The 144,179-nt window shown below is 39.6% G+C and overlaps 5 protein-coding genes across 5 annotated transcripts; 2 read left to right on the top strand and 3 right to left on the bottom strand.

Annotated features, from left to right (window-relative positions):
* The first annotated feature begins 56,741 nt into the window (after nt 1-56,741).
* On the top strand, nt 56,742-80,933 carry LOC117300189. Its single transcript, XM_033783913.1, has 26 exons — nt 56,742-56,868; nt 57,674-57,815; nt 60,262-60,387; nt 61,252-61,383; nt 63,072-63,188; nt 63,929-64,048; nt 66,122-66,259; nt 67,278-67,391; nt 67,717-67,812; nt 68,716-68,847; nt 69,474-69,767; nt 70,375-70,719; nt 71,715-71,876; nt 72,356-72,487; nt 73,282-73,446; nt 73,939-74,085; nt 74,963-75,260; nt 75,924-76,021; nt 76,561-76,724; nt 76,990-77,106; nt 77,540-77,645; nt 78,499-78,571; nt 78,804-78,861; nt 79,841-79,908; nt 80,267-80,342; nt 80,445-80,933. Exons 2-26 carry the CDS (start codon nt 57,776-57,778, stop codon nt 80,580-80,582), a joined length of 3,456 nt encoding a protein of 1,151 aa, XP_033639804.1. The 5' UTR covers nt 56,742-56,868; nt 57,674-57,775; the 3' UTR covers nt 80,583-80,933.
* Nucleotides 80,934-84,001: 3,068 nt separating this feature from the next.
* LOC117300386 (all-trans-retinol 13,14-reductase-like) lies at nt 84,002-96,592 on the bottom strand. Its single transcript, XM_033784165.1, has 12 exons — nt 96,479-96,592; nt 94,866-95,116; nt 93,454-93,636; nt 92,504-92,748; nt 91,734-91,935; nt 91,287-91,484; nt 89,329-89,448; nt 87,673-87,741; nt 86,442-86,624; nt 85,733-85,899; nt 84,983-85,142; nt 84,002-84,350 (listed from the first exon to the last, which is right to left on the bottom strand). The coding sequence occupies exons 2-12, from the start codon at nt 95,080-95,082 to the stop codon at nt 84,223-84,225; spliced, it is 1,872 nt and encodes a 623-aa protein (XP_033640056.1). The 5' UTR covers nt 95,083-95,116; nt 96,479-96,592; the 3' UTR covers nt 84,002-84,222.
* Nucleotides 96,593-97,845: 1,253 nt separating this feature from the next.
* LOC117300124 (short transient receptor potential channel 4-like) lies at nt 97,846-110,820 on the bottom strand. Its single transcript, XM_033783828.1, has 16 exons — nt 110,697-110,820; nt 108,757-108,951; nt 108,003-108,127; nt 106,827-106,934; nt 106,199-106,414; nt 105,577-105,774; nt 104,702-104,892; nt 104,012-104,205; nt 103,497-103,636; nt 102,583-102,677; nt 101,681-102,058; nt 100,877-101,072; nt 100,007-100,177; nt 98,991-99,038; nt 98,723-98,844; nt 97,846-98,037 (listed from the first exon to the last, which is right to left on the bottom strand). The coding sequence occupies exons 2-16, from the start codon at nt 108,908-108,910 to the stop codon at nt 97,893-97,895; spliced, it is 2,481 nt and encodes an 826-aa protein (XP_033639719.1). The 5' UTR covers nt 108,911-108,951; nt 110,697-110,820; the 3' UTR covers nt 97,846-97,892.
* Nucleotides 110,821-113,156: 2,336 nt separating this feature from the next.
* LOC117299984 lies at nt 113,157-116,410 on the bottom strand. Its single transcript, XM_033783620.1, has 5 exons — nt 116,241-116,410; nt 115,781-115,877; nt 115,213-115,300; nt 114,320-114,480; nt 113,157-113,558 (listed from the first exon to the last, which is right to left on the bottom strand). Exons 1-5 carry the CDS (start codon nt 116,314-116,316, stop codon nt 113,258-113,260), a joined length of 723 nt encoding a protein of 240 aa, XP_033639511.1. The 5' UTR covers nt 116,317-116,410; the 3' UTR covers nt 113,157-113,257.
* A 241-nt stretch (nt 116,411-116,651) lies between these two features.
* Nucleotides 116,652-134,895, top strand: LOC117299983 (DNA-directed RNA polymerase I subunit RPA2-like). Its single transcript, XM_033783619.1, has 25 exons — nt 116,652-116,900; nt 117,962-118,096; nt 118,598-118,672; nt 119,037-119,156; nt 119,736-119,876; nt 120,582-120,680; nt 121,125-121,220; nt 121,566-121,642; nt 122,128-122,328; nt 122,941-123,058; nt 124,005-124,092; nt 124,691-124,797; nt 124,976-125,111; nt 125,662-125,942; nt 126,392-126,589; nt 126,975-127,082; nt 127,837-128,013; nt 128,829-128,970; nt 129,590-129,686; nt 130,200-130,341; nt 130,730-130,886; nt 131,510-131,635; nt 132,235-132,362; nt 132,912-133,076; nt 133,609-134,895. Exons 1-25 carry the CDS (start codon nt 116,790-116,792, stop codon nt 133,840-133,842), a joined length of 3,459 nt encoding a protein of 1,152 aa, XP_033639510.1. The 5' UTR covers nt 116,652-116,789; the 3' UTR covers nt 133,843-134,895.
* The last annotated feature ends 9,284 nt before the right edge of the window (nt 134,896-144,179 follow it).

The following is a 144,179-nucleotide window of genomic DNA, read 5'->3' as shown; positions in this document are numbered from 1 at the left end:
TAACAACCGTCATATGTGTTGTCGTCGTTTTAATCGTTGTCGTCATGGTGTCTTCATAGTCGTGGAGTCGTCATCGTCGTGGTGTCGCAGTTGTTTTGTTGTAGTCGCCGCGTCATCTAATGTATTATGGTCGTTTGGCGTATACAATCGTCGAGTTGTTATCACCGTAAACGTTGTCATCGTTTGAGATTGTCGGTTTGTGTTGTCACCGATTGGCGTTGTCGTCGTGGTGTCACCGTAGTTGTAGTCGCCGTGTCGTCCTAGGCGTCATGGTCGCCGTAATTGTTGTTTGGCGTGTTGGGGTTGTCGTCGTTTGACATTGTCGTTTTGAGTTGTCGTCAATTGGCGTTGTCGATGTTGCATCGCCGTTGTTGTTTTCACCGTTTTATGTTTTGTGTTATTGACGTTGCGTTTCAATTTCGGCGTGTTGTCCCGGAGTTGTAATCGTGAGGGTTGTCGTCCTTTGACGTTGTCGTTTGATGTCGTTATCAATTGGCGCTGTCGTCGTAATGTGAGTCTTTGGTGTCGTCGTCGTTGCTGTAGACGTCGTCGGTATCGCTGTAAAAGAATAGCCATTGGTATCGCTACGTTACTCTTATTAGAGACGTGCTTCGAGTTCCCTTGCTCTTGCAGATAACGGACTTTCAACACAGTGCAGCAAACTGTTGTGTTTTCCCCTCCATATTCAATTTGAGACCTGGACGAAGAATAGTCGGATCCCTTTGTACGAACCCAAGTGAACGGTTCCAATGACACAAGGAACCCGATACAGTGATAAATGCTCCATTTTATATGCACAGATCCTCAACCAACTAAAGCTACAGGTTATAATCGATGCCGACTTAACCCTAAATCCACATTCAAACAAACACAACCAGGAACGAAGTAAAACCCCTCCACTACCAAATCTCAAAACAAACTAATGTGAAACCGAACATAACCCCGAGTCAATGGTGTTTGAATCACTTAGGAGCTCTGTGCTGCAAGCTATACATTCTTTATATGATAATTGCATCTGCACTTAACAGTACTGCGGCACTATGGTGTTATTTTATATAGGTCCCTTCACAGATGAAAACATTATTGTTGTTTTTTCTTGAGTTTCTTGAGAAGAAGGTTGTCTCACAGATGATGAATTTCACACCCTCTTCCAGAACGCAAATTTTTGTTGTCTGTAGTAAAGAATCGCCATCACCAACAAATTTTCCAGCGGGTCGATTTCACAAAGCGTTAGGTAGTCCTATAAGACAATTATTAAAAAAACGTAAGGCTAGTCCTATTATAACTTAAGACGAGTAACTTGAGAGCAATGGACGAGTACTCGTCCTAACTCTAGATAAGACTAGTCTTAACTCTTTGTGAAGAAATGATTCCCTTATTGGAATCCCAAAACGAACGGAGAGCACTAAAGACAATGGACATTTAGTGTAGCCTACAGAAGAAAAAAAAATATATTTTCTAAACCATGTATTCATGAGAAATTCCCAATTCAATGGAGGTAACGTTATCTTCTTGTGCGTTGCGTATTGATAGAACACACTTCGACATGACGGAATTATCCGCCTTCAGTTCGGATCAATGTTAGGGTTTTACATTGGTAGGAATATTTACACAGGTAGGAATTGTTCTCTCATGTGTTTGTGTGTGTTAAGGGGGGGGGGGGGTAGTAAGACATTATTATTGCATTGAAAGTGTTGAATTTCACTTCTCGTGGGATTTACTTTACCTTGTTCGTGAGACCACTCGCAATCTATTTTTTGTATTACGCTAAACCGAAGCGATTTGTGATGCATCACACGCACAATAACATTATGAGTTGTACAGGGACGTTTGCTGTTTATTATCATTGCAAATGCTAAGAATGCTCCTAAAAGACACTGGACAATATTGGTAAATATCAAAGACCAGTCTTCTCACTTGCTGTATCTCAACATATGCAGAAAATAACCTGTGAAAATTACAGCTCAATTGGTCGTCGAAGTTGCGAGATGAAAGAAAAAACACCCTTGTCACACGAAGTTGTGTGCTTTCAGATGCTTGATTTCGAGACCTCAAGTTCTAAACCTGAGGTCTCGAAATCAAATTCGTAGAAAATTACTTCTTTCTCAAAAACAATGCTACTTCAGAGGGAGCCGTTTCTCAAAGTGATACTATCAACAGCTCCCCATTACTCGTTACATTTAAGGTTTTATGCTAATAATTATTTTGAGTAATTACCAATAGTGTCCACTACCTTTAAACAAATTGTGCTTGCTCGGTATGTTTCATTTCTTCCCCCGGATTTTTGTGTGTTCTATTTGAACAACCCTACTTGGATTAAAAACGACTTGTCACACTAGGGTATACAATTTTCACTGCAATAACAGGGGTGCTAAATTAAACACCCATAGTGTCAATTTAACACCCCTGTTATTGCAGCGTGATTGGTTAAAATAACATCATGTCGATGTTGTCATATAACGATATACCGAAAAAAGAAAGAATTAATACCCCAGATTTTGCAGAGTGTGAAATATTAAAGAGAAACCAATTGAAACCTAGTAAGGCACTTCAATGTTGATGTGTCAAGATGTGATATGAATTAGTACAGTACTTGTTATGGACATTCCATTCGCATTTTTTCGCTCTTCTGGGAGAGCGAGCGAGGAAGAGAAGTTGATGATCGTGACCGGTCACCAAAGTAATAGAATCTGGAGCATATATTGCGTCAATACAATACAATACATGTTCTGTTTATGAAGTAGTTATCACTTTATTGCATGCAGGCCACATAATGCGTGTATGTAAAGATGGTTTTAAGTTCTGTAATACAATAGTTAAAGGACTGACGACTATTTGCATTTTCACCCTTGTTTTTGTGCCTTGGGTTGTCACGAATTGTGAACCAAGTGGGTATTTTTGTTTTTCTGTACACATATTTTCGACATTGGTTGCTCAAAGCGGTACAATTTAAGTTTTTTTTTTTTTTTTTTTTTTACTATCACCCTGTAAAAATATATTAGTCAAAACAACGCTAATTAGTCGTACGAGACATGATTTTGACTAACTTAAATCAAAATCATGCCTCGTACGACTAATTAGCGTTGTTTTGACTAATACATTTTTAAAGGAATGCACTGATCTGTTTTTCCCTTTATAATAATAATAATTGATACGTAATTGTGCTACTGAATCAAGAGTTGTTACTATACTGTTTCTTTCTAATTCGTCGAACAGCCTGAAGCCGAATTAACAAATTAATAAAACAACATTGATATTTTCTACTCACAAAAGTAAGCGTTTCAGTGGTTTTCTTGTGTGTCTTTATGTTGTTGTTGTTGTTTTTTTTGCTAGGTATTGATTTCAATATTTGTGGCTGCCGAGCCACCTTGTAAACCCGTATAAAACTACATGTACATATACGTTTGTCTCAAACTGCATAAACTTAAATTTAAAAAGAAACGTCTTACAGGTATTTAACAAATGTATCTTTGTTCAATCACATTGGTTGCCTTAAAGGCAGTGGACACTATTGGTAATTACTCAAAAAGATTATTAGCATAAAACCTTACTTGGTAACGTGTAATGGGGAGAGGATGGTAGTATAAAACATTGTGAGAAACGGCTCCCTCTGAAGTGATGTGGTTTTTAAGAAAGAAGTAATTGTCCTCGAAATCAAGTATCTGAAAGCACACAACTTTGTGTGACAAGGGTGTTTTTTCTTTCATAGTTATCTTGCAACTTCGACGACTAATTGAGCTGAATTGTTCACAGGCTGGTAATATCTTTGCATATGTTGAGATACACCAAGTGAGAAGACTGGTCTTTGACAATTACCAACAGTGTCCAGTGTCTTTATTGTTATTTAATTGATGTTATTGTAACTTGTCTACTTTATCGTTATTTTGTTATGTATTCTTTGTTTTTTAACGAGCAGAGACTTGACCTTTGTCGGTCGGTGATGAAACGTTAAAGTATTGACAGTTCATTCCACAATTACTTTTTGAAACATTTTGAATTCCAAAAACAACGATTCAACATTTTACACAATATATTGCCTCTGAAAATGTCAACGACGCCTCTATTTCAGGCAGGTATATCAATACGATACCGCAAGACCTTTCGTCTACTCACCCCCTACGCAGTGAAAAAAAAAAAACACAAGAAAAACAAGTTGTTTAAATTGAATGAAAAGAGAAGGCCTTCAAGCTAGAACGTGGACGGCCCTGATCCTACAGGGAGAAGGAGGGCCAACACAGACAGCGGATAATAGAAAAATAGGGTGTTTAATCAAAAGCTGAGACGGGTGAATCTGTTTAAAAAAAAGAAAAAAAATCAAATATAACATAGCAATACTCGTTTCGAATGTCACTATACTGCCGGCTGCATTTTTATAAATAAAGACAGTATTATTTGTTTGCACCACGCAGAGGTTTTGTTTTGTATTGTATTTATATTATTAATTTTCACATAGTCAACAATGTGATTTCATCTTTCCTATTATAACACAGACAAATCAATTTCATAATGTCATAATTTGCGGGAGTTCTTTACCACACCTGCTGCCAGAGTAAACGTCCTTAAGACGATTGTGGAGGGGGGGGGTGGTAACCTCGAAACGGACAGGATGCTTGTGGATGAGCCTACCACTTGTAATCAACGCCTTGCGATGCTAAGTGGTGGACTTAGACTACGATCATTCGGACTCTCCTCAGTTATTAGTGGTGATTTTGTTATAAATGCTTTAAGGAAACCCTGAAGTGGCTTGAGTGTAAACTGGATAAGGGTTGGGCTGAGACTGTACAAAAACGGGTGTAATTGACGGCGGGAGTTTTTTGTCATAAATTTGCTCAGTTCACTGCATGTACGTAAAGACATAGCCACAAACCATGGAGCACCTCCTAAGATGTCCCAAACTGGAGCAAGAATGCAAAATTTAGGACATTACAGAGTGCATGATATTGCTAGGAACTGTTTCCAGTTCTGGCTGAAACACACTGTATCTAGTGTGTGTGGACACGATAGAAGATACTGCAAAACAAATGGAGTGTTAAAAGTTAACACCGTGATGTCATATAGCTACGTGGGGGAAAAAAGTGTACATGTGTTAAAAATAACACTAATGTCTGCCAACATGATTACATGACTATATTATGGAAACTTGCATCAGGGATTTGCACCGATGTATACTCAGTACTATCCCAAGCGCTGTGACACCATCCACACACAGGCATAATACCCGGGTGGGATTCGAACCCACTACCTATCCAATTTTGGGAGTTTCTTACCAACTAAACCAACGATTACATTAAATATAAAGCCGACTACTACGATTTGTGCCACTACACGAATTACAATTGATTACATAGGGAAAGCATTATATGGTGGCTGGAAAAAAAATTGGGGTCTCTAAATTGATTATTAAAGACAATATGGGTGCAGTCTTGTCACTTGGTGTATCTCAACATATGCATAAAATAACAAACCTGTGAAAATCTGAGCTCGATTGGTCGTCGGAGTTGCGAGATAACTATGAAAGAAAAAAACAACAACCTTGTCACATGAAGTTGTGTGCTTTCAGCTACTTGATTTCGAGACCTCAATTTAATTCGTAACTTGAGGTCTCGAAATCGAATTCATGAAAAATTACCTCTTTCTCGAAAACTACGCTACTTCAGAGGGAGCCGTTTCTCAGAATGTTTTATACTATCAACCTCTACCCATTACTCATTACCAAGTGAGGTTTTATGCTAATAATTATACTGAGTAATTACCAATAGTGTCCACTGCTTTTTTCCAAGGTTACAAAGTGCCCACAGTGGTTATGTTGTTCGATTTGCGGCCGCTGCTTTGGCGTCTGTAACACAAACTGCCGGTATTTGAACATTCCTTCCTCCCGCTTCGGGTCAGAGAGTTAATTTTATTTCAATCGCTCGGCAGGACAATTTAAGCTCATTTATAACCATTTGCTGTGTTAATGACGGTGCATTCGATGAGTTCCATTCTATGGGGGTAGGTTGGAGTTGTGAAGGAATGGGGATGGGTGCTGATTTGACGAGAGAGACATATCTGGCCCCCTAGCTGCCATATTTTTGACGAATGAGTATTTGCGACCATATATACCTGGAAGCTTTGTTTGGACGGTGGAATTAAAACCTGCCCGCACGGGAGTTCCGTTTTTGTGGTTCTATTTTTTAGAGAAATACGATCACGGATCGAGTGACGTGTTTACAGCAATTAAAAAATCAGCAGAGGAATCTGACAAAATATTCTCCACGCTGCACCTCTGACATTATCGTAATACCTTCAGTGTCCCCAGACTCTTTTTTTTTTTTTTTTTTTTTTGACAAATGCGATCTGTAGGAAAAGGGGTAGAATATGTTGACTATCGCACCTCAACTTCTGAAAGTGTTTAATTCGGAAGTTTGGAATTCACTGCACGAAGCTTCTTTCCATAGTTTTTGTGATGATAAGAAACTTATCTTTTATAATTGGGCCACTTGGTCCCGGAGGGCGTAACAACGGTGACGGGAATCACCCGATGGTGGCGATAAAAAGTAGGCTGGGATTCCTTTGATTCGATTTGTGAATAGTTTCCAATAAAAAATACCCAAAGTGTGATTGTAAAATCTGACTGGGGGCGATAAAACGTGTCCTTATGAACTGTGGTTTGAAACTGGTTCGTGTATAATAAAGGATAGTGCGGTGCTAAACATCTCCGTGACGGCATGTCTGATAATTAGCACGTCCGAACGGCTGGTTGACGGAGGCTATCTTCTAACTGATAAGCCTAAGGGATAGCAATATGAGTGTGGGATGTCTCAGTCTGATGGTGATATTGGCAAGTCAGAACGACTGGATTTATAGACTAGCCCAACCCTAAACTGAACATCTCCGTGACGGCATATCTGATAATTAAAACAAGTCCGAACTGCTGGTGCAACTTTTCAAACTGATAAGCCTAAGGTATAGAGATGGCGGTATGAGCATGTTGGCACGTCCGAACGGCTGGATTATGAAGACTAGCTTCAACCTAAACTAAACATCACCGTGACGGCATGCCCTTATAATTAGCACATCTGAACGGCTGGTGCACGGAGGCTATGTTCAAACTGATAAGCCTAAGGGATGGCGATATGAGCGTGGGATGTTTCAGTCGGTGATGGTGATATTGGCAAGTCAGAACGACTGGATTTATAGACTAGCTCAAACCCTAAACTGAACATCTCCGTGACGGCATATCTGATAATTAAAGCAAGTCCGAACTGCTGGTGCAACTTTTCAAACTGATAAGCCTAAGGTATAGAGATGGCGGTATGAGCATGTTGGCACTTCCGAACGGCTGGATTATGAAGACTAGCTTCAACCTAAACTAAACATCACCGTGACGGCATGCCTAATAATTAGCACATCTGAACGTGCTGGTGCTGGTGCACGGAGGCTATGTTCAAACTGATAAGCCTAAGGGATGGCGATATGAGCGTGGGATGTTTCAGTCAGTGATGGTGATATTGGTAAGTCAGAACGGCTGGATTATGAAGACTAGCTCAAACCTAAACTAAACATCTCCGTGACGGCATGTCTGATAATTATAGCAAGTCCGAACTGCTGGTGCAAAGAGGCTATCTTCAAACTGATAAGCCTAAGGGATAGAGATGGCGAAATGAGCATGTGCTGTCTCAATGGGTTATGGAGGTATTGGCACGTCCGAACGGCTGGATTATGAAGACTAGCTTCAGCCCTAAACTAAACTTCACCGTGACGGCATGCCTAATAATAAGCACATCTGAACGGCTGGTGCACGGAGGCTATTTTCAAACTGATAAGCCTTAGGGATGGAGATGACGATATGAGCATTGGATGTTTCAGTGGGTTACGATATTATATTGGCACATCCGAACGGCTGGATTATGAAGACTAGCTCAAACTGATAACAGTGTATTTCAGAAACTGGAACAATAGCTGACAATGCTACTGTTGTTGCAGTTATAAAACTTTGAACGACTGGTTGGTTGACACTTTTGAATTATTACTAAAATTAATACCACGTATTATTTTTGTTTACGTTTAAGCACGGGGATTAAATTCCAAAATCTCAATTTGTTATGCCTCTGTCGATAAATTGTATAAAACAAAAATATTAAACTACATTCATCTTCTGTTTTAGTGTGCTTTACGGTGTACGTTCTTCTGGCCGAAACAAGTTTTCACAGATGGTTAAATACAGTGGACACTATTGGTAATTGTCAAAGACCAGTCTTCTCACTTGTTGTATCTCATTATGCATACAATAACAAACCTGTGAAAATTTGAGCTCAATCAGTCGTTGAATTTGCGAGATAATAATGAATACCCTTGTCACACGAAGTTGTGTGCTTTCTGATGCTTGACTAAGAGACCTTAAATTCTTAATCGGAGTTCTCGAAATCAAGTTCGTGGACAATTACTACTTTCTCGAAAACTACGCTACTTCAGAGGGAGCCGTTTCTCGCAATGTTTTATACAATCAACCTCTCCACATTACTCGTTACCGAGTAAGGTTTTATGCAAACAATTATTTTGAGTAATTACCAACAGTGTCCACTGCCTTTAAAGCATACACTTACACATGTCCGGTTTGGATCGAAAACTAATGCGATCTACCCTACTCAATATATATAAGTACACACTTTACATACACACTGATCGTAATTTATTTTAGTTTCATGATAATTCTTCAGATACGTTGACCGTGTTTTTGTTCACCCTTTTTTGAGGGGGGGGGGGGCGGATGTGCAGACAAAAATGTTGTAGTAGTATTCTTGTGAAAAGTGATATTGAATATACGACGTTCAATAAATTTCTCGAGTGGTCGGGAAATATTTACCCCGCGAGGAGAGCTATTGGTTTATAAAACAAAGAGACCAAACACATTTCTCAATGAAAACATTTTAACCGAAATGTCTTGGGTGCAGCGGGGTTTACTCTCGACCGGTGGGATCTGACATTAAACGGGGGAAGGGGAGAAGGGGCTTGAGTTGGGCTACAAAACATGGGATACCGAACCTCATCTTTATAAAAGGATAGGCTCTATTGATTTCAATCTCACGTGAGAACCCATTGGTGAGCGCGAGGGGATTGGACTGCTCGGATGCAAGGGCAAACCTTTTTATTTGTCCCCGGGAAAAAAGAGCCAACACACAAAATGCCTATAAAATCTATAAACATTTGCTTTCCATTACGGCATTTTCGGTTTGCCCCTTTGTGGGCTTGTACAAGTTTTTTTTTTTTTTTTTTTTTTTTTTGCCGGAAACACAAAGAGCATTTCAAGTTTAATGTACGCATGGGCCCTTTTAATGGGTTTGGGTACTTTTTTGTACTCACAATGTTAACAGAATTACTTTAAATGTTCACAGAATTACATTAAACACACACGATTTGATGACAAATATAGTAGAAAACTTCCTTTAAAATAAATTTTGCAAGCAATGTCACAAAAAAATAATGTTCGTCTCAGGAGACGATAACTAGTTTAAGCATGTACAACGTATTAATTTTACTCGACTCTCATGAAAACATTGATCTATGTTTTGTACCTTTTTTCTCTCAAAAACTTGACGACTAATGAATCTGAAACTTCTTCGAGTTAAATATAAACATATATCTCAATTTACTGTAGAGTATTGATTCATGTCATGTCCCAAAACTTGATCAATAGGTACCAGTCTTTAAGTTCTGTGGAAGGAACCAGTTCATTGTACGGTTTTTAGAACAGGGTTATGTAATATGCCTCTGAAGAAGGTCCGATTTGGATCGAAAGCTAAGGCCATCTACCCTACTCATTATATATATACCCACCATTAGTATAAGTAGGGATGACACTTAACATGGTGGGAGTATAATTAGGTGAGGTTTTCGGTAGCATCGTTTGTAAATCTCTTTTGAGTAGTGTTGGTTCTAAAAAGAACCGGTGGTTGACAACTCAACGTTTCGATCAGTATGCTTTGATCGTCTTCATGAAAATGCTGGACTCTTTTGCTGGATCCTACTTATTATAAGTACTGCCAGTTTATCTCAAGGCAGTACTTAAGCAACATCAAGCAACAGAGTTCAGCATTCTCCCTAAGACGCTCAGCTCAGAGCGTACTGATTGAAACGTTTAGTTCAAAGCAGCCGGTTCTTTCCAGAGCCATCACTACTCAAAAAGATTAGCACATGGTGCTATCCTCACCTAAGCATCATGCATTGCTTGTCCTCGTTTGTTGCTGCAAAACGTTCCACACAACAAAAAATCCAAAATATAATATTCCTCTCTACCTTTAGAAGGATATGAAGATGTTCAATGGCGCATGAAGTTATGCGATGTTCTACATATGTCAAAGACGGGGATAGAAAAACAGTATGAACGATGATATAAATCTTTACAAATAATTACGCATGAGTTCACTGACAGTTGCAACTCTAGTCGAAACAAGTGTATACTTGTACAGTAGTTAATATGCATTTCCAGGTGTAACTTAAAAGGCGTCTCTTTTTTTGACAGTTGTCTGTTTTAGCAAATATTTCGGTGACGGTCTAATGCTGTCGTATTTTCTTGGAAGCCGCATGTGCAATTTGTAGTAATAGAATGTCTAAAGCTTTCAAACAAGAATCATTTTGTGTGAATAAATACAAGTAAAGAGCATTGTAACGACCCTACCCATTTCAGAGTCACCAATAGATTTATATTATTTGAAAGCATTAGCGTCAAATTAAAACTGTATTTAAATTTGATGAAGAGAAAATAATAAAGAATGTGTTTTTGCAAACTGTTGACTAAAACCCAAACGATATCATAAAAGCAAGACATAAACGGCCACCCGTCGATTTCACCAAACTCTTCCTCACTTAAGATTGATCTTGGGTCTTAGGACGGCTGCCAACCATGCGCTGTTATAGCATGCAGACCCTAAGATGAAGGAGTTCTATAACCTAAAGATTAGGGAATTTTATGACCTAACTCGAGATTAATAGGATCAATCCTATAGTGTTTCGGCTGCTGACTTTTCGATCATAGCAGAGTCTTTCTCGATACTAAACTAGTTACACAAACCAACCGCACAAACATCTAGTAACCACAATCAGTTTATAAAGTTGATGTACTAGGACCGTATTTGCTTTTCAACAACTATGCTTTTAAAGTTAGGGAAATGAAATAATCAAAACATGAATTGTTCGACGTTTTGACCCAAACAGAGTATTTATCGAATTACAACACAACATACACAAACATACATCAACGCAAATGAAATAAGCACAAACACAATGTACGATGTTGTTATGCTAAGACCCGACTTCCTCTCCAAAAAAAAATCATGCTCTCAGAGTTCGGGCCTATGAAATGAACATAGAAAATAATCAAATAAGATTCTAAGATGTGTTATAAAAAAAAAGTCACGGTTATGCACACAAACTTAAAAATAAATCACATACAAAATGGAGTGACTTTGTTAACTCAATAATGTCTTTTCACACGGCCGTTCCCTTGAACGGCTTTTGATCAGGAAAATTAATTCTTCTTTTTATTCTCTGTTGAAACTCAGCATCCAACCATTCTAACCAAAAACAGGTTAAACGCGCACAAGATTCAATAATGTACTTTGTTGCAAATGCAATCAGCAATTACAACGGGGGAGAAAATCACCAAACCCCTTGTGGAACCGTTCAATGAAAAAAACCATATAGGATTGAAGAATTCGATGCTTGGGACGCAAGTTTACCCACGACCTTTCTCCTCGCAGCAATGAAAACTAACACCTTTTAGTATGTGGTTTTATGTAATGCCTCACAGTTTTAGGCCCTCGGCCCAATTTCATAGAGTCGCTTAATAAGCGGAAAATGTTGCCCAACAATGTTCTGCTTAGCAGAAATAAGCAGGATACCAGTCACAAATTGTACATAGGACATGGTACTTCGGCTGGTAACCCGATTCTAGTAAGCATATTTTGGTTGTGCTCAGCAAATTTTTGTGCTTAAACATGCAGCTCTGTGGAATTGTGCCCTTGAAACATAGAATGAGACACTTAATGTAAACGAAAAAGAAGTACTCAATAGACACCCTTTAATCAACAAAACGCCGTGAATTTCACGACAATTATGTCACTAACAATAATTATACAAACATGAATCTACCTTCGTAAAATTTTATTTGCTATGACGATACCATTGCAGTATTAATCTATCGCGGTTTTTTGTTTTAAAGGGAAAGTACACTATTGGTTATTGTCAAAGACCGGTGTTCTCACTTGGTGTATCTCAACATATGCATAAAATAACAAACCTGCGAAAAATTCAGCCCAATTAGTCGTCGAAGCTGCGAGATAACTATGAAAGAAAAAACACCCTTGTCACACAAAGTTGTGTGCTTTCAGCTACTTGATTTCGAGACCTCAAGTTCTAAATCTGAGGTCTCGAAATCAAATTCGTGGAAAAATTACTCTTTCTTAAAAACTACATCACTTCAGAGGGAGCCGTTTATCACAATTTGTATACATCATCCTCTCCCGTTACTCGTTACCAAGTAAGGTTTTAGGCTAACAACTATTTTGAGTAATTACCAATAGTGTCCACTTCATTTAAAGGAACACGTTGCCTTGGATCGGTAGAGTTGGTCTCTGAGAAAATGATGACAGAAAAAACACCCTTGTTGGACGAATTTGTGTGCTTTCAGTAGGATTGAAAGACTTCTAGCTAGAAGTCTTTTAATATTTTAGTGAGAAACTACCTCCTTTTTAAAAAATACATTACTTCAGAGGGAGTCGTTTCCAACAATTATTTTATACTATCAACAGCACTCCAATGCTAGCTACCAGGTAAGTTTTGAAGTTCATATTTGTTTTGAGTAATTACCAAACGTGTACCTTCCCTTTAAATGGCTGTACGAACACGGTCGGTCATTTATGGGAGTCAAATTTGTGACTCCCATAAAAATGGCCGACCGTGTTTGTTCGCAAAGTAAAAGAAACACCACGCAATTTCGAGGCAAATGCGTGTGGATTATTGTATTTTACTTTTAAAACATCTTTATAACCATATGCATTTTATAACAAACGGTTACAAACACTTTTCAAAGACCAACTCGACCAGCCCAAGGCAACGTGTTCCTTTAATGGTCCGATGCGTTGTGGCTTTTGAACTATTTTCGAAGGTATCAAAAAAGTAATAGCATCATACGCTAACTTATCAGTTGCGCTAAGCGTGGTTCACTGGCCGATAACCTTGATCTCGTAAGTAAAAATGTTTGGTGCTCTAGTAAGCCATTTTGAGATGTGGAAAATATAACATTGTAAGGTTTGGGTAAAGATTGAAAGATTAAAGATTAAAAATACCGAAATCTGTCTGTATACACCCAAATCACACAGTGCACTCCTACAGTGGCCACCATGCTCATTTTGAAGCAGTATGCAATTGGGCCACGGTTGACACCCGTACCCAAGTCAAAGTATTCAAAGAGAAAAGCAACAAGTTTATTTTTAGTAACGTCCATTTACAACAAATGAAGTGAAAATCTTCTTTGGCAGCTGACTGAGCGATCACCTTAAGTTTCATCACATTCAGCCCGGGGGGAAGGCTACGTGACCGTTGTGCGTAGTAGACTTAGCTCAAGTCTAAGTGCGTGACGAGCATGCAACAAACCAACGCTAGTGTTTATATCTATAATACTTGGATAGTCAAGTTTTACGGTGAAGTTTGGAAATAAGAAGGAAGGATTCAGCTAAAGCCTGCTGTTTTATTTCCGATCGGTATATATGTCTGTCATCGTAAAACCTTTGTATTAACAGATAATTATAGCGATCTTGAACGATTGAAGGTAGAGGGAAGACCATGCAGGAATTAAGACATGGTTATAGGAAAAAAAGTTCAAGTAAAATAACTTGACATTTAAGTTGGTGTGTAACATAAACATCGTCTGATATACAACAGTAGATAAAGTAGAACATGCTTTGCGTGCCCTTTTACAGTTACGACAGTTTAGTCTTCAGGATAATAATAAAATGCCATCAAACGTGGGCGAATGGGAGATGGAAAGTATAAGGGAGAGAGAACCAATTTATCGCGTGGAGTTTTCGTTTTCTTTTCTCATCGGCCCGGAAAAAAACAGTCTGCAGAGCACGGCCTGGCTGTTTGCATTTACTAAATTAACGAGGGGCCCCTCGAAAGAGTTAATGGGCAAGAGATCTGATTAATGCCCAGTCCACCATTGCCTTCGCAAGCTGCCGTAGAACACCCCCCCCCCTTCCCTCGAACCCGAAGATGGTTAGATGCCGCAACCACAAAATTACCAGCCACCGAGAGGGGAAATTATCCACTGCTAATTGTTTTAGGTGGCGAACTGCCGACGGTGTATGTTCCTTTTGAATTGGATTACTTTAAACATAACTTAGCGCGTTGGGATGGTCTCTAAAATGTCATCGCTAGTGTTAGGGGAATATTCTGTTTATCTTATATCATTGCAGTTTGGCGCTCAAGTTTCAGCCATTTCAGGTAGTTATTTAACTGTTGCGCTCTCGGATATTGCTTAAATTGACACCTTCACACGTGGCTATTACTTCGTCAACAGATCGTCTGCTCAGAACTATTATGTCGTTATAGTGCAATAGTATGGATTTCTTAAAATTGCTTTTGCATATTTTTGAGCTCCGTCTTAATCGATAAAGAGGGGTCTTCCAAAGATTTATTTGTCAACAAGAAACATTTGTTTGCTTAGTTAACTTTTTGTATACATTGTTTTCAAATGTATGCACATTTTTCATTTAAAGACCTCTTTATCAATTCATATTTGGTTTAATTTACTTGCCAGGTAAATTTGTTCTTTAGAGAACTGTCTTTATTTATTCTACTAGCGCGGAGTAGATTGAATGGACTGTTCGGGAGACTTCTTAGTTCTGAAAAGAACTGTCCTGCTGTTTTGACGACTACCTCTTTATCAATATTAGGTATATTACATTACCATGTTATGAGCAGATGAGATAATCGATTCCATGGAAGGCGACTCGAGGATTGGTGGGGCTGAGTTTAGCTTTTTCCAATGTGCACGCAGACTCCTGCCCCCTACTTCTCAATTCCATATTTATTTGTTTCACAAAATATAATTGCATAGCGATGATATCGGAGTTATCAACAAGAAAATCCAGGTCGAGTCGTCCAGAGGGGTATAGGATTTCATAAAAGACAAACACAAACTGCGTGACTCCGCAGCAGAGTCCTTTCCTTTTTATTATAGAAAATAAAAACCATATCAGCAATTACCAAATTGTAATGCGAAACCCCCAAGATGCAACCTAGTTTCAAATTTCAACGCCAAATCTATATGTCCAGTCTGATTGTCTAAGTTTAGCCGGTGATTTATCACAGGACAGGCTACTTTATCAGAGGACTCTATTTACACACGGGCCCCTCTTAATTCGAGAGAGACCTCGAGGCAGACTGAGCAGTACTCCACTCCGGTAACTACCGGTATTATAACCGCTCCGTTCTGTCTGTTGGGTTTGTCCCCCCTTTAAATTGTTTGTGGCCGGTTCGTTTGGGGACTTGAAGAAGGCTTGCCTGCGTTTACCCACCTGCACTGGCAAGCAGATACTTGAGAGGGCTTTTACTCATTGATGTGGGGGAATTGAATGAAATAGGGTGATGTGGTTATTGCTTCTATTGTACGCACCGGGCACAATTAAAAAAGGGGATAATGGGCAACTACATTGGTGCGTTTCTAATAATTGAACAGCAGTAAGTAGGGGCCTTTTATTGAATCTCATTTTTTACCAAATGAGGGCCATGCAATTTTCATTATTTCATCATCCATGTTGACGCACTGATTTGATTTGCAGGGAAATGAGCCTCAAACAGAAAACGAGGCAATCAACTGAGACTATTTGAACAAAACTTCAAAAAAAAAAAAAAAAATGGCGATTTTACTTCTGAACTATTTTTATGACGCAGACATTTTCTTATAAATCTGTGAGGTTCGCAGGTTTACGAAATTAGTGCCTAATCACTTGAGCCCTTAGTGTGCACCGGTTGGTTGAGATCTTTGTGATCAAGTTCATATTATGATACGCCATTAAAAAGAAATATCGCTCGCTGAAAAATTTGAGTTAACTTGCTTTGTTTCGCAGGGCACCAGTTTACGCGACAGCTCGTCACCAATCGATACCCATTATTGTACGTGAGGAAATTAGTGTGCAGTGAATACGTTTCCCGAACCGACAGCCTCCATGTAAAAAGTCGGATCGATATAACGAATAGTGCTGCGTCTGTTGAACAACCGTCACTAACTCAAATCGAACTCTTGGGGGCAGCAAACTGCTTTAAATTGCTCTTTAATTTCATAGTGTTGAACAGTGCAGCTGAACATGAAAACCTAACAACCAAACATTTTTGTAATTGTGTACCGACATCTCACCTACTGTGTGATGCATGGCATTCGTTTATCAAACATTCCTAATCGAATGCACTTTAATTTGTAATTATAGAAAGACAATTCAATGTGCATCAATCACCGTGTGTGCGCGGAGGCCAACAAAAACAATACTTGGCAAAACGAAACGTGTTTCTAATTACGCGTGTTAAAAATACTAACTATCACGTCAGCGCAGAAAGATTGCGTACCGTGCCGTTGATCGGATAGGTGGAACGGAGACCCCGCACTGCCAGTACACTTTCCGAGTGCAACGGCAAGAAATGAAAAAACGACAATTGGATAATGATCGATGATGTTTTTCTCTGCAACAAAAATAGGAAATGGCCTGACGTTTCAAACCTATAGCAGAGTCTTTCTCAATGATAACACGACAAACATGAATTGGTAACCAGGTGTAACATAAACAGTGAGTGAAATGGAATTACATTAAAGAGAAAGAGTCAGAAAGCAAACAGAAAGAAGCAACGGGGAGAACAGTAAATTTGAAAATCAAAGGGTGGAGGGAAGGGGCTGGTTTTGGCCTCTAGAAGTTGGAAACACAAAGGATAATTTCAAGGGTAGAAAAGGGAGAACAAAGTAATTAATTGGTAAATGAGGCAAGATTTTTGTTCTCTTCTCAATATTAATAGTTTTTAACTTTTGGGGGATATTAACTTGTCATTTCTTCAAGGGCTTTCTAAGCACCATTTGAGTTTTCTTTTTCTTTTCAGGGTCCGAGTTTGTTGTTTATTCACAACAAAATCCTGAATCTAGATTGACGTTTTGACGTGTCCTTCGTGGCAAGGACCAAATGATTACAAGTTATCGTTGGGTTATTGAAACCCTCACGTGATTTGCAAACAATATGAGTACTCTGATGGGTTGACATTGATCGTACTTGCCACACTGTCTGGTGCCCTGAATTCAATTGTAGTTATCATGGTTGTGTTATAACTATAAAGGCACCAGTCTAACTGTCCCTCTGGCAAGGACCAAGGACCAAATGATTACAAGTTATCGTTGGGTTATTGAAACCCTCACGTGATTTGCAAACAATATGAGTACTCTGATGGGTTGACATTGATCGTACTTGCCACACTGTCTGGTGCCCTGAATTCAATTGTAGTTATCATGGTTGTGTTATAACTACAAAGGCACCAGTCTAACTGTCCCTCTGGCCTCGGTTTCGTTACATTGATTTGTAGGGGGTAACATTGCTACTTTTTCTATACAGCACAAAACCCACAATGAAGCAATGTAAATTTTATGCTCTATATGTTTAAATAATATTTTTAGACTGTACAATTTTGAGTGCTTATCTCAAAGCCGAGGTGCTAAATTCAAAGCCCATTAATGTTTGTCCGTTTCTCAACTTTTATCATTGGAAAAGAATCCAGTTGACTTCTTCTTTTTGCAATCCCTCATCAGCAGGAGTACTACCCTTGTGAAATGGCTAGTATTTACTATTTTTTCTTGAGTGTTTTTTTATTGTAGTTCTTAGTATTTTTGTTTTTGTTTTAAGGCCCGAAAAAAAACAAAGTCGCCCACGGGTGAAAACTCGTCAGGAGCTCAAATACACGCGAGACTAATACTGTCAATTTGCGCCTTGGCAGGGTAATATTGACGTAGCGTATCTGTGAAAATGATTTTATAAAATGCCAAGAAATAAAGTGAAATGGGGGGGGGGGGGGGCACACTAGTTTGATGCTACAATATTTAAAGGTACTGCACACCATTGGTAATTACTGAAAATATTTGTTATAAAAACTTACTTGGTAACGGCTCCCTCTGAAGTAACGTAGTTTTTGAGAAAGAAGTAATTTCTCACTAAAATATTTGAATTAAACTCTAGACCTCAGCTGAGTTCTCGAATCCAAGGCATCTGAAAGCACACAACTTGTGCGACTTTGGTATTTTTCTTGCAAGAGTTCAAATTAATTTTGTTAAATTATACATATGTTGAGATACACCATGTGAGAAGGTCTTTGAAAATTACCAAAGGTTTCCAGTGCCTTTAAGGGTAGCCTGTTGTTCTCACTACTAAACAAAAATAAACCAATATATCAATATTCGTTCTCAACATAAACCGAATATAAAAAAACAAGACATTTATGACACAAATCCTAGTAAAAAACTAATTAGTGAAACAAAATAATAAGCGTTCGTGCAAAAAAAGGTCTACACCAAACCGTGGGAAACAGAACACCGCCTGGCAATATTGCGTCAGTAAGTAACGTCCGAGGCCAGGCGAGTCTGTCCGACCTCGCACCAAACAAAATGAACATCCATTATTCTCGGCCCACTTTTTTATTATGACGGCCTGGTTCAACGGCACCCTACTGATTGTTTTATCTACAGGAGTGCTTTAAAGGAGAAGTATATCACACCATCAAGTTAAATTTCAAGGGAAGCTTTCTTCTATTATTGTCTTAATTCGTGAACGTTTAATGTAAATCTGTGGACGTTTGTGTTTTGTGTCGCACAAAAAAAAAAACCCTTTATAGGAACACGTTGCCTTCGATCGGTCGAGTCGGTCTTTAAAAAGCGTTTGCAACCGTTTGTTACAAAATGCATATAGTTAGAAAGATGATTTAAAAGTAGAATACAATGATCCACACAAATTTGCCTCGAAACTGCGTGGTTTTCCTTTTACTTTGCGAACTAACACGGTCGGTCATTTATGGGAGTCAAAAATTTGGCCGACGGTGTTAGTCGATGAGGTAAAAGGAAAACCACGCAATTTCGAGTGATACTTGTGTGGATCATTATGTTCTACTTTTAAAACATCTTTCTAACTATATGCATTTTCTAACAAACGGTTTCAAACGCTTTTCAAAGACCAACTCGACCGATCCAAGGCAACGTGTTCCTTTAAAGAAGTCAATCACTTTGGAACTATGGAGTAGTCATCAGGCTGAAGTATTCAAGGTTCTAGCCGCGAATTGACACCCTCCCGGCTAGCTAGCAGCGTGGTATCACCGTGTCACGAAGGCCAATGAATTAAACTCATTGGAAAAGACGTTCGGGTTTGGTTTTAATTCAATGTGTGTTATTTAGGGCCGAGTGGATTTATCACTCGGCCATGAAATGCACAACCAAAATTTCCCAAGAGGTTGTGAAGAGAGGGACAGAAAATGAAATTGAGCTATGTTTCAATCTCCCCCAAAAATATGACAAACATGAAATGAGTTTGTCCCTTGAAGCTTGAGTTCAATCATTCTTATTAAATACAATGTTATAAATATAATATTCCATATAGAAAATGTGTGTAACGAATTGTCGATGTCCATGCGGGACGGCAACTAAATGAATGTGTTCTTGAAGCTCGTGTTCAATCATTCTTATCAAATAAATGTTATAAAAAATAGTATTCCATGTAGAAAATGTTTGTTACAAACGAATTGTCGATTTCTGTTGATGGCAACAGCTAAGTAAAATAACTGCTATAAAGGTTGACATTTCAACAAAATTGTTCGTTGACGTCATTATGTCATCATCCTTAAAGAGACATTGGGATTTAAAGGCAGTGGACACTATTGATAATTACTCAAAATAATTATTAGCATAAAACCTTTCTTGGTGACCAGTAATGGGGAGAGGTTGATGGTATTAACCATTGTGAGAAATGGCTCCCTCTGAAGTGCCATAGTTTTCGAGAGAGAAGTTAATTTTCCACGAATTTGATTTCGAGACCTCAAGTTTAGAACTCGAAATCACACAACTTCGTGTGACAAGGGTATTTTTTCTTTCATTATTATCTCGGAAGTTCGATGACCGATTGAGCTCAAATTTTCACAGGTTTGTTATTTTATGCATATGTTGAGATACAACAAGTGAGAAGACTGGTCTTTGACAATTACCAATAGTGTCAACTGCCTTTAATTTGCTGTGGTTAAATAATGGTAAATACAATGGATTAGTATTCTTTTAAAAGGTTTTGATAATTTTGGTGTAACAAATTGTCGGCTATGACACGAATCCCTTCTCACTGTAAATGAATATGTATGTATTATAATTCACCTGTAGAAGTTGAAGCTTCAATGGTCGTCAATTTTTGTGAAAACCCACAGAGCGATGTTTCCAAGAGGGTCTCGTAAATACCAGTGCTTGTAAACACGTTTTTTATTTGTTGTCTCCTGAGACGAAACTTATTTCATGCCATTGTTTTACTCATTTCTCAGAAGGAAGCTGTCTACTATCATTATCTTCAAACCGTGTAAGGTTAATGTGAGTCTCGGGAGATTGTGTTTTGTGTCCTACAAGCAGTACCCAAGCCCTTTTATTGTCAAACTGTTGGCATCAATATCGGTTTTAAGAAAAAGCAATGTTGTAGAACTTGATTAGAATCTCGAGTAAGGAAGGTTTTAACCCAATTGTTCTTTCTCTCCTTATCTTCTGTTGTCTTTTGTCTTCTTGAAAACCTATAGATTTTTCTTCCCCCCCCCCTTTTTGTATTCTCTTGTGGGCAACAAAACCCCCTATTAAATAGTGTGAAGTACTTCAGGGTTGAAACTTCCACTCGTGGGTCGATTTTGTAACACAAGTCGGGATTTCTCCGACTTATGCACGAACACGTTAGCACCCCACATACTGAGAAATGGACAAAAAACGGCAACGAATTTGTTCAGGTTTCGTACGCAAAAATTTGAAATTTAAAGGGAATAGTTCAGCTTATTGCCAGGGTGTTTGCTTTGCATTGTAATCCGTTTAATACCGCTTGGTATGGTTAAAGAGTTGTTGGTACTTTTTGCACCACACAAAACACAAACTTGCGCGGTTTTAAAGATTATGATAGTACAAAAATTCCATGAAAATATTACTTGCTGACGTGGTGTAGTTTTCAAACAATGAGTAAAACAATTTAATGAAAATAATGTTCGTCTCAGTGAGATGATTATGTTAGGCACATGCACAATGGGTTTACGCGACTCTCCTGAAAACATAGCTCTGTGATTTTCACCTTGTTTTCAAAAACTTGACTAATGAAGCTGAACCTTCTAATAGGTAAATTATATTATATACATCTTCATTCACAGTGAGTATGCATACAGGGATTCATGTCATGGCCAAACATTTGATCAACAAGTTTTAAAAACTCTTTAAAGACATTGTACACTATTGGTAATTGTCAAAGACTAGCCTTCATAGTTAATGTATCTGAACATTTACATAAAATAACAAACCTGTGAAAATTTGAGTTTAATTGGTCGTCGAAGTTGCGAGATCATAATAAAAGAAAAAACACCCTTGTCACACGAAGTTGTGTGCTTTCCGACGCTTGATTTTGAGACCTCACATTCTAAATCTGACATCTCGAAAACAAATTCGTGGAAAATTACTTCTTTTTCAAAAACTACATTACTTCAGAGGGAGCCGTTTCTCACAATGTTTTATACTATCAACCTCTCCCCATTACTCGTTACCAAGTAAGGTTTCATGCTAATATTATTTTGAGAATTTACCAATAGTGTCCACTGCCTTTAAGCGCTAGACCCCCCCCCCCCCCTCCGGAGAGACAATTGGCTAGAGTAGGATGACAATTTAATGATATTTTGACAGTGTGCCTCATTATCCTATTAGTGTTTTCTAACCAAATCTAATGTGTTAATTTCGACGGTTCGGGGAATGTAGATTTAGTGCTTTGCATATTATTAGGGAATGCAATAAACGTGGATTAGACGCAAGAAGCATCATTATGGCACGGTCAGACGGTCTTACACAAACATTGGGAATCACTTATTTCAATTACCATTCAAAATGCTGCTCAATGTGCTCAGCATTGTGAGTGGGGTTTTTCACTAATCTATATTTCTAAAGAAAAGATATATACATGGGAAACTGTTTAAAGTCACCTGGAAGTGGTATTTTGTCAAAATAAAGCTTTTGTCACTAAAATATATGTTTTGATGAGTGTAATATAAATAAACAATTAACTATAAGATTTAAAATAAAAATAGTTTCATATGTTAATTACAAATTTGAAAATAAGCCCGACCCGAGAGGGCGTGTTCGTGACGTCAATCGAGGCGCGATGAATCGCATGCAGTGCCAACACAAGATAGTGACGCTTGGCGCAAGAAAAAAACATGCCCTCAAAGTTGAAACAATACCTGATTTTTTTCACGTTAGGCAAATGCTCCTTCAGGTACCTTCTTCGACTTCCCCACTAGCTGGAAAAATTGTTGGGGTGGCGTCATGTTTTAGAAAAGAACTTTTCTCTTCTTGTCAAAATGTGTAGTTTATTCCGGATTCTCGAAGCACGACGGCTCGAAGTGTTTGCTGCACAGCGTTGTAAAAGACTTGCAAACTGACCCTATCTTTAGTTGTTTTGAAGTATCCAGCAGCAATACACCTGGTCGCGATGCCGGAAAAATGCAAGAAAAACCTTTTGCGAAACGTACAAACTCACGACTAGGACTTGAATGTACTTGCACGTACGTGTGTTCGATGTTCGATCGAGGCAAAATCTGCTTCGATTGACGTCACACAAGGGGTAGGCGGAGTCACCCCGACACACAACTTTATTTATTTTTTTAAACATATAAATCGTTAAAAACAATTACACACAAAAATATGTTATTGTCCAGAAACATTATACTCTAATGTTTGAAGAAAAAAAATGTATAATTCCAGGTGACTTTAATGATTGTCAATGTTGTGTCATGTCTTGATTCAAAGAAAGTGTGCATATCTGAAACATAAAATATGTATAATAATTACTGTTGTTTAACCTCATATTTGTTTAAAAAAGGATATACCAACACAAACAGTGTACATGTACCACCACTATACATTACATGTATACACTATACACTACACATTATCTTCTTCAAAGATCTTAGGCATACGGGTTACGTTACAAAATGAAAGTCTGGTACCTCACGGAGGCAACGAGGGCGATTGCCTCCATGCCCCCTAGTCCTTGCATCGGTATCCTTAAAATGCAACAGTATAAATTTACATTGTCCTAATCACAAAGGGTGCCCTTTACAAGAAGAAGATTCCTTGGTGCCCTTGCCCTTCCAAAAACGAAGCAAACAGGCCTGTAAAAAGTAAACACTAGTAGCAGTAAGCTTGCCACTTTTAACCAATCTCATCTCACATAGAAATGCCAAATATTGTACATTATTGATCCAAAAAGATGAAACACACAACAGCAATGCTCCTACCGAAACCACAGTCTGTATACATTGAGTTTATTAAAAAAAAAACTAGATCGTTTGTATGAGTATGACCACAAATGTTCAAACCATGGCTTTAAATGCCGGGATAATATCCTGTGTTTGCTGTATACAGCCCTCTGAAACAGCTATATTATTCTTTCGTATTCTCTCATCGGGCCTATTTTGAATTGACCGTTAACGGTTCAGAATTATTTGTCTGGGGTGCCCTTTTATCAGTCAAAATACACCCATTAGCCACCCTGTTTGAAATTGCAGCCTCCAAACAGACCGTTCAGCAGTGTCAATGTGTTGTTTTTGCCGCCAAAATGTACACATCGAATTGAGTAAACCAGTGGATCGTCTGTCCAAACCACACTGTAACCTAACTCGACCAAGCGGCTTGAATGACGTCTAACATCTATACAATGTGCTTCGATAGTTCCAAACGTTCACCAAACCATAATAAAGAAAGGACCGTATCTGTGATCAAACAGACCCGAGTATCAATCCATTGGGACGGTGTGGGTCTCACTCATGACAAAGAGCTTCTTGAAAAACGTCTAATTATGTGTAAACCTGAGCGTATTGACTCGCCAATGTTGCTTGGTAAACACTGAGGCGTGTAATATAGCAGTGTGTACATTAAAGGCGGTGGACACTACTCAAAACAATTATTAGCATAAAACCTTACTTGGTAACGAGTAATGGAGGTTGATAATATGAAACATTGTGAGAAACGGCTCCCTCTAAAAAAACGTACTTTTCGAAAAAGAAGTAATTCTCCGCGAACTTGACTTCGAGACCTCAGATTTAGAATTTGAGGTCTCGAAATCAAGCATCTGAGAGCACACAGCTTCGTGTGACAAGGGTGTTTTTTCTATCATTATTATCTCGCAACTTCAACTACCGATTGAGCTCAAATTTTCACAAGTTTGTTAATTTATGCATATGTTGAGATTCACCAAGTGAGAAGACGTGTCTTTGACAATTACCAATAGTGTCCAGTACCTTTAAAGGCACTGGACAATAGTGGTCATGTAGAGAGCGCAATTTAAGCAATGGTAAAACAAAGGTCAGTGCAATCAGGAAAAACACCTGTTCTCAATACGCCTAATTATACACCACCTGTCAATCACAGATTTTCCGCATTTCGATTGGCTCATTGGCGCGTTCCTAACAGTTCGCGCATGGCAAGTTGACCTTTCCATATACTCTCCAAAGTGACGCCCCATTGCCTTTCCAGCACTCTGTGTGGCCGTTTAGACGGAGGCCGATGGTCCGGGGAATTAGAAGTCAAGCAAAATGCAATTTTTACACCACAGAATTATTTCACCGTAAACCAACTTTCCGAGTTCAAGTAAAAGTACCCTGTTAGTACAGTGGATAAACATGTTTTGGCGTATCAACAACATCAATTTCACCCCAAAAGCGCCAGTTGAGCACTGGCAACATACTGCCAATAAAGCCTCGTCTGCTGAAGGACCTCGTTTTCGGGACACCTTTTTTTGGTTATTTTCAAAAGCAGTATTCTCAGCTGGTGTATCGCAATATACTATACATAAAGTAACAAACCTGTAAACGTTTGGGCTCAAAGTTGCAAGAAATTCTCGAAAGAAACAAACACCCATTGTTGTACAATTGCGTGGGACTGTGCTTTCAGATGCCTGGGAAAGGCTTTAAGTCTGAAGTCTTCCTCAGATTCAAAAGTGTGGGTGATATCAATTACCCGTTTCTAAAAAAGAAAAGAAAAAATACGTTACTTCAGAGGTGTCGTTTCTCACAATCATTTTACCATCAACAGCTCTCCGTTGCTCATTACCGATTAAGTTTTGTATCCTAATATTACTAATAGCGTCCAGTGTCTATAACGCCGGAGTTTTTGTAGTGTATATTATCTCATTACGATAGTGTTATTATCTCATTACGATAACCAATGGGACCTGGCCATAGTTTAATAGGATCTGGCTACATAGTTACAGTGCAGTAGGACATTGCCGCGATGTATTTGCACGTTACCAAGTCCCCTCGGAGTATCAGTTTCCTATGGCTGGACCGTCTCTAATTGGACTGACCCAAATTGGACATTAGGTTAATAAAGCGATGTTTTGTCCCTAGGAAAACTCGAAGACCAAGTGGGCACCACTTAAAGAAGGTAAAAGTCCAACTTTATACGTTTATACCATTCGAATCAAAAACACAAAGCAGTATACCACTTGTGATTTCATAACACAAAATACTGCTGCATATTATTTCCTAGGCCCTTTTCGAAACCACGGCTTCGGGTTTCCGTTTGGATTCGGCTCAGACTCGGTTGGTCCCGCGACTGTTTTGACAATATTGCGCGTGCTTTGCGTATGTGCGCAGGGCTTCAGACGAGAGAACGGAGCCTGAAACCGAATCCAAAACCGAAGCCGTGAATTCGAAAAGGGCTTTAGACGTATTGGTTAAATCACATTGAATGTTCCAATTTTGGTAAAAGTTTCCGCTCTGATTCCCTTTGAGATAAATTGGTTCTCACCACACATTGTGCACAACATAGTGGAGGCAGACTAAAGCTTGGGTTTCAATACAGATTATCATGGCAAATATTGTTTTCATCGTTAAAACACTCAGGGGAGATATAGCACCAATTAATCAAACTAATTACTAATCAAGCCATTTCATCAAAGTGTCTGACCTGGAATAGTCACTTACATTCCTAATCTAAAACTGGGTCAAGCCTAAAATATGGGGGTTGGTATTGTTTTAGAGATTCCCTTTGAGGGGTAGAAAACTGTTTGCATTCAGGTACTTAACAGGTAAATGTATAAATGTAAAACAAACTACCAAGATCCAACCCTCTTGGAGCGGTCTATTCTTCGAAAGCAGCAGGTTGATGGCAAAGTGTATGTTGTTATCAACCCCATCATGCCACCAAACTGTGTGGGCTTATAAGGCATACAAAAATGTCACTCATGTTTATTTTAATTGAAGAAAATCACTCCTTATTTCATTGCACTAATTGAAACACAATTAGCTTAAATAACCCTAGATAATAGCTGGACATGCGAAGAAGTATAGGTTTTCTCGGTCAAATTCGGCAAATGAGCAGTCAGTTTCATTTCCATGCGTTTTTCATGCCCCTACAGTTGATACTGCGTTTCAAATTCAGAATTCGGCCATTCAATTTCGTTTTGAATCGAGTCAAATCCGTTTAGTACTGTGTTCAATTTGTAGCGAAGCGTCATTCTTTTTCGTGACACACACACGCCTCAAGAAGCGTCTGCGAATTTGAATGCTGCTTTGATAATTTGTTAAATTGAATGATTATTTTGTTTAAATCGAATGACGCAACATTACATTTGACTAATCAAAAACAAAATCGAATGACCCTTTTTTATAGTAGCATTCGTTTCCGCGCGAAAAAGAATAGCTTGGTGGTTAAATTGGCTGCTCATTTGTCGATATTGTAAAAAAGAATGTTGCGAAATGTACACTTCAACATTTTAGCTAGGCCTATATCTTGAGTTGTATGGATATAAATAATGGTATGCCCAGTGTTGGGATATAGTGGGAGGCTGACACGCCCATTAGGGTTTAAGTACAACTGACCACGACCTGCTCAATTTGCCCTCGACTCATGAAGTCAAAAACAATACAATGCCACAAGAACACCACCAAAACAGACACGTCTAGGACAGGAACCATCTAACACCTCCACGGAGATACCATAAAGTGCAATATAGCAACATAAGGACTATTTTACCACAAGTAATTATGCCGTTAAAGGCACCTGGAAATAGGATTTTTTTTCTTTTAAACGTAAGAGTATATGTTTATAAACAATAAAACATTTTTTTGAGTAATTGTTTGTCACGATTTATATGTTAAAAAAAGTGCTTGGGGGGTTGAATCCGCCTACCCCTTTTGTGACGTAGGAAAAGGAAGACTTTGCCTCGATCAAACATAGACCCCCCTCGATGCGTAGATAAACACACGTGCAAAAGTACATGTAATTCTAAGACGTGAGTTTGTATACGCTGCGAAAAAGGTTTTTTTTCTGGCATTTTTCCGGCAATGCCGACCAGGTGTATTGCTGCTGGATGCAGCAAAACAACTAAAGATGGGGTCAGTCGTCATCTGTTTCATGCAGATCCCAAGTATAGGCGGTTGTGGGCTGCGAAAGTCAGATTAACTAGAGCAAAGTGGTCCGGTCCGACGTCTTTTTCAGCGCTATGCAGCGAACACTTCGAGCCGTCGTGCTTCGAATCCGGGATACACCACTCATTTGACATGACGAGAAGAGCCATTCTTAAACACGACGCCGTCCCAACATTTTTTACAGCTAGTGGGAAGTCGAAGAAGGTATCTGAAAGACGTGACGAACCCAGAGGAGCATTTGCTAAACGTGAAAAAATTCGGGTAAGTTTGAACTTTGAGGGTATGTTTTTAGCTTTTGCCAAGTGACACGATTTTTTGTTGGTACCGCATGCGATTCACCGTGCGTGCAGGTCCTATGTGACCGTCCGCACATTATACAGCAGCCATAGTGCGTGCGTGCAGTCTGCTCCGTGGCCGTATTTCTATAATAATACGTATGCAGACCCACATCTCACAACCCATTTGGTCACTAAAAAGTCGCATAGTTAAATAAAAATAGCAGCAATAGCTTTTGTAAAAACAACTAGGCGTCCAACATGTTCAAGTTTCAATGTACGTATGTGTGTAAAATCGTGTCTAAATTTGTTTTGATGTACCATGTTCCCAGACGTAATGTACGGGGGCCTGACTACAAATTTTCTCTTCAAATATCGCTCCTTGAATTACGTCACGAACAGCGCCCTCTCGGGTCGGGGCCTACTCGTAAATTTGTAAATACAATCAAAACTAATATTTTTAAACCTTAGTTAACTTTTTATTCACATTCCTCTCATAAAAACACATATTTTAGTGACAAAAGCTTTATTTAAAAAAAAAATACCACTTCCAGGTGACTTTAAGTGGACAACGGGCCCCTGGTCTGCACGGTTTGACCCGCACCTCGTCCCAAAGTTTTGCACTCATGAAGTCACAAACAGTACATTGCCTCAAGAACACCATCTACAAATACGTCTAAAAACAGGAACCGCCTGACACCTCACAGAAAGTATCTTTGTGAAAGTGCACTATAGCAAAGTAAGGAATCACATCAAAGAACGCCAGGTGTATATTCCCTTGGAAATGACACTTCTCACAGCTTCTCAATTCTTTCTTCCATTTTCTTCCCCTTCTCCTTTCCCTAATCAGGTATGCTCGACACAGCTTGAGTCTTGTCCACACTTGGGAAGGAAGCACAAAATATCGGTAGCTATTGATGTTCTAAACCACCGTTCCTAAGGTGCTAAAACACTGGGTCATGTGTGTCAGTTTCTTGCCAATTTGTTTCTTCAGACGACCGCGGGGTGCTTGCACCATTTACTGTATTGAACTTACTTCAACGCCGGCTGTCGGTAAAGCTACGTCTTACCATAAAGGAACCCAACTAATTAAGCGGCGTACATTTGTAACACAGTGATTTTGAGTGATGATGTACAAAATGTGCCTGACTGTGGGTGCGTTCGTTTAGCTTCACTGGGTCATCCCCGGTCTGCCCGGTGCGTTTGATTAGCTCTTGACGTCATTCCAGGGGCTCACCCTGGTCAGCCCCCAGCGCCCTTCTTGTGGAGTGGGTCACTTGGGGGCTGACCCCAGGCAGAGGCAGACTTTGCCTGCAATGCGTATAGTAAACACACGTGCAAAGTACATGTACGTCCAAGTCGTGAGTTGGTACATTTCAAAAAGTGTTTTTTCTGCATTCAGCAGCAATACACCTGGTCGGCATTGCCGGAAAAAAAGGCAAAGTCTGCCTCGATTGACGTCACCAACAGCGCCCTCTCGGGTCAGGGTCTACTCTTAAGTTTTTAAATAACATAAGAACTGATTTTTTCAAACCTTAGTTAACTTTTTATTCACATTCCACTCATCAAAACACATATATTAGTGACAAAAGCTTTATTTTGAAAAAATACCACTTCCAGGTGACTTTAATTTAAAGTTTGCCAAAAATGCTGAATTTGATTAGAACATAATTTTAAAACGATTGAATGCTTTGCTAACATTCGGCCGTCTTTGCCAACTAGCGCAGTTTGTTTATCAACGATGGAAATGTGTCTAAATGTGAACGCTGCATAATATGTGCCAAGAACGACACATTGCGAATTTCACCAATGTTATAGTAATGAAAATAACTAATACTATGACGCAGTTGTCATAATTATAGATACCAAGAGAATCGATACGCCTTTTGCGAGTTAGATTTTGAATGAAGTCCTGTAAACAAAAATGACCTGCTTAGTCACACATTACCGCTTGCATTTGAATTCCTCAGTCTATATAGAGACAGTTGCTATATGTGAAATGGTTCGGGCAAACTTTTGCTTAGCAACCTCCAGATGAGCAAACCCTGGTACCATTGTTTCTTTTGTGTATGGGTGGTCTCTTATCGTAACTATACAAAAGCTTGCCAAAATCATGTACCATGACAACTGTCTCGATAGTCTGAGGAACTCAAATTTAAGTGGTAACTTGTGATCAAACACGTCATTGTATCGGATAATATTCAAACTTTACACGCAAAACGGCTAATTTAACAACACATTTGTTGCAATGCGTGAATGAATGAACCTCAATTTGTGACGTCAGACAGCAATATCTCACTAAATTGAATGGTCACAGCCTGAGTTTTTGGAAAGCCATAAATGCAAATCAAAAAACAGACGGCCTCAGCTTGTAACAATCCCCCCTTAAAAAAAAACATCTGACGGGTACATCTGGAGGATTGAGGGGTGACATGGGGGAATATTCCTGTCCAGCATTCCCCTCGTGCGTGACAAATCGGTTTAAATTTAACACCTTATTAAAATGGAACGGACGCCCTGTCAATTAGAGCAATGCGATTCCAGCGAGTGAATTCGTGGCGTCATTTGTGGGTGATGTATAATGTGTTATTAGATAGAGTAACGAGTCGGTGACAAGATCATCTCCACTCACCTGTCAGAATGTTTTTCCTAAAGTTCAAACATCTGCCAGAATACATACATACATAAATACATACATACATATAAGCATTTATATGAGGCGTCGTTTTCCTTAAGGTCACACAGCGCCTACAGAAGATGCGACAAAAAAAGTCCAAACCCAAAATGTTCCAATGTAAAGTGGGATATTGTTTGCCTTAATTCGGGGTTTAACTTTTCTAAAGTTACAGATTTGTTTTACTTGTATTATACCATGGACTCCATGATAATATGTACATAGTTTCTTTCGCAGTTTGGGAGTAACAGTAGTTCCGTTTTAACATATATATCAAATAAATAATTCATTTTGGTCAACAACACCAAACACAAATCAGCGAAATTAAAGCACAAAGAAGGCAAAACAGAAAAGCACACTTATGAATCTACACCCGCTAAATCCCCAAATACCATGATAAGTTAATTGCTTATGCAAATCACAATGCGAACGGATGAGCGGCAGAAGTTCATGTTTCGTTCTTAAACCAAATCTTGGCACACCGGGGAAGTATCAATTTCTACATAAAAAAACATCAATCATCGGAGTTGTCTACATCGCAAATAAAGGAAATGAGCTTTAATCTAAGGCCCTTTTCGAAACCACGGCTTCGGCTTTCGATTCAGCTTCAGCCTCCCGTCCTCTCGTTTGAAGCCCTGGGCGCTTACGCAGCGCACGCGCAATATTGTCATAACCACCGCGGGGCCAAGCTAGCCTGAGCCAAATCCAAAGCCGAAGCCGTGGTTTCGGAAAGGGCCTAAGTCAGAATTTTTAATAAACACTTGGATTCAACTATTAGTATAGACAATGTATGGGACTCGTCACTACACACACACAACTGCAGTGCTCGTTTCGCTTCCCTGGAAAGGGACAAAACAACTAGCGGGAAAAAAGCGGGGAAAAGGAAACAAAAGGTTTTCCACATGGGCCCATGGTGACTGAACTCGTTTGTTCTCAGGGCCACACTTCGTATGTAGCGTTTAAACATATTATTAATCCGGATTCAGGTCAGAAACTGATCCCCTGAAACTGAAACTGATCCCCTTCACTTCCTACGTCACAAAAGGGGTAGGCGGAGTCAACCCCCAAGCACTTAATTAATTTTTTTAACATATAAATCGTGACAAACAATTACTCAAAAGAAAATGGAGAATAGGACCCCGCCCCTAAGGGAGAAGACCGGATGCTGTCTGCGTGAAACGAGTACCGGTGTCAGATGCAATTGTTTACGCCATGCAATACTGTCCGCTCCGGACACTTTTGCATATGCAATCGTGTCCGGGGCTATGCAAAAACCGTCCGGTGGGCGGCGTCCGGTGGACATGTACATGACTAAAGCTACATGTATGTGCGCGCGTCAGCGAGCGTGCATGCACTGAACCTACGTATAATATAATATTCATATTGCAGCATGAACATTCACGTATTGTATGACTGCAGCGAATACCCAACGGCCGAACATTTCCCATGTCATTCATGACATGCACTTAGCTTGTAAAACAAATGGCGAACGTGTTCCGTCGACCAAGGGCGTTTAATTTACTGCAAGGACGGTTTTGCACGGGGGCGGACAGAACTGCATATGCAAATAGGTCCGGGCGGACACAATTGCATTTTGCAGCAGCGTCCGGGCGGACACGATTGCATATGCAAAACCGTCCGGCGAATGCATATGCAATAATGTCTTCCGGATAGTATTGCATAGAGGACATAATTGCATGCGACTCCGGCGATTGTAAGACAGATGGGCATGGGACGGGAAGATAAGAGTTTCCCTGCGAGCTTTAAAGACACTGAACACTATTGGTAGTTGTCAACAAAGACTATAGTCTTCACCGTTGGTGTATCTCAGCAATGTATCAAATAACAAACCTGTGAAAATTTGAGCTCAGTCGGTCGTCGAAATTGCGAGAGAATAATGAAAGAAAAAACACCATTGTCACACGAAGTTGCGTGCTTTCAGATGCTTGATTTCGAGACCTCAAATTCTAAATCTGAGGTCTCAAAATCAAATTTGTGGAAAATTGCTTCTTTCTCGAAAACAACGTCACTTCAGAGGGAGCTGTTTGTCACAATGCTTTATACTACCAACCTCTACCAGTTACTCGTAACCAAGTAAGGTTTTATGATAACAATTATTCTGAGGAATTACCAATAGTGTCCACTGCCTTTAAAGACACTTGACACTATTGGTAATTCCTCAGAATAATTTATCACATAAAAACTTACTTGGTAACGAGCAAATGAGAGCTGTTGATAGTAAAAAAAAAAAAAAAAAAAAACATTGCGAGAAACTAAAGTAACGTATTTTTTGAGAAATACGTTAATTCGGACTCAAATAATAAAAGGCTCCAGGCTTGAAGCCTTTATAATATGCATGTGAAATTACACAAATTAGTGCATCAAGGGTGTTTCGTTTCGTTCAATACTCTCTTGCAACTTCGATGACCAATTGAGTCAATATTTTTAATTTTTTGTTGGAGATTTGTTATTATATGCATATGCTGAGATAAACCAAGTGAGAATACTGGTCTTTGACAAACTACCAAGGTGTCCAGTGCCTTTGAAAATCGAGGCGATAGCACCCGAAGCTGATAGATGCGTTTACAGACATTTCATTGAAAGAGTACACCGCATGAACTAGCCGCGTTTAGCAAGATTTCCTTACCATGTCAAGACGGCCCAAGTCTTCATGTTTGGGTATAATTTTTCTCAAAGGCCCGACCGCCGCAGCTAAGGATATTTTTACGTAAACTCGGTAAATAAAACGGCACACGAAGCGCCGTGATGATGGTCTCAGTTTATGCGAAGGGTTTATATTTCAAAGTGGGGTATTTATTGTTGATACGATGCGTACGTCAGACTAAATAAACATTTTCAATGGGTATTTATTTAAAATTTTCGGTTTTGTCATACTTCGCTTGATGAGGTATAATCACTAATTTCTCTTTGTTTGAGCGGAAGGAGACAAGAGAAGGGGTGGGTATAGTGTGTATGTTTGAAAAAGTAAACATGTGTGGAAACGTACGAAGACCCTAAGTCCGATTAAAGGCACTGGACACGTTTGGTAATTGTCAAAGACCAGTAGTCTCACTTGGTGCTTCCCATCATATGCATCAAACCTGTGTAAATTTTGACTCAATTGGTCATCGAAGTTGCAAGAGTACAATGAGAGAGAAAAACACAACTTTTGTGCACCAATGTGTGTGCTTTTACATGCCTACAAAATATATCAAGAAGGACTTGTGGAGCCTTTTAATATTTTAGTGAGAAATTATCACTTTCTCAAAAACTACGTTCCTTCAGAGGGAGCCGTTTCTCACAATGTTTTATACTATCAACACCTCATTATTCCTCGTTACCAAGTAAGGTTTTATGCTAAAAATTATTTTGAGTAACTACCAATAGTGTCCACCTTTAAACATGGTTAGTGTACTATCCAAGATCCGTGGAACTGACGACAGTAAAAACAACTGCTCCAACCGAGTTTCCCACTCTAAGGATGAACGTCTAGCACTATTGGTTTTATATAACGCACTGTACAGGGACTTAATCTTATCTCAGTCGACACAAATCTCATCTCACAATTTACAGAAATTGCCGTTCAGATTCACCCATTCTCTTTAAACGATAGCAGAGCCTTGCATTTAGATTGCGTTTTCAGTCCCCAAAGTGAATCCGTGGTTTGTATCCCAACTGTGATTTTCCACCCACTATCTAAAACAGATATTCAAGAAGAAGACGACAACAGTCAAGACAAACACAACAAGAAGAAGGCGACGAAGACCACTACAAACAAAAAGGAGAATGTCAAAGTGATGCTCAATCATTGCAGTATTAATTTACTTTTAAACATCCCCCAATAAGACTTATACGTCACAAAAAGAACTAGAGAACCAAGGTTGAAGTACAAATATATCACTACAAATATAGATAGGTCAATGCCGTTCGTAGCATGCTAAATATAGACACCGCAGATTATTTTCGTAACAAAAAGGTGTCAATTTTATTTCAAATTGTGTTCAATGCATTTGTAGAACAAGAAATGGTGTCAATCCCATTACGCCAATATGTGTCACCATTAAATCGCTAGCGAGTAAAGTCACAACATAGAATGAAGATATTAAAATGTAGGTTAACCAACTCATTGTTTGCTTTTTTGCAATTTCCTATGAGGTTTTACTGTTTGTCGGCACAGAGCTTAAAGGCGACGTCACGTCACAGTTAAACTGAGCAATAGGGGGTATCGCATTAACCCATTTTGGACAGCAGGTGGCGCATAATACGATGTTGACAAGTATCAAGCTGCTCCATTTATTACATCGTACCATTCGATGACAATACTTAATATACTATCTCGTCTTACATACACGGGGCCATTTGTTTCACCTAGTCTCACTTTGGTTACAAAGATTTGAAAACAAGATGGCGAGTCAGACATAGTAGTTTAACCGACACAAATAGTCCGACATACTGGGTAGACTTCCCGGATACAATGAGTCAAACGTTTGTCATGAACGATGGGTAGACTAAATTTGTTTGTCGAACACGTTGGCAGGACTCAATGGGCCGACAAAATGGCTCTTTGTGTGTGTGCTCAATGAGCAGGCCTGTCGATGGCCAATACTTAAAAGCTCTGCTTCTCAGTGGTCTCGCCTGTAGTATCTTTGTAAATTTAGCATGAATATCTACTTTCTATTTGTATATTGAAGTAATATTTTTTAATGTATATGAATAGCCCATCATAGACTGATCTTCATACTGTGGACAAATCATTGCAATTTTAAATCGTAAATTTAAGCACAGGGACAAAGGAAAGAACACATGAATGCTCCACAAAGAAGCATTTTTGAGAATGTGTGACCCCTTAATGTTTTAACTCTTGGTGTTTATTTTTAAAGTCTACTTGCGCACTCTGTCGATCGAAGATGGCACTTTAACGAGGCTAACTCTAGAGTTATCCCCGTTGAAGTGCCATCTCAGATCGCCAGAGTAGACTATAAAGTTCGCAATCTTGATCAAGATATTCGAAGAAAAAAATATCAAGAACTTACCTTCTCGAATGGTGATTGAATTCAAGTAATCGTTGCTCCTTAAAGAAGACAAGATCAGTTTTCTCTCAATACTTTGGTGTGGACAGTAGACAGAGGAAATCCAGTGGTGATAGCGGGCTTTGCGTATATGTGTGAACGCACACCCAGTGGTACAGGCTTGGTGTATCTGTGTAAACGCACACCAAGAGGTATTATGACAGGTTTGGTGTCTGTGTGTTTTGAACGCACACCCAGTGTTATTTTACAGGCTTGGTGTCTGTGTGAACGCACACCGAGTTGTAGTTGACAGGCTTGTTGTCTGTGTATGAACGCACACCCAGTGTTATTTGACCGGCTTGGTGTCTGTGTGAACGCACACCCAGTTGAAGTTGACCTGGCTTGTTGTCTGTGTATGAACGCACACCCAGTGGTATAATACAGGCTTGGTGTCTGTTTGAACGCCTACCCAGTTGTAGTTGACAGGCTTGGTGTCTGTGTGTTCAACGAAGATCCAGTGTTATGTGATAGGCTTCTGTGTGTGAACGCACATCAAGGGGTATTCGAAGAGCCTGGTGTCTGTATGTGAACGCAGCAAGTCTCCGTCGTCCAAGACTATCAGTCGCTTCACCGATCCAACGGGTATAAAGTGGAACGTGCGAGCAAGATGAGTAGCGTGCCCGCTATTGAGTACGAGATTGTATCGTCATCCAATTTAAGACACGTCCTTATGCTGGTCACGTCCCCGCCTCTATATTAAAGACACACACAGGTACATATTATTATACACACACAACCTCATGCCCTGGGATAGGGTAGAAATAGCGTGTACTCAGTGTTACTGGACACTATTGGTAGTTGTCATAGACCAGTTACAAGTTCTGTTACAAGCTACGAGAGAATAACGAAGAAAAATACCCCTGTTGCACACATTTTGTGTGCTTTCTGTTAAGGCTAAAAAAGGCTTCAGGCTAGAGAGGTCTTGCAAATAAGATTATTAATTGAGTGAGAAATTACCTCTTTCTCAAAAACTATATGCGTCACTTCAGAGGGAGCCGTTTCTCACAATGTTTTATACAACAGCTCTCCTTTTCTCGTCACCAAGTAAGGTTTTATGCTAACAATCATTTTGAGTAATAACCAATAGTGTCCAATGCCTTAAATCTGCATTGTGCATTGGGGGGATATGAACATAATCAAGTGGAATGTTTTGTATATTTAACAATACACATTTTTAATAGTTATACACAAAATGTAAGCATAAAAAACAAAGGCTTCAACATATGTTACAATAAGCAGCATAAAAAATGAGGATAGTCATTAAAATACACAATAATGCAAACATAAGACAATGTTAAAGGAACAAAATCAACAATACTAATCACATCAGACGAAATTAACAAGCAATAAATAAAGCGCAGGCAAATAAAAAGTACACAATACAAACAAGTTATAAGAAAACACATTTTGCTGTTGATTTTCCGATTGAAAACAAACAAATAAATAAACACCCCGACAAAAACACCCATATACCTGAACACCCCAATAATAAAAAAGAATTTAAAAAAACCTAATCAATAATCAACACATTATTGTTTTGCATCGTTTATGTTTTTGTGAATGACACTACAATCTTAATCAGCAGAAACCTCATCGAGGCTTCGGAAGTGCACTGATCTATGGTCTCAACCATCACAAACCCACGGCGGATGTGTCCAGTGTCTTATATTTCAGACTCTCGATAAAGGACTCAATATCAGTTTTCCTAAATTCTTTAGTATGTCTTAAAAAATCGGGACTTTTTGAAAACACGGGAAGCTTTTTTTAGGCAGGCAAACGAATTGTGTGGAGCTGTTGTGCGCAGTGACGTAAGGTGGTCAACTCATGTTTCGCTCTGTGGCAGATTGTCACAACAATAGTGACCAATTTTAAATAATTTATGGCAACATGTTTCTCTGACTCCTTTATCTGTGTGAGTGAGGGAGACAAGCCTCTAATCGCTATTGATTGAATGTTATAAATTGTGGAAGAAAAAAAGATGGACAACAAATGAATACGGTAGACATGGTTGGAATATATTGTCAAATGATGCAAAAACAGCACGTCGTTGTGTTAAACACTTTCTAATTGCTATATACAATTTTACTTGGGAAACCAAACAGACTTAAATGGACACGTTGCCTTTGACCGGGTGAGCTGGTTTATGAAGAGAGTTTGAAACCCTTTTTCATCAAGGGGTTTAGAAACATGTTTAAAAAGTAGACTACAATGATCCATACAAAATAAATATGCTATACGCCATTCCACAAAATTACCGACCGTGTTAGCTCGCAGAGTATGGAAATCCGTGCACTTCGAGGTAACGTAGATTTTGGGATGGAAGTTAGTCATCTTAAATATTTGTGTAGGCATCTGGAAATACACAACTTTGTCTAACAAAGGTGTTTTGGGGACAAAGTGGGAATACTGGTCTTTGACAGTTAGCAAACGTGTCCAGTGCCTTTCACACAGCAACCCCTCAACTTTCTAGCGCTACGGATTTCCGCCGATGCAAATTACACCGACTGCCGCTTCCCTTCCCAATGTTTGCTTATAATTCCTTGCTGTTTTGACAAGAATCTTCTCTTCAATAACACCCTCTTTTCCCCTACTTGAGAGAAAGAAAAGAGACAAAAATGTCAAAAAGAGAAAGTTTGTTTTCCTTTAGATATTGAGCTTGTTTACTCAACGCAACTCAGTCGTAGGATTACGGCCCGCGTTTTTTTTTTTTTTAATCAGTGCAGTATTTCAATGAACGTTTTGCACCGTAAGCAAAACGCTAAAGGCTTACGGCAGGGAGTGAAAACAACCGACAAACACTGCGTAATGTTGTTTCCATGGCAATAGGTCCTTGCCCTACAATGTGATAGTAACAGGAAGATTCGCGTATGTTTTAAGACAATAACAAAATAATGTGGCACTAGACACCTTGGTGTATCCCAACATATTATGCATAAAATAACAAATGGGGGAAAGTTTAGGCTCATTCGGTCATCAAATTTGCAAGAGAATAATGGAAGAAGAAAAACAAAAACATATTGCACAACAGATGCCTAAAAAGGCTTCAGGTCTGAAGAGGTTTAATATTTGAGTGAGAAATTAATTCTTTCTCAAAACTAAGTTACTTCAGAGGGAGCCGTTTCTCACAATGTTTCATACTTACTAACCAGTTCCCTATGTTCGTTTCAATGCTAACTTGTTTTTGAGTAATAACCAAAAGTGTCCAGTGCCTAAACACGTTTTCGAGAATTTAGTATGATTTTCGTACAATGTGGAACAAGGTGCATGTACCCTATAGCTGAAGCTACGTCAACCATATTTTCCGTAACAAAATTAATGTTCTGTTTTTAAGTTATTGGTATTGATGTTTATGTTTATATTGTAATCATAAATATTCTTATTTTTGTTGTCGAGTTGAATTGAATTGAATTGAATTGTCATTCGATACGCCTGGTACGTCTCATTAATGTGCTCGAAATTCGGTTCTAACACCATTTGGCTGTAGACAAAATGTATCTTGTGTTGCAGTCATGACGTCACGTTGAAGTATCATATTATGTCCTGACTTGCATACAAAACAAACTGCCAATCATAAACCACCAGTAAAAAGGCAATTGTAACCAGTCTAAGCTTAGAGACAGGTTGGGTTTCAGACGATTTGCATGTCAATCAAACGGTTAAAAACTGATATATATAAGTCACCCGACTGAATAACCTGTGGATTGCATCAAATCTACCCAGGATAATACCAGCCAACAATCTGATACCAAACAATGGATATTGGAGTCATGCAAAAATATCTCACCCGGCTATGAAAATGTCAACGCAAAATAACTTTTTGCCTTGCAGGGGGGGGGGGGGGCAAACTTGTCTAACAAAATAACCTAAAATAGATAAAAAGAAACAAATGTATTTGTCTATTCAAAACCACAATCTCCCAATCGCCCAACATAGAGCCACTACACTCAAACCATCTCAAAATAAAGTCAAAACACAATGTGCCGAGGGCTGTATCGTGCACTGAGATCCGATACGGTGAAAACAGTGACTTCGGACATGATCTTTTTACACACCAATGAATCCTTTGCAATAAGAAAGATGGATTGTGTGTGCTAATAATGAAGAAAAGCACCAATATAACACCCTTAACTAAATCTCTGGATATAAGCCAACTCCCTCAAGACATTCTCAAGAAACATACTCAAATAAGTCTATGCCTTTGTATCCTCTCCCCAACCTCCTAAAAGCTGTATCTTAGACCCTCCCCCTAAGGCGTGAGTCACTCAAAGTGTGCCATTTTAGCAAATTGCTTATCAACCTGGTTAGACTACTTGGTCTTGGGGCTCAAAACTGGCTACCAAAGAGCATATTTCGCTGTGAGCTAAAAAGAAACAAATGCTTCATGGCTGTCGCGAAATGACACCCTTGTTGTGATCTCACGGTATAGCGCCCTCGCTCGTCAAAAAGAAAGCAAGTTGTTTTTTAAACAACATTGTTTGCTAGTCGGATCCTATAGGCATGGTCCCCTGTCTTTATTCACAAGGATAAAGACAGGTAGCATACTTGCTTTTCAGAATCTGTGGTTGCATTGGATACAACGATTTCGTTGGATAAAAACGTGCAGAGACATGAGCTTTTTATGTTTTAATTGGTCCGAGGCGACATTTTGGCAGCTGCACTTTCTCCATGTATAAAAAGGAATGTAGATGAAAGGTGGTTAAAACGGGGATTAACCTAGGCATGCGGTCACTGGGGTTGTTCACGAGCCTGGAAGTGTGACGTCGGATGTGTAGGCTACAATTTTGCTACTAGATATGACCACAAAATGCATCGAGGTGATAGCACCCTCTGTTCATGTGCTCCAACAAGTTTTGTGGAGCGGATAAATAATTAGTTTCGGTTTTACCCATACAACAAAATAATTATTTAAAAAAAGTTGCTTTCATCTGGTGTCACTCTATCACTTCACATAAATCAGGAATACATTATTTCTTAGATACCCCCCCCCCCCCCCCCCACAGATCGTATCCCCCCCATCGGCATCAGAAACGTGGTTAAGACGCAAAATGATATCCCTTCTTCCTTCAGTAACTAGTGACAGTATCCCACCAGGAATTTAATATCCACTGACCACGACATCGGAACGTGACGGGAGGACTTCCCGGGCATCTTCTCGCCCGTAACTTACAAGTTTGTCTGGGGTGCAAATCACGCTCGCTCGCCCACCGTGTGCCACGGCGACCGATATTGACTACACCCGGCTTCCTTTGTATGAAGTAACACATGTTTGACCCCTGCAGTTTTGCTCGTTGATCACGTAAATTCTGTTCTTTTTTATAGACCTAATCTGAGGTAGTCCGAAACTGACAGATAATACACACATGTAATGTGGGATTTGAGGCATATTGCATGGTGAGGTATCAATGTATTGGGTTGTGGTAAAATCATGTATGTAACTACTTGTAACTACTTGCTGAATAATGATTTTTGGGGAACTAATCTTGCTTTATTTTTATTGATTTTATTCTGCCGCGTAGTAGATTTTTCGGAGTTCGGGAGACTTCTCAGTTCAAAAAAGAACTAATACCAGGGCAGACTGTGTAAACCACTGGTACTTTCCCGAGTCCTGTGAAAACAACTACACATGCAAGTTAATATAAATCGTATGGGATTTGAACCCAAGACCTTTGCATTTCTAGAGCACTCCCACCCGCGTAATAGGCATGTGGATTTCATTTGGGTTTTTTTCCCAGGGGTGTACAATAGTATACAATGCTTAACACACATACTATAAGTAATTCACTGTGCAGCCCCCAAATAAAATCCGCATGCCTTCTACGCGGGTGAGAGTGCTCTATAATTGCAAAGGTCTTGGGTTCAAATCCGCTGTGTAGTTGTTTTCACAAGACTCGGGAAAGAACAAAGTATGCTTTACGCAGTCTGCACAGGTAGTAGTTCTTTTTGAACTGAGAAGTCGTCAGTATGGGGGTAAAAACAAACATTATTCTTCGTCCCCACCCAACCATCTTATGAATTGTGTATTATTGTCAACCGAGATAAAGTCACCAAAAACAAGTGTTTTGTAGCAAAATAGAGAAGTGGGGAGTGCGCTGTGTAGGCTTGATTATTAACAATACAAAACAGCCTAGAAGTTTTTGTAAATTAATACAAACAGGACACATTTCCACTCTTACAAGCAAGAAATAACATCTCCATTCAAATCGTTAACGGTGACAGCGAGTAAACTAAACAAGCGGCGGTGGGATTCAGTACCTAAGTATACTTTCCTTGTTGTTTTATGTTATTGTACTTCTATGAATAAACTTGAAGGGTGAAAGCCCACACGGGGTACGATTTGGAAGCTGAAAACTGAAGGATATTTTTCCAGGGGCTCAAAAAGTACAAGGAATAAAGTTGAAAAGACTTTTTGTTCCATCCGTCAAAACGATCACTGGGCACTAAGATTTTCATTACCAAAGACACTAAGATGTTCATTACCGTATTCCACAAAAGTTTCCGTATAACGCCACCACTTTTTCATTCAATATGAAATAATAATAATATAGTATCTAATTTACCTCAAGGAGATATCCCTTCTTTTTTTTATGAGTGAAAAAGTGGTGGCGTGATACGGAAAGTTGTCCCTATTGTATAGTCATGTAAATGATGATTTATATTTCAAGTATATTTTGAAAAAGACCTACCTTGCGTAGCTAGTCGTAGACGTCAGATTGCAACTGTGTACAGAGCTGCGTAATTGCAGACTTCATTTTTTGACATTGGTGAACGCCCTCTGTCGGCACACAACATGCAAAATAAGTCCGCGTAATATGAACACTTTGTCTATGTGTGTACACACTGAACAAAAATGCCCGATTGTTGAAGATGACGATAACAGCCTAAGCTAATTATTCGTATTGGGAATTTGCGAATAATTATGTAGTATTCCCTTCCGGTTTCCATAGAATTCTGCCAGTCAGTTTCCAAACCATGATTCCAAAAACTGTTCCACAGCACGAGACGAGTTTCTTGAAAAATGGAGGAGGTATAGAAGTAGAAATCTCACCCATGGGCAGAACAACCACCGTATGTGTAGATGCATTCACTCGAAGATACACACTGTGTAGTGCATCTTTTGTTATCACAACCACGTGAATAACGGTAGGGGGAGGCGATCAGTTTGTAATTATTATGCAAGAATGTTCATCCACTGCGAATTGCCCACCTGATGACACTGAGAAACCAATTAATACAGACACAAAGAAAGCCCCACACGTACACCTTTTAAAAGGCCTAGTATTCTTATGTAAAAGCCACGGGTCGTGTCCAAATTAGCGGCTACGTCTACGGCTATGTCTAGATGTTTGCGTCATCATGCCTTGAATTACATCTTCAGCAAAACCCTTAGCAGTCATAGACGTAGCCGCAAATTCGGATACGGATTCAGATAATTCGTTTGTGACGGTGCGGTACCCTTTTTTGTATCGCAAGAGGGCGGACTTTAAGATTTTAAAATGACAGAATGCGAAGCTCAAACGCGAATCCATGTTCCCTGAACGTAGCCACACCTGCAGGATAATAAATGAAGACAGCGCCCTCAACTTGATATTCAATTAAATTCAGACATTCAGGTTGGATTACAAAATACTATATGAAACAATTTTATAAATACATAACAATAAATAAATACATCATTTAAAAAAATATGGCTTGAACTGACCTGGGTTCAATTTCTGTGTCATCAGGCTGACCCAGGAAACTGGGTAGATTTGAATTCGCTTAGACTAAAATTATCATATTCATTTTGGTGTTACCCATATACACCGATGTGTATTAGCACTGTATACTCAGTACTTACCCGAGTCCTATAAACAAAAATCACAAGCATATTACTCGGGTGGGATTCGAACCAGCGACCTTTGCAATTCTAGAGCAGTGTCATACCAACTAGACTACCGATATTGCCCGGTATGTTAGAGGCAGAAAATGGGGGGGGGGGAGCTACCAAACAAATCGTAATTTAACAACCATAAGTTCAACACTTCGGTGGGTCATTACGAGAGAATAGTTATTTATTATTAAATAATATCAAGTAAAACCTTAAGCAAATACGTAATAGAATTGGAATTATTTACGTTGAAACACCGCCAATGTAGAGAACAAGAAAACATTTCACTTCAGCAGCACTCATGACCACTGTTTGTTATGATAAACGCCACTAGTGGAAATAAGCGAATAATTAAGCAAACGAGAACCAATTTGAGTCTCCAATATCAACAGTTGGTCTTAACTGTCGTCCTGGTTTTAAGTATGCGTTAAAGAGACATCAAGAGAATAATAATTGTGAATAATTAGCTCGGTTCATACTTTCTTTGAATGTGAATGCGAACGTTGATGGCATAGTCCGGTTTTTTTTTTGCAGCGAATGTTTCGTAGTATGAGTTGCCCACATTTCAACCCTTGCGAATTATTCGTTGCGAATAATAAATGTGGCGGCAAAACTCGTATCGCATTCGCATTCACAGGAAGTATGAACCGGGCTTTAGTCATAGTATGACTTATGTTTCACAATATGATATACCATTAGTCAGGATAATGACTTGTTCCATTATTACATGCATATTACATAAACATCATGGGTTATTAAAATAAATATTATTATATATAATATCCATTTTATGTGTGATCGCCTAGCAACACAAGGCCGGATGCCCACATTCGAAGTGAGAGATCACATTAAAGGCAGTGGACACTATTGGTAATAACTCAAAATAATTATTAGCATGAAACCTTTCTTGGTGACGAGTAATGGGGAGAGGTTGATAGTGTAAAACATTGTGAGAAACTGTTCGTTCTGAAGTAACGTAGTTCTCGAGAAAGAAGTAATTTTCCACGAATTTGATTTCGAGACGTCAGATTTAGAATTTGAGGTCTCAAAATCAAGCATCTGAAAGCATACGACTTCGTGTAACAAGGGTGTTTTTTTCTTTCATTATTATCTCGCAACTTCGAAGACCAATTGAGCAGTTGAGCTCAAATTTTCACAGGTTTGTTATTTTATGCATATGTTGAGATCCACCAAGTGAGAAGACTGGTCTTTGACAATTACCAATAGTGTCCAGTGTCTTTAACCTAACTCCACATAAGTCTGTAAGGAAAGAATGCATGGGTATCATCCACTGGGAGCCTGGCCGGTAGTACATATTGCACGGTTTCCCAATTGAAGCGCCTTGCGCGAGGACACGCAAGTGTCACGACCCGGGCATTCGAACCATCAGCTGATCACCGCTGACAACACCACCAGAGCAATGGTTCGGTGAACTAGACCGCTCAGCCACGACAAGCCACATGTCATGAATGACGGTCTTTCTCTCACAATTTCCCGAAGGCACTGAACACTATTTGTAATTACTTAGAATAACTTGTAGCATAGCAACTGACTTGGTCCAAACAATGAAGAGCTGTTGATGGTATAAATTATTGTGAGAATCGGCTTCATCTGAAGTAATGTAGATTATGAGAAAGATGTATTCTCACTCAAACGTAAAAGACTTCAGGCCTGAAGCCTTTTATTTGGCATCTGAAAGCACACAGAGTTGTGCAACAAGGGTGTTTTTCTGTCTTTATTCTCCTGTATTTCCGATTACCAATTATTGAGCACAAACTTTCACAGATTTGTTCTTTTATGAGATAAACCAAGTGAGAATTCTGGTCTGTGACAACGTATACCAAAGGTGTCAAGTGCCTGTAACGCTTCCGTGTGTTCTCGCACAATATTGTCTTACTCTAACATATTAGTTTGATTGGTAACGAAGATTCACATGAAACATGAAGTTACTCCTTTAAAAACCAATTCTCTTTTAAAGGGTCTGTACACGTTTGATTTTTTTGATGTGTTGGATTGTTTTAATCCTATAATGTAGATTTTTGCAATAAAACTAACCTCTGAAAATTTCATTACAAAAGGTGATCGTGTTTTTTAGATGTCCACGCAAGAAAAAAATAGTATTCTAATAGGAAAACACAACCTTTGATTCAAATTGTTGTGGATAAAAAGTGATGTTTTTTTTTTCATAACCGCAGTACTTCGAAGTGAAAAGGTTTCCCAAAAAACATTATTACTAAGCCAAAGCTGCTGTTACTTCCTACCACGTACGTTTTTATTGCCATTCATTTTCCAAACTCATTACCACACATTTGGACCATTTAACGATAGTTTGTTTTGTTGGGTGTAGTCTTGTGGACAAGTCGTTAAATGTCTGTCGATAGTGGCAGTGTTTCTTGTTCACACTGGTTTATTGGCTAAGGCCTTAAGTGTAAGACTGAAACAATCTAGGCCGCGTGCTAGGCCTATCTTCTATCTGAAATTCACATTATAAAGGTTCGATAGAGTTGACAATAGTCGCAGATGGTTTCATGTTTTCTGTGACCAACCATATTTTGATAACAAACCTATGAACAATTTGGGCTCAATCCGTTTTTCGAGTCAGGAGAAAAATAGTGACAGTATTGCACAGTTTTCTGCATGTAAACAATAATGTTGTCCTTTTTTGATTGTATCAATATAAACCACAAGGGAAACTGACTGAGTAAATCTTTAAAATGGTCTTTAGGGTTGACATATTTATACATTCTACAAAATCCGGGTTAAAGAATTGCCACCAATTTCTGGGTCGGTGCGATAAGACCTTTGACATATGATCTTTGACCTCATAAATTTGCTTACATTCTTAATAGTGTGTATCAATGAGGTCCCTTTGAAGTAAAATAATTTTTGAGAAAGAGGTTATTCCTATTACTCAAATAAAAAAAAAAAAAAACTTCAGACCTGAAACCTTTTCTAGGCATCTGAAAGCTACCAAATTAATGTGTGCAATAATGTTTTTGTTTTTTCGAAGACCAACAATTGAGTAAAACAAAATCACAGATTTGTTATTTTATGCATTATTTTGTTTGGATACACCAAGTGAGGGTAACAATAATTACAAAAGAAGCCTTGGGCTTTAAGCGTTGGGAGATAGGTAAATCAAGACTTACAGTCTGTAATGGACCTATAGTTTCCAGTACCCTTTTCATCGCTACCATCGTGGTATCTGGGGCTATGTTTAGAGCCATCTGGGTTAAGACACTCCACATAATGGATTTATCTAATGAAGTGAAAGGGTTATCTGGAACAAATTGTTTTCTCATTTAGATAAAGACCTTGTAAAACCTCTCCAAAGCTATTACACGGACTCCGTAGTGTTGTAAATTGCATGGTTAGCTGTCGAAAGCCTTGGCAAGTGTAGATATGCCAATGGAAAATTGTCCGTCTTCAAAGCCATCACGTTTATTTCTTAAAGATGCTATTGCCGTGTCAGATTTTTGGCCGATTTGACCCCAAAAATTTTAAATTTTAAATTCAATAGGTATTTTGATTGGGGTCGAGAAAGTTACAAGCTTTCATTTGAGCCATTGCTCGAAAAAGTCCGCCAATTATTAGTAGCAGTGAAATAAAGTGCTCAAAATTAGTTTTTGCCGGGATCCCGACAATATATCACGTGACCAATTCTTATGTGTTTTATAAGAAACGTTTTAAATTTTTGACATGGTTCCTTAACCATTAAAAGTAAAAGTGATACTCTTTGAAATACCATTCACTCAAAAAAATATATTGTTTAATGTTTGGGGCCAAAAATCTGACATAGCATCTTTAACAAAATGACATTGCGAATTTCAAAGAGCCATTTTTTTGTGGTTAAGAAAGAAGGATAATGTTCACAATATGTATTACTAATTTATCAAACATAAGGATATCAGCTCTGAATAAATTGTATCTCCCAACGCTTATTTCTTATTATTACTAATTATAAAAATTAATTAGAATGCAAATAATGAGTTTAATGGATGCACTAAAGCAACGATATGAGTCACGTAAAAACTATTATTTGCTCCTACGTTTGCTTCATTTAAAAACAGTTTTTTTTAACACACCACAAGGCGGTTACTTTAAAGGCAGTGGACACTATTGGTAATTACTCAAAATAATTATAAGCATAAAACCTTTCTCGGTGACGAGTAATGGGAAGAGGTTGATGGTATAAAACATTGTGAGAAACGGCTCCCTCTGAAGTGCCATAGTTTTTGAGAAAGAAGTAATTCTCCACGAATTTGATTTCAAGACCTCAAGTTTAGAACTTGAGGTTTCGAAATCAACCATCTAAACGCACACAACTTCGTGTGACAAGGGTGTTTTTTCTTTCATTATTATCTCGCAACTTCGATGACCGATTGAACTCAAATTCTCACAGGTTTGTTATTTCACGCATATGTTGAGATACACCAACTATGAAGGCTAGTCTTTGACAATTACCAATAGTGTCCACTGCCTTTAACACCATATTGGCCAAAAATGTCATGGCTCCTTACCACAGAATTCGCTTACGGAACCCCTGTAGCACACAATATTATATGAACAGATACGTAAGTGCAGAATTCCGCGGTAAGCAGAGCCATACAACTGGGCCCTGTACTTATTTTTCACCTACACACCCTACGGGTAAAGTGAAGGGTAATTTTGATGGCTTCATGATCCAAGACCAAGCAACAGTTACGCAAACAGGTTTTTTGTTTGCCATCATAAAGTACATCAAGGTTCAATCAATCTATTTCTCCGTGGATTAACACATAAAACAAGTTTTAATTCCAGTATTAATGGACGCTTGGTCGTCTGGGATGCTTCGTGTAAAGAAACCGTGACTATAATTTATAGAAGGGGTATCAATTATTTTCCACCTGAGTTCTTGTCGGCGCCAACGACCGTAAAAAAAAAGATAAAGTGTACTTTACGCATCTGGTGCTTTTTATTTAATTCCATGTTAAAGAGAAGCGCTCGTATTTAATGGAACATGCTGAAGTCATGTTTGTCTAGACCCCTTAGAGGGACAAGTTTTTTTTTAGTCTTAACGGCACTAGATGCATTTTGGTAACATTGTATTCTCACTTGGTGTATCTCAACATATGCATAAAATAACAAACCTTTGAAAAATGGGACTCAAAGTTGAGGTCGAAGTTGCGAGAGAAATAATGAAAGAAAGAAAAAAACTTGTGTGCTTAAAGATGCTTGAATTCGAGACCTTAGCTGAGGTCTCGAATGTTATTAAAATATTTTAGTGAGAATTTTACTTCTTTCCCCAAAACTGTTTAACTTCAGAGGGAGCCGTTTCTCACAATGTTGTTTTGGCAGCTCGCCATTACTCGTTACCAAGTAAGTTTTGATGCTAACAATTATTTTGAGTAATTACGAGTGGTGTCCAAGTCGATTACTAGAAATGTTATTTGTATCGAATAATTTGATCTGCAAGCCCCTTTTTAAAAAAAATTATTACATTATTCATATATTTATTTACGTGTCTGTTTATTTTTAAAATAGTCTGGTTATGCCCCCTAATAAGATACCACTGTTACCCGCAGACCGGAAAACATTTGGGCCCCATATCTGCTTAACGTCGATTTTGTGCTTACTGTGCGATTACATTTCATACCGGCGCTGTTTACCCGTAAAAGACGTGCTTACCATCCAGCGCTTATGTGTGAACATGAAGGGCGTAATTCCATGTTAAAAGGCAGTGGACACTATTGGTAATTACTCAAAATAATAATAAGCACAAATCTTCCTTGGTGACGAGTAATGGGGAGAGGTTGATAGTATAGAACATTGTGAGAAACGGCTCCCTCTGAAGTGGAGTAGTTTTCGAGCAAGAAGTAATTTTCCATGAATTTGATTTCGAGACCTCAGATTTAGAATTTGAGGTCTCGAAATCAAGCATTTGAAAGCACACAACTTCGTGTGACAGGGGTGTTTTTTCTTTCAGTATTATCTCGCAACTTCGACGACCGATTGAGCTCAAATGTTCACAGGATTTTTATTTATGCATATGTTTAGATATACCAACTGTGACGGCTAGTCTTTGACAATTAATAATAGTATCAACTGTCTTTAAGAGGAGCAGACGTAATTATTGGCACATAGCCGAAAGACACGCTTACCATCCGGTGCAATTACTGTGTGAAAATGTATCACGTAAAAATGTAAACCCTGGTGAACGCGCAAGCCTGCCGCCAAATTGTTTCGCTAATTTAATTGTGAAATACGCTCACGCTTAAGCAAATTTGTTCTGCTATTAGTTAGCACGAGAAAATGTTTACCATTAGGCCCCGATTCCATGGGTAACTGTGGAATTAGTGTGCCTACCGCCCGTATAATAGTAGCACGCTTGTAAGCGCAGAATGTTGGTTGGCGGGTCAATGGAATAAATGGTGTCGCATGCAATTATGTCCTCTATGCAATACCATCCGGAGGACATTATTGCATATTATTGCATATGCAATAATGTCCGCCAGCTCGCTTCACAGTCTTGTTGTACTTTTTATTAAAATTTATTTAATTAGCCCAACACCAATAGATCAATTTTAACTTCGAAAAAGTTGTAAATAACTATGAACAAGTTTGAACCGTCCCGTCGTCAAAGTTTGGAAATGTTTTTTTTTTTTTTTTTTTTAAACACCTACCTGAGCGGAATGTTTTTAACGGAAATGGTATTTTAACTTGCTTATAATGCACTTGATCACCATTTTAATGTAATATGGATATGTGTACACTTCTGATTTTTTTCGTAACTATTGATTAAAAAATCAGGCTCCAGCCTAAAGGTTTTGAAAAACTAAAAACCCTTCTGCCGTTGGCGGCGCGTCATTTGTGGGAGTTTGCTTTCTTATACCTCCACGCTGCAACAAACCGGCTTTTCAAATTCGAGCTCCCAACTATGACGTTTTGAGAGTGATTACGGATAACGGAGTTTTTAGCAAATCTCTCAGAAAAGCGCTGGGATCACTAATAATCACAGTGGTGCACCCGAAGGGGGGGGGGGTGGTTGACGATGGGTCTGGGGGATTGATCCCAGCCCCTCCAAGGTATTCAATTTGTTTGTTTGATTTGTTTGGATTTTTTTTTTTACAATCTTCGAAAGAAATTTTTTGTGAAAATATGGCCCACCCCCCAAAAATAATAAATCCTGGGTGTGTCACTGCTGATAGTTTAAATTCTGATTCTGGTTAAACCACATCAGCCCTCAACAACAAACAAATCGCAAACCATAAACACTTTAAGTAACTTAAAGTGAGGTTTGTTGGTGGATTTATTACGTAAAGTATATAAATTGACTAGTTTGTGACCTAACAACTGTACAAAAATGGTAATAAAATTGTAAATTTTGAAGAGCCTAGTTGTTTCTTGGTTGATTGTGATAGAGGAAAACATGTTCTATCAAGTGATTTTTATTTTGTTAATTTTTGGAATGATGCATTGTTTCACAAATTGGGTCAAAGGTCACGATAACAGATTAAAGATCACGGTACTTGTACAAAAATAGTCATAAAGTTGTAAATTTTGAAGAGCCCAACTGTTTCTTAGTGGATTCTGATAGAGGAAGACATGCTCTATCAAGAGATTTTTATTTCATTGATTTTTGGAATGATACATTATTTCAAAAACCGGGTCAAAGGTCACGATTACATATTAAAGATTACAGTGACCTACATTTCAGAAAATTTATTACAAAAGAACTGATTTGAGCATGCAATTCTCATCATTTTGATATCAAATTTGCATATATGTGATGAGAATTGACATGGTTATGACATTATTTTTACCAAAAAGGTGGTATTTTACCCTAAAAATGTCAGATTTTAGTGGTTTCTGCCCTGACCACATGGTAAGTCCGATCGGGCTAAAAATTGCTGTGCATTCATTGCTCATAAGGACCTACAATCACAGCAATTTTTATCAAAATCGGAAGACATGAGGTAAAAAAAGTGCGTTGGTCTGACATGGAATGACCCATATACATGTCCACGGACGGTTTTTGCATAGCCCGGGACACGACTGCAGATGCAAAAGTATCCGGAGCGGACAGTATTGCATGGCGGACACAATCACATCTGACAATGGCCTTAAGATACGACGAAGAAGGTGTTCAGTTTGAGATAATGTAACGCACATCAGCGACGTCGTCGGGTTGGGTCTTATCAGCATGACAGGCTCGGTCTGATGTGGGAATTGAAATTGGGCCCACAGATGCGAAAGTCAGCATACAATTTTGCTTTATAAAGGGAAAGTACACGTTTGGAAACTACTTAAAACAAACACTAACTTAAAAACTTACTTGGTAACGAGCATAGCAGAGCTGTTGATTGTATAAAACATTGTGGGAAACGACTCCCTCTGAAGTGATGTAGTTTTTGAGAAAGAGGTAATTTCTCACTAAAATAATAAAAGACTTCTAGCTAGAAGTCTTTTATTCCTATCTGAAAGCACACAAATTCGTCCCACAAGGGTATTTATTTTTTTCTTTCACAAATTTCTCGCAACTTCGATGACCGGTTGAGCCCAAATTTCCACAGGCTTATTATTTTATGCACATGATGGGATACACCATGTGAGAAGACTGGTCTTTGACAATGACCAATCGTGTACCTTCCCTTTATAACAACTCTCTGCAAAGCAGAAATTAACGGGACACCAGTCACAAATGGTATACAAACTTGTACTTTTGGCTCTGGTCCCACTCTAGTTTGCATAATTATAAAGCCTGTCTTGATTTCATATTATGCACCTGCACATCTAATTTATGTAAAACAACAGATGTTCACAACTCAAACTGTGCCTTCCGTCCATGAAATATCATGTTCAGTTTTCGTTGTCTGTTATTATCCTACCGAGTCTACTTTCCTAAACTAATTTGCATTTTTAAGATGTCTACTTAACGAGCTCAACGAACTAAGTGCAATTATACCCCCCATTTCATCAGTTTGTGAGTTAGAGGAAATTCTTCATTAAGATGTATTATGCAGGGTAAAAATGGCTAACAAAAGTAGTCACGAACAGTGTTCATTGTGATACTACAATAATAAACTGGTGAAATGGGCATAATGCGTTAATCGTCGGTAGATGAAAAAGGTGAAAAACCAGGCTCAATGTTAGCTCAATTTGTTTAAATGCATCTGCATCTGTCAGCTACCGTACAAACGCCTGGCGTGGCTATCCCGTACAGAACGCGCGATGCAAGGAGGTGGTACACATTATGTTTTGTTACATTTTTGTAGATCAGCCAACTCAAGTTTATGTAGGAGATCCTTGAATTTATCCAGAGTTGGTGCACCGCGGATCGAATCGACTCGGATCGACTCGGGTAAATATTGCTAGATGTTAAAGATGCTTTGCCAGATTTTTGGCCGATTTTACCCAAAATTTTTGATTTAAAATTCAATTGGTATTTTGATGGGGGGCGAGAAAAGTTACAAGCTTTCATTTGAGCCGTTGGTCGAAAAAAATCCGCCAATTACTAGCAGCAGGTGGCATAAAGTGCTCAAAATTAATTTTTGTCGGGATCCTGACCAGTTCTTATGTATTTTATTAGACACGTTTTAAATTTTTGTCATGGTTCCTGACCATTAAAAGTAAAAGTTAAACTTGTTTTCGTTAGAGCGGGTGATACTCTTTGATATACCATTCACTCAAAAAATCTATGTTTTAATGTTTGAGGCCAAAAATCTGACATAGCATCTTTAAATGTTGTTAGATACGGTTTTTCTCGACTTCAAAGGAAAACATTTCACAGAAATAATCAGTACTTCCACAATACCTTACAGAGTCGCTAAATTTCAACAAACCTGGCCGGAGTGGGCTCCGCTCCAGCCAGAATCTAGCAATCCCTCGCACTCACAAAAGGGCAGGGGACCGGTCCTTTTCAGTCGCTGGTCCCCGGTGCTGGAACTACCAAGTCATATTCAGAACACCAACACACTCCAGACATTCAAGAGTAAATTAAAAACACATCTATTCTCTTTTCGCTCATAAACGTCTTTTCCGTAGCACTCTTCCAGCGCATTGAATTTTGTAAAAATGCGCTTTATAAGTCTCGTTTATTATTATTAATATTTATTAGTAGTAAGCTTTAAGACTAAGCGCTAACAACAATTTTTTTTTTATCCATATACCAATCATAATATATTTAGCATGGTTGTCAACGTTACGGTTACTACCCATCGGGCCATCAGACTAATATTCATTACCATTCAGCTCACACATTACATCGTAATCATTAAAGGTGGAGTTCAACCACTCATCTCTCGAGCTCCTAGTGCCTTTTAGCTAACAAACAAGGGAAGCTTTGACCGCTTTAATATTATGAGCAAGTTGTCTGGCCATAATGGAGTAATGCATCAGCGGGTATGTTAACAGTTCGAACTAGCTGCTGTCCGATTTAGTCCATGCGTTATTGAATAACAACGAAAAGGGGCAGTTTGTGGGTAATTGATGACATGTCATTAAAAACGTAGCATCTGTTTAACAAGTTATTACAGTCAAACGAACTACTGGGAAAATAAACTGTCCACGCACGCGACGTGCCAATTAATGATCAAAAGGGTTATTTTATTCCAATCGTAACTGTCACTGTACATCGCAGTGTTTCGCTCGCCAGCTCCTGTCAAAGCCCTTTGACAAGAGAGCAATTTAGCAAGGATCCCTTGCTAAATTATAGCATGGTTGTACAACAACTTGTTCTACTCTGTCGAAATTCTCTTGCAAAATCTTGTCAAACAATTGCAACATTATTATAACCATTCTAAAGTTAAGAAAGGGACCCCAGTTAAATTGCTGTCGTGTGAATAGTACTAAAGTGAAGTTTGTGATTTTATCTGCTGCGCAGTAATTAATTCACCGCCCCCTACCCCCCCCCCCCCCCCCCCCACCGACAAAAATGTGAAAACCTATGACGGCGATACGCTTACCGGTCACACGTGAGGTGAAACTGCATTACATCACTGATATGCACCTTGTTTTAGGGGAAGTGGTGAGCGAGGCACCGATGCACAGTACCTGCTGAGGACGACGCTCGACCGGATCGCCAACCCCGAAGGACGACAGAGCTTGACTCTTATACGACCTTGGCCATTTGACGGGTTAGTCGGCTAATGACAACAATCAGAGAAGGGATAAAAGGCTGATACATCTTCCTGTCGAGAGATATAGACTCCAATGAATTCGACAGGGTAAGTAATTCAGTATTGCATTAAAACAAAATATGTGTTTTATATCGATTTTGTGTTACTGTGCTTTTGGGGTAAAAGAGACTATCTCGAACTCAACATTATTTGAAAGCGTTGGTGGAAGATCATTTTGTTGACATTGATTGGATAATGTTTATATTAATGTGGATATTGTGACTTACATTGTTATTATCCTTGAAGGTAAGATTGTGTGAAAAGTAAATTGAAAATGTTCGTATATTTAGCTTTGTTCGTTGAAGTTTGTTCATTTATTTGTTAGGTGGTTTTTTTTCGGGGGGTGGATATTTGTTGGAAGCTGTTGTTGTTCCTTCGTTTTTTTTTTTTGTATTTTGTCCTCAACTTACTTTGTTTTCAGCTTTCCAACTTTGTATGATATTCAGTGATCATGCATATAACTTAATTGTCCAATATCACTGGCAATGGATCACTCAAACTCTCAGAGGGGAAATGTAATGCAACAAAATAAATTAATGTTATAATAGAATTATGAGCATTTCAAGATCATGGCCTGCTTTTAGATTTAAAGATGTTTCGCAATGATTCCAAAAGCATGGATGCAAGTAATTAGAAAACCGTACCTTAAGCACGTATGAAGATTAAGCTATGGAACTCTTTGACCCAAGTTTTACATTGGTGGCATTTAGCAGTTCCACGTGCACTCAAGATCAGTGGCTATTCTAGAATATTGTCGTGTTTTTTATATTCATTGTTATTTTTATGGAACACTTCTTATTTAAAGGGCATATCCCGGGATTTCTAGGAGCATCAAAACGCTTTGATTGAACAGATCATTGTTTTGGAAGGGTTGTGGTCGATTTTATTCTTTCGTATGAAGTCAGAAGCCATAATTGGGAGATAGATCAAAAGATTTGGGAACTTTTTATAACACAAAATACAATGTATATTTGGTTTGCGATAACACCATGTATGTATCTACTTGCCAGGTAGAGTTGTTCTTAGGGAACTGTCTTGCTTTATTCTACTGCCGTGGAGTAGATAATCGGAGGTTCGGGAGACTTCTCAGTTCCGAAAAGAACTGTCCTGCTTTTTAACTATTACCAGGGCGGATGGTATAGAAATTAGACTAGACAGTTCCCTAAGAACAACTCTACCTGGCAAGTAGATACACACATGGTGTTACCGCAAACCAAATATACATTGATACCTCACCATGCAATGCCACAAAATACAATGTCCACAGATTTACATTAAACTTAAACCGTTTGAAGATAATGATAGTAGAAAGCGTACCTTAAAATGTTAGTTGCTGAGGTGCTGTAGTTTTGAGTAAATGTCATGAAAATACGTTTTTAAATGCAAACAAAAAGCGAAGATTGCTTTCTATAGCACTTCATATTCAAATGCATACAGATCGGCAAGGTAAGGTAAGATTAAGGCACGTTTGTCACCCTCCGTTAAACTGAAAGGATCAACGAAGTCTAATTCCCCCCCCCCCACATCATCCTTCCAATCCACTGCCCCCGTTGGAGGGGGAGGGGGGGGGCTCAAAAGTTACCACTCCACAAAGAGCTACAGATTGTTTGTAAAAAAAAAAGGACATCAACCATAATTATTTCTAGGCAAAGTTTGACGTCAAAATACGAGTCAATTTGGCAACTCAAAGTGTTTCGTGATACCGAACCCATGTATGCAATTACGTTTAATTAAGGTGGAAAATAGGCATATCTTATAAGTGACTTCTGCGTTTTTTTCCGGAAATTTGTTTCGAATCTTATATAAAATTGTTCAACATTTCTGAATACTTGTCAGAAACGATCGGGAGGACTTTATGATGCAGAGCATGCCACTGAAACCGCCTCACGATGGTCAGCAGGACAGTGGCGGCGAGGCCGATGGGGCCAAGCGACGCGAAACACCGTGCGAAACCATCAAGAACTTCGCGCTGAACGTCACCACAGCCCATGGCTTCCCGAACATTTTCCGGTCTGCAACTCGAGTAGGGCGTCTACTGTGGACTTTTCTCTTTCTTGCCGGGCTTTCTGTTGCTGTTTTTCAAATAAGTTTGCTCGTGCTGAAGTATCTGGGCTACCCCGTCAACGTTGAGGTATGAATCTATGATTGAGAATCAAATCTGTTTGTAAGACACTGCTCTAGAATTGCGAAGGTCGTGGGTTCGAATCCCACCCATGCATGAACCCACCCAAGTTGTGTCTGTTGTTCACGGAGCTCGGGAAATTACTGACAGTGCTAACACACATCGGTGTATAATAATGGATAAAACCAAAATGAGTAGTATTTATCCCCGATGCAAATTTAAAGTTATTATCTGTTTTTGTTGAAAATCTCTATGGGCGGGCATTAAAAAAAAATGCTATTTGTATTCTTGCCCTTTACTTGATGTTTACGCCTTAAAAAACCGAGTCGAAATTGACCCGGATACCGGGTCCGGTGGGGGCCTGACCATTTCCGGATCACGCTGACCTGAAGAGTGTTTTCGAAAAATCGAATGTAGATTCCGGATACCATTGACACAAAAATGGGTCAGGCTAGACAGGACCTTGATCCGGGTCAACTTTTACTTTTAAAAAGTAGACTTTGAGTAGATGGAGCCGCACTGTAAGCCTTATACTAAACGTTTGGACTCTTTTTTTTAATGTAATTTTCAATGAATTTCAGATTACTCAAATTTGTAAACGAGTTTTAACCATAGAGCTTATATTTTGACTCTATGGTTTTAACCTGTTTACAATTGAACTTAAAATACTTAAAAGTAGTTATTACAGTATAAGACTGTTGAAGTTGTATACCTGTTAGGCGTTCCGAGGTTTTTCAGTGTGGAATCTGTATTTTAAAGTTTTGCAAAGTTGTTGACTACTAGTAACGAGTCTAATTAATGCTTTGATCGACAGGTTGTGATCATTACCAAGACGACGCTGGATTTTCCGTCAATCACCGTGTGCAATACAAACAAGCTACGACGCTCCGTGATCGACAAGTCGAGACATCGACAAATGTTGCTGGTCGATCAATCTGCCTCTCTTCCGTACTACGGTAAGTGTCTGTCGAGCTTCGAGACCGACACAATTCACATGATGATCGACACAATGTCGATCAATCTCAATACTTAAAAATAAAAAATATAAAAAATCTCGAATTCTATTTAATTGGATTTACTGATTCAGTCTTTAGAAACTTACACATACAATGCTACCTATACATTACTGCTAACGTGGATTGTATAATAAAACCATAATTCTATGTATACTTATTCAGTTAAACACATCAAGGTGTCGACCACTTAAATAACTGCCGAGGTCTGCTTTGGCAAACCGAATGTTGAGTCGGGTTAACACATAATTTGCACCAATGTTGCAGTAGAACCACACCATTCTATAATATAACAAATCAAATTTTCGATCACTATTAGTAGTCGGTCAAAAAAAAAACTGCAAAGGTCTAAATAATTTCGTAAGCCGAATGTGGGATCGGGATAACATTATTTTACACCAATGTTTAAAAAACATGCAAATGGCATATTTACATAATGACTTTGAACTCCCGCAAGCATTCTTCATGTGTTTTTGCGTATGAGCTTTTACGCGTGCTGTTGTTAATGCAAATTGCTCATAAAATTTGTTCCGTGCCCATAATATTTTCTCCTAATGGCGAACATGCATTTAGTGGGGAAAATAATTACCCTATTGAGGCTTACTGTAATCCACGGGGGGAATTTTAAAATGAACTCCACGCTTTCTGTAATGTCTTAGATTAAAACATAAAAGGTACCCCTTGACTCAGTAACTCTCGGGAGGGTAAATTTAATATCAAATGTGCAAATGCTTTCAGACTAGCATTGTACGGTCAAGGAAGTCATCCGTCTCATATAGTAAAGTGCCTATCTAATGTTTGTGGACATTTCACATCAAAGAGTTGACTATCTAAACGCACTGGAACGATGACTCAGGCTGGGGCCAAATTTCATAGAGCTGCTTAGCAGAGAATTATGCTTAATGTGAACCAGATCTTATTTCATAATTTCGTAAATGAACCGTTAAAAACAAACCTTATGGTCTCGGCAGACACGCCGTATGCACTTCTAAATGCAAACAGACTGTTGACTTTGCAATAATCGCCGGCTTAATGCACTCAATAGTTAGTCCCAGTGCTTCCAACTTTTTTTTTAATTTGATATATAACACGGTTGAACAAAAGGCCTAAACGTTTTAATTAAAGACCAAGTCATTTTCCCTCTAATATTGTTTATCATTATTATGTTATCAGTAAAGGCCAAGTCATCTTCTTATCCCTCATGCACTGATCTTTAATAACTCATTAGTATTATTCTAGGGCTATTTAAAGAAAAAAAATTGCTGAATGTAGATTAAGAAAAGAAAGCCATTTAAAGCTTCCATTAAGACATTTTTTATAGCGGTTAATATACAAAAACAAGCACGATTAAGCTGCGGTTTACACAGCCTGAAACCAAATTTAAGCCATTGCCTTGAATATTTAGTTATATTAAAATTCCGTTGATGGTGATGCTGATTTTTGTGTTATTGTTGTTGTACTGGCTGGTGTTGTTGTTGGTGTTGGTTTTTCGGTGTTGATGTTGGTGTTTATGGTTGTGATGTTGTTGCTGCTGTTACTTCTGCAGTTGCTACTGCTGCTGTTGTTTCTGTTTCTGTTGCTGCTGCTGCTGTTGCTGCTGCTGATGTTGCTGTTGCTGCTGCTGTTGATGTTGCTGCTGCTGATGTTGCTATTGCTGCTGCTGCTGTTGTTGCTGCTGTTGATGTTGCTGCTGCTGCTGTTGTTGTTGCTGTTGCTGCTGCTGTTGTTGTTGGTGCTGTTGCTGCTGCTGCTGTTGTTGTTGATGTTGCTGCTGCTGCTGTTGTTGTTGTTGTTGCTGCTGTTGCTGCTGCTGCTGTTGTTGTTGTTGCTGTTGATGTTGCTGTTGCTGTTAATGTTGCTGTTGATGTTGCTGTTGCTGTTGATGTTGCTGATGATGCTGTTGCTGTTGCTGCTGCTGCTGTTGTTGTTGTTTCTGTTGATGTTGCTGTTGCGTTGATGTTGCTGCTGTTGCTGTAGCTGTTGCTGCTGCTGCTGCTGATATTGTTGCTGCTGCTGCTGCTGTTGTTGTTGCTGTTGCTGTTGCTGCTGCTGCTGCTGTAGCTGTTGATGTTGTTGTTGCTGTTGCTGCTGCTGCTGCTGCTGTTGCTGTTGATATTTTTGTTGCTGCTGCTGCTGCTGCTGATATTGTTGCTGATGCTGCTGCTGTTGCTGCTGCTGCTGCTGCTGTTGCTACTGCTGCTACTGCTGCTATTGCTGTTGTTGCTGCTGCTGCTGTTGCAACTACTGGTGTTGCTGTTGCAACTACTACTGTTGTAAATGATGTTTGTTGCTTTTGCTGCCGCCTCCGTTGTCGCCGTTAATATGGGACAATTTTAATAGTTAAATGCAGTTCAATGTTTATTTAAAAAAATATATATATTTCTTACAGCACCCTGCCTTGATGATGATTTCCATTGCGAGGGAAGAAACTTGTGCATTAAGAGATACCTACTATGTGACGGCATTAGACAGTGTGGTGTAGACAATCTTAGCGATGAGAGGGACTGTAATTACGGTAAGTCTTGTAATCACAATGTACAGTCTCCTGATGAAGACTATAGACAAGCTAGTCGAAACGTCGAGACCAACTAATTCTCTCTCCGCGGTAGTGAATTTAATTACGATCTGCCTAAGCTATAAAACAAAAGTAGTAGTCCCAGCCGATGTTCAACATTCCGCCCAGGGGTATCATAGTTAAAACGCAGGACAGTTCTTTCAAGAACTGAGAAAACTCTTAAATTCCGAAAATCTTCTCCGCTGTAATAGATCAAGTAAGACGGTTCTCTAAAGAACAACATCTATCTATGTTGCAAGTAAACACACACACATGATGTTACCGCAAATCATATTTATATAATGTACAGTTCCTAAAAACACTGACGGAGGTACAAGTTTGTCGTTCAACATCTTTCAGATCAAGGTGTCAATGAACTTGAGGACACCGTAGACTGTAAAGGACATCTTAAGTTAGAGGATGACACATTATTTTAATCACATGGGACTGTAGCATATTATTGGCCTTTGCGGTATAGTGAACAGGTGCGACCATAAATGAGAAGTCTCGCTATATCAGGCCACACGTCACTGGCCGCTGACATCAGCAGCCACTTGGCCATGACCTAGAACTTCATCCCCATTTCTACGGAGTTTTAACAGTGCCATTAACCACTAATATGGCGCGTCATGGCCGAGCGGTTAAGAGCACCGGATTCAAGCTCTAGTGTCTCCGATCAGCAGAGTGTGGGTTTGAGTCCCGATCGTGTGACTTAACCATGATTGCTTCGTAAAGGTTGGGGACGTTGTGCTTTTTGCTCTACCAGTGCCTTTAAAACCAATTCGTAAAACTTCTTTTCTCACATTTTTTTTATTAATTTGTCAGATTCTGGCACTTGCACCGCGGATTTCTTCCGCTGCTCGGAGTCTGGAAGCAGCATGGGACTCTGTATACCAAAGAGGAAGAAATGCGACAGGAAACGAGACTGCTACAAGGGCGAAGACGAGGACGATTGCAGTAAGCGATCTTCACATACATTTAATTGTGTCAAAAGTTGTATTAATGAGAGACATTTTGGACGCTTGGTGGCAGCAGAATTACTAGGGAAAACCCATTGTTCTCGGTAAAGTGCGCATACTCAGAACTACGTAAACAATGAGAATTTACCTGGTAAGTCTACTGCCACCAATAGTTCCAACGTCTCACATTAAAGAGACCGTTTGAAACCGTTTGTTGTAAAATGCATAATTATGGTAAGAATTTTAAATGTAGAATTGAAAACATCCGAAAATTTTGCCTTGAGATTACGTTGTTTTGTTTACTTTGCGAACTATCAAGGTCGGCCAATTTGTGGGGTCGAAGATTTATATGTGAGTAACAATAAGGTATATACTTTGCCTTTAAGCTCCGTCGAATCATCAAGTGTTGTCTCTCAAACCATTCACTTCGTTTACGAAAGTAATTATTTTTTTGTAATAATGTTATAGACGTGTATTATGTTACCGTTCGATGTAAGTTCCCTGGTGGATTTGGTCCCTACGGTCGGTGTGGAAAACAACAAATGGCACATTTTATCAGAGTGTGAAATTAATACAATGTGGTTATACTCGCTAGGTTGTGAAGGCCAAGGGCACACACACAACAGGCGAAATAAAAGGTCTCCATATCAGGGGAATTCTTAAGACTGGGATGCTCCACAAGGAAGGCACACCTGCCAACTTGGGGGAATTAAGAGTAATCAAGCAACACCATGTGATGCTTATAATAATAATAGTGGCTTCTTATAATATTATCGCACATTATCCTCAACTCAGTGACGCTCAAGGCACTTTAATATACAGTCTTTTCTTGTTAGGTATGCGGGACTACGTTAAACTTGAAGCATGAGACCTTTTTACATAACACCATGTAATGGTTTACAAGGTGTTGTGGCGCAACATGCTGCCAATCAAGCCATGAACATCGGGGCAAACCCCTTCTCTTTTCGATAAGTGCACTCTTGTTTTATTTTACGTGCGTTACACATTACACGAGACCAACTGATTTACGTCCCATCCGAAGGACGAAGACTCATGGTTAATAGTCTTGCTTAAGAGGGACTACGTTAAATTTGAAGCATGACACCTATTCATTTTCACATATCACCGTGTAATGGTTTGCAAGGTGTTGTGGCGCAACATGCTGCCAATCAAGCCATGAACACCGAGGCAAACCCCTTCTCTTTTCGATAAGTGCACTCTGGTTTTACTTTACGTGCGCTACACATTACACGAGACCAACTGCTTTACGTCCCATCCGAAGGACGAAGCATCATGGTTAAGTGTCTTGCTTGAGGACACAAGTGTCACGACCGGGACACGAACCCACACTCTGCTGATCAGAAACACCAAAGTTTAAGTCCGGTGCTCTTAACCTATAGGCCATGACACGCCACAAAAGTATACTGAATGTGCATCATATGGGTCATGTCACACGAGGCATATAACAGGCAACCAGTTCCAGGCATTCTCAAAGAACAGCATTCACAGTTGATTGTTCACATATTAAACTTCCAAGTTACAGCGAATACAATGTTACTTTTTCAATATGCTAGGTTCGTTCAGCGAGTGTCTAATGACCAATATCCAATATCAACTAATACTGTATCTGTTATAAATCTGTCTCCATCTACTGAGTTTAATTGTGATGTTCTTTTTGGTTATTAGCTTGCAAGGGCAGTGAGTTTAAGTGTGCAAGGCGTGGAGGCTGCATTCGTAAGAGCCTGGTCTGTGACGACAAGACACATTGCCTTGATGGCAGTGATGAGATGCATTGTGGAGCTGGTGAGTGTGTTTTAATACGAATTCGTTCAGCATCATTCACAGTGATAGTGCCTTATTTTGCTCTTTGGGCTTACTGATGACCAGTGGCAAAATGGTAACCCCGAATACATTTGCACATCATTTATTTAAGCTGCTTCCAAATTTATTGACCCTTCCAATTTTAATTGGGGCAATATTGTTTAAAGGCATTGGAAACTATTGGTAGTTACTCAACACAATTGTTAGCATACAAACTTACTTGGTACTGATGATAGTATAACACATTGTGGGAAACGGCTCCCTCTGAAGAAACGTAGTGAGGTAATAATCTCTCACTTAATAAATAATTATTAAAAGACTTCAGGCCTGAGTTGTGCAACAAGTTTGTTTTTTTATTATCCTGCTACTTCGATGACCAATTGAGCCCAAATTTTCACAGATTGGTTATTTTAGGTATATGTTGGGGATACACCATGTGGGAATACTGGTCTCTGACAGTTACCTAAGGAAAGTTATGTTAAACTTGTTATCGGGGTCAATGTTTACCTAGGCCACCGTTCGCTTGTACTTTGGCCAATCAATGTTAGCGTTTTTAGAGACTTGTTTTTTTTTTTTTTTTTTTTTTTTTTAAATTAAAACTTTTTTGTCACGTGATGATGTTATATGCATTGATGGATTTTCAAAAAATGGGCGCCAATTTAGTTATCATAACTATTATTTTATTGTATTTTATGAATGTATTTGTTTTATTTATTTTGCAGCTAATATGCACGAGTGTCCGGCTGAAAAAAGGAACATTCCGAAGGGGTTCGTTTGCGATGATTATAAGGATTGCATCGATGGATCGGATGAGGCTAACTGTCCAGATAGTACAAATGACGGTAAGCTTCTCCCATTGCCCTGTTTATACCTTCGCTATTCTATCCCAGTTTAGCCCAAATTGGGCTGCAATGGGATAATTGTAACAATAGTCAGGTCAATTATATATTTTCGTTCCATTTTTTCTGGGGGGGGGGGTATTAGCAAAACTTCACATGTTGGAATCTGTAGAGCATACTGAATAAGAAAACCAATGTTTCCATTTGCACAAAATAAAAAAATGGCGGCCATCTTGGATTTGTCAAGTAACTAGGAAGATGTTTGCCTAGTGTAGCAATGATCGTATTTTGGGTGGACATTGCCTCTTCTGAACGGCCCTTAAACTGATTACACTGAAACATTGACAAAGTATAGATTACAAACCAACTATTTGAATACTATTTCAGAACATCGACAGATGGTGATGATGGACTTGGAAGGTACAGACCTATTCTCAATAATTAGGGGAAACCCAACTCTCTAGACATCAATATGCAATAATAATATTTTCGCCCGCTATTGAACAGTTTATGATTTAATACTTTATATAGTTCTGTATTTTATCCTTTGATAAATTTAATCGCATTTTTACTCTTCAATAGTTCGTTTTATCCTCGATTTACTATAAGTCAATTCGAATTGTTTACTTCCCACACGTGTTAAAATTCAGTTTGTTCTGAAATTACTTAAATTTGTCAATTACAAATTGCACCATTTAATTGTTTACATTTGCCACTTGATAATACTGAAAGAAAAAACACCTTGTCACATGAAGTTGTGTGCTTTCGGATGTTTGATTTCGAGACCTCAAATTCTAAATCTGAAGTCTCGAAATCAAATTCGCGGAAATTTACTTCTCGAAAACTACGTTTCTCACAGTGTTTTATACTATCAACCTTTCCCTATTACTCGTTACCAAGTAAGGTTTTATGCTAATTATTATTTTCATGTGACTGTTTAGCTCAGGGACTATGACACGCTCAGAGCTACGATCTGAAAATCACTCAAAAAAAATCTGAATTTCAGAAGAAACCAAGATATCCTACAAGGTGACACTGACTTCAAAAACAAACAAATCAAAATATTTCTCAAAAACTATGTCACTTCAGAGGATACCTGTGCGCTCTAAGTAGCTACCACAAAGTTCGGTCTCTGCCCCACAGAGTTTAACCTTATTCACTGTGATGTGGCAGACATCATTTCTGTCAACCATAGATATCCTAATGTTCTCACCTTCAAACACCTGTATGCTAGAACCGATGCTCTGCACTTATCTGCTCCTCATCTTTTTCCCAGACTTTGGTCTAGTTTGCCAGAAAACATTCGTAATTCACTACTGCTCTTGCCCTTCCACAGCTTTCTCAAATCACTTAGATTTTCTGTCTGTCAATCTCATGAATCTATTGAATAGTAGCTTTAGCCCAATCACTTGTGCAATATTTTAAGTCGTTTTAATTTATCTACAAGTTTAGGTTTTATTTATTTATTTATTTCCCTTTATTGTTTATCCTTACCCCATCTGTTATTTTTACTTATTTATTTATTTTTAATTTAATTTAATTTAATTTAATTTATTTTTTATTCTTAATATATATTTATCATTTTCTATTGGTTTTTAATTTTCTGCTTTTATTATTGCTTTGTGTACTATATTATGTTTAATCTATATTAATTTTATTGTGTACCCCAGATGTGGGGCAACAGATCTACGAATCATAGTATGTATTTGCTTTTATTGTCCCTTGCCCATCTTGGGGTATAATGTTGTCAATGTATTTTGTTTTGTACTGTTATGGCGAATAAAATAATAATAATAATAATAACACCCTAAGCTTCAAAAACGGTCACAGACAAGGCTATACGAAACCCCCTAAGCCTGCCACACTATCTCACCAATGAAGATGTAGATGTGGCGCTTCATAGGTATTGTGTTTAAGGTAATGATCACGGTAATTCAGAAATGTTTAATACAAGTCTTCTCCTGAAGACGAACTGAGTATACTGTCCGAAACGTCGAGACCACACCGGCTCTTTTCATCCACACCATGTAAAGCTCCAAACAAAACTAACATATTATGTATATTTGTTCTCATCAGAAGTAGTATCAGACTTTACGTGTGAGTCAAGCCAGTATACACAATGTGGAGACATTCAACAGTGCTACAATCTGGCGTACGAATGCGACGGGGAGAACGATTGCACAAACGGCCACGACGAATCTCTAGAAGTCTGTGGTAAGACATGACTTATTCTTTTTACTATAGCCCACTTCTACTTTAGCCTTTACTCCACCACTGCAGAAGATAAGCCTCTTGACCATTACTGAATTTCACTCTGTCCTGAGCTGTCTGTTGCCAAGCAATGCCCTCTCCTTGATTTATTTCCTACAGTTTCCCATTATTCAAGACTTTCCTTCTGTAATATTTGGTTTTGGGTTTTTTGTTTTGGTCAAATAAATAGCACTTATAGTCTGGTTCCTTGATGGTTTAAAGGAAGAATCGTTATCCAATGATGACTGCCGTGTACCTGACTTTAGCAAACAAAGTACAACAATTAGGGTCTACCTAAGCCAAATACCTTTAGAAAGAGTATGTTTTTTGAACAACGTGAGCTGTCTTTACTTTTGGTCACGTAATTGTATAAAGAGAAAACGTTAGTGTAACCTAAACATATGACGTCACGATTCGAGGCCCTTTATAATTACGCAAGAGATTTGCCTTGATCCTACGTCAAGATCATGACGGTCACGTGGTATGGATGTACCGATCTCGCATAATAATAACAATCTGGAAATGGATGTACAAGTCTGTAACACATGTACATTGTATGCACTGATATCACTGTTTCTGTACAAACAAAACCGGCCCTTATTCGTACGGATAAGTACATGGGACCAGTCTTTCGTCCTTCGGATGGCACGTAAAGCCGTTGGTGCCGTTTGTTGTGTAACGCACGTGAAATAACATAGTGCACTTATCAAAAAGAGAAGAGGATCGTCCCAGTGTTCTTGGTTTGATTGGCTGCATATTGAGTCACAGCACCTTGTAAACCATTACATGCGTACTGTGTAAAAATGAGTGAGTCTCATAAAGCAAACGTATTTTTCTTACCTTGAAGAAAACTACTGAATTTTATAGCGCCTTGAGCGTCACTGGGTGACCGATAATTAATTTGTGCTCTAAAAAGCCATTATTGTTGTTATTATTATTATTATTATTGTTATTATTAGCGTTGATTTTGTTTTATTGACAGGACGAGAGGCAGTATGTGACCCACCTCAAGCGCCTTGTCCATTGGGCGGTGGCTGCGGTGTGCTTTGTAACCTGAGAGACGAGTGCGTTCAATTGTCAGACGAAACTAATTGCAGTGAGTAGGCATAATAAACCTTCATAGGGAACCAACAATTTGTTTTAGGTTATAGTATTTTGTCTTTAAAATCAGGGACCTATAACAAAATGACAATAAAGGGTTACAAAAAGGAGTTGCTCGTCCTAATTTAGGACTAGCCTTGGGTTCTTGATAACTCACTAGGACTAGTCCTACGTCTTTGTGAAATCGACCACTGCTTGTTACGATTCAAAATGTATTTACTGGTTGGTAAGCCTTTTTTTAATCACTTGTATGTTTTTGGTAAGGAATAATGATTTGCTGAGAATAATTATGTTTAATATGATGTCTAATTTAAATACAGTTTGCAGTGTCTTTATGAACAGCACGGATGAAACTCCAGTTGAGATTGTCAAATGTTCCGGGATTTCACGCTCATTGCCTTTCTCATTTGCGGCTGGTAAGTGTTCCTGGTTCTATCGTGTCAAAAGACCCCCCCCCCCCCACAGCAGAATGGCGTCCATGACACATTGCATTAATACGCATTAGATATCAAAACCATCTCAGCTCCCCGGGGAGTATGCAGTATGGACTGTAAGTATGCAGGCTGTGCATCTAGCCGATTCAATTAATTAAATACCACCACCCATGCCTGATTTACTTCTGGATGGAGGGAGGCAATTAAAGTTTCTCAAGGACACATGTATGAGTTACATATATACATACTCTATTCTACAATGGTATTACACATTATTTCACAGCACCTACTAACTAACTGGATAGTTTTAAATTGACGCTTAATGTCTTAGGTGATGCATGTGAGTTTGGAAATGTCCACAGCTCAATTACGGCCAGTCTATTTTTTTCATAATTTTATCATGGGGGCTTTTGTTTTGGGACGGTTGATGGCAGCAGATAATATAAGTTTCTTGCTTACAATGGGTGCGTTCGTTTAGCTTCCCTGTGTCGACCCCGATCTACCCCGGTGCGTTCGAATAGCTTTGACGTCATTCCAGGGGCTCATCCGGGTCGGCTCATCCGGGTCAGCCCCCAGTGCCCTGCTAGTGGAGTGGGTCACATTGGGGTGACCCGAGGTGCATGCCGTTACCACGAGAGGGCGAGTGCGATCGTTCGATTAGCTCTTGTCAGGGGCTCACCCGAGTGAGCACCGCGGGGTAGACCCAGGGAAGCTAATCGAATGTACCCACAGTAAGGTACCTAGTTGGCGGTTATTGCTGAGACTGCGCTCATTCATAACGTTAAAGATGCGCTGAAGCATAATTATTAAACACCCTTAGAAACATACGCTTCCACCATCATATAATGCAAAATGCCCCATTAACAAAAAACTCTTTTATCACAGTGGAGTCTGGGTACTGGATTACGTGCGACTCTAGTGGAACCAGTCCACGTATACGGACGTCACTGTACGAATGTGATGGCGAATTGGACTGTTACCGGCCTGGGAGTTCCATACCACAACCATGCAAAACAGGTGTGTAGACGGAATATTCACGCTCCCTTTCAAACTTAAGCAATATGAAATCCATGCAAACTTATATTTGATTCAAACAGCCAAGCAAAGTAACCCAGACCACAACTTTTCTCCAGAATTCAATATTTTGAGAAACGATTCGTTCTAAGAAAATGTGATAGAGAAAGAGGTTTTAAAAACATCAATCTAAGAAACATTTATGCATGAAACGGTATCCAGACTGTCAACTCCAGTACGGATTATTCTTCCTTAGTGCGGACATAACCGCTCCAGATTGTCAGCAAAATCCAAAACGACGCTACTACCTTTCAAAATGAAATGTTCGCAGGTTCAAAAACAAAATGTATACTTTGCGCCCTTGTTTTGAGGGGCAGTGCTTTCTACTCTACCAGCCAGGCTTCTGACGATGGATGATAACCAAGCCTACATCCGTACAGGGGGTAAACCCTATTCCAGTCCCAGGAGTAGGTGGCAACGGCCCCTGGAACAAAATAGTTGATTTCAGCACATACCTTGAAGTGGCCTTCAGGCCTAGTATGTCTGGCGACTTGCATAAACATAAACAAATATATATATAAATAAATAAAAATCGCAAAAATTAATTCCAACTTTTGATTATCTTACAGTGTCCTCTGGATGTTATCTTTCCCCATACGGAGATGACTACAAAGGAAACAGTTCAGTACGAGGTTGCCTCCCCTGGTCTCACCCCAACGTGACCTCTGAAGGCTACAATGGACTCCAGTACTGGGAACTGGAGGGGTTAGAACCGGGTTCCACTGTGACACATAACTACTGCAGGAACCCAAGTGGTCTGCAATACAGGCCCTGGTGCTTTGTGCAAAACCACGGCATGATTGAAGCCAACGATAGCTGCATCGTTGAACGTCCATATTCACCGGTTTTCACTTGTCACAATGGTAAGTCAGCTATGGTCTACCCCGCGGTTCTCACTTGGGTGAGCCCCTGACTAGAGCTACACGAACGGTCACCCACCGTTCTCGTAGTGACGTCATGCACCTGGGGCCTGCCCCCAAGTGACCCACTCCACGAGCAGGGCACTGGGGGCTGACCCGGGTGAGTCCCCAGAATGACGTCAAAGCTATTGGAACGCACCGAGGCAGACCGGGTCGACCCAGGGAAGCTAAACGAACGCACCCAATAATCTAGCGTGAACATCTGCTGACGTCGCACTTCTAGGCTCGTGATTACGCCCAAGAGTGCTCTCCAGCCTATAGGCCAATCCCTGTCCATAATCACATTTCACATGGAGATACAGTCACATCCTAAAACAAATAGACGCAGACAACCAAAAATGCAGCTGACAAACATCCCCTCGGACCAATGAAAGCACAGATATGGAAAGTTTAGGTCACTGCACGTTTATCCAATGAAATCACTGTATCCACTGGTAGATGACCAGTGCCTGTCTATGTCCTTGCGGAGAGAGACAGGGGACGTTCATCACAGATATCGGCCAATGCAAGGGTTCAGAAGAACTTATTAACTTCAACTATTCTTTTGCAGTAAATCTGAACATCAGCATAGCACTTGAAGAAAACGACAGAAGCAATGCTTCACAGGGGCGTCTACAATTAACCACTGCAGAAGGTGTCGTGGGTACGATCTCGGATCAGTTCTGGACTATCGATGACAAGAACGTCATATGCAGTCAGCTGGGCTTCCCGGCCGGGGCACTTTGGGACGAGTTTTACGACTTTGGTCCGGGAACTGGACCCGTCCTCATAACTGATGTGCGGTGTACTGGGTTCGAGAACTTGTTGGTTGATTGTTTCTACCGAGTGGCAACAGGGAACGAGGACGATCATAGGCATGATGTGGGCGTAGTCTGCAATACCATGGGTTATTTCGGTGAGTTGGAAAGTTGCTTCATGCACGCTGATGTATGTCTTTCCCTTTTCTTGACTGCTTAATAATAATAATAATAATAAACCATTCTTATAAAGCGCATATCACCGTGAGGTCCCTATGCCCTGTAAAAGGAAATCAACAATTATTGTATAAAGTAAACAGATATGTTTTTTTACCGGGTTTTGAATTGTTCTGATGTCTCAGCCTGTTTAACAACCTCTGGAAGACTGTTCCATAACTGAACTGCTGCATATTGGAAAGAGCGGGAACCGTACGACTTGGTTTTGATAACTGGGGGGGTCAGAAGGGATTTATTTGAAGATCGTAGATTCCTGGTTGTTTTGTACTCCTGAACTAAGCTTTGGAGATAAACAGGGGCAATACCATGGATACATTGATAAGTCAGAACCAACACTTTAAAATCAATTCTAGCCCGTATTGGTAGCCAATGTAGATCCTTAAGAATGGGTGTGATGGATTCCCGAGTGCGAGTTCTGGTGACAAGTCTGGCCGCTGAATTTTGTATACGTTGTAATCTGGCAATCTGAGTGTCAGGTAGTCCGTAAAGAAGGCTATTGCAGGTATCTATGCGGCACATTACAAAGGAATGAACCAAATTTTCAGTAGATTTCACATCCAGATATTGTCTGATGGAGCCAATTCTATGAAGAGCAAACGAAGCAGCACGACAAACATTGCTGACATGATTAGCAATTGAATCCTAATTAAATTTGACATCAAATCACTATGAAAAACCAAAAATCAATCCATTATCCTACTTGGGAAGAGGAATCCGTAATTGGGAGACAAAGTATGATTTGAGAGACAATACTGTTAGTAAACGCTTCTCAGATTAAATTTGTGGGTGATAATCTGTGTCCATAACCACATCGAATGCTGCAGCTGTACTTATACCAAGTGAGTTTGTATTAACAAGACTCTTCAAACAAATTAACTCTTTAAATACTATTTTTAATATCTCAACATGTCTTTAGATCGTCCAAATATATCGAATGTTGACGACAGACAACGTGTGAGACGCGATACAGACTGGGTCTCAGAAGCTGCAGATATCAGCATCATCACTCCGCTGATCCCGAACCTTCAGTTTGACCCTCCCACTCAGATGCGTAAGGTCAACCGCAAGAGGAATTTAGGTGAGTTAATACCAGTGTTGTGGTCGAGTACAAAAGGGTGGTCGGTGGTACTGGAATAAAATTACTAAGTCCATTCAAGTAAAAGCAAATGCTTATACTGTGTGTTGATAATTTGTAGCACGTCCAAAAGCCGAAAACCAAGTACTTGGATCTCATAAAAGTGCAACTGCGAGTGCCATCGATACGGTACTCGAGAGTATAGTATTCATAGTATTCAAACACAGTACAGAAGCATCAATGATACGTATGAACATACAACCCTTTTGGGGTGCTAGGTGGCAACAGCAATAAAGGAAACGAACAATGGTTGACAAATTGTCCCATACTATTTAGATTTATTTACTTCAAGCCATTATACGCAATTAGAGGTAAAGAGAGATGGGGGTTGAAACAGGAACAGATTGTAACCAACTTTGTCAAAATGCAACACCCTTTTGTCAACAGCTAGCTGCATCATTCCAATTTGGCTCATTTTTCAGCAACCGATCGAGTCTACAGCTGCGGAGACGGGAAAGAAATACCTTACTGGCAGACATGTAATAAATTCCCAGACTGTGCCGATGGAAGAGACGAGTGGGCAGAGGAGATGCAGTGTGATGACATCGTGACCGGTCAGTTAGTTAGTTGAATATATTTTTTTGGCGTAATGGGTTTGGTATGTTGTTTGTTGGACACAAAACAAAAACACAAACGTCCACAGATTTAAATTAAACTTACACGGTTTAAAAAAAATGATGGAAGAAAGCTTCCCTTAAAAAAAGACTTGCTGAGTTCTTGCAATTGTTGAGAACAGTAAAACATTTTCACGAAAAAAAAAAAAATCAGTGATTTTTTGTTTAAGGATTCCGTTTTTAATTGACATATGCAATACTGTCCGCTCCGGTAACTTTTGCATATATGCAGTCGTGTCCGGGGCTATGCAAAAACCGTCCGGTGGACATGTACATGACTGAACATGTATGTGCACGCGTAAGCGAGCGTGCATGCACTGAACCTACGTATAATTTTTATGCAGCATGAATATTCACGTGTTTTATGATTGCAGCGAATACCCAACGGCCGAACATTTCCTATGTCATTCATTTCTTAGCTTGTAAAAAAAAAGCGAACGTGTTCCGTCGACCAAAGGCGTTTAATTTACTGCAAGGCGGTTTTGCACGGGGGCGGACACAACTGCATATGCAATATTGCATATGCAATAATTTCCTCCGGATAGTTTTGCATAGATGACATAGATTGCATGCGACACCGTACATTTACCGTTTTCTAACGGTCCCTTTTGCTGTATCCTCTCATCACTCAGCAAAACACCGCGAGTTGAAAAACAAAATATGGCTTATCGAGATCGGTCGCCCCTAGGAACGAGGTTGCTATTGCTAATATCTCGTCCACCCCTTTACTTTAGAATGCAACCTCTATGAGTTTCAGTGTGAAGAAACCGACTCAGCTAGAGGACGAAAATGCATACACAAGACCAAAGTATGTGATGGTTATAACGACTGCACTAACAACCAGAAGGTGACGGAGACTAACCCGCCAGCATGGGACGAACAAAGATGCCCTCAGTTCGGTAAGTTACCGAGTATAGTAAAGCATGCAACGGACTCAAATAGTTTTAATGATGCAAAACTTGATACACAGACTTGACTTTTATTTTGTTTGTCTACGTTCAGTAAGATTGCAATCGTCTTTACAACACAATAACTAAAGATTAATAACTTTGGTTATACACCGATTAGTGTTAGCACTGTATGCTCAGTACTTTTTTGAGTTTTGTGAAAATAAGCACAGGCATATAACTCGGTCGGATTCGAACCCGCGACCTTTGTTATTTTATGTCTTACAAACTATAGACCACCGACATTGCCCGGTAGCTAGTAGAGGCACTTAAAGATGTCATTTCATTTTTAACAGTTCTGTTGATGGAAAACATACAAGCAGTATCGTTGTCTTGTTTGCGTTTTGTTTACGCTACCGGCAAATATTAATTCCCGAGACAAATTGTTTACTAAATAAAATTATGTTCACAACAATTTTATATTTTCTCCCGTCTCCCTTTTAGATGAGACCGAACCGCCTGGTTATCACCGTTGTTACGGAAGCAGCGGTAAAGCCGGACATTTCATACAGAAACGGAAGTTGTGTAACACAGTAAGAGATTGCGTGGAGGGGGACGATGAAACAGAATGTCTGACAGACAAGCCAAAAGGTATAAACAAGCTATCAAAGTATCTCAGTACGACTGCACCATTTTCCTTTTGAATATACACCACGAACATCGAGGGTTTGGGTATTTTTTGGTAGGACACAAAATGCATTGCCACGGATTAACATTAAACTTACACGGTTTGAAGATAAAGATGGTAGAAAACCTCCCTTAAAATATTACTTTGCTGATGTGCTGTACTTTTTGAGAAATGAGTAAAAAAAAACAAAGTCACGAAAGTTATTTTCGTCTCCAGGAAATTAGCACATACAACGTATTTACCAGACTTAGTGTTTACGCGACTCTCCTAATTTTCACCTTTTTCGTCAAAAACCTAAAGACTAATGAAGCTGAAACTTCTCAGGTAACTAATAATTACATACTTCATGTACAGTGAGTATGGATTCATGTCATGGTAAAAATCGTAATATACAAAAGGTTCCAAAACCCTTAAAAACATGTATGGTGAATATTTCATTATTCTATAAAACAAGTTGTAATGGAACTGGAAACTATTGGTAATTGCTCAAAATAATTGTTAGTATAAAAATCTACTTATTATCGGCCAATGGAGATTATGTATAAAACAGTGTGAAAACTAAACGGCTCCCTCTGACCGCAGTAACGTCGTTTTCGAGGGAAAAACAAATATTTCTCACAAAAATATTTGAATTTGATTTCGAGACCTCATAATATGATTTTGAGGTCTCGAGTTCAAGCAAAGGTGTTTTTTTTTCCAATATTATCTCGCAACTTCGACGACCAATTGAGTCCAAATGTTCACAGGTTTGTGCAGGATTCACCAAGTGAGAAGACTGGTCTATGACAATATTACCAAAGGTATCCATTGTCTTTAAATGCCATCACTTTATACTTTCAGACAAAGAAGACCCGTTCGCAGATCCTAATTGGTATCTACCCTACAAGAGCCTCCTGAAGCCCAAATTCTACCCAATGTTTGAATCATTTCCAAGGAACTATACCAAACCACCTTTCGATCGGGTGGCTGACCTCGATCCCCCAAACTGGGACAGCTTCATGACGTTCAGCGCTAGGCCAGACTACAGTGATCTTGTGGACGTCTTAGAACTTTCTGGGGACCAGGTTGCCAATTTTGGGCACCAGAAGGAGGACTTCATACTGCAGTGTACTTATGAACAGAAGAAATGTAACATGAGGTAATGGGGGTCTGACTGTGGTTTCCACACGCCCAAAATGTTGTAATTTTATTTGGGCTCGTTTTGCCAGGGTTGTGGTTTCCGTTGGACCATCTGAATCTAAAGTTGATCTAGCCACAAATTTCAATAAAAAGGGCAGTTCAAGGACTGCAATGTATCTATCCCCCTCGCCTCCCTCCAGCACTTTCCTCTAGTATTTTTAAAAGAGTTTGTATACGTTTGATATAGCCTACTCTGGAAATGAATGGTCATATCACCTTTTGAACTGAAACTGCCACCAAATAAAAGGATTGAAACAAAACATGTGGTCCAATTACCAAGAGTAATACAAGATTTAAGAGACCAAACCGGCTCTTTTCATAACCAACACCCCTACACAATAGATTTAAAACACATGCTGCATCCGCAAGTTTACTATCTATTTTTAGTAGTATTTCTAAAGGGTAACAATTATTACTTTTATGTTATATACGCTTCAATTAAGTTGTATTGAAGTTCTATTAATTTTGGTTTTACGCATACCAATGTGTGTTAGCACTGTATGGGCCGACTCAGTACTTTCCCGAGCTCTCTGAAAAAGGGTCACATGCATACATTTCCATCTATAAATACTTTCCTCATCTATTTGAAGTTGCATTTATTTATCCTCTGTTATTTCTACAGCCTAATTAAAGTGATTCAAAACGACAAGTACGGGAACTGTTTCACATTCAACAATAAGGATCAACAGATGCGCGCATCGAAAACTGGAAGCAGAAATGGTAAAAAAAATATTTAAAAAAAAACAAGTCGAAGTTCTAGTGCCGTTGCTTAAAGAATAACACCCCCTGTGGGTAAGGTGCAGGGCCCAACTTCATATACCTTCTTAAGCACACCATTGCACAGCAAATTTTTGCTTAGCAGATGTGAGCAGGAATCCAGTCACATATTGTAAGTGATTTAGTGGTTTGGCTCTGGTAACTGTACCACGAGTAAGCGTACAGTTGTGCTTAGCTATATTGCTAATGGCCCTGCTTTTCACTCTGGTTCACACCAGAATCACATGGTTTATTTAAACGATTGTCGTTTGGTGGCGCCCTATATTATGTTTAAAAAAGCCTTAGGAACGACGGTTACCCGGGTTATACTCCCCCATGGAGCTGAGAAAGATTAAAGGAATATTATGGGCACAAGTGCAGTGATACTTTATTGTAAATGCCTCAAGAACAAGTTATTAAAGTTATCATAATCATTTTTACACACGAATTCATCACTTCCTCCGTCATCGTTCCGTTTTGTTCTTTTTACTTCCGGGTCACAGGTCTCCAGATGACCTTATTTCTGGAGCAGTCAGAGTATATCAGTATCTACGGACAGGAGGCTGGTGTACGGGTGTCGATCACACCGACACATATCAGTCCAAGCCCCACTGATATCGGCATCACGATAAAGCCGGGGACGGTCACATCCATTGGGCTAAGATACGTGAGTCGGGAACCATACCATTGTTTATCTCATTGTTTCTTCAAGTCTGTCAGTGTTATTGTGGTATATTAGAGCGAATCTTCATACCACGGCAGATCCTTTTAGTACTTTGATGTTATATACAAATAATATTCTAGCCGGTGTTTTCTGTTTGTTTCTATTCCTAACTCGTTTTATAATTATTGAACTACCACTGATTTGCAGCTTCGGACACAGCCTAACTTGTGTGTTTTTTCCAATGTCTTTCAATTTTTTTATTTTTTAGAATGACGTAATTCGCAAAGGCCCACCGCACGGGGACTGTATGGAAACTGTGGCGAATACATTGATTATCGCAAACGGAACGATCCGAAAGACCACGTCTGAAAAATACGACCGCGGGGTGAGTTTAAAAAAAAATATGGGATCTTCTTTTGTTATGAATTTTGACCACAATTTGACAACAAATTTAAAGGCACTATAGACACTTTTGGTAATTACTCATAATAGGCTAATTGTTAGCTTGAGAACTTTCGCGGTAACAAGCAATAAAATATTGTGAGAACGGCTCCCTCTGGAGTAACGTAGTTTTCGAGAAAGAAGTAATTTCCACGACCAATTGAGTTCAAATTTTCAAAAGTTTGTTATTTCGTGCAAATGTTGAGACACACCAAGTATAAGAAAAGGTGTGAACATGTCTTAAAACCAGTTTTTGTCAAGTATTTCATAAAAGACAGGCATCTTCCCTTTGGCTATAGGTGATCCTCATTTGTCGTGCATTTGGTCGACACAATTTAAAACCATTAAAACAAATTGTTTGTAATCTTTCTCTGTAGTTATGTAAGAAGGCATGCGTCCATAAAAATATATGGGAGCAATGTGGGTGTTCAGACACACTGGAGTTAGACGGGCAGCGGTGTAGACTGTTGAATGATACGCAAGGTAATATCGATTAGCATATAAATATAGGCCTATAGTCTAGACCAGATTTAAAAAGAAAAAAAGGTAACTTCGAACTTTGGATAGGTTACCAAGTTAAGAGCCCTTTTTAAATCTGGTCTATATTGTGTGAGTGAAATGCCAAGTGTGATGTTTAAAAGAACGTTACAGAATTGGTACGAAACAAAAAAAAAGTAAAAGCTCAAAGATTTACATAAAACTTTCACGGTCTAATGACGATGATAGTAGAATACATCCCTTGAAAATATTTCTGTCTGAAATTTCATATTTGATGAGAAATAAACAATCTAATTTCGCCTTGAAGTTTGTCGCTCAGTGAGCGTTTTATTCATTTTTGGTTTTGGCATCGATGCAATGCAAAATTTTTCACTATTCCCTTGTGACCAAGATGGCCGATCGATCTCGAACTTCTACAGGTTTGTCAGTTTATGTATATGGTGGACTACATAAAGTGCTTACACTGCCAGCAACTGTTTTGCTAGCAAAACTAAGTTTGTAATGTTCCTTAAACTTTATCCAGCACACACGATTGTCTACTCCCCATTTAACCGAGGAACTTTCCTTGTTCCCTCACTGTATTGGATTAAGGAGAGCACGGCCCATTATTTGACTATTCCAACATGCCTTACAATGTTTTAAATTGCATTCTCTCTCTCAGTCCTTAATTTTTGAAGTTCTAAGTAATATATTTTGTTTTAAGTTTGCATAAATAATTTCCTCCGTGGGAAAAATGGAGGGAAAAAAAGAAACTAAATATTCCAATAAAATTACTATGAATTAAAAACATTACGTATGCCTAATCAATGGGTTTTGTTTTTTCTTATCCCCTCTTCAGATCTATGCAAAAACCTGGTATATTTTGTATATCATCATGATATGTTAAAATGCAATTGTCCGGAACAGTGTAGGTAAGTCTTAAATCCAGTGCAAAACCTGAAACTTTGCTTGCAAGTTGCAAACATCGAAGCTCTTACAGACTTTGAACTAACTACGTACTAAACATACACTTTTTGGATGGATGATGACGTCATTGATGACGTCATAGCATGAATACATTATAAATGATGTGAAATATTTTAAAAATTTCTTGATTATTGACATTTATTTTCATTACTAATAATATCTTTGCTTTAATTTCAGTGACATTTATTATACAAAGACGAGTTCGATGTCCGTGTGGCCTTCAAGGAAGTTCGCGGTAAGGCGACACTTTAGTAGAATCATAGAAGAAGAAAAACCAATTGCTGAAAAACCGCTTGGTTTTGAGTTGCTTGTTATGTTTATATATTTATTTTTATATTTTTTCTTGCCGTCTAATATACTGTCAGAGTCACTGATTTGAACAGCATTTCATCACCAAAACAAACCACTGTTGCTTATTTTTATTGCCACAATGGAGAAAAAATATCGACAGAACCACCGTCACATGTCACCAATTTCCGTTTAGCTTCTTAAACCCGGCTTTGGTGAAAATCTGGTCCCGATTTCAAAAACATGCCAACCAGAAAAAGGTCATGTCTGCCAACTGTAAATGCCTTGCGGAAATGTTTTGAGCAATATTTTCGGCATAAGCACCTCACTATGAAATTGTTCCTAACTGATGTTCCCAGGTACATGTATAGTGTTTATTTTATTCTAGAACAACACACTGCAAAAACTGGGAGAGTTAAATTGTTTCTTCCCGGTATCTATATGTGACTACACCAACATGGTGTTATTTGTCACCATTACTATACCGTTGGTCGTGTAGGTGTTGTCACATCTAGAAACCAATAGAATCAACAATTCAAAGGCAGTGGACACTATTGGTCTTACTCAAAATAATTCTTAGCATAAAACCTTACTTGAACGAGTAATAGGGAGCTGTTGATAGTATAAAAACATTGTGAGAAACAGCTCCCTCTGAAGTGACGTAGTTTTCGAGAAAGAAGTAATTTTCCGCGAATTTGATTTCTTTCTTTTCACTTTATTATCTCTCAACTTCGACGACCAATAATTGAGCTCAAATTTACACAGGTTTGTTATTTTATGCATATATTGAGATACACCAAGTGAGAAGACTGCTCTTTGACAATTACCAATAGTGTCCAGTGTATTTAACACCCCACTATTTGCAGTGCATAACCACTCCCTTTTTTCAAAAACCTATTGTTATTTTGTTCTTCTCGTACCAACAGAAACTTCTTTTGCGCAACATACATTCCATCAACGATAAGACGAAGGTCCTTAATGAGGACAATATTTAGTAAGTGGATAAAAACATAGCCGAACCTAAAATTTAAATGGTTGTTTTGTTAATGGTACTTTAACTGACATCTACGCCAGTTGCACGATCGGCGCAAAAATAAAGGTCATGATTTACGGGGCACTTTGCCATGGGTGTACAATTTTTGTTCAGATGTTGCACTTGCGGCAAAATAACAAAAGTCCAGATGATAAAGAGGGTTCATTGTTTTCAGGACTAAAACTTTTTTTTGTTTAATGAAAATATCCAAGACTTAAAATGTTTTACGAGTTGCTTACAACAATAATATTACAATTCATGGAGGGATGTTTATGTTAAAACTCGGTTTTCAAGACTTGTACAACTTTTTTTTTTACAGTGAAAATATTGCAAGACTTGAAATTTATTACGAGGAGCTGAACTATGAGAGAACCGAAGAGACGCCATCGTATCAGGTAGGCATGTAAATATGTTTCTGTTCACTATCCGTGGCGGCCATTTTGTTTTTCCCTTCGCAAAAGTTGTCAGAGTTTCTTTTGTTTTATTTGTCCCTCCAGGAGAGTTCCCTATTCGGTGACATCGGCGGCATCGTTGGACTTTACATCGGTTTCTCTCTCATAACCGTTTGTGAATTTATAGGTCTGTTTTTGAAGCTCATCAAGAACAATTGTTTGGCACCAGCCACTAGCCTTTGATGCGGATACGCAATGAGTAATTAGAACATCAATAGTGAACCGGGAACTGGTTACGTATTCACGTGGAGGATATTATAATTTATATAGCAATAGTGAATTTGTAATGTCATGGTGGTAAAAACAATTGCGTCGAGTCACTCTCTACAGTGTTACGTCACAGCCTCATCTGAGAGTATCGAATGATCAGTCTAGTCTGTAAACACGTCCAGAGACTATTGTTTTCGACGGGGACCAGACTATAACCCTATGCATGACGTCATAAACTGATTTGGGTCAAACTGTTGATATTTTATGAACAGGAATCGACTTCACAAAGAGTTAGGACTCGTCTTATCTCGAGTTAGGACGAGTGACTCGTCCTAACTTAGGATTAATCTTAAGGTCTACATGCTACAGTGCAGGGTTGGGTAGTTGGGAAGAGTTTTGTGAAATCGACGGCAGGCATCTTATAGACGATGTGACCTGTGACATCACATGTTTACAAAAGAGCCACAGAGCCTGGACTTCCTGCAGGCATGATGTGTACACAGCTAAATGGAGGAAAACATAAAATATAATATTTAATGGAGAGTGCACTGTCTAATTCTCATCAACTTTTGATATGATGAAAGTAAAGGGGGCACATCTCAAAACTTGACCAGCTTCCACTTTCATAACTCTTGGTTTTATGTGGAAATTATGACACAAAATGCCAACTTCCCCATAGGACCAGTGTAGTATCTTGCCTGCCAGAATACTGAAAGAATGCAAGGTCACACTAATTGTAAACAAGGTTCACATGGTCTATAGCCTTAGCCGAAGACATTTGATTCCCACACGTCGTCCGTGTCCCGATTGGCGGCTACATCTACCGCTATACGGCTGTTGCTGAGGTCTCAACACAGGAGTACATGAAAGGACAGGCGCAACTTTAGCCGCCAATTCGGAGACGGCCTTACTCGGAGCAGTGTTGTAGGTCTCGAGACCGGTCTCCCCCTCCCCCTCGGTCTCGGTCTCCCCCCTCCAGGTCTCGGTCTCGGTCTCGGTCTCGGACTCCTAGGTCTCGACTACAACAGAGACGGCAAGACTTTCAACCCAACCTCGTCCCCAGGGTGTATCAAGCGGTTACAAGGTTGATCGCTCTCTCACTTTGGCATTGGATCATTTGCATATACAAACGTGTTGGATACGTACGCAAATTAAAATAGTCTGGCTACTTTTTGAAATTCACATGTTGGTCTTGATCTCGTAGTACGGTACCAGATTTAATAGCTTGTTTGTAGATTGTTGGTTGCCGGCGGCTGGCTGTACCTATGAATATGGAACTACTCTAATATTGTAAAGTCGTTATCCAATCAGGGTCCAAGTAAGGAGTTTCCATCCCAGGGTTTACTATTGTAAACATGGTTGAAAATAAAGTGAACCATGGGGACGAGGTTGCTTTCAACCGTTATATCTGAAGGCGGCCATTTTGATGTTGAGTTATTATGTAAAGGCTTTAGAAATGCCTTTCCTATAGGACATTTGAATTACCTGTTTTTGCATTGTTCATGACTTGCTGATTTACCAACACGTTTCGTACTTTTGTACCATTAGATTAATACTTTAGGTATCGACTGTTTGACACGAGGAAGATACAAATAATGTGAATTTAAAAAAAAAATAATAATAATATTGTTGAGATCAACGTCATAAGTAAATTTTGGACTAGTGGCTGCCTTTTTACCTGTAAATTGTATTGCCAAGTAATAGTGTTTGTGCATACCATTATGTCGGTAGGCGGTCATTTTGATTTTGAGTTGTTCTGTAAAGACGTCGGAACTGCCTTTCCTATAGATTTCAAATCGCTAATATTTGCATTGTGAATGACTTGCTCGTTTACTAAGACGTTTCGTATTACTTTAGGTAAGTCTGTTTGAGACAGAGAAAGACACTATTTTGCGTTCTTACAATTATGTAATACATGTGCACATTGTATGTTGTTGAGATGAACGTCTTATGAGGGTAAGTAAATGTCGGACTAGTGGCGGACGTTTTACGCGTAGAATTGATTGCAGAAAGTGTTTTTGCTATTGTGTACGCAAGAATGTTAGTAAGTGAACAAGTGTGAAACAAAATCCATCAAGCTGGTTTTTAGAGCATGCCTATTTGTGTGCACCCATTTAAACCCTTTCTGTGTGTATTTTAAATAACGATCTTAGAGGCTGCGGTTTGAAATAGTTCTCCAAAACTATATAATTCAAACTTTGGTATGTGGTGATGAAAGTAAAACTAAAGTAGTAGTATATAGGATTCGAGGCATTGCATGGTGAGGTATCAATGTATATTTGGTTTGCGGTAACACCATGTGTGTATCTACTTGTCAGGTAGAGTTGTTCTTAGGGAACTGTCTTGCTTTATTCTACTGCAGTGGAGTAGATAATCGGAGGTTCGGGAGACTTCTCAGTTCTGAAAAGAACTGTCCTGCTTTTTAACTATTACCAGGGCGGATGGTATAGAAATTAGACTGGACTACTACTTTAGCTTATAGGATCGTAATTAACTGTACTGCCGCGGAGTCAGTTGAAATTGGTCTCAACGTTTCGACTAGCTTGCTCTAGTCATCGTCAGGAGACTGGTAGTAGTAGTTAAAAAGCAAGACAGTTCTTTTCAGGGAATGAAAAGTATCCCCAATTCAACAAATCTACTCCGCTGTTTAGTAGAATATCAAGCAATACATTCTCTACCAGGCAAGTAGATATACACATGGTGTTACCACAAACAAAATAATATACTGATACCTCACCATGCAAAGCTTCAAATAGTATGGGTTACAATACTCGCCAAATCAAAGATTTTGTTTCTTTGAGGGCGATGGGGCAAATCATTTTACAAGGTAACAACTTGTAGCCGCACTCGAGTAAACAACTTTGCATGTCATCGAAACCGTGTCTTGACTTCCTTGTTCTGAAACAATAAAACTAAAATGTTACTTATAATGAACTTAGTAATTACAATTTGTTCACTTCCTGTGCTATTGATTCATTTATTTCAAACCGATTACAAACTAAATCTGAATATTAAAGGCACTGGACACTATTGGTAATTGTCAAAGACCAGTCTTCACTTGGTTTATCTCAACATATGTATAAAATAACAAACCTGTGAAAAGATGAGCTCAATTTGGTCATCGAAGTTGCACCATTGAAAACAACCATTGTCACATGAAGTTGTGTGCTTTCAGACGCTTGATTTCGAGACCTCAAATTCTAAACTTGCGCTCTCGAAATCAAATTCGTGGAAAATTCTTTCTTTCTTGGAAACTACACTTCAGAGGGAGCCGTTTCTAACAATGTTTTATTATATCAACCTATCTCCATTACACGTTACCAAGTCAGGTTTTATGCTAATAATTATTTTGAGTAATTACCAAAAGTGTCCACTGTATTTGGTGTCCCTCTTTGTTGTCAAAAGAGAGTGTAATTATCAATCAAATCTGCGTGTTAAAAAATGTAAAAAAATAATTGCACTGCACTCACTTGATTAATAATAACAAGGAAGTATGAACCGGGCTTAATTTTTGGAGTAATTACCCACCCTTTAAGACGTACAATACCATGTTTGTTTTATGACGTTGACAAGTTGCTCAATCTCCAGTCTTCAGTGGAATTTTTGGTTCATCTTACTTCTTGGACACCTTCTTCTTCAAGGACACAATGTCCGCCATCAGGTTACGGTTCAGGATTCTACTGGTGGATAGAACTCCAGAGAACAGAGCTCCACAAAAACCACAGGTAAACGTATCTTGACCTGAAAGAAAATAACATTAAAAAACACCATTAGAAATTAACTCCCTGGTATCCAATCACTACGAGGTGATGAGAAGCAATTATAGTCAGGGTGTTTTGATCCAATATTCAAAAAGAATCATAAAGGAACGCAAAGTGGTCTATAAAAAGCGTTTGTAACCGTTTTTTTTACAAAATGAATATGGTTGGTAAGATGTTTTCAAGTAGAATACAATGATCCACAGTTTTCCTTTTACTGTGCGAACCAACACTGTCAACGTGTTAGTCGACGAGGTAAAACCGTGCAATTTCGAGGCATGTTTGTGTGGGTCATTGTATTCTACTTTTACATCTTTCTACCCATGTGCATTTTATAACAGAATGCTTTTCAAATACCAACTCGACCGATTCAAGGTAACGTGTTCCTTTAACACTTATCAGAAAAAAATGAACTTGGGTAACCTCCAAGTGTGACATTCATTAGACTTGAACATTATTACATGTCATATGTCCCCCACCCCCGCCCTAATATCAAATTCTTCATTGTTCATCCCTTCCTTTTTCTGTGCACTTTGTGCCTGTCTCTCCTTCTCTTCATTTCTTCCCACTAGAATACCTGCATATAATTTGTGGAATATATTTATTTAGACTGACCTGTGAGGTAGAGATTTGGAATGTCTGTCTCTGCTCGCAGAGTATGCCAGGTGCTCGTACTAAACCTCTCTTTGTTGTGATCCAATCCATAGATCTCACCCTTCATGGCCTCGATGTAGTATTTATTGGTTACAGGGCTTCCAACGTTGAAATACTCAACCTAAAACAAGTGTTCAAACGTTAAATTGTTTGGTCAAAACGGTTTCATAATATCAGACTTCGGCTACAGATTCTGCTACATCCCACCTATTCTTCCATACTGGCAGATGGCTGATCTAGCCGTAGCTGTAGCAGAATTCGCTGTTTCAGACATGGCCATATACTCTTTCTAATAAAGGGCAGAGGTCAGAGTTCAAAGGGTCAAAGTTCACCTTATCTTCTAGGTGAGGGTTTACTAGAGACACCGTTGAAATGAAAGATAGGCCGTGTCTGAAAACTACGACTTTGGCTACAGATACAGCTACATTGCACGCATCTTTCCGACATAGCCATAATAATCTTACTAACAAAGGGCAGAGGTCAGAGTTCAAAAGGTCAGAGTTCAAAGGGTCATAGTTCACCTTATCATTGATAAGAGGGTAGTACCAGAGACACTGTTGAAATGGCAGATAGGTCGTGTCCGAAAACTACGACTTTGGCTACAGATACAGCTACATCGCACATGTCTTTGCGACATAGACATAATAATCTTACTAACAAAGGGCAGAGGTCAGAGTTCAAAAGGTCAGAGTTCAAAGGGTCATAGTTCACCTTATCTTTGAGGTGCGGGAAGTACCATAGACACTGTTCCCACATCTTGTCACCGATGGCGTTCTTGATGCTGTCGTAATCCTCGCCTCGCTTGGACATCTTACCGTCCTCCCACTTTGAGAACCATTCCCAGTTAGCGAGCGTCACCATCGTACATGTGGACTTGCCTGTAGAAGAAAAACAAACACGATTTAAAAGAGTAGGGTAATAGACTGGTTTTTGTCAACGTTATGCTAATATACATGCGGGGCAAAAAAAATCACATGTAAAAGTTTCAGCCGAGTAGTGTCAGCCTGCTGAAGAAACTGTCACAGTATTTTTACACCAACATTTAGCGAGGCAACAACAGTTACCAACTGTATTTCTGGCCGCAGTATTCACAAATGGACACTAACCCTCAGAAAACCCTAACAAACAATTCATGCAAGAATCTGATAAACTCTTTTTGTTTCATATTCATCCTGTTATTGGTGCTAACCTTATAGTCTTTTTGGTAAGACACTGCTCTAGAGTTGCAAAGGTCATGGGTTCAAATCCCACCCGAGGTACGCGCCTGTGCTTTTTTTCACTGGACTCGGGAAAGTACCGAGTATACCGTGCTCACACACATCGGTGTATGGGTCAAAACCGAAATGATCATTCTTTATTCCCGATGCTAATTTAACATCTAAATAAAATAAAACATTTAAACAAATCCAAGTTTCTTTACCTGGATACCGTTCATCCCAGCTGGGATCTTTGGCCGATGGGAACGTAATGAACAACAGCGGGATACCATCCTTGCCTGCATCCTCAGCACTACGGTTGATATATTCCTCCATTTGTTCATCGTGATCGTTACCGGTGAAGGCCCACACCTGACCCGCGGGTAAATTCAACTCCTCTTTCGTCCCTTTGAAAAACAAACCATTTTCAAAAGATTACAAAAACCTGAACATGTTTGTATAGTTGTTTTAAGCAGACAATAGGGCCTATTGCTTTAAGGCACTGGACACTTTTTTGCAATTGTCGAAGACCAGTACTCTGACTTGGTGTCTCCCAATATGCATAGAATAATAAATCTGTGAAACTTTTTGCTCATTATTTTGGTCTGACGTCTTTTTTCAAATTCAAATAATATTTGACTGAGAAATTACCTCTTACTCAAATACTACGTTACTTCAGAGTGAGCCGTTTCTCACAATGTTTTACTCCATCAAAAGCTCTCCATTGCTGGCTACCAAGTAAGTTTTATGCCAAAATTTGTTTCGAGTAATGACCAAAATGGACCAGTGCCTCTAACCATTTTCTGCTAAGCAAAGAAAAGCAGTATACCAACAACAAATGTTACACGTGTCATGGCATTTTGGCTGGTAACCTTATTCTGGTTAGCATTATGTGTTTGTGCTTAAATACTGTTTCTGTTCCAGCAGCAGTATAAAATAGGGCCCAGTACAACAGAGGCCATGTCTCTGTGTAATTCTATGCCGTTTAAAGGCAGTGGACACTATTGGTAAATACTCAAAATATTTGTAAGCATAAAACCTTACTTGGTAACGAGTAATGGGGAGAGGTCGATAGTATAAAACATTGTGAGAAACGGCTCCCTGAAGTGACGCAGTTTTCGAGACCTCAGATTTAGAATTTGAGGTCTCGAAATCAAGCATCTGAAAGCACACAACTTTGTGTGACAAGGGTATTTTTTGTCCATTATTATCTCGCAACTTTGACGACCAATTGAGCTCGTATTTTCACAGGTTTGTTATTTGATGTATATGTTGAGTTACACTAAGTGAGAAGAGGGACCTCACGGTGATATGCGCTATATAAGAATGGTTTTATTATTATTATTTTTTATGGTCTTTGACAATTACCAATAGTGTCCAGTGTCTTTAATATACAATAAAATCACAGTTCGAAAAGAATTGTAATACTTTGAATTATGGAAATACCAACCGTACCTTTTAGGCCGATGAAAACTGACATGGCACCAACACCATGTTGGGCACCCTTGTGTTTCTTCTCAAGACCTGTTGGAAGGGAGGGGAAGTAAAATCTTTCAATAAAATGACAACTTAAACCTACTATCTACAATAATTTAGTTTTATCCTTCAAAAAAAAAGTAAAATCTGCTTTCTTACTTAACATCTAGGCCTAACTAAATCTAACTCATCATGGTAAGGACCTTTTTATGGGGGCATATTAAAGGGCTACATGTATGTGTTAATGACATTCAAGTACGTACTTTCAAAATAATTTCATTAGTTATCATTTGCAAATATTAAATGAATGAAAAGTATTATAATGAATAAGCTTCTTCTTATTTGAACACATACCTGAAACATCAACTGATAGAAAGGTTTGGAAAAGGTTTATAACAAATTAGGCCTAAACAAAATTTGTTGGTCAAAGTTAACAAAATGACACACACGAAATTACAAATTGAATCTTATATTATTTGTAAATACCACAGACAAATAAAATAGAGAAAGAGCAGTTGGGGAAGAGTAAAAAAGTTAACATGACTGTCAAATTCAAAAAGGCACATATACATAACAAAATACAATATCGCAACACATTCAAAAGGCAACTTTTAAAAACAGGTCATAATTGTTTTGTTTTAAACACAACCCTTGCATTTGATCAACGTTGCTGAGGTCAAGCACTAGACCCTATGCAATTGACGACGCTCTTTCAAATAGCGCCGTCACTGTACTTGGTGCTTTGAAACTTGAGCGTAACCTCAGCGCGCCACACACAAATCGCAGCTACTGATACATTAGGTCTCTATAGACCTCAGGGATGGAGCTGTTTGTGACCTCACATACAAGGGTCAAGAGGTAGAAAGGCTAGGGTATATATGCATGAAATATTACATTTTTAAAACTGAACAAATTGTTACTAAAAGCACACAAAATGGCACAAGCAAAAATCACAAAATAGATCATAAATCGTTTATACCATGGATAATAAATAATAGGACAATTGAAAATGTTTGATAAGAAAAAGCAGTGTACAATTATAACACAAGTTTCAAATAATGCACACACATTGAAAATACGTATCATTGTTAACAACATGGATGAATATGACAAAATGCAAATAATTGGGAAGAGAAAACAGTGTACAAATTTTAAACAATTTTCATATAAGACACATACATCAAAAATACAATATCAAGAACACACATGTTTAGTCACAATTCCAATTCAACTTGATCATGAGGGACTTTTAGGAACACTAGGGGGCAGAATGTTTTAACTGGAAATCATCAGCACTATGTAAACAGCGGAAGTTGACTGCTGCCCCCTATAGTTCAAAATCACTCCATGCAATACCAAGTAACAATGGACACTTTTCATATGGGCCTTGTCACACTAACGAGGCAACTTTGACAGGCAACCAACTTTAGTGCATGCTACAGGACCACTTTGGAAGCACAGGAGTCCTTCCAGTTTCTTACGATCGCCCCCAAAAAATATGTAAACATTCAAATGAGAATGTATTTTTGTCATGGAGATTGCCTGGAACTGGTTACCTGTAATTGCTTTGAGTGATATGGCCCTAAGAATACATTAATAAATGTCGGTTTTAAGGGAAGCTGAAAATTCACTTACATATATCTGAAGACACTTTTGGTGGAAGAAGTTTCTGGAATGTGTTGTAAATTCCAGCGCTCGATATAATGAGCGGGGCATGGATGTCAACATCACCAGATGTTCTCTGAACAGTTACACCTGTAAAAAAACAACAACTAATTAATTAATGATTGACAAAAGTTAGAGTCTTGGGGGGGGGGGGTGGCAAGGCCAAAAAGCCTCAGAAAAACATTGCGTATTTATTAGACTATCGGAATATGTCTTTGTCAGTTTTGTAATTTATAAGCCGCATTATCAGGATACAATAAAAGTCACATGTGAAAGTTTCAGCTGTATACAGTGTCTACTTGTTGATGAAACATTTATACTTCTCCCCGGCGTCTCAGACAACGATAGGGGCTCCAGAGTGGCGCCGAACCAAATTTTGAATTTCATGACATGTTTGACATCTGCAACAACTAGGGGCGACTGTATGTGCTACATGTAGAAGTCGAAAGATTGACTGTTGCAGTTATTCGGATCGACTAGTGTCGCGCCTAATCTATTTGGTTCGGCGCGCCTCTGGCCCGCCTGTGTGAAATGGGTGTTAGTGAGCTGACAGCGAGTGTCAACAAGACTTGTCGTTGTCGAACTTGTCCAGTCATGGCCAGTTTACTGGCCCACTGCTTAACTCAATGGCCTTGATACTGCGGTCCAGTGTAAATACAAAGCCCTGTAAAACCATCAAGATGTCTTAAAATCACTGGACACTATTGGTAATTGCCAAAGACCAGTCTTCTCACTTGGTGTATCTCAATATTATGCATAAAATAACAAACCTGTGAAAATTTGAGCTCAATCGGCCATCAAAATTGCGAGATAACAATGAAAGAAAAAAACAGCCTTGTCACACGAAGTTGTGTGCTTTTAGATGGTTGATTTTGTGACCTCAAATTCTAAATCTGACGTCTCAAAATCAAATTCGTGGACAATTACTTCTTTCTCGAAAACCATGTCACTTCAGAGGGAATTAAGCTTGGGCAGTTCATTTGGTTACCCGGTTCTACCCGGTTCCAAATTGAAAACCGGACCGGCGGTTCCACTCTTCTGTGGAACCGGGTACCCGCTTTTGTCGGTTCTGATTTTAAAAGACCGAGTCCCAACTATAAAAGGCTCTGTGGAGCCGATCCTGCGACGAACCGGCTCTAGAAATTGAGGCTTGATGTTGAAAGCGGTGACCGCAGATACAGTGTGCAAAGGCTTCAAGCCGACATGAGTATCAACTATCACGTGTGGCTGCATACACAGTGCACAGCCCCCTCCAATGCATAGGCATCTATAAATGTATATCTCATGCATATACATGTACATGTACAGAGTCCAAAGTCCAAATAGACAGCACGTTGTGATTGGCTGCCGATATATCCATATTCATAAAAGCTTGCACCATGCACAAAACACACAGTACTGTATGCATGTACAGGCATGTACAGGCATGTACACTTGTATGTACAGAGACGACACACTGCATGCACTACGGACATACTGCACTACGGATGTACTGCACTACAAAGACTTGTTTAAATGCAGGGAGAATAGGTGCTCGGTGGCACGATGTCTGATTGACTTGGGGTGGGTATTCTGGTATTTTCGTTAAAAATAGATCGGCTCCAATTGTGTGTGTGTGAGCTCGGGACCGATGTCTGATTAACTTGGTTATTTTCAGTTAAAATAGATCGGCTCAATTGTGTGTGTGTGAGCTCGGGACGGGCGTCTTATGTTTTATATTGAATTGGAACCGGGTATGTCTCAGAACCGAGCTTTTTTTTGGAACCGGAACCGAGCCCCAAATTTCTGGAACCGCCCAAGCTTAGAGGGAATCTCACAATCTTTTATACTTTCAACCTCTCCCCATTACTCGTTACCAAGTAAGGTTTTATGCTAATAGTTATTTTTAGTAATTACCACTAGTACCTTTAAGATGCTTCTCAACTTACCACAAGCTTTGCCCGCTTCATCCAGTATTATCTTAGAGACGGGTGCTCGGACCAGGACTTTACCCCCAGATCTCTCAATAGTTGGTATCATATGGAAGGCGATCTCGCTGGCGCCACCCAGTGGGTAGTACACCCCTTTCATAAAGTGGTTTACCAACAGGCAGTGCATGGCAAAGCTCCCTTTTGACGGTGGAGTTCCTGAAAAAAAAAAGGAATGAAAATTTGTTTATGGATAGTGAAGGTATCAGTAGGCAACACAATAATTTCTGACAATTTTGCTGATCACAATTTATCTGCTAAGCAAAATTTTAACAGTAGCAAGTTACTTGACCATAATTGCTTCAGGAAAAAATGGGAAGGCAGTGCATTGTGCTCTACCAATGTCTCGCAACTCGACTAAGCCATCAGACGTCATGACTACGGCACTAGTCGCCCATGCTCACTTACCATAATCGCCAAAATTGTAGGAAAGCACAGCCTTCAAGTCTTCGTTGTCAGTTATCTCATCCATGGCATCTTTAAGACTAAGATCGGCGTAGTAAAAGAACGAGGTAAGGAGTTTGATGATGCCCGAGTTGATGAGAAAGTCGCAAAGTTTCCTTGGCATCACCTTCATAGCTCCGGCAACAAAAGATTGCTTTTTGACGACCTAAAATGATATTGAATTATTAGTAAGATGGTAGCAGTATGAGTGAAGCTTCTAACAACATAGAAAGAAGAACAAAAAGACATAGTTTCCTACTCATTAACAATGTTTACAAACAGAACTCAAAACAAGTTTATTAAAAATGACTTTTACAACCCATTGATTCAGCTTTTTCTAAAAGTAGCCTAAAGTTTCCAAGAATAAAAAGGATTTTTTTCTAACACATGTAGTTCTGTTATACTGTAGTAAGCTTATACTGTTACTCAGTACTTTCCTGACTTCTGTGAGAGTTCCGAGAGAAAATCCACAAGCAAATCACTCGGGTGGGATTTGAGCCCATGACCTTTGCTAGCCCATTGGCTAGAAGGAGTTTGAATCCTATGGTGGTCTATTGGTAACACACCTGCTCTGGCAATGCAAATTTCGTGGGTCAGAATCCCACCCGAGTGATTGGGCTGCGGACTATTTTCACAGAACTCGAGTATTAAATCAAAGTAAGGGTAAAAACAAAATGTTTTCTGTATCCCCAATGCGAAACTAATATCTATTAAAAAAATAAAAAACTTCTTACCTTTAACAAATTGATAAACTTATCAATGCTCTCCTTTTCGTTGGGGAAGCTGTCCAGTAGTGACTGCCGATACTGACCGTTCAGACCACACTTGATCGGGTATTTCCTTTGCTTTCCCTTTTCTCCAATGATCACGGTGTCAAAGGTCTCGTTCAGCGGGACCCACTGTAACTGACCGTCGGTCAGCTGGTCAACGATGACCTTTATAAGGGTGTTGTTAGCCATCTCACCGATGTAGTGAATACCTTGAATGATGAGAATAATAATGTCAATTTAATTGATTTGTTATCAGCAAGTTTCATAAAAATACAATAGGAAAAAATACAGATGTTTACAGTTATTTTTAAGAATATTTGTAAAAATTTTAAACACTTTAAAATACATCATACACGGACAACTTGGTTAAAATTACACAACAGAAATAACATCAGCCAGCCAAAGACCACATACAAAACAAAGAAAAATCGCTTGTCGAAATAATTGGGTCTTGAACAACATTTTGAGAACATGAATGAACCATTTTCTAAGTGGATTACATTTTTGGATGGAGGAAACAAACATTGAGAAAGTTACTCAAAAGTAGTGATGCGGTACCTGCTGCTAACATTTGAGTTAGAGCTGCGGGCTACAGCTCGTTGGTCTAGGGACAAGACATCTTGGCCCCCTTACATGGCTCCCCTTACCATTAACAAAGAATCAGAATGCAGAAGCAGGGAATTCCACCCTTACGCCAAGCATTAACTGGTTAGCAGGGAATTTTGGCTTGTTCGTGTGCATACTCCATGTAACATGTTACTAGGCATTCTGCACTTACACAGCGGAGAATGGTGGATCGTAAGCGCAGAATTTGGCCGTAAGCAAAGTGTTTTGTGTTGTTTATCCCGATGCAAAAAAAGCATCTTTTGAAGTGACTTGTTATTAATGTTATCCAAAAGAGAAACATCCTTTACCAACGTCAAACTCAAAGCCTTTCTCCCGGAAAACATGGCAGCAACCTCCAGCCTGGTCATGCTGCTCCAACACAAGGACTTTCTTGCCCGTCCTGGCTAGTAGAGAGGCAGTGGTAAGACCTCCCATTCCGCTGCCTATCACTATTGCATCCAGATTCTCTGGAACCTTTTGGGCAGTAAATCCTACAGGAGTTAATTGGATTGAGAAAATAGAATTAGCTGTTGCAAACTGCCCACAACATCCAGGAGTGGACTAGACATGTGGACAAGTCGTTAATGGTCCCACGCAGGGAGATAGTCGAGTTGTGGTGGTGCTCTCGCGCGAACTGCTGGGTGCCTGACTTCTACTTCATGGGACCGTAGTCGTGAGAACAATAGCCTCGCGGGCCAGCAGTCTCGCAAGAATACTGCGGGAATCGCAGGGAGAGTCTGAACGCTATCACCGCAACAGACATTTAACGACTTGTCCACAAGTCTAGGAGTGGACGGGCCTGACATTCTACTCGCAGAGATTAGCGGAGGACCGCATTGGATTGTGTAAAATCACCAATAAGTCAGCTGTGGTGCCCCTACGACCTTCCACAAGGTTATGGGATTAAATGTACAAGTGAAATTACAATTGTACAAACTGCTCACCACAAAAGACCTACTTATATGCTATCTCCAACTTAGTGGTCTGACGCTTCCACCCTAGCAGAGTCTTTCTTGATGATTTCAGGAAAGACTCTAATAGGGTCAGGCCACTAAAAACAAATTCAAAATTTAAAGTTAAAAGAATTTTTTCACAAGAATGAGAATCGAATGGTAGAGATTTGGTGTATAAAAAAAGGTTCTGTTTTCAGTGCAAGCCTTGTAGGCCTAATTTATCTTTGAGAGAAAAGGCCAGTTTTACTTTGCAATGAGGGGGCACCGGGGCAAGACAAAGCCTTGTACATGTACATAGGCCTAATTTATCTTTGAGAGAAAAGGGCAGTTTTTTCTTTGCAGAAAGGGCACCATGGTGCAATGAGGGGGCACCGGGGCAAGACAAACCCTTGTACATGTACATAGGCCTAATTTATCTTTGAGAGAAAAGGCCAGTTTTTTCTTTGCAGAAAGGGCACCAGGGCAAGACATGGTCTCTGTAGTGGGAAAACTTGTTGATGGCCCTGGGCTTCGTTTACACACTAGTCAGGGCTTGAAATTAGAGTGGGGGGGGGGGTCAACAAGACCAAAGGGTTTTTGCTCAAAAAGTTTACTGTCCCAGAATTGTTCCAACAAGACCAAAACAGTTTCACATGCACCATGTTTTTATTTGATACTGGAAAAAAAAGGAATAATATTGATCTCATAATATTCTAACATTCATGTGCTCGAGTGTAAAATGTTACCCCTGCAGTTTAGATAAACTGATATAAATTCTCCATACATACCCTGTTTTATCACTTTGTCAACGACTGTATGATCGGTCTCAAGTGGCTGTGGCGGTCGCCTGGTGTCTGTTCCGAATGGGTTGGGAGAATTTGAAGTGATCATCAACACGTTCAGGATCTTGTTGAGGAGGAAGATGAATGTGATGGTCAGGAGGACGAGACCGACCAAGGTGGAGTTGTCGGTTAAGAAACCGACAACTTTCTCCAGCAGCACCATGATGATTGCTGTGGTGGAGGTCCGTTTCAATTATCTGCATGAGAAATTAGAGTAAATAGATGTTAAATTTCCATCGGGGATAAAGAATAATCATTTTGGTTTTACCCATAAACACCAATGTCTGAAAACACTGTATACTCAGTAGTAGTTGCGATAACGTTAACCCTCCTTCAACCTGGGACATTTTTTACTCTTTCGCTCGGGGATCTGGTAAGTTTTTGTCCTTTTTCTTCAAACTATTTCCTCAATGATGTTTAAAGTGATATGGTAGGATTCGTGTGATATGGAGGATTAAGGTTGTGTTCATAGAATTTGTGTCATGATTTTCGAAAGTGGTAAAAATTGAGCAAATCTGTTGACTAGGTCTGTCAAAACTGTACGTGAATGACCGTTTCGCCTTTTTCACTGGAGTATGCTTCGTAACCCTCCAGCTACGCCGTCGGCAGGAGGGTTACGTTAATGCAACTAACTCAGTACTTACCTAAGACCCAAGTCATATTACTGTGATTTTTTTTCACAGAGCTCAGATCGATACCGTAAGTACTGAGTACGGGTAAATAAAAACCAAAATGAAAATAGAGTTACATGTAGTTGTTGCAAACTGCTGACTGGCTCATAATAGTAATACCATGGAGGTAGTACCAACTGAAATGAGCTATGAAAATGACGATAATATTGATATAGACCTAGGGGCCATTCATAATTTTCAATGTTTGAAAATTTCGATTTCTTTTCCAAAGATTTTTGACCCACCCACCCACCCCTAATTTCGATTATAAAAACATTGATTTGTTATGTGCAGAATTAAAAAGAAAACTACATGTGGTTTGCATTATGCATACTTGCATGGTACTTGTACTCGTGTGCGCTGCATCATGGATGTTATTAATGTACGTTCGGGCCTAGCACCGGACTTTGATTGTGAAAGTAAAGCAATCTAGTTTTTTATTTATTTATTTTTTTTTTTTTTTAAGTGAATTTCGATTAATAAATATTTGAAAAAGAGGCTTTTGACCCACCCAGACCCACCCACAAATTCGAAAAGAAATCGAAATTTTAAAACATTGACAATATTGAATAGCCCCCTAGCTAGGCCTAGCTATTTGAAAGAATTAATCCTCAACTTTACAGACCCAGCAGTAAACTGCTGGGGCACTGTTCTTTTTATGCTTTGATTGACATCTTTAGCGCCTGAACGCGCAGCTACCGACACAACAAGTCGTGCAGTCACCAGTCAGTGGGCGAGTACTGCGAGTGAGTACACACATTCTGTGTTTGTTACGTAACGTTGAAAGAACCATTTCCCCTTTTTTTCGTTATGAATATAATTTAATATTTTAATCACGGTGAATTTGAGGAATTTGTACCAAGAATGGATATTATTAACTATGCTTACCTATCCGACCGGGAAGTAGAAAGGCTTTAACAAATCTGCAACATCATGTAATCTATTGCTAAACATGAAGAAACAAAGTCCAAAATGATAACGTACTTCGTCTGATGGATGATTGTGAATCACGTGATAATCCACGTGAATTTTTCTTTACCGCGATTTAAAATAGCGCCACCATTTGACGGTAATCGCTCATAGAAAGAGTGTGGCTGTACATCAAACCATAGAGGTAGAAATGGTGATGACAATAATGGCATTATCACCAGAGTCTTTCAGAGCCATGTTGAATTGCTCAGTAAACAGAGGTCCTCTCTGTTCAATTATGTCTTGGGTTTAATTAGTTCTTTCATATAATGGCAACCGTACCAGGGGGAGGGGAGGGGGTGATATGGGCTCGTTTTGTGCCAATTCGTTTTACTTAATCCATTATTAAAAATAATCCGAATGAACAGACTCAACTGTACCACAATGAGGTAATTTTTTTTTTTTTGCAGTTCGAAGTTTATCACATGACATAACCAGCCGGTTTCCTTTGCTTTGAAAACCATCTGACATCCACCCCCACCAAATGTAGGCTCTATTACGTCTGATGAAAATTAAATACAGTAAATAATTATTAAGAACATGTTAAAGACCTAGCATCCATGGTTATATACTTTTTTTAACGTCGAAACCGCGATTTTTTTCACCAAAATGTTGTAAAATTAATTAGTGATAGTTAACGATCTAAAGGGTAAAAAAATTTCCTGAAAGAGTAATATTTTTTTTTTTTACGAAAAAAGTAATTTTTTACCAAGCCACTCGTTTAGCTCCATAAGCCCTTCCATACAAAATGGTGGTCAATGTCAATAATTATAAATGTAATCAAAGTAATGTCTTGAAACCGTTGGAATCATTTGGGTGTGTGTATGGGGTAGACCCAACCCAGTCCCCCGACTCTGACATTAACCACCAAGAATATTTTTGTATACAATTTTTTTCAAAAAAACCGGTATGTTTCATTCAATCTAAGTAAGAAGGTATGCAGTGACACCATGTAAAACGCCTCTGCGGTGGCTCTGCTGACTGACTCAGCCTGCTACTGCTCGACGTTTCGGCTCAGTGTGCTCGGACCGTCTTCCAAGATCTAGTTTGGTTGACCTATGGTTCTAAATGGTTCCTAAGCCTATTCATGGAATGTTTTAGGCAATCTTTTAATTATTCTGGTGCTGCTATATTATGGAATAAGTTACCAACTGAGGCCCAAAATGCATCGTCCATTGGTGGTTTTAAAAATAATATGAATACACAAATTATGTTTTAAGTATGTTTTAACCCTTATGTTGTCTGGTTTTTATAAATGTAAAATCTTTTTACTCTGACTGTTTGTATTTTTTTTTTACACATAAATAATAATAAATAAATAAATAATAATAAATTAAAAACAGGCTTCCTCCGTCTCCTGACTGGATTCACGTATCAGGTCAGCGGACATTTTGCGATGAAATCGTTGCAGGTACGGGTCACCTCGACTCGTGTTGCTAAAGGTGTTCCGGAGTATACTCTTTCGCTTAGAACCAGATCTGAGAAAATCCAAATAGTCGGTTAACAATTTGTTGTCCATAACCTACATTATGGATACCAAGAACATTTTTTGTGAGTGAATGGTATTTCAAAGAGTATCATAAAACACATAAGAATTGGTCACGTGATATTATTGTCGGGATCCCGACAAAAACTATTTTTTGAGCACTTTATTTCACTGCTACTATAACTGGCGGACTTTTTCGAGCAATGGCTAAAATGAGAGCTTGTAACTTTCTCGACCCCCATCAAAATACCTATTGAATTTAAAATCAAAATGTTTGGGTCAAATTGGCAAAAAATCTGACATAGCATCTTTAATTAACCTTGAGACAGCAACGTATTGTTGGATAGTATGAGCTTCTGTTTGTCAACACAAAACAAACCAAAGCAAACCCCAAATCATTTTTAGCGTCCTGCCTATTTGAAAAAGGAAGAAGGGCCTTTTTCAGTCTTTCTTAGGTTTTTGGTTTTTTTTTTTTTCAAACTGGCTGCCCAACATTTTTTGAAGACGACCGTTTTTTTTTTGTTTTTTTTTTTTTTCCCCCACAAATATTGGGGCTTTTCGTCAGAGATCGCTAAACTCATGTATCCTGAAAAGGTCTTTAAAGAGGAAGCGGGCAGGGTGCTACACATTAAACAAAAATTGTTTTGTTTTTGCATAATACTATTTTTGTTTAGTACCTGACCATCTGCACAGCTTCTCTGACCAGTGTATCTGTCTGCAACTTGTCTCTGTGTTTCTGGCGGGCTCTCATCATCTTCTCTTGCCATAAGAATCTCTGCACAAGTTTCTTCACGATATGCTGCATCAGAGTATAAGATAAATCGTGGCACTAGGATTAGAGGAAGAATCTTACTTTTGTCATTCTTTTTTGTGCACAGATACATTCATGAAAAAAAACATAGTATTATTTGAGAAAAAAATATTTGATGACATTGGATCTGTTACCTTGTAACCAGCGTGCTGGAAGTTTTTACCGGCATCAGATCTTCGCAGCTGTGGATGTTATACAACAAAAATGAGTGTAGTTATTTTCAATAATAATTGTTAAATTGTTATAAAACTGGTCAGTGACAGTGTGATACACTCTACAAAAACTACCAGGTCAGAATTGACCTAGCCTTTTGTCAAGGCAATCGTGGCTTGGACCGCGTCTCATACGTATCGTAGAGCCGCGGTCCCAAGCGAATGGAACGGGAGACCACACACGCGACCGGCGAGTGGCGAATTCCTAGCCCCTCGTGATAAGTGGTCTAACCCATTACAGATGTTAAATTCAGATTTGAGTCAATTTGACCCATTTCTTGATCAAGTGTACAATATTCCGGGTCATACTGGCCCAGAAATTGTCAATTTCTGACGACAGTAGGCCTAGCCACTACGTGTCCTAGGGTGAATTTCACAATAGTTAAGACTATTGTCTCAGCTCGAGTTTTTAGGATTCTTCCTAACTTAGGACTAGCCTAAAGCGTCCTAAGACCAGCCCTAAGTTAGGACTATAGTGAACTTGACCCCTGTCTCTCTTATTAGAAGGTCAATTCTGACCACATTATAGTAGGCCGGGCCACTGTGTCCTAGGGTGAGTTTCACAATAGTTAAGACTATTGTCTCAGCTTGAGTTTTTAGGATTCTTCCTAACTTAGGACTAGCCTAAAGGGTCCTAAGACCAGCCCTAAGTTAGGACTTGATGAAGTTTACCCTTATCTGTCTCTAATTAGAAGGTAAATTCTGACTCAGAGATTTCAGAGTTGTGTAAAAAGCCAACATTGAATGTGGAACTACAGACACTATGTGTCCTATAGGGTAGATTTCACAAAGAGTTTAGACTATAGGTCTTATCTCGGGTTTTTAGGACGATTTACTCGAGTAGTAGGACTAGTCCCAAGTTAGGACTGTCTTTATAAAATTGACCACTGTCTCTAGAACCCAGCTGACATATAATTATTAAGGAAACCTAAACTTACACGATGTAATCTGGGCCTTCTACCGACGATCGCCACAAGCCTTCGGTAGAGTTTCCTCAGTCCCCTGGTTGATGGTATAATGTTGAAGGGAGGTGGGATGGTTAAACTCTCTGATAGGTAATCTGTGATGAGCCGAGTTCGTGCGACTTTCCATTCCACGTCAGAGTTTTCCTAAAATCAGGAGAATGTTGTTTTAATTCCAATGCAGCGCTGCACTCAAGTTTATTTAGGGGGTGCGGAGGGGGGGGGGGGTTGGTGGTAAAATGTTGTCCAGTTCAATATTCAAAGAAGAGGTTGTCCACTATTTTACAAAAGATAGGGTTCTTGTGGCTGGGGGAAACAAATGACATCTTACATCATTTTAAGGTAAGGTGTGAGACTTTTAAGTTCTACCCCCTCAGTTTCTTGATGATTCTGTTTATATGAAATTAGTGCGCCACTATAAACTTAATTTGGCATTGAATCCCCATTCTGATGCATTCTGATGCTTAGCAATTATTAATACATGCTTTTCCTATAATTAGGCCTTTATCTCCTTTTATGACAGAAGAAAATTATACCAACATGTATATGCCGCATTCTTGTCTGACTACTTCACTAATTGTTTTAGTTTGGACAGCATAACAAAAAATTTAAAAATTCTATAAAAAATTGCCATGATAATGTTTGTGAAAGTTCCGGTGTGGTAGGAGATTCTGTCCCCCCGGAGATTCGCTCCCACCCCACCCATAATCCAGTCTGATAGCGCCCTCTTTTGAATACTCCTCCTCCAACCCACGTTAATTTTCCTTACGGGGGACACAAATGTACGGCGGACCAAAATGTCCTTAGGACACCGGACATTGTTGCCTTCGAGAGCATTAATTTTACCTCCACCCGAGTGTACGTATTGCTCATCATAGCAATGAGGGCGTTCACCAGGACGACCACGCCCACCACGGAGAAACAGACGTACATCATTGTCCCTACAGTCTCAGTGAACCTCAGGGAGGGGTCAATCATGAGGTTATCGAGGTCCATGAGGTCAAAGAGGGACCAGAAGAGGGTCATCATCGACTGGTAGAAACTGGATGGAAAAATGAAACAACACTTTATAAAAAAAAAATTAGGGGGTGGGTGGTCTTTGCAATTCTAGAAAGGGGAATAATATTGTTGAGTAAATTATTTTGCTCGTGGATGGTAAACAAAATAATTTTTTTTTAAAAGTGTTTCAAACCCATTTCTTTCGGCTGACCAGGAACTGGTTGTTTGGAGAAAAAAGAAAGGACTTAACTCGAGGCATGGAGCAATAAACTAGTTTATTGCTCCATGCTCGAGGTCATGGTGAGTTTGATCCTTTCGGAGTCATTTTGACACCGATTATGTGTCAAACTGACCGAAAATGGGTCAGGCCCCACGGGACCCTGTTTAAATGAGATGTCTTTAAACTGAAGTGTAGGGACTTGAGACCTATGGACTTACAGACATTAAACACAACATTTTCTTAAAGCGTTGAAGAATTAAAGCCAACAGAGAACAAATAAATTGCCATAGAACATACCCATTAGAGAGGTGTGTGTTTATTGGATGTAAGTGTTTGCATCAGTAAGTGGTGTTTGAAAATGAAAATGTGTAGTAAAATCATATTTTTTATAATTACAAACATCAAATTATTAAATAAACGTTGCCTCCTACCTTCCAAACGCTCCAGTCTCACAGTTCACCCCGCACGCCTCTTTCCTTATCATCTCAAACGTCCGGTACACGTGCGTCAGTCCAAGCGAGAACGCCGTCCACACGACGATGAAGAGCAGTATAAACTTAGCCGTGTCTCTGAGCATTCCGCAAAGTGAAATCTGCAGTGGGCCTACGAAGTTCATGACCACCATAGGGTCGAGGAGACTCAGTTGGGTCAGCACGCTGGCCACGGCGAAGGCAGCCTCAGCGATGAAGATGGGATCGTACGGGGACCACAACATGGTCTCTGCGTGGTCGGACGTCATGGGGGCTGCTCCGGGTATTGCACCCTTCTCAGTCAGACAGCGTGTTGGTAGTTGGGCATTGAGAACAAGCCTGGTGAAAAAACAATACATGTCTGGATTTACCGTAAGCCCTTTTCGAAACCACGACTTCGACTCCAGATTCGGCTCAGGCTTGTTTGGCCCCGCGTCTGTTTCGACTCCACAAATGCACGTGCTTTGTTTACATGTTTAGGGCTTCAGACGAGGGAGCGAAGCCTGGAGCCGAATCCAATCCGAAGCCGTGGTTTCGAAGAGGGCCATAATACTTCTTCCCTGTCAAAACTGACCCGGATTACAAGTCCCGTAGTCTTAATTGGCGGCGTTAATTTGGTCAGCGTATTGCTGAGATCGCAACACGAACTATCCCCACATCGAATTAGTGCTGGAGAATATCTGTAGCACAAAAACATCTGGGCCGATCCAGATATGTAGACTTGAATCACCGGGTTATAATATCAGGGCGCCCCCTTTGACCCGAAAATGCCAGATCTGACCCGTTTCTTTTTAGACTGTATCTCGATTTACTCTCATTTTCGCATAATGTTTTCACAGTTCTTAACCATTATTTTTACCCACTTTTGCGAAACGGCACATCGGGGTGGAAGAGAACCTGTTGCGTTGTCGGTCGGTTGGGAAGCGGCCGACTGAAGAACATGCATTGCACTGTTGATCTGCAGTACAAAGTGAACATTATGGGTGGTAATCGAAGCGAAAGTAGCTATACCTACAGACAATGGGGATTTCTCAATAATTGTTTAAAACTCTGCAGTGGAGTGCTGCTGTAAAAAAAATGCTGACAATATTTTAACATTTCTAATCAATAGGCATAATTGTCTTCTAACACTCATTCCAAGTAGTGTTGCACCGAACCACATTCTTGACGTACATGAAAAGTACACGACGTCTGAAGTGCAGTCGTTCGGAATGACTCAGGGAGCACCTTGCTTTCAGACGTTATGTTAAGATCGCTTGTCTGAAACCAGACTAATTTATTTAGAGGGCGCTCCTAACCTATTTGGCTCGGCGCGACTCATGGCGCGCCTTTTCTGAAAATAAGCTCAAGGCAGTCGCATTATTCGCTCCGAAAAGACGCCGCTGTAAACCCACCCGTATACCCTGTGCGTGGTGCGTGTAATCACACCGCATGACCCACCCGTATACACACCGTCACATCGTACGACTAATGTGCACACAAGTCATCCGCACTCGTACCACTAACCGCATGTCGGCCTGATGGCCGACGCATGCGGATAGTGTACGGGGGCATCGTGTCGTGCGATGTTACGCACAGTGAATACGGGTGGGTTTTTATACAGCGGCGGTCTTTTTTTCGGAGTGAATAATTCGACTGCCTTGAGCAAGGCTAACGTAACAAAGTAATCTGCCCAAGCATCTACTCTATGTAAAATTGGGGCCAGTTAGACTCGCATACAAAGACCCTCCCATTCCTAGCCCCTATCGCCATTTCACATTGCTTAGCCAGAACATACCTTGACAAATGAGACAATGTTGAGCGTGATATAGACCCAGTAGAAGCCGAGTTGAAAAGAGACCAGCCAGTTTCTGGCGGCTGCGCAGTAGTTATAAATGCCACATCGCCATACTTGCATCGCCTCCCATAACGTCATGCCTAATGAATGAATTAAAAACTATTCTCAATCGGTGTATCCCAAAACATGTGCATAAAATAACAAATTTGTGAATTATTATGTGGGCTCAATTTGTCATCGAAGTTTGAAAGAAACAATCTGTGTGCTAGCAGATGCCTAAAAGTCTATTATATTTGGGGTGAGAAATTACCTCTTTCTCACAAACAATATAGAGGAAGCCGTTTCTTAAAATGTGTTTGATATCAACAGCTAGCTCTCCATTGCTCGTTACCAATTTAGTTGTTATGCTAACGATTATAGTATGTAGTAGTTACCAATAGTGTCCAATGCCTTACAACAAAACAAAATTGCGAACAATAGTATTTTCCCCTACAAAAATTCTCAAAACGTTTCACCTAAAATCCAGACAGTGATGAACCATGGTACCACGTGATTAACCCGAAGCTCTTCGTATCTACGAAATGATATTAGCACTGCGTCATCATTGTCGTTCTTGACCTTCGTGACGTGAAGTGACGTCACTGGGGTCGAGAGGAGGAGGAGGATAAACGAGAGCCGGGAACCAGTGTGTAGTAGAAACCTTACGTATCTGGTGAAAGGGAACAACCAATTCGAGGATTTGTATTTAACGGGAAAGCTATTTATCTATGTTTATCATTTAAATGTAATTTAGATATGTGCACTTCTAAATTGGTCGTCATTATTGATCAAAACAATTAGGGCACAACCTTCTTTTTTCCTTTTTTTTTTACAATTACAAACCCTTCTGTCTTTGACGGCGTGCATACAAAATGATAGTGCTTTGACGTATGGGGGATAGATACATCCATGCTGCAACAAAGCGGCTATACGAAACACAGCTCCCACATGACGTAAAATGAGTAATGACTTACCTTTCTGAAAAGCACCGGAAAATGGTGTTCAAAATATGTTTTTTTTTTAAACAAAATTTGCAAAAAAGTTGCTCTTTGCCTGTCGTTAAATATGACTTGTTCTCGCCATGCACAGTGATCATGGTGTAACACGTCGAGGTGAACGAGGATTGTTTTTCAAAAACTATTGCGTAAACGCATAGTCGTACTCACGGAGTTCGTATGAAGTTAACAATTTGTCCAGAAGGCACGATGATGTAGAATATGCAGAGGAGGGGCCACATAGCCATCAGACTACCTGATACGGCAGCAGTTTTAACGTATGACAAGGTCCGCCATGTTTTGTTGGTACCGCTATACCAACGGGACAGCATGTAGTCTTGACACGTAGAATGGGCAACGAACTGTGGTGAACAAAACATACATTCTTTTTACGAAGCTACATAATTATGAATTATCAGGTTTCACTGAATAAAGACGTCTTAAACCATCGGTATTATGGTTCCTTAAAGGAGTAACAATGCCGAGTACGAAATGTGTCTGTTAAAAGCGAAACCCTGCGAAGTAGATACAATGCTATGTTTTGTCCAAGCTATTATTACACCCCCCCCCCCCCCCCTTTGTTTGCAATGGGAAAAATAAATGTGTGTTTTCTTTAAGCGTTACCTATAAAGTATTGACCGCGACCGGCTAAGAGCGGGCTGAGGTGACTTGATTCGATGGGAAAATGAACCAGTGATCATTGGGTGCGTTCGTTTAGCTTCCCTGGGTCATCCCCGGTCTGCCCCGGTGCGTTCGAATAGCTTTTGACGTAATTCCAGGGGCTCACCCAGGTCAGCCCCCAGTGCCCTGCTAGTGGAGTGGGTCACTTGGGGGCTGGCCCCAGGTAAACGACGTCACTACGAGAGCGGTGAGTGGTCGTTAGTTTTAATAGCTCTTGTTGTCAGGGGCTCACCCGAGTGAGCACCGCGGTGTAGACCCAGAGAAGCTAAACGAACGCACCCTTTATCTATGGTTCGAGACAAGCCCGTTAGGCTTGTTAACAACGTAAATATGGATCACTCTTAATAACAACAAGTAGGTCCTACCCTTTTGAATTGGAGATGGATCGCCTCCGTCAGTCTGACCGGTAGAGCATCCCGATCCGTACGGCACTCCGTGTTCGACTCATCCGTCACGAAGCGTTGGGCGCCAAGGACGGCTTCGATCTCGTCCAGATTGCGGGCGAAGCCAAGGAGCCTGGTGACAAACTGCTCGAGGTTATCCTTCAGCTCGTCATATTCTTCCTTTTAAGGGAAGAAAGAACAAGGTCAGTTTAATGAGGTCGTATCGTAAGTGAAGTCATAACCGAATGAGGTCATGAAAACAATAGGTCGTATGCCACTGAGGTCACAACCCATTGAAGTTGTAAACTGTTCGAGGTTATCTTTCAACTCGTCTTATTCTTCCCTTGGAGAGATGGAAAACAAGGTCAGTGTAATGAGGTCGTAACCCCAAGAGGTCAGAACCAAACGAGGCAATGTCGTATATGCCAATGAGGTCATAATCCAATGATGTTGTAATCCAACGAGGTCGTATTAATAACCGATTAGGTCGAAACCCAGTGTTAAGAATGTATTTATAACCCAATAAGGTCGTGACCCAATGTCGTGACCAATGAGCCGTTAACGAATGTTCCAGTTATTTGGTCGAGGAGTAAAAGAATCCAACCTTAAGTTGTGTTACGCTGTGGGACATGGTCTGCAGTTGGTCAGCAAGCCAGAAGGCGGCGTCCATGGGATCCTCACTAGCTAGGAGCAGATAGGCTTCGCTCGTGATGGCCTGGTACCAATGCAGCTGAGCCAAGGCTTTCTCGAAGATGTCATCTGTCGTACGAGCGATGACGGTGTTCAGTTTCGGCATTCGGGCGTTGTGGTCTAGAAGTATCTGGTGGGGTTAGTGATCAACTTAAATAACGTTTACGTTACGTTAAGTTACGTCACTTCACTTCACGTCACGTCACGTCCCCGTCCCGTACGTCACAACACACGTGACGTACGTTACGATACATGACGTTACGTAACGTAACGTTACGTTACGTTGCGTTACGTGATGTGACGTGGCGCGACGTAACGTTACGTTACGTTACGAGATTGGGATAGTGACGTTTTGAACCAATCATTGGTCAAAGCAATAAGCAAATTCATAAATTAATCTTTCAAGATTCAGTTTCTGGATTTACGGATTTTAAAATGATAATTATTATATGAATAAGTCAATGGAAGTTTGAGTCAACATGTTCAAGATTAAAACTTCTACCAAATGTTTTTTTTTTTTTATTTTATTTATGAGAGCTTACTTTAACTATTGCGTAGTCATTTAATCTGGAGGCAAGCTGTAGCGGGGTTGTCCCAGGTGAAAACATCACACTTGAAGAAAAACCATTCACGAAATCTTTACCGCTCGTCTGAAATTATAGCATGACATAATATTGAGGCTTTGGACTGTGTAAGGACAGGAAGTATGGACAAGAAAATAACTGACTTCATTGTACCCCCATCTGGCACACGCAACAATCCACCTTTCATTACAGGCCAGAACAGTGCCAGCACATGTTTTTGTGTTTGTCCAGCGCATTGAGAGTCATGGTTGACAGACGGTGAAGCTCTATAGAAGAATCACTATTATTATTATGAGCGTTGTTAACATTGTTTATGTAAATGCTAGAGCAAACACGAAGAATGTTCATTTACAATACAAACAGTATGAGCATTCTTTGGCAGGTGGTGATTTAAAAAAATATTCGTGAATATATAATGGAATCATTTAGGGCGCTTGTAGGTGTAAAGGGGAACTGTTTTACATTCTCTAGACCATCTCAAAGGTGTTTAGGATGCTCAGAGGCCATTGCATCAACAAATCCCCCGTGTTTGGTGTTTTATTATGTACCCTGTGTGAAAAGGGCGTGTGTGTGTGTGTTAGTGTGCCATGATTTATACACTTAAAGAGCCAATAAAGGATGATCTCAATATGTCAACTAATACCTTTTTATGGCCAAATAGACATCGGAGATACCGGTTAATAACCATTTCACTCTCAAAATTTGCATTTAGTAATAAACATCTCGAGTCAAAAATGCACCCGGCTGTGCGGTTTTTTCAGCCGAGAGTCAAAAACGGCTTATCTATTATAATGACCCTGGACGCCAGTGACGAATTTCCCCCATTCGTTTTGAACACAGTTCTCCAGCTTTGGCATTTCCAAACCAAATAGCCGCCACTGACGTCACGATTCCTTTGTCGCGCGGGTTTGTTTGACCCCACGTTTTTCAGAAATTTGGCTTGGAGCGTTCTGGAGAAAACCCATTTTTACCATGTTTTAACGTGAGGTAAGAGACTCGTTATATTTTTTATGTTTCCTGGATGGACTGCGGCTGTTAGAAAACTGTAATATCTATATATTTGAGATCATCCTTTATTGGCTGTTTAAGCAGCTCTATCAAATTGGCCAAGTGCATTTAGGATGTTGATCGTACCTTCACTTGTTCTTTTTCACAGAATCGGCATAGTACCCTGACTGCTCCAACGAACTGTACCTCTACTGCCAATAACAGCGCGTCACCAATGTAAATGTCATGCTGAAGGAGCGCACTAATAACATCTAGGGTGGGGGATACAGAAGTTGTTAAACAAATAATGTTACCAACAATGTATTTATATAGCGCATTTTCCATATTATACATGTTCAAATGCGCTTGAGCAAATTTTTGAAGATATTGACAATTTTGTTAATTACGGAGAGATATTGGTAGTTTATTCCACAGGTTGGGAGCAGCAGTGAGAGCTCTATAACCAAACGTGGGTAGCATCTTGGGAGATGGGTGGTTCAGCGTGATGCCTTGAGAGAGGAGCAAAGGGAGTAGCGGGATGGTTGCATGATTGTTATAAGTTCATAGGTAGGGAGGAGCTAGACCGTGGATGCGTTTAAATGTGAGAAGAACTTTGTATTCGATCCGGGACCAGGGCCCGCTTACGATCGCGATTCCCCGCTTACGTGCAAGCGCCGAATTTCTGCGTTAGCATTGTAAGCGTAGAATGCCTAGTAACGCGCAGAAGCCCAAATTCGCCGCTAACCCGTGAAATACGCTTGCCGTAAGCACAGAATTCCCTGCTTCCGTAAGCGCCGATTCTGCGCTTACGGTAAGCAGAGCAATGAAATTGGGCCCTGATTGCCACTCGCGGGTGTAGTCTCCCGTTCCAGTCGCTTGGGATCGCGGCTCTCGAACTTACCCAAGAAACCTTCCTGTATGGAAATCATGAGTGGCGTACGCCCTTCTCCATCTCGACATTGAAGATTAATCATATCACCAAGGTTGAGAATTCTCTGCACTTCATCAACCTGGTTCTTGCTCACCGCCTCCAAGAAATCGTTCTCCAAAGACATGTTTTCTGTCTAGTATCTGCTTCCTTCAATTGCCCTGTGAGCTATGGACATTAATTTAAAGGGGAGAACACGTTTGGTTGTAAGTGAATGGCAATACACAAAAGTTTGTTAGAAATCTCCTCAGCGTTTGAAAGTAACATATTTTGAGAAATATTTCACTTTGAAGTAATTTGGTTAATGTACAAAAATAGCAGCTGTTAAAAAAATCACAAAAAGTTTAATCTTGAGATTGTATATTCCTAGCTATGAGGGATTATACTTTGTGCGTGGGTAGTCGCCACGGATTTTCGGCAATATCTCCAAAACGCGACCATATTATACGTTTTGCTATTAAAAAGGTGCACGGTTATTGCTCTTATGGGTGAGAATTTGGCTTACGCTTATTATAGGTTCCGGTGTCGCATGCAATATTGTGTCCTCTATGCAATACTATCCGGAGGACATTATTGCATATGCAATAATGTCTGCCGGACTGTTTTGCATATGCAATCGTGTCCGCCCGGACGCTGCTGCATCATATACAGTTTTTTTCGCCCCCGTGCAAAACCGTCCTGGCAGTAATTTAAACGCCCTTTGTCGACGGAACACTTTCGCCATTTCTTTTTACAAGCTAAGTGCATGTCATGAATGACATGGGAAATGTTCGGCCATTGGGTATTCGCTGCAATCATAAAAATACATGAATATTCATGCTTCATATACCGCCCGGACACATTTGCATTTGCAGTTTTGTCCGCCCACGTGCAAAACCGTCCTTGCAGCAATTTAAACGCCCTTGGTCGACGGAACACCTTCGCCATTTTTTTTACAAGCTAAGTGCATGTTATGAATGACATGGGAAATGTTCGGCCGTTGGGTATTCACTGCAATTATAAAAATACGTGAATATTCATGCTTCATTATACGTAGGTTCAGTGCATGCACGCTCGCTTACGCGCGCACATACATGTACAGTTATGTACATGTCCACCGGACGGTTTTTGCAAAGCCCCGGACACGATTATAATATATGCAAAAGTGTCCGGAGCGGACAGTATTGCATGGCGGACACAGTTGCATCTGACACCGGCCCTGGCCGACTCTGGGCTTCGGTTGATGTAGGAGCAACGTGAAAAGGGTGACGGAGCCCGGGGTTCTGCTTACCGGTATCGCGACATTCTGTCTATACGGTGCTCGCTATACACACAATGGGTTCAAATAAGCGCAGGTTGAATGGACTGTTCCGGCTTTCCACTAAGCTCCGCCCACCGCGCACGTGAGCAAGACACGTGTACAAGCACTCCCAATGACATTCTGCACGATTCTGCCGCGCGTGCCAAATATACGCGCACGCATGACCGAGTTTGTCCGACCACAATCATTGCTGTGATTGGATAAATGGGTGAACGCGCACAGTTTGATTGACAGGCCGGATCGGTCCATTCCGCGGTAAGTAGAGCCATACAATATTAGCCCACGGGTCGGCTGAGGTGGAGCCAAAGCCAAGATGGAAAAAAGGGCTATTGACCCAAGTATCCATATGCAGCTCACCATATTCACCAAACACCGAGTAAAAAATAATACTGCTGTAAAATCTCTTTGCTGAACACAAATTTAACCCAAGCCCTTTAAATGGAAAAAACAACAACTTTTAAACCAAAACACAGTCAGGCCTAAACCAAAAACACAGTTAGGCCTACTCGGACTGCTGGCAGTATAAGCTCTGATCTCTTTTCTTATTATACACATTCATTTTTACGTGAATAAAATAACCAGTTCCTCTTTGACAAAATGTGAGCCAGCTTACCTGACTGGTCCTCGGTAAGGATATCTCCTCTTCGTCTTCTTCACATTGAACTTTCCTTATTTCATCGAGGTTATAGCAACAACACTACAGTCGTCCATAACACGTCAACAACCATGTTTATTAGGCCTGCGTACTTTCCGATGTTTTTTTGTACAGAGTGAGAATTCTTAAACCTGCACAATATTTATTGTATGCGTGGATTCATTTTTACTGGCAACTTGTTTAACAATCAGTTGGCATGTTAACGAGCTACATGAAATCACGAACCTACCTGCAAAATGCTAGATTGTTTGTTCCCAGGAAGAAAACAAAATACCGTTGTTAAGTCACCGGTAGCATTGTCCTTACTAAAAGGCACTGGCCTTTTTTTCCCGGTAATATTATTCAAAAGACCAGTATTCTCACTTGGTGTGTGCATAATAGGACTATGCATAATAGGACTATGCATAAGAATAACAAACCTGTCAAAGTTTGGGCTCAAATTGGTTATCAAAGTTGCCAGCGAATAATGAAAGAAAAACACTCTTTGTCATATGTGCTTTCTTCAGGTGCACAATATACAAGACTTCAGCTGAGGTTTTTTATTATTTGAGTGAGAAATTACATAACATTTTGTTAAAACTACGTTACTTCAGAGGGAGCCGTTTCTCATAATGTTTAAAACATAATTATCAACAGCTGCTCTCCATTACTCGTTATCAGTATAAGTTATTATATGCTACAATTATTTCGAGTAATTACCATGGTTTCAAGTGCCTTTAAATAGTTAAAATATAAATAAAAAATGTTAAACATGTGCGAATGCAGCAGAGAAGAGTGTTTACACTTTACATCGCGCTCCCTACGAAACTAAAATTACATGCTCTGTGTTTATCTCCGTTCTTGCAATAGAGACTTTTGAACGCTAGGTGGCAGCAGACTTACCAGGCAAATTTCCATTGTTTACATCCATCTGGTTCTGGTGAAATACTGCACAATCTCCACATCGGGATTTATACACGTGCAGGTGACTGAGCAGCAATCGCATGAAGTGGGGCCTCCTGCTAATTACCCATCCATAGCTGCTGCTGGATGAATAAGTTTTACTCATAGTTGTGTTCGCGAATGTCTCGTATTCCATTCTGCAAAATCATCTATCCCATTGGAGGAAGGAGAATCTGTAACAGTCTTTGTTTACAGGAGGCTTTATGAAGGCAGTTGCATGTTGTCTAGTTCAAACCCTTCATGTGTGTGTGATTTGGTCTGGCCGGTATTATATACTGAACATCTGACGTCACACTTAGAGGCTCGTAAATTACGCCAGAGATCTGCCTTGAACCTACGTCAATCCCCGTCGGTAATCACCCTTGACCTCGAATTCATTTTATATGGAGATTCACAGTCAAATTCTATCGTACACTTACATACAAAACAGATGCACGCTGCTGCATGCAGACAACCGAAAGTGCAGCTGCCAAACATCACCCCGGACAATCAAAGTACAGGTATGAAAAGCTTACATCGCTGCACATTTTATCAAATGAAATCCTTGTATACTAATTAGGAAATCACAGATCAACATATTATGCATTTTTTTGTTTTATGGGACAACGACAGGGGAATAGTCTACGTCGTTCTAAGAATCTCACATTTCCAAGAGCAATGGACAAGTTTGCTGCCACCTAGCGTCCCAAAAGTTCCCACATTGTCTTCAGCCTAAACATCTGACGTCACACTTGGAGGATCGTGAACAACGCCAGAGAACAACCTTTGCCTACATTTATTTCACATAGAGTATACATGTACGTAGTCAAATTCTTTAGCGGACATGACAGCAGTGTACTGTTTGGGCATCTATGGAAAGATCAATGTGTCAGTGTGCACTTTTATCCAATGATATCATTGTACCCAACAAAAACACTAGCCCAGTCTACCACCAAGGAAGAAGAACATGCATTTTTTGAAGAGTTGGCCCGGCAACATTCATCAACTTGGACACAGGTCAAAAGTAAAAAAGGTCCAGTCTATTAAAAAAAAAAAAAACAGCCAAATTTTTCCAAGCAGACAAAAAGTATACAAGATTGTTGAGTTTAGAAACCTTTATTTCAAACACAAAAGATGAGTTCACTTTTAGAAAAAGACGAACATAAAGTCACTTAAACTCTTCCTATAAAAAACAAATTTAGTTTTATTTAATCACAATAAGTTTACTAGTCACATAGCTAAAGTCAATTTTAAAAAGAGAAAAAGATGTATACCATTGAAAAAAAGAAAGAGGAAAAACACGAGTGTGTTAACTTTTGTGGATCAAAAGTTACAATCTTGCTCTGGAAAATGTAAAGTTACTTTTAAGGGGAAATGAAAAAAAAAAGTGTCTTTTTGACGAAATTAAATCGCTTTTAATCACAACTTTCTTTAAGCGCAACTCTCCCCAAAACATGTACACAGATCTGCAATGAACATTTACTTTGAAATTTCGTATTTTCTAACTTAAATACATAGTATTATTACTACCCAACTGATGTCATTTTACTTCCAATAGGTCTCCATCGTGCCAGTACAGACCTACTAAGAAACAATGTCTACACGAGTTGGGTTAGAAGTGAGATAGTCAGCTGATTCTGGGCGTGCAGAATTTCCTCCTGTTTCTTTTGGAGGCGGCTCAATTCCTTAATCGTCTCAAGAAGCATCTCCTGCTGATGCTTTTGTCTCGACTTCTTCTCTCGAACAGGTTTTTCTGCCGTACTTTTCTTGACAAGAGCCTGGGGTTGTTCTTGTTCTGCGGTGGTGGGCGGTGGGTCCTTCGGCTCCCTCTCATCATCATCTTCGACCGGGTCTAGTGGGACGAAGGCTGTTTTCAGGAACTGTGCTGCAATCTGCTGCCTGTAAAAAAAAAAAATTTAAAACCAGTATAACAAACGGCACAGGAAATAGTTTCATAGTTCGAATTTATTTTTTACTAGAGTGCAAGAATATGTTTGCTCCCGATTAGTGTTTTAAGAGGGTGGAGTAGGAGCAAGTGTCCTCTTTGAAATAGAAAAGGAAAACAGACTCTCAATAAAAAAAGATTTATATAACAGACTCTTTTGTTTCCATAAAATTGACTCCTTTCGTTTTTCCTGTGTTTCCCTACCCCTTTTTTCGGGGAAGGGGGGGGGGGTGTTTGGGGGAGGGGGGGGGGGAGGTTTAACAAACAAAACAGGAACAAATTAATAATAAAATGGGCTTTGTGATAGAATGCTGGGTGAAGGTACACAATTGGAAAGTATGTCAACAAATCAATTGGAGATGTTGCCAAAAGTTAGAGTCGGACAAAGTAGGGGTAATAGGAGAGCTTCCTTGAAAACAAGTTTGTACACACTTCAGTGTGTGAGGCTATTCAATCCAGGGAACTGTAACAAAAGAGGATAACTAAGGGTGGAGTTCCTAAGTTTGAGAGTAGATACCAAAATGTTAATGGGGGATGGGGAGAGAATTTAACTTGGCTTTGTTATCCTTATATCAGTAAAATCATTTCGTCCTTTGCAACAGGTTAAGCATACAAGAATCATAAAACATAAAAAGGTACAATTTCAGTCAGAAGTACACCAAAAATCTACACAAACTTTCATGGATTAACCGCAACAATTTCCTTCAATGCTTACCCTAAATCTTCAGCAGTTGTTACATCACACAATGTTGCTCCTTCAAAATCTGGCTCAAGCAGGAGATTCATCTGCACGTCTTTGAAGAACGGCCAAGAGTTGGCCTGGAAGACAAACTTGTTGCTTCCGAGTTCGGCGTGTTGATGTCGCTTCACAATTTTCTAGTCAAGAGGAGGGGAACAAAAAGTAGCAATAAAGTTACAGATCTGGGATAAATTAACAAAGTAATTAGGGAGGTAAAAACAAGTCAAAATATGGGGGTAACAAAAAAGCAAATCAAAATACGGGGGTAAAGACATGTCAAAACCTGTATTAGATTATTATTATTATTATTACATTATATATTTTTTCCCAAAAACAACAGCACAACTTATCAATTTAAAGTTTCCATTGAACAGCAGATGCAACTTTGGTTTTGCGCAAATGAAAGGAAAACAAATGAAACTATCAGGCACACCATTGTATTTTAAGTGCTTTTCACTTTTTAGTGACTCTTACAAGTAATAAAAAAGAGCAAATGAACTGATAGACCAAGGACCATAATTTTTGTTTAGAAACAAAAATTATGTTTATGCCTGCCTTTTTGAAAAAAGGAGGAATTAAGGGGGCCTTTTTTTAAATGGTGCCCAACACATTTTTCCAGAGAACTTAACTTAACTTAATTGCATTTATTTATTTATTTGTTTCAACAATTTTTTTCATCAGGAATTTAAAACGTATTTTGTTCATTAAAAGTAAAACAAAAACAGTTTGCCTCTAAAAAGGAAGTGGGTGGGGACGCTAATATGTGTGGTTTTTCTTTTTATTCTGACTGATATAATGAAAATAAGGTCTTGTTTTAGCTTTCAGTAGAACATAACAATCAAATAATTTGTTAAGATTGGTATCCTCACCCGATAGAGTTGTGCCAAGTTGTTCCACTTTTTGCGGGCCTGGTTAGGAGTTACTTTACCAGTCAAGCCCATCTCATCGAGTATTTCTCTACAGAGAAAAAAATTAATCATTCAGGCTAATGAGTTTCATTAACTTCAATAATGTTACTGTTTGTGTGTTTTTATTTTGTAAATGTCACAAATTTCAGCCTTTTTTGCTGCAATGTGATTTCAGCAATAACAAAAGTAAGACAAAACTGATTATTTTTATCATTTTTTACTTTTACCATCCTTGATTCTAAGTTTAAAAGAATTTAATCAAATGCCAGAGAGTCTGTGTAAATACAGCTACCACGACCAAGTTATTTATTAATTTGCTTACAAGATGTAGAATTGGAATTTGTGTGTGTGTGTAGTGACTGCAGAATGTAGATCAATTTTAACTCAAAAAATGTAAAAAATAATACCGATTTCGAAAAAAATTGTAATAAAAAAAAAGCAAGGATGTTTAAACATTAAACCCATTTTAGTATTTATCTGCCAATAATAAGTCTAAAACTGGCATAAATATAAACAAAACAAAACTTACCCAAACGCCTTCTGGATGCTCCCGCGGTTACCAGAATGAAACTTTGCGATGTTTTCCCGACGTAGCTCCAAAAACAATTTCGTTTCTTCCACGCTCCCTTTTCAAAAAAATAAAGATTACAACACAAAACTCTTTTAAAATTATGAATACATTTCTCAAATTTAAACCGGATTGAAAATGCGAGATTATGTCCAAATTATTTATTAGTTGTCCGTCTTTAAATCTTATAAGTGAAGTAGGAATAAGTTTTACGGGCAGCCGAAAAACCTTAGTGCGATCGTAGCACCCCCGGCCGCCGCGGCCGGCCGGCCCGCATCTCCTTGCATACAGCCATAGCCATTCGTACAACCTTACGGCTCTCCCCAAAACAGCCATCCCCGTCTCGGCTTTCACTGGCTTCTTCCCCTTACGGGGTCCAAAACAAACCACTCTGACCACATTAACGGAATCTTTTACTCACATTTGTAAGAATCTTTATTCCATCTGCTTTTCAGACGGGCTGGAATGTACACATGGTCCGCTAGAGCACTTGTCATGTTGAGTTTGGTTTTCGGCAGGGCGTTGTAAAACTCAAAATGGCGTCGATATTGTAGTCAACAGTGTATGCAAAATGCACGTCACGTATACAAAATGTACGTATGAGGATTGCATAGCATTAGCGCTAGCCTATAAAGCTATAAGCCAATGGTTTAAAGGTCATAACTATAGAATGCAAAAAGGAAAATTATGTTAAATGGGAAATTATGTTAAAAGGGAAACAGTTTTTAGTTTTAGTGAACATTATCATTACTACACAGGGCGTTTTGTTTGTGGTGTTACATTTTGAACTTAAAATTAATATTATTTTGTTCACACAATTTGTGTTTTGGAGATTTTATTGGAGTCTAAATGAAGTATGATGCAAATTAATAGCCTGTTGTTGAAGCAATGTTTGAGGCATTGTTTTTGAGGCGTTCCGTACTTTGGATATGTCGCTGGTGCACTGTGTGTCCACTATTATTGTATATCAATGTTCAAGCACCAGCGTAACACACGTGGGGCATTTTCCAAGATGGCAGCGCCCAGCTTCAATCATCTCCAAGCAACAGACTATGGAAGAGTTCATGAAAAACAACATGTTGTGAGTGATCTAAGTTGTTGATTTAAAATAGATTTGAAAAATAAATGTTCGCTTTATATTTTTGGGATAAACAAAACCGGCGATCGCTCTGATTATTGGGATAAATCAGATTATCAAGTTACTTCATCAACAAATCAAATTCACACACGACCCTCACCCCCCTGACCTGACGACATGATCATGGACGACGGCACAGTACTGACAGTGACACACTGACAGTAGTGTTACTGTACGTACACACTCAAAATAACCAGTCCACAGTAGCACTAGTAGCAATACACAAATAATATAATATTTGGAAAAGTTTCCGTATGGCGCCACCACTTTTTCATTCAAAATAAAATAATATAGTATCTAATTTACCTGATTGATATATCCCTTTTTGTAAAAATGAGTGAAAAAGTGGTGGCGCCATACGGAAAGTTATCCAATTCCATAAATAATCCATGGTCCATGTCCATGATTATCAGATTATGAATTATGAGAGATGATGTCCCATGATCATGAGCTGGCTGGTAAACTTTCCACCACCACTTTTTCAATTTTACTTATTTTTACAAAAAAGGAACAATTCTCATTTATTCGTTGATTGAGACTTTGACTTTAGTAAATTCTGTTGAATGCAAGTTGAGTTAACAAAGCCTGAGATTGAGATTGTGCTAAACACAACCTTGGCTTAAAAAAAAAAAAAAAAAAAAAAAAATGTGTATATTTTAAAAAATGCCCCTCTTCCCTCTTAATATGAAAAGAGGCATTTAATATATTTTGTTTTTGTAAGTTTTTGTAAGTTTGTGTTTAGCACAATCTCATGTATTTATTTTGTGGTTTGTTTTCTTCTCGTCTTGTATGTTATTTACTGTCTGGGACAGTGGACAATCATGTAATATTATTTAATGATTCATAAACTTTGAAGTTTTATCTATAGTAACAAAAATTAAACAACTTTACAAGACGAGAAGGAAACAGGCCGCAGATAAATACTTTTTTAATTTAGACTTCTACATCACATAGGCCTACATGTAATGTGTTTGACACTCTGTTCTCATCTTTTCTTTCCTCAGCCGCTACAAGAACTAACGAGGCCTCACATAGAGTCCTTCAACTACTTCCTTCAGGAGGGACTGGCCCTCTCTGCAAGACAAATCCCACCAGTAGAGTTCACTCTCGGACAAGAAAGGGTCTCCCTTGCAATCAGGGTAAGGACAACAGCATACCTTCCAACTGTCCCTATTTTGGAGAATTCCATAGTCAAACTAGGGACTGTCCCTCATTCTGAAAATCATGTAATAATAAATGCAATTCAAATGTTTGATCCGAATTTGACGACAAAACTTTCCTTTAACTTATGGCTATGACTTTCTGTATGTTGCACATGCCTGAATCCATTAAAAAATGTTTGTACATGCCCATTTGTGTCTTTGTCCACATACTCACAGACTGTGGGTGCCAAGACACAGATCTGGCTATAGTCCCTCTGACTTTGTTATTTGGCAGGTATGCAACAGGCATTTTATCGATTCAGTGTCTCAAACGAGAGTGTCCCTCGGTTTATGAACCTCATAACACTTGGCCCTCTATACTACTACTATTGACATTTACTAAAGACTGCCACAAAGTACCACACCTCCTAGGCTACGTTGTACCATTGTTTTTCATCTATTCTGGTTGTGGATAATTTGCTTTCTCTCTACATACAGGATGCAATTATCGGAGCACCAGAGGTATCCCACACCAATCGTCATGCAGCAACTTTAAGAGTTTTCCCTTCAGAGGTATAGTTTCAAATCAAATACAAACCTCAACACCCCCCCTCCCCCCCCCCCCTAGCAGTCAAGGTAGGGTCATAGATTTGTAAATGGTAAATGCTTCAAACATTAATGACAAAAAAAATGGTAGGGAAACACTGAGTAGTGGGGTGTCAGGGCAGAGTGGTTAAGGGCATCCGACTCAAGCTCTGGTGTTTCTGATCAGCAGAGTGTGCGTTCGAGTCCAAGTGGTGTATACCTGTGTCCTTAAAGACACTAGACACTTTTGATAATCCAGTGCCTTAAATGACCCAAAACAACAGGGGAACTCTGGGTAGGGTTGTTTGACGAGTCCTGCTTACCGTTTTATTTGTTTATTACGGCCTTGCAGTGTAGACAGCGTGGGACGACGTACCGCGCCAAAATCCAAGCCAGTGTGTCATGGGCCTCAAGCAGTGGAAGAGAAGGAGTCAAAGATATGTTGTTGGGTGATATCCCAATCATGGTCAAGGTGAGATAACAGACTGATTCATGTCCAACCAGGGCTTAATTTCATGGCTTTGATAACCGCTGAACTCTGCGCTTACAATCACCATTCTTCGCATATGTGCAAACTTTTGTGGCCGAGTGGTCTAGTTCACTGGACCGAAGCTCGGGTGTTGTCAGCAGCAGAGTGTGGGTTCGAATCCTGGTCATTGCACTTGTGCCCTTGAGCAAGGCACTTAGTCATAATTTCTACGTAAACAAGTTTAGAAGGTAGTGCATTCCGCTCTACCAGCCTGGCTCTTAGTGGATGATACCCATGCCAACATCCTTACAAACTGTGAAGGGGGTAGCCCTGTTTCAGCCCCAAGAGTAGGTGGCAACCTGCCTCTTGTGACAGTTGTTTTGGGTCGATAGCCCAAATCGGTTAATGTGTAACCCTCATCTTGAAATGCCTGTCCCTGGCCTTGTGATATAAGGCAATCTCTCATCGATTTATTTATTTTATTTAAATTATATTTATTGTGAATTATTGACTATTTAATGATGTCGACAATGATGTATTCTCACTTTTTATATTCCTCGTTTTTGATGATTTTGTCTCCAGTCTGACAAATGTAACCTCAACAAGATGTCTCCAGCTCAACTCATCCAACATCAAGAGGAGGCGGAAGAGATGGGTGGATACTTCATCGTCAACGGTATCGAGAGAGTCATCAGAATGCTGGTCATGCCCAGAAGAAACTATGTACGTAAATAAAACACTGTCTACCTCTTGACCTCTTACACACCTGAAGGACGTCTCAAAGCGTTTCCAACATTTTTTCCCCAGGCCACTGGGCGCTAATTCATTTTATTAAACCATCTCAGCTCCCTGGGGAGTATACAGCCTGCGCAACAAATATGCGCTACTCGGCTAAATTAGAACCATCTCTGCCCTCACAGGTACCCATTTACCCCTGGGTGGAGAGAAGCAATTGTAGTTAAGTGTCTTGCTCGGAGACACAAGTGTCGCGACACTTAGCTGAACAGTAGCACCAGAGCTTGACTGCTCTTATCTGTTAGGCCACAACACCCCGCCTTCACCTTAATATAGATGATGATGGTGTAATTATATTTGTCAGTATTTCCGTTACCAGAAGCCATTGAACCTCAAGAGCTTTTCACAACGGGCAGTTTTTACAGACAATTTGGAGGCAACCAACTGCTCTGCATTCCCATTGAACACGTTGCCTCACAAGAGACATTCTTCTAGCTGTAACTGACCATCTCCAAGAAAATAGTGAGAACACTTAAGTGAGATTTCTTCTTAGAGAACTGGCACTGGTTGCCTGTAAACTGCCCCATGTGACATCGCCTTTCAACTGTTAACAATTCAACAAGGGTGGCTGTAATACAAGGATCTTTGTTCATCAAGAAATGAATACTATTTTTTATTATTGTTTACTAATAGCCAATGGCCGTCAACAGACCCAGATGGAAGACGAGAGGCCGTTTCTTTACTGAATTTGGTGTCACCATGAGATGTGTCCAGAACGACCAAACATCAGGGGTAAGTTGTAATGCTACGCTACCTATCATCTTTACCCCTGGAGGGACAGAGGGCCACTTTTGCACTTTCTATAACAGGCAGTGTTGTAGCTAGACCAGTTTGTGGTGTAGTGGTGGGCTCTAAATCTTGTTTAGTCCACCAAGGGCGAACGGTTGAACAACATTTTTCATGTTTAGATATGGGGCCATCATTGCTGAAGTGCAATCTATGGGAAATCTGTGCTAGGCAGCAAAGTTTATTTTGCTCAGTGTGCTGGGCGAAATTTGTAAGTAATGGGCAGGCCTGCCCGATGCTGCCCACTGTGGCTACAACACTGATAATAGGTTGTTTCCAGGGTAGGGCTAAATGGCACCAACTGTTTAGATTTAGCATAGCTTAACCTGAGACGTATGCATATAATAGTTGACTTGTTTTCCTGGTTTGTCAATCTCTTTTCCTCTTTAGAATTTAATTCTTCACTACTTGAACAATGGCTCGGTCGTCTTGAGCTTCACGTGTCTTAAGGAAATGTTCTTCATCTCCCTAGTAACTCTTCTAAAGGTATGTCTGTAGATAAGGCCGTGTCCGAATAAACAGCTACAACTACGTCTGGATTTCCGCATCATCAATTTAAAGGATTTCCTTAAAATATTGATATGTATGAAATTGACTTTGATATCTTTTACAAATATAAAGAAATGGAGCATTGGTGGTTTGATGCGTCTAGTTAGCTTTTTATGTTAGTTATTGACTCTTATTACAATAGAAAGGTACCAGACTATTGTTTCACTCAAGCCTCGTTTTGGGTTCATTACTTTCAATTGAGGACAAAACGAAATGGCCGATATATGTGTGTGTTATATCATAAACTTTTTGAACTCTTTTTTTTTTGTTAAACCAACACAGGCTCTTGTAGACACCACAGATCAACACATCTATCATGAGATTCTTAAAGGGAAAGAAGATGACACGTTTCTCATAGGGTAAGACAGGGTACAAGACCAAGACTCTAGATGTGGTATTATTTTTAAAATCAGGGCCCAATTTCTTAAAGCTGTTAAAGCAAAAAAATCTGCTAAGTTAATTTCGTTTGCACTCTCTTCCGCGGTAAGTGTTCTTTGATTTCACAAAGAGTTAAGACTCTTCTTTTCTCGAGTTAGGTTGAGTTACTGGTCCTAACCCAGGACTAGATTGACTTTATAATATCTTCTAGGACTAGTCCTTACCTAAGTTCTTTGTGAAATCGAGCCCCGGGTTCTTTTATGGCACTCTAATAATACTAGTACGCAAGGCCCACTTGAAGGAAAGTGCAAGTCTGGTAAAGTATCTTGCTCACGGAAACCCACACTCTGCTGATCAGAAACACCAGAGCTTGAGCCCAGTGCTCTTAACCACTCGGCCACGACGCTGCTAGTTTTTTTTTACACCTAACCCCATGTTTAGTTCTTTTTTATTACGACACCTGCAGCTGTGTAACAGAGATGCTTCGCCACGCCCAAGCCAAGAACCTGACCACACAACAAAACATCTTAGACTTTATGGGAGAACAGTTCCGCAACAAACTGAGAATGCCGGAATGGTATTCGACTGAGAAGGTGGCCAAGTTCCTCCTCAAGCAACACATTTGCGTCCATCTCGACTCTCACTCGGACAAATTCAATGCTCTGATGTAAGTACAGGCCTGCATGCTGTTTTCGAAAGGGCAAGGACACCAAGGCATTTTCTTTCCTGATAAAGGACACTCTATGAGGATATTTGCAATATCTACCGGAGCATTTTAAGGGCACCAAGGCAATGATCAGGGGGCATGGAGGCAATCGCCTACGATGTATAAGGCATGGTAGTAGTATCAGAAGTTTTAGGTCCGCTCTTTGAGGCCAGTTCCCTTCTTTGTGTTTCTATGGCAGTATGTTTAACCCTCCTACTGTTTGACCATTTAATATTCCATTTGAAGGATAGATGCCAGAGTTTATTTGACTCTTGTTGCATTTCTTCTCTTGTTGTTTCGATCCAGATCCAGTATCAAAAGTAGAGCACATTATAAAAATTAGAGTCCCCAGCACCACACACCTGCAACCTATACATCCCCACATTGGGAGATTGATTGCAGTATTGAACCAGATCCAGTTTCCTCAGCCTAATGGCCAGGAAACTATTTTTCTTTGTCCGAGGTCACTGCGCTCCTACTGTTTGACTATTTATTATCATCCACTGTGGTTTTGAAGGATAGATGCCAGACTTTTTGACTCTTGTTGCCTTCCTTCTCTTGTTGTTTCCACAGCCTGATGGCCAGGAAACTGTTTTTCTTTGCCCGGGGTCACTGCGCTTCGGACAATCTGGATAGCCCAATGAATCAGGAGGTTCTCCTTGCAGGTCACCTCTACCAGATGGTCTTAAAGGTAATCTCAAGATCATCATAAATAAAATAAAAAATAAAAACAAATAAAAAAATTATATCGAAGTCTTATATAGCGCACGTATCTACCAAACAAGGTACTCATGGCGCTGAGTATATACAAACTTTCAGAAAGATAGGTTATTGTAGTGATGAATTCTGAGACCCAATTATGTAGCACCTTATAAGGGTTTACAAGGTGCTACGGCACAGACAGCAGCCACAGCCAGGAACACCGGGGCGAACCCCTTCTCTTTTCGAAAAGTGCACTGGGTTCTTTTATAATTGTTACACAACACATGCGACCAACGGCTTTACGACCCATCCGAAGGACGAAGCAATGGTTAAGTGTCTTGCTTAGGAACACAAGTGTCACGGCTGGGGATTTGAACCCACACTCTGCTGATCAGAAACACCAGAGTTTGAATTCGGTTAAATTTATTCATTGAATTTATATTGCGCTCTCTCTAAGACCAGCCTGTTTGAGGGTGCATAACAGTTGAAATTACACAGAATTTTTTCGAAGAAAATGAGCAAAATTGAAATCAAAGCCATCAACTAATTATAATGGCTTCTTAGATAGCGCTCATATCTGTCACTCAGTGACACTCAAGGTACTGCAACATTCAGTATTTACCTGTAAGGTATTTTGGAGCATTTTTTTCAAGTAAGAAACCAATGTCTGCATATAGCACCATGTAATGGTTTCAAGGTGCTGTGGCGCAATATGCTGCCAACCAAACCAGGAACACCATTTCCAAATGTGTTTAAGCATTTTAGCTCTAAGATGTATTGTAGACAAGCAACTTTTGTTGATGCAGTATAAGTTTTACTTCTTTACAAATGGAAATATCCTTTTAGAAAAAAAATAAAAAATAAAAGTACTTCTAGCATGTCTAGAGGAACATAATGATCAACATTAAACATTGTATATTTTTTTTTCTTGGCAGGAAAAAATGCAGAATTGGCTTGTCGGCCTTCGTTACGCTTTAGAGAAGAAAGCTACAAATGCTGCGACTAATTTCATTCTGAATAACGGTAAGAATTTAGAAACGGTCTTTCAGCAAGGCACTTTACCATAAATTGCTCCCCTTCACCTGGGTGTACATGTGTATGTAATCTTATTGTTAGTATGTTAGCAGCCAATAATAATAGTGGCTTCTTGTATAGGGCTCATTTCTACAATTCAATGGCGCTCAAGCCTCTTTAATATTCAGTATTTTCCTGCAAGGTATTGTGGAGCTATGTTTTGAAGTATCAGACCGATTCCCTTACAAAGCACCATGTACTGGTAATGGTTTCGGGGTGCTGTGGCGCAATATGCTTCCGATCAAACCGGGAACACCAGGGCGCACCTCTTTTCCTTTCGATAAGTGCACTGGGTTCTGTTACATGTATAACACAGCTCAGAGGACCTGGTTATATATCCCATCCGAACAACGCATTAATAGTGGTGTTGTGTTCTTGCTTAAGGACACAAGTATCACAACTGGGATTTGAACCCACACTCTGCTGCACCAGAGCTTGAGTCTCTTGCTCTTATCCGTTTGGCCACTTAGCTTATTTATAGGGCTATTTGGTTTTAGAGTGTACTTTGTGACAATAATTTATCGATATTTCTTTGTTTCATTTGCAGCATCTGTCTCCTTGGCAGTAAGGGCAGTCAGTGACTTAACAAAACCTATGGAGTATCTACTTGCAACCGGTAACCTTGCTTCAAAGACTGGGCTGGGACTAATGCAGGTAACAGTTAACAGATATCAAATAATTTTAAATTTTTTAAGAGTTGTAAGTACTTTTCATGAGTCAAAATATACGAATTTGAGTAAGTTTGGAGTACGAGTACAGGCAACATGCTTGTGTGAGTACAAGGGTTTTGCCGTAAAATATTTGAATCAATAAACAAATTTGTTTGTTTCAGGCATCTGGGTTGACTGTGGTTGCAGACAAGCTGAACTTCATGAGATTTGTCTCTCATTTCCGCTGCATCCATCGTGGGTCCTTCTTTGCGCAGATGAGAACCACGTCTGTCAGAAAACTGCTGCCAGAGGCTTGGGGTAAGGTGTTATATATGTGGAGAGTTTCCTGAAATAATTATGTGAAAATTGGTTTTAGTAGTGGTGTGGGAGGGGCATGTTATTTAGTAGTCAGGGATGGGGGGTTTGTAAGGACTTCATCTTATTACTCCTCAGAATGGAATCCAATGGACCGATCCGGCCTGTCAATCAAACTGTGCGCGTTCACCCAGTTGACCAATCACAGCAATGGTTGTGGTCGGACATTTGTGCGCGTATATTTGGCACGCGTGGCAGAATCGTGCAGAATGTCATTGGGAGTGCTCGTACCCGGGCCCTGTGTCTTGCTCTTGTGTGCGGTGGGCGGAGCTTAGTGGAAAGCCGGAACGGTCCATAACAGGCTCCCTCTAGAGATTGGGCTTGAGTTTTAAAAGTTTGAATCTGAGAAGGGTTGTGTTTTCTTATTAGGGATTATTCTTCGAAGACATGATGTTTTCTCCGGATTTTCGGCGATATCTCAAAAACGAAGCATACAGGCCTGATAAATACTTTGTTTTGATTAATGTATGAATATCCGATATCATCTTAACAGGTTTCTTGTGCCCTGTCCACACCCCTGACGGTGCCCCTTGTGGCCTTATGAACCACCTCTCCGCATCGTGTCAAGTAACCAACACCCAACCGATGACGTCACACCTGCCCCGCCTCCTCGCTAACCTCGGAATGGCCCCTCTAGACGGCCCCGCCCCTGCAGCGTTCACAGACTGCTATGAGGTCGTTCTGGATGGGCGTGTCGTGGGAATGGTTGCTAAGGATGTGGCCCCGGAGCTTGCCAAGAACCTGGGGACCTTGAAAGCCAAGGAGGAGAAAGGGGTTGGTAGTTTACTTAAATCAACCTGCTGCCATCTTAAGTCAGATTTCCTGTATACACTAGTTGATCATCTAGTAAGGTTTTTTTTACAAAAAGGCACCAGCATAATTTTTCGACAGCCAATCTAAGGCCAGTGCCGTTGTGCACTGTACTTTTTCTGTGGTGCCCGTTGCAAGATTCCAATAGTCAGTTTACTGGTGCAGTCTTCAGTCCAACACATTCCAGTAACTCAACCCTCCAAACTGTTGGGCTCTGATTATGGTGTTATCTCTGATCGTATGTAAAGCATGTTCAGTTTACAAGTGCAGTCCTCGTTCCAACAAAAAAAATTAAAAAACATCCTTTGGTTTTTTATTGTAAGGAAGTTGTCACAGTTGTACTTGTTTTGTGGATAAACGTTTCTCTGTGTATAAAATGTTATATTTTAAGTTCCAATCTCTTTCATTGCTAGGTTCCGGCCACTTTGGAGATTGTCCTGGTACCCAAGACGAAGCACGCCAGTGAATACCCAGGCCTCTTCTTGTTCTCAACTCCAGCCCGGCTGATGAGACCAGTCTTCAATCTGGCCACCCAATCCACGCATCTGATTGGCTCCTTTGAGCAGGTGTATATGAACATTGCCGTCACGCGCAAAGAAATCCACGAAGGGGTAAGTGATTTGAACTTAGGCAAACAGAAAATAGAATGGATTGTAGCAGACTAGTTAAGGCCTAACCAAGTTTTAATTTCATTGATTATTTCTGGTTGTGAAGCCGAGTATTAGAGCAAAGAACCAAATGGAGAGAAGACAATGAAAGGAAGTCTCAGTTTTAGATGTCAGAGAAAAACCCCAGAGAATTATACCTGGGAAAACTCATACAGTCAGGCAGGGACTTTAAACTTACATCCATGTAGTGCCCCCAGTGGGATTCAAAAGAAATTGAATATTTGGCGCGACCTGAGCGACAATAATGAAGACAGCAATCTGGCTTCAGAAGATGATCAGAGTGCACTAAGTGTTAACTTTGCTGAATGCCATTTTTGTATGATTACAGATAACTACCCACTTGGAACTGAGCGAGGGCGGTATACTCAGTGCTGTTGCGAGTCTTACGCCATTCTCGGATTTCAACCAGAGTCCTCGTAACATGTATCAATGTCAGGTGAGTTGTCCAGTGGAGAAAATTAACTCTTGACCTCTTCATCTCTGATTCAAATAAAATGCAGTTATGGAGGCTTGATTGGTGAAATAGTCTGACAGCGTGTAGCAAAGTAGTACTCATTGTATGCAAACAGTGAACTAGACAAAGATGAGGGCAGAGTGGTGATGGCCAGTAGAGGGCGCTGTCCACACTGGTGTGCTTAGTGCAGCAAGTTTAATCTACAAACACCATGCTCCTCAACATCCCGCGTTCTAAACACACTTGGGGAGACCGTTATTTTTCACATGCGGGTCTATTTCTTTGGAATGCTCTCCCACTGAACCTCAGACTAGTAGACATTCTTTCCTGCTTCAAAACCAACCTGAAAACTCACTTCATGCACTTAGCAGAGTTCTTTTTCTATGCGCCAGGAGTGTCTTGCTGAAAGATATGGCACTTTAAAAATGTTCATTATTATTTCATCTTATTACAGCATGCAAAGGAAAGATAACATTTTCCTTTGGGCAGGTAACTCCTTGAGTCGAGCTACGTCCCATAGCCTTAGATCTCAAGGGTCTTTCTCAGGATCTTTGCTGTTCCCAAAAGCGCTGCCTCCTGCAACAGATCTATCCTCCCGTTTCTCCCCATTCGTCTAGATGTTTCCTCATGGCTTTCGGAATGTTGCCAAGCGCTCCAACACCCATGGGTGTTTTAGGACTTGACTAACGACACCAAATCGCACCTGACTAACTCAATTATTTCCATGTTTTCACAGATGGGGAAACAGACCATGGGCACACCAGCTCACACCCTACAGTTCCGTAACGATCATAAGATGTACCGACTACAAACTCCGCAGTCTCCTCTAGTCAGACCCCACGCCTACGATAACCTCAACTTTGATGATTATCCACTGGGCACTAATGCTGTTGTTGCCGTCATCTCTTACACTGTAAGTTCAGGATATTTTGATATTGTTATTTATAACACCCCTTACAAATATTCTGCCTTTGTGCCTCGGGAAAATAGAACGCTGCGGGGATCACCTCGGGAGGAGTCATAGTTTTAACCACAGTACTCGAAGCAGTCAATACTTGTAGAACAAACATATCAACAACATACCATTGCGGTTTACATAAGTGCCCCGGTCATTGGGTCAATATCTTCAATCTTCCTCAGCTCCCTGAGGAGTACAAAATAGGGACTCGGACCCACATACCGAAAACTCAAGCACCAGAACTCAAGTTTGATGCTCTAATACGCTCAGCCATGACACCCTACAAGAGTGAAGAGTTTTCGTTCAAGTCTTTTGATAAAACAAAAACTCCCATAATATCTACATTATCTTTCCAAATTTTGCCTTCTTCAAAACAACCTGTCCCAAGTGTCTCTTGAAAAAGAGACTCAATGACACAAGCTCTTTAAAAGTGACCCATCCAGTGTTACCGTGTTTCTAAAAATTAAAAAAGTTACCAGCCTTCAATTTCACAATTGGACGAGTTCAGTTCCGTATCCGAAGACGTTGGGACGCATTGAACCCATTCTAAGTTAGGACGGGTTACTCATTCTAACTCGAGATAAGACGAGTCCTTACTCTTTGTGAAATCGACGGCTTGGTCATAACCTTTCTAAAAGTGACATCGAGTCACAACCAAACTGACCTTTAAAAGGCTACATTGAACTTTGACATTTCCAAAAGTAACCCTGAGATACATACTTTTAAAAAGTATTCTTTAGCCACAACCATTAATCGTTTACGCTGTGTAGGGATATGATATGGAGGACGCCATGATACTCAACAAGTCATCGGTTGAGAGAGGGTTCGCTCACGGTACCATCTACAAGACAGAAGAAATCGACTTGAGAAAAAAATCTGACTCGCATCCGACTAAAGTCATACTCCTCTTCGGTAAGATTCTATTTTTTTTTTTTTTCTTCTCCGACTCCACTAGGGAAAAATGCTTTGGTTTAAATTCAATGAAAGTGTTAAGTTCAGAAAAAATGTACATGGCATTCAAAATCTCATCAGGTTTGTTATATCATTGGCGCAATCTCGTCTATCTGGCAAAAAAAAAATACATGGGACACTAAATTTTTAACCTGCTTAGTTTTTAACTATTTGGGGTTGAACAAGGAAAGATTTACTCGCAGGATTTGAACTTTTGACCTCTGGATTAACATGCCACTGCTCTTCCTACTCAGCTATTTAGCTCTAATAACAGCGGTTTTCCTATTTTGTCAATAACATTTTTGTTTTTTATTTTGCTTTTGACTTGCACCCTGTCGTAGTCCCGGCATACCTTCTGCCCAGGTTATAGTAAATAAGCAGGACGGTTCTTTTCCTGAATTCCAAAAATCTACTTTGTGGTAGTAGAATATAAAGCAAGACAAGTTCTCAAAAGACATTATCTACCAGGCAAGTAGATACAGACATGGTGTTACCGCAAACAAAATATATATTGATACCTCACCATGCAAGCCTAAAATCCCATATTAATCAGTTTTGTTCTGCACTGTTTTACATCAAGGTTCTGATATGACAAACACAAGAGTTCAAGGCAAGTTGGACATAGACGGACTCCCACCCATCGGCACGGTCCTAGAACCTGGGGATCCGTTTTACAGGTATGTAATGTGAATTTATTTCCTGCCAAATTCCATAAAAAGGACCTCGCTATCGGCCAGTGTTTCGTTACCACACGGCCAGACCACAACCCTGCCAGTTTTTGTAACGTACTCAATTCACATTTATTTCCATACTGTCAAAAATACAGCATTACAGACTGCTTATACATTGTACTACATTGTACTATTATTATACGTTGTTAAAGTACCCACTGCCAAAACATAGGATTCAAACTGCCTCTATCCACCGTGCAATCACGGTAGATAAGACATTCCTCTAGAATGGCAAGGGTTGTGGGTTCGAATCCCACCTGAGTAATATGCAGGACTTGGGGAAAGTACCGAGTATACAGTGCTGACGAGCATCGGTGTATTGGTTAAAAAAACAAAATTTGTATTCTTTATCCCCGATGGTAAGGTTTTTACAGTCAAAGAAAAGGAGCAGTATGGAGGCCCTATTGATAAAGCCTCTTCGCCTACTCTTGTTTTCCTTTTCTTTCATCTCAATCATAGCATGTTCAATGTGGAGACGAGACTGTACAAAGTTGAGACATACAAAGGAATGGAGACGGCAGTTGTAGATAATATTAAAGTGACGGGAACTGATTTTGGGCTCCAAGAATGCCAGAAAGCTTACATCCAACTCAGAATACAGGTGAGTTGAGGTCCAAACGTGGACATCAGTTTGGGGAAAAAAAAGAAAGATGCAAAAAATTCAGCAGTAGTCTTAACAAATATTTGACCCTTCAGCATCAGGGTTTGGACATGGTATGGCTTTATCCATTGTAACATGTATGTTCACTTCTGACACCACTATGTTTTGCTTTATGCTGTGACTCTCCTTAAAGTATTGCCCTGTGCTTTTCACTTTTTCTTTCTCAAAAACCTGTCGCCTACTATGAAGCTGAAACCTCTACAGGTAAATTATGTCACAAACATCTTCATTCACAGTGAGTAAGGATTTGTGTCATGGCCAAAAACATAATCTACAAAAGTTATCAAAACCCTTTAAAAGTCACGTTTCCATCTTCTGCATAATCCAGAGGAATCCCATCATCGGGGACAAGTTTTCCAGTCGGCACGGACAGAAGGGTATCTGCAGCCAACGGTGGCCGACAGAGAACATGCCGTTCACTGAGAGCGGGATGACACCGGATATCCTCTTCAACCCTCACGGTTTCCCGTCACGTATGACCATCGGTAGGTTCACATCCCCCTTTGGCCAAAGACAATGTTCAGATATTTTTCAGGATTTCAGGTTTATTATTAATTGATGACACATCCAACAGCACAATCTGCGTCAATGACAGGAGTAATAGGAGGCGTGAGGCAATTTCAGTTTATGATGTTGGAGATAAACCCTAAAGGGGGAAACCCACGCAATCAGGTAGAGACTAAAAACCCAATCCACAAGACTCCGGTCTGAGTTGGGATTCAAACCAGGGTTCACAGAGGTGAAAGGCAAGGAAAGAAACCACTGAGCCAACCTGATCTATTTTGTTCATCAGTATTAAACCAGAGAAAGTAAACCACAAAAAAGTTACACACGTAAATTAAATTATAGAGGTGATTAGAGCGCTCTACCAACTGATCTATCTAGCCCAATGTCGGTCTCTCTATTTTGTCAATATCCTTGCTCATGGAATGCCAGTCAGAAGTCATTCAACCATTAACTGCCGCATATCCAGAGATCACATAAATTATAGAGATGACCATAAAGTAATTATAATACTTCAGAGGGATCCATTGACTTGAACGTAGCAGGTTTGAGTCCATCTTTTGGGTTCAAATTTAACTCAACTCCTTTTGTATCCCTTTGCTAGGTATGATGATAGAGAGCATGGCAGGCAAATCTAGCAGCCTACACGGCATGTGCCATGACGCTACGCCGTTCACATTCTCAGAAGACGAGCCGGCTGTGGATTACTTTGGGAGACTCCTCAGGGCAGGTATGTTGCTCTAAGTTGTGTATTATCCTTTCCTGTAATTGGCTGCTCGCCCTCTATTGGTTTGGTCAATAAATATAAACGATGTTTGTATGAGAGAGATTGGCTGTTGCCAGCTTAGTGTCTTTCGTGGGAGTTTGTCAAACACCCCAACAAACAAAGCCCTGATAGTCTGCTCGCCCAATATAGGCCTAACCCTCCTACTCTTTGTACTGTGTTCCAGAGAGTTGACAAACCATTTGAAATCATTCTCTTGATGATAAAACAATGCACAGAAGTAACTGCTTGCTGACCTACATCACCACGGACCAATCATAAAACAGATATGGAAAGCTTATGTCACAGTAAAGTGATTTATCTTATGCAATCAATTGGCTTTGTAATTCATTCAAACCCATGATGTTGAACTGTCTAACAGTAGTAGGACTGACTGTGTAGTTGGATTCTCCAAATGATTATGTTGCAGGCTGGCATAAATTGTCTATCATTCAAAACAACAGTGGATGATATTGAATAGTAGGAGGTTTAAAACTGTAAAGGTTTTTGTATTGATATGAGATACATCATTAGGAACTTACACTTGTCTCATCTTTGTTGTACAGGTGGTTATAACTACTACGGTACAGAGAGAATGTACAGTGGTGCGACTGGCGTCGAGCTGGAAGCAGATATTTTCTTTGGCGTTGTCTACTACCAGCGACTCAGACATATGGTGTCCGATAAGTTTCAGGTATACTTAACAATTTTCCAAATAATAGTTCATAAAACCTTAAATGAACATTACAGAATTGGTATTAGAAACGAAAATCGTGAAGATCACAGATTTACAAAAAACGTCAGGCCATTAATTATACCATGGGTCCTTTTGGTTTTTGGGCAGTTTGCACCACTCAAGTGTAAAACAGTTTCAACTTTGCACTTCTACATTGATAATCCACTGGTCACATTACCAGAAAGATAAACAAAAATAACAATAGTCATCCGAATTGAATAAAATATTTCATTGGAATAAACTATAAATAGTAGTAAACTTGCAGGTACAACCACGTTATAATTCTCGTTATAGGGAATGTTGGCTCTGAAAAGAGCCAATTTGTTAATGTTTTGAACAGTATACTCTGCACGTCTAAGAAGAGAGAAGAAATTGTTTTCATATGTAATAGGAACTACCTTAACCCCATGTAGTATTGGATGTAAGAGGTCAGGAGACCACGCTTCTTCTTGCAATAAAACAAACAGTACAGAATCACTTCATAACTTTTTTTCTCCTTTGGCCCAGGTTCGTTCTACTGGACCCATAGACATTTTGACCCATCAACCAATCAAGGGGCGTAAGAGAGCAGGTGGTATCCGCTTTGGTGAGATGGAAAGAGATTCCTTACTCGCTCATGGAACATCTTTCCTCCTTCAAGACAGACTTCTTAACTGCTCGGACAAGAGCATGGTACGTAGTAATAAATAATAATAACAATAAAGACTTGTAATGCGTAAATATCAACCCTTCTGGGTACTCCACGAACACTAAAAAAAAAAAAAAAAAACACGAAAGACACAACCTGTGACATGAAATAAGTTTTGAGAAGAGATTTTAATGTTGTGGTACAAAGACAAAATCTAAGATCAAGTGGTAGAGAGTTCCAGATGCAAGACTCAGCTGAAGAAAAAGACCTGTCACCCCAGGAGTGTCGAGACTTGGGTTCAATGCGGAGAAACATGGAACAGGATCGGAGTGTAAACTTGAAGTAGTTCTGATATATTGTGGGGAGCCTTGCCATTAAGTGCCTTGTGGGCAATGTGATCGGCTACTTATAAACATGACCACCTTTTGAAATGAAATTTGTACATGTTAGTTTTATTGTATGCATGATTTATATAGGATTCTATTTATAAAGGGTTAAAACAATAGGAACAGTTCCAAACACCAAAGCTATAATTTGCCTTTAAAGATGTCTTCCTCATTTTATCTTTCCTCATAGAGTCACATATGCACCAAGTGTGGAACCATATTGGGTGTCAACCTTGACAAACCTAATGCAGACCAAGATGACGATGGACTGAACAGTGCCCTCTTTGGCTCAACGCAAAAATGGACATGCAGTGCGTGTCAATCGGCCGACAATATCGATGTCGTGACGATACCGTACGTCTTCCAGTATCTTGTTGCTGAGTTATCAGCGATGAACGTCAAAGTCAAATTGGATGTAAAATGAAGCGCTTTTTCTCGGCTCAACTCCAAACTAGACAAGAAAATTGTGGTTTTCCTGCCATTCAAATGAGCATCGATGTGGTATAAAGTAGTTAAGTCTGTCCCCACGTCCCAAGCCAATACGGCTCATCAGTCCGATATTTATATCCAGTTTCCTTGATATTAAACAACTGAGAATATTTCTATTCCCCGTGGACAGGATTAACTTAGACAGGATGCCAGTCCATCGCAGTGTTCTCCCTTGCTTCGCCAGTGTCCATTTGAACTACTTGGTAGAGAGAAGCAATTAAGATAAAGGGCCTTGCTGAAGGACCAGGCCAGGATTTTAACCAACAATCTGTTAAGTACGGAACTTCAGTCCTCTGCCCTATAAACGCTTGGCCATGACACCCAACTGATTTAGTGTGCCAGACATTTTTTATTATGCAGAGTTATCCATTGATTGTAAACATTAATCTTGACATTCAATTACACTGGCACGCAACTTTTCAGCTGATCAAGTGATTTCCTCTTTTTCGTTTCAAAACAGTGCCATAGAAAACTGAAAAACACTGAACAAAAGTTAAGTGTGATCGGCCATTTCCCCTCTTCTTTTTTTTTGCAATTAGAAAGCTGCATGTCTGATACACGCCCAGTTGCAAAAACTAAATAGTACACATTTTCCATCTGGTGATCAGGTACCATTGATTCCAGTAATAAGGTGTGGCATTTGTGTTTAAAATTTGATACGCTGTCCGCAATGCCGGCAGGGAACTAGACATTTTCCAGCATGCTGTCTGGAGAGCTGTGGCAACATGTCATGGGGGTGCCTGGCATATCATCATTATTATTTATAAATCAAATAATGTGAAAATACAGGCAAAAAGAATGTTGACATTTGTATGATATGTGTACAATATTTATGTATTCAGTTATACAGAAATGAATATTAATTTTAGACAATTAGTTACAGCCACTGACGGTTAGCCTTTCAGGTTGTTTTACATTGAGAGAAGGGGTACCATTGGGTGCGTTCGATTAGCTTCCCCGGGTCGACCCCGGTGTGTGGCGTTTTCTTTTTCCAAGATGAACGTGTGCAGATAATTACCCACGTTCGTCCTGGAAAAAAAAGCCCGCCACACACCGGGGTCTTCCCAGGGAAGCTAAACGAACGCACCCTTTGTGACATTTTAGAGAAAATTGCCAGGATGTGTCCAAATGGCTATGACTAGAGCCTCTTCAGTAAACCAGTCGTAGCCGAAGCCACCACTTTGGGTTTGGCCTTACCGTTCAGAAGTTTCAAAAACCATCAACAGTTATTTGACCTCGATGAGGGCGCTGAAAATATGATATATTTGACGGCAATTTTGCATTCCCATTCTTTTTTTGAATGACCAGGGGTGGATTTCACAAAGAGTTAGGACTAGTCTTATCTCGAGTTAGGACCAGTTACTCGTCCTAACTTAGGACTATCCATGCAATTTGTATATCTTCTTGGACTAGTCCTAAGTTAGGACTAGTCCCAACTCTTTGTGAAATCGACCCCAAGAAATGTATCATAATTATCTGGCAATTTAGAATCATATTTTGATTTGAAATAAAATAATACATTTCATTAAGAACTAGTCTCGGTCTCGGTTTACTCAGCAATAATGCACTTGACCCATTTTTGTAAGAGGTCATAAAACAGGAAAATGTTTCACCTTTATGACCGGACTTATGGTTTCCGTATCCCCAATAAAAACGCACAGTTTCCCACATTCTCTGGTTGAGTTTGCAACGATTTTGATAGAGATGAGTTGTTGTGTGAAAATAAAAGTAACGTTTATAAATTGATTATAGGCCTACTGAAAGTTCACACATGTCAATATACCACGACAAGTGTTGTCATTAATTTTAGATGAACGAACAAAAAGTTTGTAATAAAATATTTGTTTTACGGTAATTTTCTCAAAACCGCTAACACCTTTTGTAATGACATTTTCACAGGATATTTATGTTGTATCCTCTTACCAGTTTTCACGGTATTATGCCTTTTTTTTTAATTGGGAAACAAATAATGATGCCACTATATCAACCGATGCCCTAACTATCTTCATTTGTTAATATGAAGTATGAACACATAAATGTATATTAAAACTTGATTGACATTGAAATGTTCACACTACACATCGATCTTCGACGACTTTAACTGGCCCCTTTTGTTCTGAGTTTTTCCTTTTTTTCACGGCAAACAAGAAAGTATGGTTTCCCGGTGAAGCCATACATGGAAGAAACATATGCAGTGACTACAAGTGTTCTTTGAGACTCTGTGTATGACTCTTTAGCCAGCGGTTGTCTTCGTTTTATTCAAAATATTGTTTAATTAAATTTTAAAAATTACCATGGTCATTTGCAAAAAATAAAAATAAAAACATTAATAAAAAATGTGAATAATTGTTGGCTTTCAAATCTGATTTTTATTTAGTTTTTCCCCTTTTTCTTAAAATTTATAATAAAGCGTATAAATAAACAGTGATAATTGAAACAACAAGCTGATGTTTAAATTTTAATATTAACTAGATATAGTGTTTGTAGAAACAAACACTAGGTGTTCGGCTATTGTTGGGTCAGTGTTTGAATAAATGAAACAAGTATTGTTTATAGCTCGTCAAATTACAAAGAAATCAAAACCAAACAGTTTTCTCGATGTGTAATAATTTTATGGAAAAAGCATCAAAAAGTGTACATTTCAACCTAAAAGCCTTTAAATACTGCCTTTTCAAAGCATTTTACAGGCTCTTCCAGTTTAAAAAGGTCAAAAAGTCAAGAGAAGGTCACCAACATACCCATTTTTGTGGAATACGTGAGTCCCTTTCATATGATTCTAGCAATTTTCCAGGCATTGTACAATAAAGTAAGCATTGAGAAGTGGTACGGTCCGTGCTTATCCCAGACGCTTCCGAAAAGTATGGGAAACGTTGGGCGCATTTCCGAGCCGATGCCAAAAGATGAAAAATGATGGGTACAGATCAAAGCCGTTTTCATGCAGTGGTGCACAATTCAGGCCGTTTCGAGACTCCTTAACCTTTGAATTCGGTCGGTATAATTACGCTTGTCGAAATGATCTTTGAACAAAATGTCAGGAAACGTAAGGAATAAAGAAATAGCTTAGCTCTTGGCCCATATCGTAGGAATTTGTTTTTACTAAACGCCTGACCTGACATTTAATGTATTCATGCTAAAAAAAATGAATGAAAATTATAATTAGGTCTCCGTTCTACAAACTGGAGTTAATTCGAATTTCATCTTGCACTGCTGTTTGACATAATTATTCCACTTACTGCAAGTACTGATTTGTACTTTTCAGATTGATATAATTGCGCAGATAATATTATTAAAATGTTCACCTTAGTTTGTATTTATAAATTACTCATGTTTGGAGCATTGTTAAGGTTCCAACAGCCGGTGTGGACGTTTTTTTATTGTCATTTATGAGCTAGCAACTATTAGCTCCCCACTTAACTGTTTACATCTGTTTTCATAAATATACAAGTCATTAAAAAAAACTTATTAAGTTTTTATTGATGACTTGTGTATTTATGAAAACAGATGTAAACAGTTAAACGGGGAGCTAATATTATTTGTAATGTCAAAAGTTGCACTAATAGTTGCTAGCTCATAAATGACAATAAAAAACGTCCACACCGGCTGTTGGAACCCTTGATAATGCTCCAAACACGAATAATTCACAAATACAAACTAGGTGAAAATTTTAGCATGTGAACTTTTAGTGCACCCCAGTTAAAATCTAGGGACGAAGGCTTGAATCGTGTGGATTGATTGTTCAGACCCTGCGTGATTGTTTGGGGTTTCCCTCTATAATGGTTGCCTACCACATCTAAAACTGACATTTCTTAACCACTACACGAGTATCTCCAGGTATATGGCTCTTTCGAAAAAGATGTATAAAGAAAAACTTTACATGTAGTGGTTGTATAAACTGCGCCAGTAAAGTATCTAAACACTTACAAATGGTCAGATTTATCGGAACCTGAAATAGTATACAAAAATTTAATTGTTCGTTTCTATTCACCGTTAATTTCTGCACGTTTTGACACATCTTGTGTTGCGCTACGATGTTGTTTGGTGGATTTATGGACACTTGAGTGGCTTAAGGTCGAATTTCAAAAGTTGCAAAAGCCCCTATTCACCCCAATTCCAAAAGGGAACTCACATAAGCATCACACTCAGACAAAATCAAGACAAAAGACACAAACTCGTTTCGTTTACATGACCATGAAATTAATTGCCGTATCTTTAACTCTAAAACTGCTGTTATCCTGTCCTCCATTCTTGGTGTGTCCTCCATCATTGTCCTGAACGGCAAGGAGTCGTCTTCTCATACTCACAATGAGACCTCTGATCTGTCCCTGGTCAATCCCCTGCCATTTCCTGATCAGGATGCGTCGCAAACCCCTCGAGAGTGGTGTCAGGCTTTATGGACTTGTTCACTTTCTTCTTCTGCTGCAGAAGTCACCCTCGGACGGCCACTCCTTGGCAGGTCGTCCACTTTTCCCTGATCTTGGTAGCGATTCCACCATTTACTGACCGTCGCTGGTGACGTTTTTACCTGATGAGCTGCAGCTCGCATCGACGTACCGGCTTCTATCAAACCAACGATCCGTCCTCTTTCCTGTTTGGTCGTTTGAGCCATCTTTCCTGTTATCTTGAAACAGGTGTTTTTTCTTCTTCAAAGTTTTTCCATGAATGGTGGTGTACTGTCATTTGTCAACCTTGTAATTTTGTATAGAATTTAAAAGTCATAGTACCATCGAGGAACCTTTAACATTTGTTTTGTTATGCAGCGTTTTTTGAAGTTAAACTCGCAGGATACAAATTCAATATACTTTTCTTGTTCTTGTTCTTTTTTTTGGGGGGGGGGTGCCTATATTTGCTTTGTATGTCCGATTTTGAAGTTAAACCAGCAGGACAAAATTTAGACTTACTAAGTTTTTTTTGTTTTTTTTTGCAAACGTTTTCTGTGAAGGCAGCGTTTTTGAAGTTATACTGACAGGACAGAGTTTATACTAGTGTTTTTTGTTGTTATAACTCGGCCAGAGTACCACTGCAGAAAATCATACTAAGCCGGTTAACAGATAAGGCCTTTTTAACCCACTTGGTAGACAATATGTTTTGAACCGGAAGGTTCCGTATACACGGATGCGTGAAACGACAAGATGACACGCGAAGGTATCTCGAGTCCTCGAGAACCAAAAACTGATGAAAAACCATCATGGTAGTATCCGGGATTGGTAAAGCAACTTGAAGCACATTTTTATCAGGAAAGTATTTGTTTAGCTGATGTTATTCAACCACATGATTGGTGGTATTCTGTCAACCTTTTAATTTTGTATAGAATTTAAAAGTCATAGTACCTTCGAGGAACCTTTAACATTTGTTTTGTTATGCAGCGTTTTTGAAGTTAAACTCGCAGGATACAAATTCAATATACTTTTCTTTTTTTTTTCTTTTTTTTTTCTTTTTTTTTTTTTTGGGGGGGGGGGGTTGCCTACATTTGCTTTATATGTCCGATTTTGAAGTTAAACCAGCAGGACAAAATTTAGACTTACTACCGGTAAGTATTTTTAATTTTTTTTTTGCATACGTTTTCTTTGAAGGCAGCGTTTTTGAAGTTATACTGGCAGGACAGAGTTTATACTAGTGGTTTTTTTTGTGTTAAAACTCGGCCAGACTACCACTGCAGAAAATCATGCTAAGCCGGTTAACAGATAAGGCCTTTTTACCCCCACCTGGTAGACAATTAATGTTTCGAACCGGAAGAAACGACAAGATGACACGCGAAGGTGTCTTCTCTTTTCCAAGGTACAAAATCAACCAAAAACTGATGAAAAACCATCATGTTGGTATCCGGGATTGGTAAAGCAATTTGAAACACATTTTTATCAGGAAAGTATTTGTTCAGCTGATTACGGTAATATTTACTCGAGGTAAACTGCTGCTCAAGTCCATGGCACGAGTGTGTTTGTTAACGCCGTATTGTTTGGTTTGGGGCGTTGTCTTCTAGTTGTATATTAATTGGATTGAATGCTGTACATCTGGCGTAACAACTATGTTCTTTTGGTAAACAAAGGGCTATTTAATATAATTATCCATTCGTAAATTTTGATGTGAATTTTCGATCTCATTGGGGAAGGCAGGTTGTTTATTTTGTATTATTTAAACAATTTGGTCTTTCGGTTGGGGTGTCGTAAAAAACATTTTCCTTTGGTGAGGTAATGGCTGCAAAGAGATATTTAATTTGTGTAGCCATGTAGCCATGCATTTTCTTTGATCTCATGGGGAAGGCAAGGTGTTTGTTTGGTATTGGGTTTTTTGTCACTTGGTCTTTTGGTGGGGTGACGTAAAAACATGTTTGCATTTTGGTGAGTAAATGGCTGCAAAGGGATATTTGATTAATTGAGCCATTCATTAGTTATTTTGGTGCGCATTTTGTTTGAACTTATGGGGAAGGCAAGTTGATTGTTTTGGTACTGTTTTTTGTGGTTTTTTTTTTTTTTTTTGGGGGGGGGGTCTTTTGGTAGGGGTGGCGTAAAACAACTTTGGTGAGCAAATGGCTGCAAGTGAAAAGGAATATGAAATTTATTTTATTCATTAATTATTTGTGTGTTTATTCCATTGGACCTTGTGGGGGAAGCAAGTTGTTTGTTTGGTTGTTTTTTTGTTTTTGTTTTTTTGGTTGTGGTGGTGGGTGGGGGGGGGGGTGACCGTTGCAACGCGTGAAACGCGTATGTGTGACATGGCGTATCTCTTCATCTACATCTCTTATGGTTATATCGGTCAACAAAGTACGTGGTCAAGTTAACAATACACCATAAAAGTGACACTCGGCTGTCATTTAAAACCATAATTGCATGGCAACTACTACAACTAGCTGTAACTCTTATACATCAATCACCACATCACGGGATTGTAGTGTAATCAGATTCTTGAATATCTGACTCTTGTTAGAAAACAAACAACACGATACCGGGTGGTTTATTGCGTTTAGTGATGGATGTCTGTGGGTGCACGCACACTGACAGAATAAGAGATAAGTACAGTCCCAAAGTTTTAAAGGAATCACGCAACTTACTTTCAATTTTTTTTTTCAGCTTCGTGTTCTGTGGTCAACTGAGGCCATTTAAAGGCCTTTTCGATGAACGAATCAAAACAATAGTCAAAATTTCAGTTGAGTCCAAATACGAAAAATTTCAAATAAAACAAAATTAAAACTAATCGCAGTGTTCTGTTGTGTAATTGTTGCTGATATGATTGTATTTTCATTTGAAAGAGCCCCCCCCCCCCCCCATGCAACACCAACCACCCATACACCCATGACTAAGCATACCAAAATGTTATGTCATTGCCAGGGCCTTAGTTTACGTCATCCAAATCTGTGTTATGACATGATACAAACAAGAACTGCTATTAAAACAGAATAGTGATGTTCAGTAAGAACTAAGTTTAATAGTGTAAACAAAGAACTAGGCCCAATTTCATGGCTTTGCTTACCGCCGTATTCTGCGCTTACGATCAAGATTCCCTGCTTACGTTCAAGCGCCGAATTTCTGCGCTAGCCATGTAAGGTACGCGGAGTACGCACGCGCAGAAGTTAAATTGGCCGCTAACCCGTGAAATACGCTTGCCGTAAACACAGACTTCCTTGCTTCCGTAAGCGCCGATTCTGTGCTTACGGTAAGCAGAGCCATGGCATTTGGGCCCTGGTGGATCAGTTGTGTCATATACTCGGACGAATTAAGATTTACAGAAGACGTCTGACCTGACATGGAGATGCTCGTAACTTTCGCTTTCTTGTAATGAACTTTTGATCCGCCCCCCCCCCCCCCCCCCTTCGTGGCTATCGTAATGCCTGGCATTCCTTCAAAGTTCATGTCCGGTCATGTTGATACCGAGATAATCATGACGGAATGGTATCGACTTCGTTACAATAAACAAGCAACATCAAATCATGAATTCCGAACCGATAGATATAGTCTCATGTCCATGGGCCTGAAATTGTGATTGAGTATTCCAACCTCTAAGATAGTATTGAAAATGAGCGAGCTATAGACGATGTGACCTGTGACATCATGGCATGTTTACAAAAGAGCCACCGCAGAGCCTGGACTTCCTGTTTAAAGCCATTATACACTTTCGGTACAGAAAAAAAAAAAGTTCGCAGATTTACAAATAATTTACAGGGTTTACAGAAGGTAGTGATGAAACGCTTTACTTTTTGAGAAAACATTAAAACAATATAAATTCTCGTTAGCGAGAATTACGGATTTATTTTAAACAAATGTCATGACACGGCGAAACGCGCGGAAACAAGAATGGGTTTTTCCGTTATTTTCTCCCAACTCCGATGACCAATTGAACCTAAATTTTCACAGGTTTGTTATTTTATATAGAAGTTGTGATACACGAAGTGGGGGACTTGGACAATACTGTTTACCGAAAGTGTATAATGGCTTTAATGGCAGAAAACATAAAATCTTATATTTTATGGAGATTGCACTGTCTAGTTCTTATCAACTTTTGATATGATGAAAGGGGGCACATCTCAAAACTTGTCCAGCTTTTCCTTTCACAACTCTTGGTTTTATGTGGAAATTATGATACAAAAACTTTCCCATTATAGGAACTGAGTAGTATCTTGCCTGCCAGAATACTCAAAGAATGTACATGGTCACACTTATTGTAAACAAAGTTCTATAGGTCAAAACGTTGAGACCAAAGATCTCACTCCGCACCAGTGCAGTATAACGAGAAGTCCCATAAATCCACTGAAAGCGAAAGTGCAGTGGACAAAGACTAGTCTACACAGTTGGTGTATCTCAACATACACATAAAAATATAACAAAACTGTGAGAATTTGAGCTCAAATGGTCGTCGAAGTTGCGAGATAATAATGAAAGAAAAAATACCCTTGTCATACGAAGTTGTGTGCGTTTAGATGGTTGATTTCGAGACCTCAAGTTCTAAATCTGAGGTCTCGAAATCAAATTCGTGTAAAATTACTTCTTTCTCGAAAACTATGGCACTTCATAGGGAGCCGTTTCTCACAATGTTCTATACCATCAACCCCCCCCCCCCCAACCGTCACCAAGAAAGGTTTTATGCTAATAATTATTTTGAGTCATTACCAATAGTGTTCACTGCCTTTAAGTTTATAGTCTCGACAGTTTCAAAAATTAAATTGTTAAAATGTCGTTTTCTTTTGCATGGGCTTGATGCTCGCTAGAACATGCCGGTTTTGAAAGCATGGTGCCGGGCTTGTTACCATGTGACTACGTAGAGCTGCACAATCGATGAACCACAGTGCTGCCCTTTTTTGTTTAGTTAAGCAGGAACTTACTTTCAAGAAAAACAACATTTTGGGGTCGATCTGAACATTTGGGCGCTCTTATATACTTTCGAACCTTGGTCCCAAGGGAAAACAAGGCGTTGACACAATTCGTGGGATCGACATGATCGTTGATTAGCCGATTGCGACAGTGATACTTCTAGTACCGTGGCAATGTGGCATGACCAGACCAAAGAGCACTGGTCTTGGGTCCTACTACTTGCCGTCAACTCGCCGTCAACTCACTTGCGCCGTCAACTCGCCGTCAACTCCTCCAATATACATTTAGAATCCACAAAAGAAGCACAGAACTGTAAAGTATCAGCTAAAAGAGCATTCGCGTAAGTTTTAGGTCATATTTCGGAATAAAAATTGAGTTTTTTTCTCGTAAAAAAAAATTATCGAAGCCGAAAAACTGTCGACCGCCATCTTGCTTTTTCACAATGATTAGTCTTGGCCCAAGATGTCAATGAATTGTACTTTTTTTATCAACACAAACTCGTTTTTGTGAATGAATTTGTACCGAAAACCATGAGAAATATGTAGTTTAGCCCAGACTTAACACTTCCGTGCCCCATTTATAAATTTTTCAAGTAAATTTAATGAGTTGACGGCACGAAAATGATTTGACGGCGAGTTGACGGCAAGTCGGCGAGTTGACGGCAAGTAGTAGGACCGCTGGTCTTACCAATCTTTGGAGGCAGACACTAAACCCCTCCACGGTATTCTCAATGCATGGTGGTCTTACCATAGATAATGTGGTCCTCTCTCGGGCATGTGCTTCGTTTTTTAAAAAAAAGACAAAGGCATCAGGGCATTTTCTCCTTGGTAAAGGGCATCCTGTGAGTTAATTGTAAATAATTAGATACTGGAGTATTTCAAGGGCATCAAGGCATTGACCAGAGGGCATGGAGGCAATCGCCTTTTCTGCCTCCGTGAAGTATCAGGCCGGCAGTCTCTCTACGGTCTTTACT

This window comes from Asterias rubens, chromosome 15, assembly GCF_902459465.1.
Source record: "Asterias rubens chromosome 15, eAstRub1.3, whole genome shotgun sequence".
Classification (NCBI taxonomy): Eukaryota; Metazoa; Echinodermata; class Asteroidea; order Forcipulatida; family Asteriidae; genus Asterias; species Asterias rubens.
This window is presented reverse-complemented; position numbering and strand designations above follow the sequence as displayed.

What these genes read in the sequence shown, in the direction of transcription:
- LOC117299983 (XM_033783619.1), top strand. Translation starts at nt 116,790, where the DNA reads ATGTTCAAGCACCAGCGTAACACACGTGGGGCATTTTCCAAGATGGCA. An exon ending in ATATCCCAATCATGGTCAAG is followed by an intron (nt 119,157 to 119,735) that starts GTGAGATAACAG and finishes TTTTGTCTCCAG; the next exon opens with TCTGACAAATGTAACCTCAA. An exon ending in TCATGCCCAGAAGAAACTAT is followed by an intron (nt 119,877 to 120,581) that starts GTACGTAAATAA and finishes GTTTACTAATAG; the next exon opens with CCAATGGCCGTCAACAGACC.
- LOC117300386 (XM_033784165.1), bottom strand. Translation starts at nt 95,082, where the DNA reads ATGGTGCTGCTGGAGAAAGTTGTCGGTTTCTTAACCGACAACTCCACC. An exon ending in CTGGGATGAACGGTATCCAG is followed by an intron (nt 85,900 to 86,441) that starts GTAAAGAAACTT and finishes TTTCTTCTACAG; the next exon opens with GCAAGTCCACATGTACGATG. An exon ending in TCCCGCACCTCAAAGATAAG is followed by an intron (nt 85,143 to 85,732) that starts GTGAACTATGAC and finishes CACTTGTTTTAG; the next exon opens with GTTGAGTATTTCAACGTTGG.
- LOC117299984 (XM_033783620.1), bottom strand. Translation starts at nt 116,316, where the DNA reads ATGACAAGTGCTCTAGCGGACCATGTGTACATTCCAGCCCGTCTGAAA. An exon ending in GAATAAAGATTCTTACAAAT is followed by an intron (nt 115,878 to 116,240) that starts GTGAGTAAAAGA and finishes TTTTTTGAAAAG; the next exon opens with GGAGCGTGGAAGAAACGAAA. An exon ending in ACTTGGCACAACTCTATCGG is followed by an intron (nt 114,481 to 115,212) that starts GTGAGGATACCA and finishes CCTCTTGACTAG; the next exon opens with AAAATTGTGAAGCGACATCA.
- LOC117300124 (XM_033783828.1), bottom strand. Translation starts at nt 108,910, where the DNA reads ATGTCTTTGGAGAACGATTTCTTGGAGGCGGTGAGCAAGAACCAGGTT. An exon ending in GTGAAAAAGAACAAGTGAAG is followed by an intron (nt 106,935 to 108,002) that starts GTACGATCAACA and finishes CTATAATTTCAG; the next exon opens with ACGAGCGGTAAAGATTTCGT. An exon ending in GAAGGCCCAGATTACATCGT is followed by an intron (nt 99,039 to 100,006) that starts GTAAGTTTAGGT and finishes TAACATCCACAG; the next exon opens with CTGCGAAGATCTGATGCCGG.
- LOC117300189 (XM_033783913.1), top strand. Translation starts at nt 57,776, where the DNA reads ATGTTGCTGGTCGATCAATCTGCCTCTCTTCCGTACTACG. An exon ending in TGCCTCTCTTCCGTACTACG is followed by an intron (nt 57,816 to 60,261) that starts GTAAGTGTCTGT and finishes TATTTCTTACAG; the next exon opens with CACCCTGCCTTGATGATGAT. An exon ending in GGCCTTCAAGGAAGTTCGCG is followed by an intron (nt 78,862 to 79,840) that starts GTAAGGCGACAC and finishes TCGTACCAACAG; the next exon opens with AAACTTCTTTTGCGCAACAT.